We start from the raw sequence: 144179 nt of genomic DNA on the forward strand, positions 1-144179 counted from the left end.
ACAAGACCAAGTTGCTTTTCCTCCCTGGGAAAGTCTGCCCTCTCCAAGACTTCTCCCAGACAGCCAATTGACATTGACAACCACTTATCCTGTGCGGCGACAGCACACTCCTATAGATTCTTGCTCTACAACAACAGAAGGATATGTCCATTCCTCATGAGGGAAGCAGCACAACTCTTGGTCCAGCGATTTTCCCACCTTGATTACTGCAACGCACTCTTGGCTGGGTTCCCCGCCTCCGCCATCAGACCTCTGCAGCTCATCCAGAATGCTGCCGCCCGTCTGGTGTTCAATCTCCCCAAGTTCTCCCATGTCACCCCCCTCCTTCGCACCCTTCACTGGTAGCAGCTGGCATCAGATTCAAGACCATGGGTGCTCGCCTACCGTCAGCAAAGGGAGCAGCGGCAGCCCCTCCCTACTTGCAAGCAATGGTCATCCCCCAAACCCCTGCCCGATCTTCTCCGCTCTTCCACCTTGGCTGGCTGCCTGGCACTGCTGCCTCTACGTGGATGCAGCAGTCACTGGTGGAACGAGCTGCCCACTGCTGTTAGGATTGCAGAGTCACTCCCTATCATCCACCATAGATTGACGACCCATCTCTTCAGGCTACACCTTCTTAATTGTCCCTTCGAGAGACCACTTCATCGCCACTACCCCCCTGTACAGTCTCTCTACTGTAAAGAAATGTAATAATAAGAATAATTTTCTTAATATTAAATAACTTTCTTATAGTTTAACAAGTAATTATTCCTTCCTCTAGCATTGTGACAGCCAATGGCCCCTGGTCCTAGCATAGATTACTTTTTCTTATGATGACTGATGGATGGAAGATTCAGTTGCTTGGACAAATCTATTTGTTGTAAGTCGCTTTGGATAAAGACGTCTGCTAAATGCCAAAAATATAATGTAAATGTTATTGTTGGGTTTCGTATTTATATCATTATGTCTGATGGTGTGGCAGATGTCGGTCAGCTTTGTGTGTGTGTGTGCGTGTGCGCGTGCGTGTGTGGAGAGGAGGGGTAGGGTGGGTTTATCCTCACAACTCCTGCTGTCGCTTTAATCTGTGTGTGTGTGTGTGTGTGTGTGTGTGTGTGTGTGTGTGTGTGTGTGTGTGTGTGTGTGTGCGTGCGTGCGTGCGTGCGTGCGTGCGTGCGTGCGTGCATGTGTGTGTATGCACGTTGTTCTGGGATGTAGTGTGGTGGTGTCTTTGGCGTATTCGTCAGAGCACACACACCCAAGCTTTTTTTAAACTCCATTGCAGAGAAGGTTTACCTGTCAATAGTACTCACTTGAGATACGTTACTACCTAATCTAGGAGTAAAACGTGTGTGTGTGTGTGTGTGTGTGTGTGTGTGTGTGTGTGTGTGTGTGTGTGTGTGTGTGTGTGTGCGTGCGTGCGTGCGTGCGTGTGTGTGTGTGTGTGTGTGTGCGTGCAGCACGCGTGTGTGAAAAAGAGAGAGAGAGAGAGAGGTGAAGATAGAGGGGGGGCGAGAGAGAGAAAGGGGGGGGTGAGGTGAGAGAGAGGGAGCGCACTCCTCTAATGATGTTTTAGTGAGATGCTGCTTGTATCGAGTGGCGATACAAAGTCTCTCATTGGCTGCCACCGCTTGATTGTCAGACGAAACCATCCAGTCGTGGGGGACGTGAGGCGGAACAGCACTTTCTGCTCGTTGGACCTCGGCGCTCAGTCAGTCGGTGCTGAAAAGCTGTATCGAGCTTCGAGCACCTCTACTAATACTTGGTGACAACATATGTGAAGATAATATTCCATGTTTTGGATTTTTTTTTTTAAATCACACAAACGTCTTCTCAACACATGAGACACCGAAGCTGTCGACCAAATGCTTATGAACAAATAAATGGCTTCCGACACTTGTCATCTTCTAGGCGTATGGAGAAGGGAGGATTGAAGCTAGCTCGAGTCGCTAGCTCATAGCCTAACCCTGGCTACTTGAGAGAGGTGGACCACAGCTTCGTATGGAGATTAAAGGGGTCGGTCAGCCACTATCTAATCTATCAGCAGACGGACATTCAAGGCTGTCACACAACTCAACCGGGTTTGGGATTAAATCACTACACGGAAACTGAAACTGGGTAAGACGAAAGTCGTTTAGCAAATTGCAGGTTTAACCACAAAAAAAATGGCAGGTAGGTAAACTAGCTAGCTTGTTCATCAAACGCCCAGTCAGTCCAGGTGTATGTATGTATGCTACTAGCCTCCTTAGCTATCAGCTACACTTACCTGGAGTCAGATAGGTGGAGTTAGCCCACTAACCTGGCTTAGCATGGCCGAGATTATTTACCGTTAGTTAGGGGTCTGAGGGGTTGAAGTTCTGGGCAAGATTCTCTTGTTACCGGGGTGACCGTTTAGCCCAAGAGCAGTACCGGCTCTGCCGTGACGTTAGAATTATACGGTTCTATCTCCATTTTTGGTCAAAATTGAGTTTTTTTTACATCATCTGATCCATTAGGTGTTTATTAATGCCTGTGTGGTGTTATTTTTAAGATGTTGACATTTTTGAGTTAGTAATTCATAAAATACAAAGGTTCCATCTCACAGAACATAATGGAATGTCAAAACTTTGACGCTCAATATCTCTGAACTGCCCTAAACGGAGACGAACCTTATCATTCTAAACGGAGATAGAACCTTATCATTCTAAACGGAGATAGAACCTTATCATTCTAAACGGAGATAGAACCTTGTCATTCTAAACGGAGATAGAACCTTCTCATTCTAAACGGAGATAGAACCTTCTCTTTCTAAACGGAGATATAACCTTATCATTCTAAACGGAGATAGAACCTTATCATTCTAAACGGAGATAGAACCTTCTCATTCTAAACGGAGATATAACCTTATCATTCTAAACGGAGATAGAACCTTATCATTCTAAACGGAGATAGAACCTTATCATTCTAAACGGAGATAGAACCTTATCATTCTAAACGGAGATAGAACATTATCATTCTAAACGGAGATAGAACCTTATCATTCTAAACGGAGATAGAACCTTATCATTCTGAGCTCACGTCTCGTTTATTATCCTCTATCCTCATCGCTATCGTTGGTCTGGATTGTTTTCGAGTTAAAGTTGCTTGGCTATAATTAAACACCGTAAGCTTAGAACAATGTCCCCTCCCCCGGTAACGTTAATGTTATAAATGCAGTGGCTAATATTTCCTTCTTTTTTTTCGGCCGAGTATCTATTAAGCTCCCATTTCGGGGGAAAACGAGTTGTTTTTGTGCTTATCTATGATGATACTGACTGTCATACCAGTTCAACATTGGGGCCGTTTGACCCATCGGGGCTGTGCGGCTCTGTTCGGTTCTGCCGGGGAAGGTGTCCCTCGTTCGGCGTGGGGAGGAGAGGGGAGGTCGGGGATCCGTTTGAGGCCCGTGTGGGAGTGGGACCCGCAGCGATGATAACACACCCTGAAATACTACTACAGCCGAAATGGACTTGTCATACGTGGGGAAAGCGATCGAGCTATTTAGCGAACTACCAAAAACGGGCAATGTTCTTAATAACAACATTATTCTTGTTGGCGAGGGACGGCGTTACTACGTTTTTTTCCCCCTAGAAACTTCAATCTTGAAATGGGTTTAGGGCTATGGTCGCTTCGTTTTTAGTTTTTAGTTTTTTTTACTGATGATTACCATCAATTGGTAGGCCTACTTGCTTTGCTGTTTTTCTTAGATTATATGAATATCTGCCCATATGTGTACACACTGTAATTTAGACATGAGGTTGACTTTATTAGACTTGTCAAAAACCATACTCAAAATGTGGGATTATGCCATTATTTCCCAAGTTAAAAACGGTCCAGTATGAGATTTCACTTATTTAATAAACCAGGCCCCCTGGCTAACGCACCATATGCAGGATGCCCAAATTCTAAAGTCATATTTCATATTAGCCTACACAATGCTGCATATACACCGTGTCATTGAATGTAGACCAGTAACTAACCTACAACTTTATGTGTTGAATGTTACCAGCACAACATCTGTAAGAGAGTAGTAGTCCACCTGATAACACTTGTCTTACAAGAGGATCATTCGCTGTGAAACAACCTCTTTTTTATGGGTGTTTGTGTGTGCCCACAAGCCAAGTTGAGTGGTCAGAAGTTCTCAGGCTGAGTGGTGGTGATGCATATGTGCCTTGAAGTCAGGCCACTGTCAGATGCTGCCTCATTAACCCCAGACAGATTGATCCCCGGTTGGCCACGTGTCGAGGTGTCCTTGGGCACGACACTGAACCCCATATTACTCCCAATGAGTGGACCGGCTACCTTGCATGGTAGCTTGCCGGCATTGGTGTGTGAATGTGTGTCTGAATGGGTGAATGAGAGGCCCATTGTAAAGCTCTTTGGAATAAGGCACTGATATAAGTGCAGTCCATAGAGAAAGGTGGTGAGAGAGGGTGGAATATGGGGACGGTGCCCCTCATCTCCATCCTGATGAATCATGGGAATGATCGACTCTCAGGAAGTTAACGGCTCCATTTGTCATGAGTGCCGGGGCTGATGCCCATCGATCGTGAGTCACGCTGCGAGTCCATGCAGAGTTCATTTTAATGCAAATGCTCCTCCTCTTCTTCTTCTCCTCCTCCTCCTCCCCCTCCTCCTCCCCCTCCTCCACCACCACTACCTCCCGATTCAGGAAAAGAAGTTGCCGGGGTGATTAATCTAACAGAGAGATGAAGAGGGCCTTGCCAGCACAGAGCTTTCTATGCTACAGTGGGCTGATGCTGATGCTGATGTGTTGGAGGAAATGTGTTTCTGAGAAATACTGCCTTGTTCATGATGCGGTGCAATGTTTAGACTCATCATTCTCTCGGCTATACTTCTGGGTTTCCCTGGAGTTTGCCTTTTAGGTGAGGCCCCACTGTAGCAGTCAGTTTAGATTATTTACATTATTTTGAAACCAACCTTTTTTTCTTTCTTTTTTAAAGCAGGGGAATGCACCAGCTCGGCAGATGGGTTACGATTACATTTGGCTGATTGGGGGTGGCCCCCCACATTCTTCTAACCATTCCTATAGGTGTAGAGGCAAGGGTGTCAGTGTCTCATGCATAATGTGTGCTGGGATTAACTATGGAAATGGTGTGTTGTTGTGTGTGGTTTCAACCAGATGCAGTAGTAGTTGGTGCTGTATAGTTGATGTGTTTTCTAAACACAAAGGTAGGCTAGATCAGTATGTGGCCAACAATGATGACTGAAAAAGGAAAAACAGAGGGTGAAGTTCAACACACCCATGCATTGTTCCCCGCTGTTATGGCTGATGTAGGTGAACAAGCCCCCCCCCCCTACAAGGAAGGTACCAGCTCATTTGACAGAGTTAACACGCTCTGTTAAAAAAAAGAGGAAATTATCATATTGGCTAAGGCTTGTGGAATCTGTGTCAGAATTAGCCAGTTTTCACTTTGTGTTATCTATATCAGTCCTCAAAACTGTGATGCGAGTCCTAGTTTAAGCAGCTGTTGCGAGGCTAAGACAGCAGGAGGGCCTCCGCAGCTCGGTCAGTGGTCCTGAAGTCAGTCACCAACTACTTGTGGACAACAGAGCGAAGCCACAGAATTGTACCCTCTTATTGAACACATGTCCTTCTTCACACAATGCAGTTGACTCCTGAAAGTGCACTTAATGTCAGTGCAAAAACGGTTTTCCAGTCTCAATTCCAGTTACTGGACAATTTATTTGCATTTAGCTACATTGTTGGTATTTAGCAGACGTCTTATTCCAAAGTGATTTACAACAACTAGCTACATTTGACTATTACTGTTACTGAAGTAAGTGAATCATCTATCCACCAGTCTTAGTAGGAAAAAGTAGTTTAAGCTCAATCCAGAGGCCATTGTCAGTCGTCGTGCTAGAAGAAGGACGATTTTACTTATTTATTTTTAAATAATGTCTCAAGATAACCGCCTGCATCCTCCAGTCTAGGCCAGCCAAGACAACCAAAACATTAGCAATGATCAGACAGTAGCCTGTTGTCCTTTGAGAAAGCATCCTTCTGTCATTCCGTCCTTTAAAATTGGATAGGTGTAAGCAAAGGTTCCATTCCATTGCTTTCACTTATCCAAATCAGTGGTTATGTGAAGGAACTGGGCCACATAGACTAAAACTAAGGTCATCTGCTAGTGCTGACCAGCTTTGTCATGACTCGTCATATCGTCATGAGTCAACATTTAGAGATACTTTTCTGTCTCTCAAATTAGCCTATTGTAAGACCCACAGTTTATTTTCTTTGTGGTTTTTAAAAACTGTCTGTTCTTCCTAATTTTTGAATAGTGCTTTCTTCAAAAGCAACACTCAGTTGACTTGGGGTAAGGTTCATCCCAGTACCATGGTAACTAGACCGTTGGATATAGACTACAGGATGGGGATGACATTGCAGAACATGTGTTTCTTTTGTTTTGCATTCTCCACAACCTCCGAAAATAGGTGAAGGCAGGGCATAGCACCACAATGAGGTGTGTGTGTGTGTGTGTGTGTGTGTGTGTGTGTGTGTGTGTGTGTGTGTGTGTTGTGTGGTGTTGTGTGGTGTTGTGTGGTGTTGTGTGGTGTTGTGTGGTGTTGTGTGGTGTTGTGTGGTGTTGTGTGTTGTGTGGTGTGTGTGTGTGTGTGTGTGTGTGGTGTGTGTGGTGTGTGTGGTGTGTGTGTGCACAGGTTATTTCTCCCCCCGGCAGTTACTCTGCTGATTAGGCAATCATCTAAGCATTTGTACAGCATCTGTACTCATGTTTCATTCACTCGCTCTCTCACTGCGTGTGCGTTTGTCGGATAGTACATTTATGCGTGTGTATTTCTATTAATGTCTGTGTGTCTCCGTGTGACACCTTATTCCCTGTGGGTGAGTTACCATTGGACAGACTATTTGCCTCTATTAGACTGCCATTCTATGTCTCTTTACACCCTCATCCCTGCTTGCCTCCTCTCTCTCTCTCTCTCTCTCTCTCTCTCTCTCTCTCTCTCTCTCTCTCTCATAACTACAGACTCAGAATCAGAATCAGAAGACTTTTATTGCCATGACATGTAAACATGTTAGGAATTTGGTTTGGTACCATGGAGCACGGTTTACAGCAGGACAGGTGCAAGACAGGACAAGACAGTGCAAACCAACATCAAAGTGCAAGAGTCATAATTAATATAAATATAAAGTGCAGAGATCAAGTGTTCAAGTGTTCATATCCAGACAGTCCAGCGGGGGTGGAGGGAGGGTAGATAGATAGGGGGTCAGGTCGGGGGGGGGGGCAGCGGCATTTAGGAGCCGGATGGCTGTGGGGAAAAAGCTCTTTGTAAATCGGGCCTTCACAGTATTTAGGGACCGCACCCTCCTGCCTGAGGGGAGCGGGGCGAAGAGACCGTGTCCTGGGTGTGCGGGGTCAGCCATGATCTTCCTGGCCCTCCCCAAAGCCCTACTTTTAAACAGGGCCTCAAGGGGGGGCAAAGGGCAGCCAATCACCCTCTCCGCCGAGCGTATCACCCGCTGCAGCTTGGCCTTGTCCTTGGCCGCTGCGGCGGGGAACCAGATGATGATGGCGGAGGTGACGATGGACTCAATGATGGCCGTGTAGAAGTTCACCAGCGTGGTCTTAGGAAGGTGGAATTTCCTGAGCTGCCTCAGGAAAAACAGTCTCTTCTGGGCCTTTTTTGTGAGGGCGTCGATGTGGGGCCCCCACTTCAAGTCCCGAGAGACTGTCACCCCAAGGAAGCGGCATGACTCCACTGTGGTGACTGGAGTGCCTCCCAGTATGATTGGAGAGGGAGGGGGTGGGTTCCTCCTGAAGTCCACTATCAGCTCCACTGTCTTAAGAGCATTAAGCTCTAGGTTGTTACGGGTGCACCAGGAGACCACCAAGTCAATCTCGCTCCTGTAAGCAGATTCATCCCCCCTGGAGATGAGCCCTACCAGGGTGGTATGTTCTTGAACGTGCTGTAACAGATCAAAGGCGAATGCTCTGTATCACCTTAGGGGCTTGGAGTTTCTCCCTGACCTCCTGGCATGACCAGAGCCCACTTTTAATCTGGATCAGAATGATCCTGATTCTTTTTTGCTATCCAGGATCAGATAGAGTTGGCTGATTTCCCCCTTATACGACTCAAAATCAGCCTGATAGATCTGATCCTGGATAGCAAAAAAGAATCAGTATCTTTGCTGTCCAGGAAGAGTCCTTGGCTCTCCCTACCAGTGACCGTAAAGTAACAGCATGGTCGAGTATAGGACGGTTTTGAAGTTTGTCCCAAAGGCAGAGGTCTACTACCCTATATATTACATGAACTATTTCCTATTGCTGAGTCGGCCATTGCCATCCGGCCTATTCCTACCCTCTTCATAGTTGGGTTGTAGGCTTGGCTATATGTCGGGCGGGGGGGGGGGGTCACGTTACAGGATGTATTTGTGTTTGAATGATTTGGGTCACCACTTCCTCCGTGCGTAAGCGCGTGCGTCCATAGGGACTTTTTCAATTAGTCAGCCTCTCTGCATGATGATCAGGCCTATTTCAGATGTTCATAGGCCAGGCAGGAAGGAGTAGACACGGGTGGGTTTGGGAGTCACAGATCAGAGCAATGTGGTGTTCTCTCCTGAACGCTGGGTCACTGTCCTGGAGCTGGAGAAGGAGAAGGAGAAGTCAAAGAACCATGTACACAGGTGTGATACACAGGTGTCATGTCTGGTAACCTTCTTGTCTGGCTATCTGGTGGATATGTTACGGTACATGTGGGAATACGGTACATGTGGGAAAATTAGGGTTAGGGTTAGGTGCTAGGGTGACTTGGTACATGCTGGCATGTCTATTCCAAACCCTAACCTTAACCCTAACCTTAACCCTAGCACCCTAGCACCTAACCCTGCCTTGCCTTGCCTAGTTTTCCCACATGTACCGTATTCCCACATGTACCGTAACAGATACACCAGAGTGATATGTGGTAATCTTCTTCAGCTGAGGAAGAAACACACAGTTCACACATGGTTAAAGGCACTCAGTAGGCACAAAGCAGGAGGAAATGGTTTTGAAACAGAAGCGGTAGGCTTTTACGGTGCCTCAACATCTCCTCAGTTCTGTTTGTTCTCAAAATGAGCCAATCTGGCGTTAAGAAGCACTGGGTTGTGTTCAGTAGGCAGAATTGTTTTAAAACATTTTTGAAATAGCAAAAAAAGCATATGGCCCAAATTTAGATTTTAGATTCTGTATGTTCAGAAGAGGACCGACACTAACTCTAATGGACACGCTTGTGATTTTATTTAGCTTGGCTTAATTCAGAATGCACCATTTTCTTTTTGTGTTTTCCTCTACGTGGTGCATGCATGCTGAAGATTCGGACCAATCCGTCTCAATTCCCATGCCCAGGCACCCGCGCAGTCTCACTCAAACGTTCACACCCCTCTCACATTGAGTTCACTGATTAGGAAAACAGTTCTCTCCATCTCCGTCTAAAAAAAGAAACCACCTCGTACACTGTTCCCAGAACAGGGATGAGTGTCTCTCTCTCTCTCTCTCTCTCTCTCTCTCTCTCTCTCTCTCTCTCTCTCTCTCTCTCTCTCTCTCTCTCTCTCTCTCTCTCTCTCTCTCTCTCTCTCTCTCTCTCTCTCTCTCTCTCTCATTCAGTCATCTTTATCCCTCGAGGCCTAACAGAATCTGCCAGACTCACACCCATGCTGTTTTTATGGATTTGGTTTAGGAGACAGGATGATTGTGGAGATAAAAATAAATCACACAGACGCACGCACACACACAAACACAACACAGGTTTCTCATCTGTCACACCTCCAGGTGGTTTAGCTTTCTATAAACACACCTTGTTGTTGTCGGCAACAGCAGTTACGTCAGGGGAGGCTGGTGGAGGTAGAAATCGAAGGCATCCTCATTCGGTTCCATGTGTAACTTACAATAAACCTGATTTCTACATCCACCAGCCTCCACTGAGGCAAGTTGTTAATTAAAGCAGGCCAGATCTGTTTTGGGCTCATGGAACTAAACTTGTTTGTCTCTCTCTCTCTCTCTACCCCCCGCCCCTCTCTCTCTCTCTACCCCCCCGCCCCCGCCCCATTCTCTCTCTCTTTCTCTCTCTCTCTCTCTCTCTCTCTCTCTCTCTCTCTCTCTCTCTCTCTCTCTCTCTCTCTCTACCCACCCCCCCCTCTCTTTCCTTCCTCCCTCCCCTCTATCTGTATCTTGTCTGCCACAACTACCAGGCGCTGAAGGGGAAGATCACCAGTGACACTACAAGGGTAGTGGAGACTGTGCCACAAGAGAACCTGTTGGATTTAACTCCCTTTTTACGGATTACCCTACCGCCCTCTTAACTGCCATCACCCTCCCCCATCTTCATTGTCAGACGTAAGGACGGAGAGACACAGGCAGAATCGCCCACTCAGACACAAAGACAGAGACACTAACACCACCGGACACAAACGGAATCAGACGCACACTCAACAACGCAGAGAGATACAGAATCTCTCTCTCTCTCTGTCTCACACACACACACAGTCAAGACACAGAGAGCCAGTCCCCAGGGGTGTGGGTGGGTGGGTGGGTGGGTGTGCCCCCCTCTCGGAGCTCTCTGCTGGGGAAAGGAAGTAGAGGAATGGCCCTTGGACTCCCGGGGGGAATGGCTGCTCAGTGAGACGCTTATGTAACTAACGGCCCTGGTCCTCTCAGCCAACGCAGCTGGGCCGCTGGACACAGGGGAGGAGGCCTTCCACCCCCACCAGGGGATCTGGCCCCCAGCCAAAAGCCGTCCTCTCTGGCTTCGGATTTTTCTTTATCCTTTTAAAAAAAAATCTACATTCTTTTTTTATTATTATAACATTTTAAAACACTGCTGTGGTGGTGTTGATTTGGTTATGTAAAGCTTACAAGGATTCTGTCAAGCGCTGTCAGGGTGTTTGATGCGTGTGTCTCTACGTCGTATGTGCGTGTGGTTGATTCTTCGATAGTCCCCCCGTTCAGGGCCGACTGGCCCGCCAACCCTGGATGCCCATGTTCAACCACTCCCAACACACCCTCGGGCCAGGAGAACACACGCACAAGCTGATCGAGCCGCTCCTCTGTTCCACACACCTATAACAGGTGGGATCCTTTAAGCTGCTCCACCTGTGTCTGCCTGGCTCAGGGATGCCCAGGCGGGGGAGAGCAAGGTTCCAGGATCTGTCTGCGAGTGCGCTACAGTTTTTAATACGTTTCTTTGGACTGAAAGACAGCCAGTAATCTTATTTTTTTTTCCAAAGTGGGGACAACAACTAGCTTGCCACCAGAGCAGTGAAGACTGCCACATTTCTCACTCTGCTGATTATTTTTACTTCTTCTACTTAAATCTTTTTGTAGTGTTGCTTCTGTGATGTATCAGGAGTGACTCAACTAGGAAGTAACTACTGAGAGGAGAACCTCATGCAGACAAAGAAAGATCATTTTGCAGTCACTTTCTCTCTCTTTCTCTGTCTCTCTCTGTTTCTCCATCCACTCTTCTTTATATCAACCTCCTGTTTACAAATTAGGGTATCCATGGTGATCTGAGCTTCCCCCAAAGGCTTAGAGAACAATAAAGTTACCTGAGATTGTACGTCTTCACCTGCAACCAATCAAAAACCTTTGGTTCACCTCTACCTCTCAATCCTTTCATATACCCTCAATCCTTCTTCTGAGACCAAATCCATTGTCAGTATTTATCAGAGCGAACGATTATCAGCCATCTTATTCTAGGGTAGTGTTGATAGGTCTGAATGTCACTGACAATGCAATGTATAGAAGGTCAATCAAAGCGATCGGCTTCATCTGTACCAATCTGACATTCTTTCCCCAAAGTTGAGTTGAGTTTGTTATTATTTATGATCTTAAGGGGCTCTGCTTGGATGCCAGTAAGATTGTGCACTCTTCGAAGGGACATATTCAAAACCACTTCACCAAATCACACAGACGGTTTGATACAGGACGTTATTTTATTTTAGCAGCCTTTCATATTTTATCTTTGAAAGGAAGGGTCCAAGCTATTTTTGTCGCACCAAAAGTATAAAGCCATATTGCTTTTTTTTATTGCACTATTTTCACATCACTACGCCTTCAATTTAAGTTATTTACCTCTCATGCACATTTAGTGGTATCGCTTTTTATTCCTCTACGACATTTCAATACATTTGCTTTCATTGACTGCAAAGGATCTATTGACTGCAAGTATTATTTTTTTTATTATCTATATTTTATGCAGAGCTGATTAAGAGCAGAAGTTGTTGTGTCTCTTTGCCAGTAGCTTAAAAGAAGCAACACCTCGTCTCGAGGATTCCAGCAAATCAACAAACTGTTCATCTTCAACTCTTCAAGCCCTCCTCCCTTGTCTACCTGTCCAGAACAAAGGCATTATTGTGGCGGGCCTCTAAGCCTCTTGGCTCTTGTCAGAGTGCATCTCAATCAAACGGCCACACCACCTATCCAAGGGCCAAGTGGACATTCATCCCAGGTCTTAAAATCAAAGGGACAGTGCTATAAAAACACAGGGTTTCGGGAGGAGTGCTCAACCTCTCCTCCCTCCTTCCTCCTCCTCTTTCTCTTCCCCCCCCCCCTCTCTCTCTCTGGTGAACATGCAGAGACGCTGGTCTTCTCTCATCCTGGTCCGATTGAGAAGGGGAATCCTCTTCCTCCCTCTCTAACCCCCCACTCCAATCCCCCTCTCTCCCTCCCTCTGCTCCCTTTCGCTTAATCTCTCCCTCCTCTTTATCTATAATCCCTCGTTCCAACCACACACCCAGCTCAAACCCCAAACAAATCCCCCTACCCCCACCCCTCTGGGTGGGGTTGTTTACGTGCCCTGCCCCCCTCCCTCGGTGATCACCTGCCCCCCCCTCCCTGTGATGCCGGGCGGCAGTAAGAGTGGGGGTGTGGGCGGGCCCTCCTCTCCCCCCCACACTGCCTCGCCTTCCCGCCCGTTCCGCCCATCACGCTACGTGCCCGTATCGGCAGCGACAGCCTTCCTCGTGGGATCCACCACACTCTTCTTCTGCTTCACGTGAGTATGAGTCGGTCGGTTGCACGCACACACACACACACACACACACAAACGAAACAATAATAATGTTGTTATAGCACCTTCCTGCAAACGTTGCAGCTCAAAGTGCTTTAACATATCCGCACAGAATAAAAATAATAATAGAACAATAGTAATCAATAAAACACACAATAGCAATAATATAAACGACATAATAAAACAAGAATAAACCGTACAATCCAAGGGGCATAGCTCAGCTCCTGCTCTCAAAGTCCCACAGGTAACCGGTGTAACAAACAGCAGTATTACACCTCGTAATACTACTACACATTTTTACACAGAAATTGAGAAAATCCACGTACTAATTGATGCCCTCCGACCCCCTTCCCCCGCCAATTCTTTCTTTCTCTCCCGCCCAAACAATGAATCAATTGAGATGCTTATATGCGCATAGCATAAACAAAGGTGGCTTGTCATCTGCATTCTTAAACTGATTGGTACAGGACACACACTCACTCACTCCAGTCCTCTACCATGACCTATATCAAACAGATGAGTGTGCAGAGTCAACCTCTGCCCGCCGGTCAGGCGTCAGATGTAATTTGACACTTCTGTGTGTGTGTGTCACGTTGGCGTGGCGATCCGTCAGTTCCCAGCTCTCCTCCAGATTAAACGCTGGAAAAGAGGGAAAATAGGCCAACATCTGTCACCCTTAATAAAATGCTGTCATCCTCTCACCCCCCCCCTCTCTCTCTCTCTCTCTCTCTCTCTCTCTCTCTCTCTCTCTCTCTCTCTCTCTCTCTCTCTCTCTCTCTCTCTCTCTCTCTATCCATCCCTTGCTCGCTCTCTCTCTCTCTGAATTCGCTCAACTCAAAAAAGTGTTTTATTTGCCAGACAAATGTGCAGTCGTAGGCCAAGCTCTCATAAAAGCCTCCCTCCGTCCCTCCCTCCCTCCCGCCCTCGTGCTCTCAGGTGTCCATGGCTGTCGGAGCAGTTCTCGGTTGCCGTGCCGATCTACAACGGCATCATCTTCCTGTTCGTCCTGGCCAACTTCTGCATGGCCACCTTCATGGACCCTGGCATCTTCCCCAGAGGTGGGTGTGTGTGTGTGTGTCTGTGTGTCTGTGTGTTCGTGTGTGTGTGTGTGTGTATGTGTATAATAACACCTCCTCCCCTATCTACCCCTCATGATCCTTACCATGCCTGCATAACAGTTCCTAACTCCTGGGGTTTTGAGAGTGTTGGTGTATTTATGCTGCATTAACGTGTGTGTGTGTGTGTGTGTGTGTTTGTGTGTGTGTGTGTGTGCGTGCCTGCAGCGGAGGAGGATGAGGATAAGGAGGATGATTTCCGCGCTCCGCTCTACAAGACGGTGGAGATCAGGGGGATCCAGGTGCGGATGAAGTGGTGCTCCACCTGCCGCTTCTACAGACCCCCCCGCTGCTCACACTGCTCCGTGTGTGACAACTGTGTGGAGGTACAGACACACACACACACACACACACGGACAGACACTCACAGACACGGGCGCACTCACTCGCAATACACACACATACTCTCTCGCGCTTCCACTTGTACCTATACAATTATCAATTACTTAGACTCTTCGTCACCTCCCCCATCCCTTCTCTGCTCCTCCCTCTCTCTGTTCCATTCATTCCCTCTCCTTCTCTACTTCTCTCATCCCCACTTCCTCCTCCCCTCCCCCCGACTTCCTAACCCCCCCCCCCCCCCCCTCTAAACGACATAATGTTCTTCATTGACCCGCCTTAGTTAAACAAAGGGGCTTGAAAAAACGCTAAACAACCTCAACCCTCTCACGCCGTTCCCCCCTGCCTTCCCCAGGACTTCGACCACCACTGCCCGTGGGTGAACAACTGCATCGGCCGCAGGAACTACCGCTACTTCTTCCTGTTCCTGCTCTCGCTGACGGTCCACATCATGGGCGTGTTCGGCTTCGGCCTGCTGTTCATCCTCTACCACACACAGCAGCTGGACAGGGTCCACTCAGCAGTCACGTATCCTCCTCCTACAGCTGTGGGGGGGGGGGGGGGGGTGGGTCTGTGTCTGTGTCTGTGTCTGTTTGCCTGTCTCTGTCTGTCTGTGTCTGTCTGTCTGTCTCTGTCTGTCTGTCTGTCTGTCTCGGTCTGTCTCTCTGTCTGTCTGTCTCGGTCTGTCTCTCTGTCTGTCTGTGGCATCTGTGTGTGTGAGAGACTCGGAGTGGTTGGAATAGTATGGGGGCATGTGTAGGCATGCAAATGTGCTTTTGGGGGGAAGGTGTGTGTGTGTGTGTGTGTGTGTTAAGGGGAGGTTATTATTAGTCAGTGGGTGGTGACCACTGCATCGGTGAATATCATGTTATAAATATACCAGGTGTGCCCTTCCTAGTAGCTCTGTCTCCTTAACCCCTCCTCTCCCAGTATGGCGGTGATGTGCGTCGCTGGTCTCTTCTTTATCCCAGTGGCGGGTCTCACTGGTTTCCACATCGTACTGGTGGCCCGGGGTCGAACCACCAACGAACAGGTACAGAAAACTGTCCCCTTTTAGAAAAAAATAGCATAAACACAACTGCTCTCCACAGTGTCTCGACTGTGCGAACCACCGACATGAACATTTCCTGCGACTCTCCCCGAGTAAACAAACACAGCTTCTCTCTCACTCTGCATCTTATCTGGAGCCGCAACCCCCAAGGGATTGAAACCGTGACCCTTGACCCTCGGGCCGTTTAAGAAACAACTGACTTCAGAAAAACCCTTCCCAGTAGGGCTGGGCAAACGATCAAAATTTCTTTTTCGATAATCGCAAGAATTAACGATCAATTATCGAATAATTGATGAGCTTTTTTTTTCATAAAAAAAAAACACTTTATTTGTGTTGCTATTGCACACATTCATTCATTCACATTCAAACTAGACACTACAGTCAGATAACAATCCTCTTAAACAAGGCAGTGAGTAGCCTAAATTGTTTAACTTAAAAACACATTTTACGTTATAAATAAAAATATAGAAAATAAGTAACTCACCATAGGAGCAGTAAAAAAACAGTTACTCACAAATAGGAGGATGACTGAAAACGTTAGTGTCCTTAAGAGCGTCCAGCTTAACTTAAATTTAAACTCCAGCGAGAGACTGTAGGCGGCAGGCCTACTGGTTCTTGTTCAGAAAGATGATCATGTTAACATGTTCAGGGGTGAGAGACGAACGCAATCTGGTGACACGTGGACAAACTAATTTCCATTATTATTATTATAAAAAAATAAAATAAAAAAAAGTATTAATGATTATCGAGCAAAATATTTTGTGATCGACCAAGATCCTTATCGATCATCGATCATTGATGCCCACCCCTACTTCCCAGTCATTAAGAGTAGCTGTTACCATGTGAATCAGAGATACGCTTATCTCTTCATAACTACTGCATTCCCTTTGGAGAAAGAAAGAGATAAGGCGACATTCTCCTTGTCATCGTCGTCATCGTCCATCGTCGTTGTCTCCCTCCCTCCCCCCCCTGTGTCTAAGCTCGCCGCTCCGCCCAGTGCAACAAAGGAGTACACCTTTTGTGTCGTTCAGTCTGAGCATCTGTGTGTCCTCACACCACCCCCCTTTTTTTGTTTTTTGTGTGTCAGGAAGGTTGTGTTTGTGTTCTTAGAGGCGCCCAACGCTGCCTAATCCTCGAAAACATGACCCAGGCTCGCTAGCCTCCTCCCCTGAATGAAAATGTACAGCTCATAATCTGATCAAGGCGGAGGCATAATCCCCCCCTTCTGCTCCCCCCCTCCCCTCCATTCATCCCCCTCTTTTTTGTTTCTTGTTGACCATGTTTACGGTTTAAATGTGTTGTGTTGATGGATGATGGGAAAACAGCATTCTATTTTCTCTCTCTCTCTCTCTCTCTCTCTCTCTCTCTCTCTCTCTCTCTCTCTCTCTCTCTCTCTCTCTCTCTCTCTCTCTCTCTCTCTCTAGGTGACAGGGAAGTTCCGGGGTGGCGTTAACCCCTTCACCAATGGCTGCTGGAATAACATCTCTCACATGCTCTGCAGCTCCCAAGCACCCAGGTGTGTGTCTTGCTCTCACTCTCTCTTTCACACACTCTCTCACTCTCTCTCACTCTCTCACACTCTCTCTCATACTCACACACACTCACACCCTCTTTCTCCCTCTCCATCTGTCCATACATCATGTTTCCATATTGAATAAAGTAACAAGCTGTATCTATGAATTCAAACGTTGACGCTGCCGTTGACCAGGAATTTTATTTCTCCCACCTCTGTCTACTTCCTGTTTCTCCTCCCTCTCCTCCTCCTCTATCTCAGGTACCTGGGGAGGAAGAGGAAGCCCCATAGCGTGGTGGTACAACCTCCCTTCCTGCGGCCGCAGCTCACCGATGCGCAGCTCGCCGCCAAGGTCCTCGACAACGGTATCCAAGGAGACCTCCACAGGGTAGGACAGACAAAGACACACTGGGTCCGTCCATCTCTTCATTTCCTGTCTGTGGCTCTGCCACTCGGCTTTGTGTGTTGTGAGGATTGTGGAACTGAACATTTTATTAAATAATTTTTCTTTCTCTCGCTCTTCCGCCTGCACTGCTTTCTCCCTGTTTGTCTGGCTCTTACTCCTACTTATTCATTCACTCACTCATTCACTTTATTAAATCTCTCTCTCTCTATCTCTCGCTTTGTCTCTCTCTCTCCATCTCTCTCTTTCTGTGTCTCCCCCCCCTCTCTCTCTACCTACTCATTCACTCACTCACTCACTTTATTAAATCTCTATCTCTCTCTCTCTGTGTCTCTCTCTCTCCCCCCCCTCTCTCTCTCTGTCCCTCCCCTTCTCTCTCTCTCTCCCCCCCTCTCTCTTTATCTCTCTCTCTCTGTCCCTCCCCTTCTCTCTCTCTCTCTCCCGCCCTCTCACTTTCTCTCACTCTCTCTCTGTCCCCCCCCCTTCTCTCTCTCTCCCCCCCTCTCTCTTTATCTCACTCTCTCTCTGTCCCCCCCCCTTCTCTCTCTCTCCCCCCCTCTCTCTTTATCTCTCTCTCTCTGTGCCCCCCTCTCTCTCAGTCTAAGAGTAGTCTAGAGATGATGGAGAGTCAGTCGGCTGATGCGGAGCCCCCCCCTCCCCCCAAACCAGAGCTCAGATACCCAGGCCTGTCCAGAAGCTCTCAGGGACACACAGAGGGTACGTACACACACACACACACACACACACACACACACACACACACACAAGCACACAAGCACACACATACATGCTCCAATGTACACACATATGCTAACACACTACACAGCTAAATTCACCCACATACACAGCTAAATACACACACACACACACACACCCACACAAGCTCACTCACACACTCATTGATGTACAGTGTGCGTCATGTCTCTTCCCCCCTCCCTTCATCCTCTCTTCGTCCCCACAGAGAGTAGTCTTCTGAACAAAGCCCCGCAAACCCCCACCATGTACAAGTACAGACCGACCTATAGCAGCCCAGGAAAGAACCACACTGCCCTCACCCATGCCTACGCCAACCAGGTAACAACCTCTCATACACACACACACACACACACACACACTTCAATCATCAATCAATCAAAGTTTATTCATATAGCACAAGTCATACATTGAATGCAAGTGCTGAACATAAAAAACAATAGTAAGTTAAAGAAAAAAGGAACATGAAAATGAATAAATAAATAAAAGAAAACACAATAAAAGAAGAAATGGGAGATAAGAAATAGATAAAATACAACACAGTAAAACCAGGAATAAAACAAGAAATAAGAGTAAAGTGTGCGTGCGTGCGTGCGAGACTGCATCATCCACTGTGACTCAGCGTTTTGTCTTTTGATTTATTATGATTTGTTAATGCATCTCTGTTCTCCCTCTGGATTCATCCTCCTCCATTTTGATTTGGTTACTCAGTGGCTTTCAGTTGATCAGTATCAGTAAGTGACAGTTGGACTCATTATTATTTGTATTATTCCTTTAGTGTGTGTTTATTCAGGAGCCCAGCCTTGTGTGTTGTTTTCCCCCATCTTTTATACGTCTTTTCCCCACCTGTAGCGTCCTTTGTAGTGAACACACACCCCCTGTTGTGATGTACTGTACTTTAGATAGAAAGATATTATCTGTCGTTAGTTTCCCTGCATAGATGTCCTACAAAGGCGCACAGTCCAAGCACACACATAAAATAACCGGTCTGTTATTCACTGGCAATCCTTGCTGGAGGCACACAGCTCAAGCTGCCGTAGACTGTGAATGACCCCGCTGAAGTTTCAATATCTGTCCACAAGGGGGCGTTAATCAGCATTGTGTAGTCAATACACAAACCATGTGCAGAGCCGTGTCGGGAACAGCTTGGGGGGGGAAAAGAGGCTTTTGTTCTGCATTTGCTCTATTAACTCTAATGGTGTTAGCGAGGCTCAACATCCATTTCATTAACTCTTATTGTTTCAGTGGGCACACATGGTCCCCCCCCCCCCCCCCCCGCTCTCTTTTCCTCTCTGCCATCTGGCCCTATAGGGTGGGCAAGTGAGGTGGTATGGATATTAAAAGTGTGTGTGTGTGTGTGTGTGTGTGTGTGTGTGTGTGTGTGTGTGTGTGTGTGTGTGTGTGTGTGTGTGGCTGCTGCTATATAAATCAATATATTTTGGGGGGGTTTTTCACACTGACTCCACCTCTGGGATGATGGGAAAAGCGAAATAATCAACAAGTTTGACAGCCAAATATCTGCAATGTCATGTGCGCAGCATGTAATCTAAAGCCCAGGCCGCAACCAAGCGTCGCAACCAAGCGTCGCAACCAAGCGCCGCAACCAAGCGCCGCACCCATTGCCAGCGTTGCCAGCGATTTGACATGTTCAGTTGCAGCAAAATGTCCAGATTCTATGGAACGTATTCAGCCTATCAGGAAACAGCATTCATGTTCCCATGGCAATGGACATTGCCCCACGTATTGTTATATAGGGAGCTGGCTTTATTCAACTTTTAGGTCTGTCATGACAATAAAGTCTGAATGAGTGCAGTTGTGTTTTATGTTTTCGTCTAGTGTGTGTGCGCGTTAGCCTTGACAGCTATGTCAATGCATTTGTGTTGCAAACGGGAGGCAAGTTAGCTTGCTAGAGAGCCTACATACTCAATCATATTCAGACTATCTACAGGCTTATACATAAATGTTTCACACCTGTTGGCAAGAAGCAGAGCATTATCATAAGTCTCTCCAGCAGAAATGCAGTCCCTAAAGTTGGTGTTCTGCCGTTCAATGAACGGCCTCACCAACTCCTCCAGGTGATGGAATTGACCGGGAAAGAGTGAAATTGGGTAAAGCCAGCCAGTCGATCTCCCGTTTCCAATTCTTTACATAAATTGGCATAGGCACCCTGTCCCTGCCGCTTCAGTAGCCAAAACCGGCTCCATATTCGTTGTCTCCTTTGTCGTTTATTGATGCTGTTAACATAACACTGGTCCCGTCAGCCTTTTTTTTTGCCGGGTAAACACATATTCGCGTCGTTGTTATGGAAACGGTCGTTACGGAAACGGTCGTTACGTCTCCTTGGTCGTCAGTTCCAGGTGGTTGCACAGTTTTTTTTTCTCTGGACGTTCCAAACATTCTGAGACGGAGTTCTAGGTGTGACCTGGCCTTTATGATGACAGATGGATTTAGATGGCGGATGAATATAAATGTAAACACGCAAAACGAACATGCTCAAACATGCTCAATCATCTATCCATCAGTCATCATAAGAAAAAAGTCTATTTGTAACCATGGACAATAGAAGAACGAGGAAGAAGATCTTTTTTATTTTGTTATTTTTTTAACACTTCACCAACTAATCCAGAGAAGCCTGGTCATGGTCGTGTCACGGCAGCAGAACAGGTTGACCCACCCCAAAGGCCATTCATCTTAACACCCATAAACCCTCAAACACAATGGCCTTGTGTGAACCCAGGGGAAAGGTCTTGTTAGTAGTCGACTCAGACTCTAGTGGATACATGGCAGCAATTCAGAGTTCATTCTGAAAGGTCTGTTGGATCAATATGTGACAGGGTCTGGTGAAAAAGGCCGCAAGTTGGGAGAGGTCATTTCTCACTTCTCTCTTCACTTCCAGTATGGAAGGGCTAGGATGTTTCATACATTGAAATCTGAAAAAAGTTGAAAATATGTGTATTTGAATGTTGGTACACCTAAAAAAAAAACTAACCCACTAACAGAGAAAATGCCTTTCAAACTTTTCACATATTTCACAGGCAGGTAATAGCTGGTTAACTCCACCCCCAACGCTGATTTGCGGCACTTAACAATTGCCGAATTGCGGCCCAGCTCACCAGACCGTGTCACATATCGGATGTTGTTCTTCCCCTTGTCAGTGTGTAGTCATAGTGAAGCTTACTGTCTACAGAGACTGCCTCCTCTCTCCTCCTGTTCTGTCTGTAGTGCTTAGCGGTCGTGTTGTGTCCATAAGCCAGTAGTTGTCAGCCAGTCGTTCTTGAATGTGTCCCCTTGTCCTCTTCAATAATAGTGTCAATTATCGACAAAGACATAAACATAAAACAACTCTCCCATCCCTCACTGTCTCTCTCTCTTTCTCTCTCCCATCCTCTCTCTCTCTTTCTCTCTCTCTCTCCCATCCTCTCTCTTTCTCTCTCTCTCTCTCCCTCTCTCCCTCTCCCTCCCTCTCTCTCTCTCTCTCTCTCTCTCTCTCTCTCTCTCTCCTCTCTCCTCTGTCTCTCAGATGAGTCGAGGGGACAGTCTGAAGGAGTCCTCCACGCTGCTCCAGTCCAGTCAGCAGCCAGGTTTCCGCTCGGAGCCCAGCCTGGATGGGAGAGAGGGCCCGGGGGAGCGGGTGGGAGGAGGCGGAGGAGAGAGGCCCGCTGTGGGCTCGGTGCCCGCGGTGCCAGGCTCGGGGGGCATCCCTGGCTACTCCCTGGGGGGCCGCTCGTACCCCTCCTTCTCTGACCCCGCCGTTCTCGCAGCCGGCGGCGGGGGGGGCGCAGCCTCTCGGTCGTCCAGCGTCCGCTCCTCGGCCCACACGGCCGCCCACGTTTCCGAGGCGACCACCTCGGCGAGCTACAAGAGTCTGGCCAATCAGACGCCTCCGCCGCGCAACGGCAGCCTGTCCTACGACAGCCTGCTCACGCCCTCCGAGAGCCCCGAGTTTGAGCCGACGGCCCCCGAGCTGTCTCCGGGGCGCCCCCGCACCCCTGCCCCCCCTGGGCCGGCCCCCGTGCTGGGCTACAGCTCGCCCTACCTCTCGGCCCAGCTCAGCCAGCAGAGAGACGCCGAGCTCCACCAGCCTTCGGCCTCCTCCGCCGCCCTCCTCTCCTCCCCCCACCGCGCCCACTACCTCCGCGCCTCCTCCTCCTCCTCTCCCCCGCCTCCCCCCGAGAGGGAGCGCCTCCTCCAGGACCCCCACTCTCACCCCCACCACCCCCATGGCCACCACCACCCCCCTCCCTCCTCCTCGGCCCCCCAGCCCCCCCACCATCACCACCACCACCATCACCACCACCACCACAGCTCCCGGCCCCCGCGCTTCTCCCGACCCCCTCTCCTGTCCGACTCGGGCGCCCCCCACCAGTACCCCTACCGCACCCGCTCCACCGACACCCCCCTGGCCCCCTCCACGCACCCCCCGCGCTCCCCCCACCCCCCGCCCCTGGGCAAGTCGCTGTCCTACTCGAGCGCGGCGGCGGCGGAGATGCAGTACCGGATGGTGCGCAAGGCCTCGGCCTCGGCGGGGGCCGGAGGAGGAGGAGGGGGGGGCATCGGGATGGGAGGGGGGGGAGGGGGGATCCAGGCTCCAAAGTGAGTACCGCTCTTCACTGCAGCCCGCTGCCTGCCTGCCTCCTTCTTCTTCTTCTTCTTCCTCCTCCTCTTCCTCCTCCTCCTACTCCCAGACTCCTGTGAGTGCTTCCTCTTCCTCTTACTAATCAACGACTCGCCTGTGCTTTCTGGTGCTTCTGTTGTTGTTGTTGTTGTTGTTTTTTTGCTAGCTATTCATCCTGTCGTTCTTTCATACTGTCTGTCTCTTTCACCTGTCCTTGCTACCATCGCTACGTGTTCATCTTTCACCACGTTGGCGTCGCATAGACGTACAACCTGACTGCCTGAAACTCCCAAAGTGGTTTTAATTGCATTTTAAGGAGTATTTTGTCTGCGGTTTTTCTTGACCATTTCATTGACACGGCTTATATTGTGTTTGTCCCGTCTTGTTGCAAACACGATCCAGCATGTGCGACAGTTCAGCTGTTTTTATGATTGGATGGGTGTGTAATAGAGTCTGTGTGAACCGTGTTACCCCTTGGTCTTCCCTGCACGATGTGTCGCACTACATTTGTCGTCTAAACGATTTAGATGTGCTGATTATGATGTGTGCTCTTTACCCTGCGCCGCTCCTATACTCGTGACTTATTTCTCTGTTTCTCCCCCTCTTTTGCGCTCCCTCTCTCTCTCTCTATCAGGGACGAGATTCAGATGAAGTCCTTAAGCCGGACCAACGGTCAGCCCAAGTCCTCCCTCTCCCAGTCTCCCTCCTCCTCCACCCCTTCCTCCCCCTCACACCCAATCAGTGTGTCCACCCGCCCTGGACAGGCCTATCCCAGCCCTGCTTCCACTCAGAGCCCCGCCCACAAGCCAGGGGGCGGGGTGAAGAAGGTGACGGGAGTCGGCGGGACCACCTATGAGATTTCAGTCTGAGTGACGGGCGGCCCACTCCGACCAATGGTGACAGGGATGGAGGAGTGAGTCGCGGGGTAGACTGACGACGTGCTCCTCCTTCGTGGAACTTTCCTTAGAGATGGGAGGAACGTTTTAAACGTACAGACGCTTTGAGAGGTGGAGCATGATGAACTGTGAAACGCCAGTCTTTTTTTCTCCTCTTCCTCTCACCACCTCAGTGGACCTTCTCTCCTTCGCTCAGAAACATGCATTCAAGGAATGACAGAACTAAGAGAGAGGAGGTGGAGGATGTGGTCAACCAACCACTTTTGAGAACACAATGTACCTTTATGACATGGTGGGCCCAGCGTGCCAATCATATCCCATTATAGCCGGGACACTGACAATCCACCAATGGCTGGGCAGAATGACAAGGCCAGCTATGAACTTTGTGGGAATGATTGACAGCTGTAACTGGATTTGCCTTTATTGGAGAAAAAAAGATCAACATGTTTAAATTAAAAAAGAAAGAAAGAAAGAGAGAGAAGGGGGAAAAAAAAAGGAAATGTAGATTCCATTCATTCATAAATGTGTAAATGATCCATTGTCTGTACAGAATAATATGGTTTGGAAATAAATGGAGATTTCCACCTACGGTAGTGGCATTTAAAGGGGGACTCTGCGGCATGCTCCTAGCCACTATGGACCACTGTGACTGACTCTGACCTTGCTGTCTTTGTCTTTTGACCAACAACAACAGCAGGGTGACAAATTGGTGGTTAGGTTTTCTGTCGGTCTGTACTTAATGATGGGGAGGCCTTTTCTAGACACAAATTTAGAGAGCAATGGCCTTGGAAAACAAGGAACAAAAGTATTTGTTTTTTTATTTTACTTATTTAATTTCTAAATGTTATTTTATATGAATTTATATATAAATATAGCTATTGATAAGATCAAGATTTTTTTTAATGGGCTGAAAGGGATTTGAGTCCATTTCAGAATGGTAACCAAACAAAATGAAATACCTTTAGCCCATTTTTGTGGTTGTCTGCACAGACCAGTCAAAGGCTGGCTGTTTGAGTTCTCAGCCAAAGACTGGGCTCTGGAATTAGATGGTTCAGCCAGTGGGAACCAATGTATTTCATAAAGAATGAAGATGTAGCATTTTAAGTTCTTTGATACTCAGTAACCACTTATTGTGGGACACATTTCAGAAATATCCCGTTGTACATTCTGATTGTTTACTTCTGAGGTATGTAATGTTTGTTTATTGGTCCAGATATTGACATCTGTGGTTGCCTTTGACTAGCTGACCAATCGGGAAAGGAATCGGATCACAAAAGGATCACATGCTTAGTGCAACCAATCCAGAGAGAAAGAGAGAGAGAGATCCATATCAGCCTACTCTGATTGGTTAGTGGTTATACCAATGAGATAAGCAGCGGAAAATCAGTAACAGCCTTTTTATATTTAATTTGTACTTTTCATTTTCCTTTTGCAATATTTTTAGGACAATTTACAGGGGACTGCTTTAGACTGACAGTTTGTTTGGCCAGTCAGGAGCATAGAATGAACAGGCCGGGCTTGGACTAAGTGCACGTCGCCCAATGAGAGGACAAGGATCTTTGACGGCCATCAGGAACAGCCAATGCCCTTGCGGATATGTTAGATAAAGACGGGCCTGAGACCTGGGTGTTTTAAATTGAAAAAAAGATGTGTACTGTGTAGCTCCGTGTGGGTGGGTGTGTGTGTATGTGTGTGTGTGTGTGTGTGTGTTTGAGCATTGGTAATAAACTCTATAAAACAGAGGTAGTGGGATTTATCTTTATTTAAAGTTAAGTATTCCATCTATATGGTATGCATTGCTTCGTATTCTCGTTACATATGGCTCTGTCAACTAGCTGTTTTCGCCCACAACAGATACATTTTTCTAACCTTTAAGTCGTTTGCAAACGTTATTCTTTTTGTCACATTCAATGATGGTATGGCTAATACACAGGAGCACACATACCGGCGTATATAAAATGACCAGAAGGAGAGTCACTAACTATTGAACCCCATCGTCATTTACTCAGTCATAGTGGGCAGTTAGGGTCGTTTCTTTGGACTGTCCAATTTTTTTCAAATCAGACTTTAACACACTCACAGATAATTCCCATTTTGATTGAATTCATAGATTTAATTGAATTCATAGATTGTCATGTGTCTAACCATGCATGTATACTGTATTTTGCCAAATATTCCCAGTTTTTCATAGAACATTTTAATTTAACATATGTGCCCAATGGAAAACTGATGTCCTTCTTCACCCTGTGTCTTTGTACCACATAGACCTGTGATGTTGTTGTTTGGCAGCAATGACTATATAATCACACATCTCGTCTGGGCGAGCACAGAACAGTACTTTAAGCAGGCTGAATTAGTAAGAACAGGACTGAACAAGCGGCCATGGGGCTATTGTATGTTGCTTCTGGGACAACATGTCATGCTTGCTTCTAGATTCATTTGAGTTGTGTAGCCTTGGTTGAAGAGAGGGGAGAGTGCCACAAGGTGGAGCTATATCCCTATTCAGCTACCCATCTTGTCAAGCTCAATGCTCCTATACAGCTCTGGCAAAAAATTCATAGACCACTGCAAAATTATCCGTTTGACTATTTATAGGTATGTGTTTGAGTAAAATGAAAATGTTTGTTTATTCTATAAACTACTGACAACATTTCTCCTGTCATCCTGGTCAGTGGGGCGTCGTGTTCACCCTCTGCCGGTCTGTATCTTTGTTGTCCCCAGTGTCTGCTGCTTGACCACCTTCTTATGAACCGCCGTCTTTGACATGTTAAGAATGGAAGCAGCCTGACGCTCACTGTATCCCCTCCGCCGGTACCCTTCTTGTCCTCACTCAAAAATGTTCTTTTCAACTTGGCATGGTCAATAGTTATTATTTATTTTTTATTCCTACCGCCTAGTGATCAGTCCCTCACTAAGAATAATGCGGTGTGCCTGTGTTGGAATTCAACAGACACTGGAATGGAATGGCTGTCATACATGTAGACACTGGCGGACTCAGGGGGAGGGAAGCTCCTCCTGGTGCCCCCACGGTTGAAAAACGTCTCTCTTAAGTGCCCTTTTGAGTGGCAAAAATGAGAGGACGTGCCCTATAGGTGCCCCTCCAATGGTCTAAACTTGACCATGTGCCCCCACAGTTGAAAAACGTCGCCCTAAAGTGCCCTTTTGAGTGGCAAAATTAGAGGATGTGCCCTATTGGCTGCCCTTCCAATGGTTTTTTTTCTTCTCGCCCCTGCCCTTCAAACAGCCTGAGTCCGCCATTGCATGTAGAGATGCTGATTTAAGAAAGAATTGGAGTGGTCTCTTAATTTTTTCCACAGCTGTATATTTATTTGATTACAAATTTGACTGGCTGCCGGGACCCATTAGATTACCTTTCGAAAAAGCCAAAAAATAAACCTGTTCACTGATGCGGTCCATACTGACTAAGTTATGGGGTATTTAACAGGCCTCTCCCTGCAAACACTCCCCTGTGGTACCTTGACCGTGTTTATTTAAGAAAGATCCCTGGATAAGAAAGAACAACTTGTTTGGTGACATTAGAATGTCAGCTGCGATGTTTCCCACACCCACCTGCCTCATAAGTGTTGATGGACATGGGCCCGACACTCACTCTGTCCACAGACAACATGGCTGGGAAAGTGGTACTGTTGGGTATGCTGTTGCTCGTCGTCCTTTCAGGTACAATAATAATCCCACGTGAACAGTGTTTTTCAGAACATTTTATGTATTTATTTATTTATTTATCATTTTGGTGTTGTGTTACATTTGGTCTTGTCCAGAACTGGAGCATGACGCAGCGTGTTAGTGCTATTGTGGTGTTTGGACTCACCTGGCCCCATCTAAGCGCAGAATCAAAACCACTCATTGCCACGTTCCACTCTGGACATACGAAAGGGGATTTATTTATTTATTTGTTTTAACCTTCCTTAAAAAAAATAAACTAAAACCTCTGGTCTGGTCCTGCAAATTTGAAAGATCATTGTAACTGTAAGGTTTGTTTTGCAGGTGCGGAGGAATCTCTATACAGGAAGGTAAGAGCATCTTCAGTGGAGGTGCAATATGATATAGGACTTGGTTTAGTGCCTGGGAACCAACCTCTAATAATTACAGAGTGTGGCTGGCTACTTGAATGATAGGCAACATAATCGGTTGCAATTTCCAAGTCGATTTTCATTTGTGTCTTGACAGCATAATCCCCTTTTATATTAAAAAAATGATAGTGTTACACACCGTACTGTAAATGTACTGTTGTTTCTTTCACTCTCATATTCTGTCTGTGCATTTTTATTTCTGGTTACAGCCATCTTGTCCTGATGTGGAAGAGATAAGGGCTTGTCCTCTTAACTTGGCTCCGGTATGTGGTACTGACGGCAACACCTACGCCAACGAATGTGTCCTCTGTGTCCAGAGACAGTGAGTACAGCTGCTCCTCTCTCACCACCTCCAACGCAGACTACGGGGACACACCCGACCAGCAAACCGGTTTTAGAATTTCCTAACATCCACAGTGATATTTGTGATTATTGGTTAAAATGTGGTTAGGGTTAAGGTTGGTAGAGGGTTATGGTTAGGATCAGTTTTAGGTGTTGACCCAGACGATCAATGGAATGCTGGTCAGGAAGGTCCCTTTAGTCTCACTAAAAAACAAAAAAATATGATTATTTTTTAACCCACATTGTGCGCCATGGTAGGGACAGTTGCTTATCACATGTCATATTTTGAATGTGTGTTTATTTCATGCCATCAAATATTGTACCTTTAAAGGGATGTTCCACCTTTTTAAAATGTTTTCCTGGTTTGGCCCTGACCTTAGCTGCAGTAGATTAACCTAGACCTTAGCTACACACTTTGCTGCCTATTTGCACAGGATTGGTATTATCTGGGGACCTCATGTAATTTAGAAATTACCCCCGATGTCTGTGTTTCATGTGGCGCATTCACACGGGATAAGCTAAGTCTGTGTTTTACTCGAATTTCCCCGGATATGATGTCATGGCTCTGTGTAACATACAGTGCCTTGCAAAAGTATTCACCCCCCTTGGCTTTTTACCTATTTTATTACATTACAACAACTTTACTTCTCAACAACTTTGTCCCGGACTTGTTTGGAGAGTTCCTTGGTCTTCATGGCAGTGTTTGGTTGGTGGTGCCTCTTGCTTAGGTGTTGCAGCCTCTGGGGCCTTTCAGAAAAGGTGTGTATATACTGACAGATCATGTGACACTTAGATTGCATACAGGTGGACTTCATTTCACTAATTATGTGACTTCTGAAGGTAATTGGTTGCACCAGAAGTTTTTAGGGGCTTCATAACAAAGGGGGTGAATACATATGCACATGCCAATTTTCAGTTCTTTATTTTTTTAAATTCTTTTTTTAATATATATATATTTCTCATTTCATTTAAAAACTAACACTATTATGTGCAGATTCATCAAATACAATTCTGATTTAAAAAATGTTTCAATTACAGGTTGTAATGTAATAAAATAGGTAAAAAGCCAAGGGGGGTGAATACTTTTGCAAGGCACTGTATGCTTCATGAACAACAAGCGCAATAGCTGCTAAGAAGAAGAACAGGCAGTGGACGCGTGAAGAGTGATTTTGAATACAATTTCAATAAAGAAAAATAACAAATAAACAAATAAATATTATATAATTTCCATCACTGCCTCCATTGTTCTCTGTTCGCCTGTTCGATGTCGTAAATTGTGGCCTCGTTTTCTTTCTGCCACTCCAGGCCTCCGTAGTTCTCAAACCCCAAATCACTGACATGCCGATTCACACGGATGAGTATTATCACAGAACATCTGGACATTTTTACGGACATGGCCGATTTGCACGGTATTAAGAACACAGACGACCACAGATAATACTAATCCCATGCACAAAAGGCTTTAGATACTGAGTAGTCATGTGTTGGGCTCCATACATTCTGGAAATATGTCTAAAACACCATGCAGACACTTCAGACCAACTAATATTATGACCGAATCCCCTCTGATGACTATCTGAATTATATTTTTGAAAAGTAATTTTAATACACTGTAATTTTAAAAATTACAGTTTTTGAAATGCAAAAAGCATATTACAGTGTAACAACAATTACTTTTCAGAAGAAAAAAAAATGCAGACAAAGTCTTGGAAATATTTTCAGAATTAATGGAAATGAATATGACTACTCAGTATCTAAGGAAGCAACATATGTATAACTAAAAACTGTCTGGGCTAATCAACTACACACAAGGTCAGGGCCAAACCAGGAAACACATTATTTAACAATAGATTAGTGCAGAAAACTGACAATAGCAATGTTTTAATCTTCTCTTGCCAGGGAAACAAGAGAGAACATCTTAATCTTGAAGGAGGAGAGCTGCTAAGGCAGGAATCACCAATCAACAAGTAGAAACTTGAGTCATCAAATGTCACAGAACATCACAATGTCAAGCATTTGAACTTACATTAACTGGTAATAAATTAGCTGTTAATGGGATGGAAAACTCTCTGTCATTATTGAACTAAAAAGTCTTGAGTTATGTTCATGATAGACACACCCACACCCAAACCGGTTATCACAGAACAATGATACTCACAACATGATGAGAACCTCACAGCAGGAAACAGGAACAAGTGAAAGAGCCTCTGAGCCCCTGAATCCCCGACCACTACTTTTATATCATCCTAAAAACAATTTTTTGTTACGGTATTTCAATTAGGAGTTGTTGATAAGGAGACCACCAACCATCCATCATCTTATTGAATCTGAACTGACGCTGAATTTAAGACAATGGAAAGATTATATTAGATTCAACTTTATTATCAGTAAAGTACTAGACAACAGGGTTAGGGTTTAGGCCGTTTAGCATCTAACCGGCAGTGCAAAACTGGCAGTCTTCAAGATGAGCCAGACAAAGGAAAGCCCTGCATCCACATTTCCAATCATATTATATCATAAACAATGACAGTGTTATAAAACACAATCACATCCTTCAGTGATCACTGTCCACTAGCCTATATTAGAGATAAGAATATGAATGAATGGACTTTATTGTCATTGCTACAGTACAGGTACCAAACAACGAAATTTAGGAGGGGTGGCTCCCCTGGTGTTAGGAAAGGGGAAAAAAAACACTTTAAAAAAAAAATCACAAGAAGGGAAGGAGCTGGTTTACATAAATAAAGGCTATGTACACAATCCACTGTACTATACTGTACAGATAGACGACTAGGGTTGTCATATTGCACAATAGTATTGTTTCACGTTATAGTATTGTTTCACGTTATAGCAGCATTTTTGAATGAATTAAAAATTGTGTTTGTGTGTCTTTTCAAAATAAAAGTCCAGCTGCAATATAATCCTATTATTATTGAGGGGGTACATTTTGCTTGCTTCTTACATGGGAAAGAAAAAAGAAAATCATGAACAAATTTTTTTTCACATGCACTCTTGATCTAGAAGGCTACACCTAAGGCTTCCCAACATCCACAGTGATATTTGTGAACAGGTCTTCTTTTTCCAACTTTAGCACTGTGTACTTGAGGGAGTTGATGCCGTCACTAGCCATTGTTGATCCTGTGCGTTGTATCCTGTTGAACCTGAATATCAAAACCAACAAATTTAACATTTAGCATGATCTATGTAATCTATGTAATCTATGCTCAGGCCAGGGACCATTAGCAATCATATTGCTTTGTTAACAAAAAACAAAAGGCTTTACCTTTGAGGATTTGGTTCGTTGTGTTTGTCTCGACTATGTTTGATCATTCGATATTTTCCAATTAGCATGTCAGGGCGAGAGATCGACATGCCTCTGAAAGAAACCCTGTGACAATGACAAACAATGGGCTTTCAATTCTGTAGCTAAACGTAGTACAGTATTTGAAATCAAACAATTACTATGAGGTTAAAGAATAGTTTATGATGGTATTTTTGTATATTAGTTCCATAAATATGGGGATTATGTATCTAAAGTGTTCTAAATGGTGAAACCAATATTTACAAATCAAATCAAATCTGAGTCTATACTTTAACCTCATAGTTATTGGTGTTGTTGTATTGATTTCAAATCCAAATGTTTGTAGTATAGAAGAAAAAGAAAAACAATGGTTTACTGTCCCATTCCTTACAGTACAGAGCGAATCCAAGAGATTGAAGATTAATCATGTTTATGTGTGCTAGGCAAACCAGTTTGCAAACTCTTTGTGAGGCCTCAAAAAGACAAAACAGCTGCTGTAGAATTTAACGTTATCTCTTGGCCTGTATGACACCCTGCATTTCTAGTTGTCCTTACCTGTGGGAGATGTCATCATCTTCACCGCCCCAACCCCAGTAGTTGTTGGGAAATCCATTGATTTTCAGGTATTGTTCCTTGTTCAGTGCTGTGACACCACCAAAAATACCTTGATAGGGCAACCTATAGTATACCAAAGTACAGCAACATTTTTACTCATATGGTGGCTTGAATCTTCAATCTTTGCCATGTTGGAATTGGAATTCAGATTCAGATTCAATTGAATTGTCATTGGCATAGTAAAAGTACAGAGACAACAAAATGCATTCGGCATCTAGCTGATAAAGATATATGTACAGATATATGTACAGTGAATTATGTACAGACAAGGGCGAATCTATTCTATTTTATTCTATTAATTGTCTAAACTATGAATCTAGTGAGATCCAGGAAGGAGGTATTCCCTCACCCACCACCCCCGAAGGTAGAGGGTGGAGGCTGCGGGTGGTGGGTGGTGGGTAAGATGACCACACCACACAAAACGTACTCTCAAAGCCAGTACAACCAAGTATTGAAAAATGCTGGATGTTTGCAGATGTGTGAACCAAGCTGTCCTGTCACCTAACAGACAGCTGCAACTAACCCCTGACTGAGGTGAACGTTATGCTTCTTTAAAAACGATAAGTGATCTATCCAAACTAGCCTAGTAGATACTGTACCTAAATCCGAAACTGTCTACAGCCACAGACAGGTGTCGGGGCTGGTTATAGCATTTATAGATGTTGCGGTCATCCATGGGAATGAGGTCCACGTCGCTGAACACAAAGCAGTCATAGTCGTACTGTTTCAGAGCCTCAGCGTAGCCAATGTTCATCAGTTTGGCCCTGTTAAATATGCCGTCTCCATCCTAATGGAAGAAATAGATATATTACACGCCAATCATTTTGATCTGTAGGCTATTACACAACAGTGTTTTGTGACTGATTCATCAATACACACCTTGTATTATCAGACCTTAAATACATGTATATGTGTTACGGTACATGTGGGAATATGGTACATGTGGGAAAACTACGATTAGGGTTAGGTGCTACGTCCACTTGGTACATGCTGGCATGTTTAACCCTACCCCTAACCCTAATCCTAACCCTACCCCTAACCCTAACCTTAACCGTAGCACCCTAGCACCTAACCCTAACCCTAGTTTTCCCACATGTACCGTTTTCCCACATGTACTGTAACATATGTACATTGTTTTTCATTAGTTTTGTGTGATGAAATAATTTCTGTTATGAATAGAATTTCTGTTCGGGGACAATAAATGGCACATCATTCAAACCTTTATACCTCTGATTGTGTATTGTAAGCCTACTTACTTTACCTGATTGATAACATAGATGCCATAGTCCAGCTGTTGGTGCTGCAGGAAAGGATGGAGATAGTGGATGAAAAACTTAAGGTGCTCATCGCGTTTGCGGAAGGGTATGATGATGGCAACTTTCTGGAGAGGGATGCAGTCATCCGGCTTATAGCGTCCACCTTTCGTCACTTTTGGGTTTTCATCCCTTGTCGAATTCCAGCTTCTAGGTGTAGAAAATTCAATCCTTATAGGCCCAACTGCCAGCGTGGAAAAATGTTAGAATCAAAGACATTACCGACACTCACTCACTGATGTTCTCTGTAATAGGGTTAGGTTTGATGAACATAGTGATTCTCTGCCTTGTTGTGTCCACATGTTCTTTCTTTGTTTCCCCTCCTCTGATCACATAAACAAAATAGTGTTTTCAAAACTACATGAAGCCTTAAAAGATGCACTAAGAGCATGACAACTTGTGAAGCCAAATAGCACATCTGAATCAAGCCAATACTGATGATGCTACCTAATGACAGCTTTGGCCATGATTGTGTCCTAGTAAGCTAAAGGCTGCACACTTACATTGTTGTGACCCTTAAACTAGAACAACCGTGCCTATTTTACCGACTAGTAGAGCTGCCTTGGGGGTCTAATAGACGTTGTGCGTCTAATAGACCCCCCTTTTTAGAATGTAAATCTGCTACTTACACACAATGACCACTAGTTGGCCGTCTTGTTTTTTAACCTGCCTCCTACATAGAAAAACTGCAAAATAGCTGTATACTAGCTTAGACCCCATCACGGCTCTTCTAGTGTTAAAAGGATTTCTGTATCTTCTGACAACACTGCCGCCACCAAAATCAGTCATAAGGAGGCAACAACGGGTCAGTGTTTGCTGGGATGTTTCATAGTGCTTTCACTTTCTGATAAATGACTGTATATGACATGGCCCATCTATGATTGTGACACGGTTGAAAATAGATCAACCATGATGATGTGTTTTAAAAGACATGTTTTAACCTACCAAGATCAGGGGATGGATCTGGGCATTTTGATTTCTGCGGCCTGCCTGGAAAAAAAAGATTAGAGAATTAAGAAAAGGGTCTGAGGTTTCAGGTATGTTGGTTGTGTTGGTTGAGTGGGTTGAAATCCAATGGAAGTTGTTGTCCACACCAGAATTTAGCAACATAGCAGCTGCAGACATGCACAGAGATTAGTGGAAGTATTAAGTGCAATTAAGTGCAAGATATTTAACATTCTGTCATGCATGTTTTTATTTGTGCGTTTAGGCGAACCCCTGGGGTAGAGTAACTCGCCCCCAACTACCCCGGGGTTCGCCACATGCGTATTGGCAAATATTCATGAGGGCAGAGCATCTCTTCAGACTGCACCTGTCCGTAGCAGACACTCTCCTTACACAAAGTCTATTTTTTGCAGATTGGCAGATTGCAGATGTTCTGGTCTGTGTGGCAAAAAATATCCTAAGATATTACTAGACATTACTCAAGTGGAACTGAAATAAATAAGGACAATGTGTAGTTATTAGTATTAAACTAAATGTTCAGCCCTCCTATTAGTTTGCCAGTATTGAAAATCAGGACGGGTTTGCTTGTATTTCACAGACTGCAGACAGAAACAGATGCCAAGTGAAACCTCTGTCTCCTCCTATCTCTGTGGTCTGGACTTGTTGGTGTGCATTCTTTTTCTATCAGTCTCTTCTGTTATAGGAAGAAGTGAACGACTGAATTAATTAATTCATCTCTTGAAAGAAACACATCTCTGAAATGTGTACTTCAATTACCTTTATGTGAATCTTTGAAATCCCAAAAATGCATACAGTATAGGATGTATTTTTTCTGTACTGGTATTATTGCAGCAAATGTTGATGTGACAGTGGTTGCCGTTGGGCTGGAGATGTGGCAGATTTGCTTTGGATGATTTGGTTTGTAAAAAGTAAACGCTGAAATACTAACCTTTGGTGCTCCAGACCCTGTTTTTTGTTTGGTTTATGTATTGTGTGGTTGTGCTTTTGGCAAACATGTTCCTTGTCAAATTAAGAGAACTCTTTGTAACGGCTGTGGAAGAAAATAAAGCATTATTAGTGGACTTGCTTCAGCGAGTCCTGCAGAACACGTTCTTACAATGATTACACAACAATGCACTCTCTTGGGTACCAGTAAAACCACTCTCAACCACTAAACCAACAATCCCTCTTACCCACTGCACTGAACTACCCCAAGCCACTGGCGGACTCAAGGGGGGGGGCAGGGGGGGCGACCGCCCCTCCTGGTGCCCCCACGGTTGAAAAACGTCTGTCTTAAGTGCCCTTTTGAGTGGCAAAAATGCCCTTTTGAGTGGCGAAAATGAGAGGGCGTGCCCTATTGGTGCCCCTCCAATGGTCTAAACTTGAACATGTGCACTGATGGGGTCCCATGTTGTGCAGTAAGTGCCCTTTTTTTCTTTTCGCCCCTGCCCTTCAAACAGCCTGAGTCCGCCACTGCCCCAAGCTCATTCTATATATCTATCTATGACCTTCTACTATCTATCTAACCTATAACCAACCTTAAATCTATCTAACTTATCCACTATAGCATTCCTTTCACCAGTCACTACTGCTTCAACTACTGCAGCCACTACTCTATACTCGTTCTTTTGATCTTCCTATACCTCCCCTCTCTCATCCATCCACCCTCTCGTTCATCCGTTCATCCATCCATCCATCCATCTAATCAACCAGCCAACTGAACCCACCTATCTCACTTTCTTTCAACTGCCCAGAAAATCGTCATCAACCCTGATAAAAGACTACCGGTACCTATTATACCTTTTAAACTATGAAGCTATGGAACCCTGGCTCCTTTCCTATCCTCTCCATCCATCTATCTATCTATCTATCTATCTATCTATCTATCTATCTAACATTCTGTCTATGACCTTCTAACATACATTCTTTCAACTATCTGGCCATCATCCTTTCACCAGTAACTAGTACTGCTTCACTCAGTATAACCCACACTCATTATCCTCTTCATTGTTTTGATCTTTCTATACCTCCCCTCTCTCATCCACCCATCTTCTCTTTCATCTATCCATTCATCCTTCCAATCCAATCAGTCAGTCAACCTAACCAACCTATCTCACTTTCTTTCAACTACCCAAATTACGACCAAATTATCACATTGTGTTACAGCTAGCATCCACAAGGGGAAAATGTAACTCAAGTCAAAATGTATAGCCTTATGTCCCGTTTGACTCATTGCAATGAGTCGCTTTGGATAAAAACGTCAGCTAAATGGCTTTATCTTTTTTATGTTTTATTTTTGTACAGCTAGCATCCACAAAGGGGAAATGTAACATGTAACATGTAACATGTAATGTAACATGTAATATTTATAGTCCAGTCAACATTTATAGTCTATGTATTATTCACAAACAAATCCTGGTCACTGTAGTTATGAATGAATGAATGAATGAATGAATGGTCTTTATTGTCATTGATATAGTACAGGTACCAAACAACGAAATTTGGGAGTAGGGGCTCCCCTGGTGCTAGGAAAAAAAAACTAAAAACAAGAAGGGAAAAGAGCTGGTTTACATAAATAAAGGCTATGTACACTATCCACTATACTATACTATACAAATAAAACACTGTGCTGTACTCTATGCTATGCTATACCTATTCTAACATTTCCTATCTCTGAACCTTATGTACCCGAGGGTTGTCATATTGCACATAGTGTTATTGCACATTCATTTAAAGTGTCGCAGTTTGCAGGTTTGAAATGTTCACAGTTGTGTTTCAGTATTGCACTTGATTTCAATCTAGTAGCTGCCATCAAATTGTCTAGATTGTCCAGGGCCTAGAACCTAGGTCTTTGCTGTGTTCAGGGCCTGAATGGCCCTGGGGTAGAAGCTGAGCTTCAGTCTGTTTGTCCTTGCGAACATGGTCCTGAACCGCCTGTCCGAGGGCAGCCGAGCAAAGTGTTCGTTATTTAAACGTTTGTTTTGTGAAAGGGGGAGGGCAATTGCTGTTAAAGAGCTCTTTGCTGTTATGAATAAATGTTCTGTAAGAAATTGAAAGAAATATGTGCAATATTCGCTCTCCATACAGTGCGCGTCACGTCCCATTGCACATCCCATCCGAATGCCCACTACCATGCTGTCCAGTTTACCTCAACTCCTTCCACTGTCTCTGAAATAATTCTAAAATAAATTTAAAAAAACTCTGATAACGAAACAGGCTAAGGACGACAACTTCATGTGCGCTGCTGGGATACAGATTGTAAGCAGAGACAGGGGCAAATAATACTCTCACTATGTTCTGACAAGCGATATAACAAGGCACGTCTAAAATTGTCAGAGGAAAGTAACTAAGGCGGCACAGGACATTTCTGAGGGGGTCACAACTACTTGAGCAAAAGTTAACTTGTCATGCAACGGCTTAGAATATGTTTGCATCCAAAGGCTGTCTTGTCAGCAGAGTGTATGGCTGCTTTTTAAAACGACTTTTCAAATAAACGATTCAAACTTATTATTTGTATTATTATACTCAAACATATACCAACATATATAGGTTATAGTTAGCTGGCTAGTTATTTAGATAGGTAGGTATATTTACTCAAACCATGTTGCTGACGACCGAACAAATACCTGGCTTTCATTCAGTGGCTGGCTGACCGACAGGTGCGCATCTTCAGATGCCTTATAGGCTGCTGCAGTGGCGTGCAGTCAGGTGAGGCAGGGTAGGCAGTGCCTCACCCAGGCATTTAAGAAAGAAAAAGAATATCAGTCTTTTTAAAATAATTTTTTATTATTTTTTTATCTCAAAATTATATTTTTAATTTATTTTACTCATTATTCTTAACTTTAATGTGTTAATATGTTGTTAAAATAAAAATAAATGATGTAAAATGTGTTGTTATAAAAATATAATGCATGCCCTGGCACCAGGAGAGTTTGCTCCCAGAGGCTGAGGCAGACTGTGCTTGTGCTTCTGTGCTATGCGAAGTGACAGACCAACGGTTTCGTAGATTTGCGCATGCGTAGTCTGTTCTCACATTGTCTTCATTGGAGGACGTTGAGGCACTGTGCCACGCTGCTTCTGACAGCATGATTGACAGTTTGCGTTTGGCTTGCCGTAGCGGCATCCTCTGCTGTTCGCTCCGCGGTTCTAGGTGAATGTAGGCAATGCCATACAGGCTGTTGCGCTACGCTATGTGTAGTTATGAGATAACAATACATTTGACATTTTTGACCAGCTATTTGATAGTATAGTATATATGGGCTATGTGATTGACTTTAGTATAGTATATTAGCCTACATTACAGTCATTTAGCCGACGCTTTTATTCAAAGCGACTTACAATAATTGCATTTAACGTAGGAGTGTACTGCTTTTTTAAGGCAAAATGAAGAATAGCAAACTAAAAATACAGTATAGCAATATAGCAATAGCAATAGCATAGAGAAGAATAGCAAACTAACAATACAATAGGTGCAGGGAGGATTCTGGTAGTAGACCTACTTCTTGAAGAAGTGAGTTTTGAGCCTGCGTTAAAAGATATAAGGGCTATTGATTGCCTTTATAGTATGCGCTATGCCATTTGAAGTCTGGCTGCTGCGTTAATCGCATGATTTTTTTTTAAATAGCTCACTGCCTACCCAGCCAATGACCTCACTGCACGTTACTGGGCTGCTGGATGGCTTATCAACATTTTTGGAGCACAATACAAATATACATTGGGCAAACAATTCATATAAAGCGTCCCCAATTGTCCTACATTGTGAACTTTGAACAATTATTATTGCATGTCAGCGTAATAGTGCCACAGCCGACTATTAAGATAATGTATTTAACTTAACCTAAGTATGAATTATAAATTGAGCAAAATTCATGAACTATCTCAAAACCTTTGTCATTAGGCTAATCTAGCCTACAGGACTTTCAAAGGTTTTATGGTATTGGTGGGACCAATAGGCTACCATTTAGTCGAATAATATTCATTTGAAAATAGTAGCTTTTTCGGACTTGACCGTTTTTACCTCTCCCTCTGATGCGTTTTGCCGCACTCTATTCTCTGCTAGATCTGTCTGCGCTAGTGAGTTGGTGTATTGGCAACAGGATGGATGGCAGACACCTTTATGCACCACAACGCTCCGTTTAACATAAGGTAGTCATTTAGGCTACGCTGGCACCCACTTTACAACTTTATTACAGCCTAACAGTTACACCTTGGACTCATGCTACATTTATGGCCGCCGCAGATTACAGACTGACCATGAGAGTTATTGCAGCAGCTGACCTGGTTATGGTGAAATGTTTTGTGGAACCGTATGTTACTTTGACTGCATGATACCTTACAAATGCTAATTTATATGCATTTAGAAAAAATATGAATTGAGGACGGAGTTTATACGCAGTATTCATTTCCTTGGTGTCCGTTTCTATCAGTGGTGTCGGTCAAGGGGTAATGTGAGTAGCCTACATAGGCCTATCTGGCCCGCCTTGGACTCACTTGAAACAAATTAATATCTAATTATTTACCGTAGGCCTACTAGGCTTAATTGTAGCTTAATTGTAGGCTATTTAATTTAAACAGATCAATATGAAAAGTTACAGTACTTACCTATGATGGTGTACACATGGTCCATGACGAATTGTTTTGAATAGTTACGATTCATAATTGAAATCCTTACATGATCCTGTAAATTCGCAATAATGTCTGGCTTATACGAAATAATAAATATCAGACTGAAAGTGAAGAGGATGAGTAGCACAATGGTCATTTGTTTCAGCATCTTAAAGTTTCCAATCACAAAGCTGCTCCAAATCCGTGTGCCGATTCATGAACAAACTAATTTTGTTTGTCAAATGCAAATTGGGATGTTACGTATCTCCCTCTCCTACCATCATCTGAATGAAAAAGGTGCCACCATCAGGTAACAACCGTTCAAGTACTTCCACAGGTTCCTGAATTCCTGTCCAGACAGTACCAACTCAAACATGTGAACCAGACCGACCCGTTTTTAAAAACACAAAGTAATAAACAATAGCCCGAGGAGGAGCCAACGATATGCTATCATTTTCTCTGGACATGCAGAATGATTCAAAAGGTTATTCATAACCGAGTCATAGATATACAACGTTTGACTAGTCCAAAAGTCCTGCATGTCTTGCGTGCAATAAGAAGGAGAGAGGAAAGTGTAAATGTACAATTGTTGCTATATTTAGAACAATTAGCAAATTAGGCATGTTCATAGTATTCAGATGGTACAGCAGGGTACTTCATTGATCCCATGCAGGCAAGAGGAAGTAGGCCTATTGGAAAGAGGAAGTGTTTTGTATTCTCCAACAGTTTGGATTTGAAGTCAAATGTTTAAAACATGGACAGACACTTAAAACATTTAGACAGACACTGGACACATTGATGCTCTGCCAGGGCTGTACTGCAGCCATCTTCATTTGCCTACAATCTTATCATCAGGAAATGTTCCTGTTTTTGGCCTTGAAAAACACCCTAGGTGCTATGGCAGTATGATGTCTGTGAAGTGAAGTGAAGTGAAGTGAAACTTTATTTATATAGCGCCTTTCGTACACAGATGCAACTCAAAGGAGGTTTTTTTTTTATTAATTATGGTGAGCATTCTTCTGTCATCCACTGTAGAAGTCTTCCTTGGCCTAACCAGCCTATTTTCGATTGCTGAGCTCACCAGTGCTTTCTTTCTCTTTTTTGATGTTACCAACTGTTTATTTTTGGTAAATCTATATGGGGGACTATGTATAAAAAGGGTTGTCATTTCTAAAAGGTGGAACCTGAAGAAAAAAAACGCGATGAAGGTGCTGTCTGTTAATCAGTTAGGCTACTTGTCTGACCATAATGTACATAGTGTTAATAGTGTACATAGCCTTTACATAGTGTACATAGCCTTTATTTAGTGTACATAGCCTTTATTTATGTAAACCAGCTCTTTTCCCTTCTTATTTTTAGTTTTTTTCCTAGCACCAGGGGAGCCCCCCCTCCCAAATTTCGTTGTATGGTACCTGTACTATCAATGACAATAAAGACCATTCATTCATTCATTCATTCAATGTAGGCCTACACATTATATACGATCATGTTTGCTCTCCATTCAAAGTCCACACAGCCACTGCATATTAATGACATTACTGTGATTCATCTCTAGATATGAGTGCTCATTATTCGTAAACTGGAGAAATTAGCAACTGCGACTCCGCTTGCAGAAGGATTGATTGATTGATTGAAAACTTTATTAGAAGATTTGCAGAAGTAGGTACATGAAAGTACATATTACATACAAGGTCAACTAACAGGATAAAAACCCAAGAAAGCCACTGGCTTATTTCAATTGGGGTCCTTGAAACTCGAGAAACGCTTCGAAATTGATACCATTGCGTAAAACAATTAGACACATTACCTCTCACTTATTATATAGCCTACAGTATGAAGAGTTCCATGGAGTGTATACAAAACATGATTTAGGATAATAAATACAAGCCGACGGACCTGGACGAATTCGGACCAGCCCGGTAACGGCCAGGCCACGTAATCAGGGGCGCCGCTTGAGATTCTGGGCCCCATGACAGAATATCATTCTGCCCCCCCCCCCCCCCCCACCTAAACCACCATCAACCTAGACAACCCACCTAAACCACCATCAACCTAGACAACCCACCTAAACCACCATCAACCTAGACAACCCAGTTGAAGTTGATGAACTATTGATGCACTGCAAGAAATCCAATGATGGACATCTTTTGTAAATGTAATTTAAAATTAGGCTAGTTAATACAGGAATCAACAATTTAGCAAACAAATCTCAACATTCTTTAACTTATTAAATTAAGACTTGAACAACAGAAGGACAAACGTATAATTAAATGAAGATTTGGACCCAATTATATCTAAGTATAAATCACACAAAAAGTACAAATATAATTTTAATGGGGTGGTATTGTGTCTAAATAAATTTAGATCTTTTAAAGATCAGTTGGCCATAATAGGCCTACTGTCAGGATTAGATCAATGAAGAATTACAGCAGAGATATTTACTGACTCAGCATTGCTTGTTTCACACAAAGACAAACGTGTCTTATACAAGAGGGAGCAACACAGACATGGTGCCAGGGAAATTGAATAGTGAAATGGGGAAAAGGTCATTTTTACCCACTGCGGCAGTACTGTGGAATACTATACCTGGAGAGCTAAAAACTATATCTAGCCTAATGCACAACGATTCAAGATAGGAGTAAAGAGATCAAATCAAAGCTAAACGCTGGGCCTTCTTAGTAGCAAAATCTTTAATAAGATCCTTGAAATCTAGTGATAAAGCCAACTTGCTGTGCTGCTGTCATTGTCCTTTGTTACTTCTTGCTCTTCTTCTTCTGCCTCTTTACCTCTGCTCTCCTCTCTGGCTGCCTGGCTTGAAGAGGGCCCTAGCATGGATTATCCATAGGTACATAATTCATAAGATGTCCTATAATAGTATTAACATAGTAATACATACATTACATCAGATTAGCTAACTTAAATGTTTACCATGCTTGCATGGTAATGCAGCATACATTAACATATTCAAAATCTGTTTGTTAACCCCAAACTCCTACTGCTCACCTCCTTCTCCTTCAACTGTGAGGTGGGTTGAGGGAAGGATGAATGAATGAATGAATGAATGAATGGTCTTTATTGTCATTGATATAGTACAGGTACCATACAACGAAATTTGGGAGGGGGGGCTCCCCTGGTGCTAGGAAAAAAAACTAAAAACAAGAAGGGAAAAGAGCTGGTTTACATAAATAAAGGCTATGTACACTATCCACTATACTATACTATACAAATAAAACACTGTGCTGTACTCTATGCTATGCTATACCTATTCTAACATTTCCTATCTCTGAACCTTATGTACCCGAGGGTTGTCATATTGCACATAGTGTTATTGCACATTCATTTAAAGTGTCGCAGTTTGCAGGTTTGAAATGTTCACAGTTGTGTTTCAGTATTGCACTTGAACCCTACAATCTAGTAGCTGCCATCAAATTGTCTAGATTGTCCAGGGCCTAGAACCTAGGTCTTTGCTGTGTTCAGGGCCTGAATGGCCCTGGGGTAGAAGCTGAGCTTCAGTCTATTTGTCCTTGCGAACATGGTCCTGAACCGCCTGTCCGAGGGCAGCCGAGCAAAGTGTTCGTTCCCAGGGTGGGATGGGTCTCTGGAGATCTTGGAGGCCTTCCTGAGGCAGTGTGTGTTGTACAGCTCTTCCAGAGAGGGGAGGGGGGCGCCGGTGATCTTCTGGGCCGATCTCACGACTCTCTGTAGCGTATTCCTCTCTGCGGCTGTGCAGCTGGAGAACCAGATGCAGATGCAGTAGGTGAGGATGCTCTCCACTGCACAGCGGTAGAAGGTCACCAGCATCTCCTGTCCGATGTTGTCTTTCCTGAGGACTCTCAGGAAGTAGAGCCGCTGTTGTGCCTTCTTGATGATGGCTGCTGTGTTGTTCTTCCAGGACAGGTCATCCTGTATGTGCACCCCCAGGAATCGGAGGGTTGAGACTCTCTCCACGCTCCCTCCGTCGACGAGCAGGGGCTGGACCTCAGATTTTTTCCTCCTGAAGTCCACGATGATTTCCTGGGTCTTTGACTGGTTCAGCAGCAGGTTGTTAACCTTGCACAGCTTGCTCAGCTGCTCTACCTCATCCCTGTACGCCGCCTCGTCCCCCCCCCCGAGATGCAGCCCACCACGGTGGTGTCGTCTGCAAACTTTACGATGGAGTTGCTGGGGTGGACGGGGGTGAAGTTGTAGGTGTAGAGGTTGTAGAGGATGGGGCTTAGCACGCAGCCCTGGGGGGACCCAGTGCTGAGTCTGAGGGCTGTGGAGGTGTGGGAGCCCACCCGCACCCTCTGGGGGCGGTCAGACAGGAAGTCCTTGATCCATGCACATATAGAGTGTGATAGTCCCAGGTCTAGTAGTTTGGTCACTAGCCTGTCTGGAAGGATGGTGTTGAAGGCAGAGCTGAAGTCCACAAAGAGCAGTCTCGCGTAGCTGTTTCCCCTCTCCAGGTGGGATAGAGTGGAGTGGAGAGTCGTCGCGATGGCGTCCTCTGTGGACCTGTGGGCTCTGTAGGCGAACTGGTATGGATCCAGGTTGGGCGGGAGGCGTGTGACTATGTGGGCCCGGACTAGTTTCTCGAAGCACTTCATGATGATTGGTGTGAGTGCCCAACCCAAAACAAACCCAACCATATTGCAAAACAGCCCCTCACCTGAAATATGTTGTACAATTTAATTGTATCTATAATTGCATGTTATGAAATGTATTCATATAAATAATAAGGGGATCAGTAGGACACATTACGAACCCTCTATGGCACCTTGTTGCCTCTAGACAACATACCCATTCTTGGCCTTTTACATCTTCAGTTATGATGCAATACTTAGAAAAAGAGGCAGGGCCATAAGGAAAGGCAGTGTTTGAATTTGTCACATGTCTCTCTGTAGGCCATGCTGAATCCCTTTTTTGCAGACTGTCCCACAAGGATCAGCTTAGCCATTTCTCTCCACAAACATTGTCTGAAAATATATTTTCCTGGCCTTTTTTAATCTGGAAAAAAATATATTCATAATAATAGCTGAGTAAAGCTTACCTTCTAATAGTTTAGATTTAGTTTTATTTGTTAATTAAGTAATGGAAACTTGTTAAAATGCAAATGTTGCCTTGAGGCAACACCGTACCATTATGGTAAGTTGCAAATGTTGCCTTGAGGCAACACTGTGCCACCATGGATTCACCATGACACCATGACACTGGTCAGGCGCACCTGTCAGGGGGCAGGCGCGCCTCTCTTGGGGCACCTCTCAGGCGCCTCTCGGGGGCACTCTCCATGCCATTACTTACCATTACTTACATTTACGTACTTTAGCCATTTTACTCTATTATACTGAGCCAATTACCACTATTGCACTATTGTCTATTGTATTCCACCCCTGTACATTGTACCGCACATTTAAATCTTTTATCTAGTATTTTTTGTAGCCTATATATAGTTATGTCTAATCTTGTCGTATTATACTGTTATTTATTGTTTTTGTTTACTATGCACCGTGCATGAGAGGGAAACGCAATTTCAGCCCTCTGTAGGCTATGTCTGTACATATATTGGATTAACAATAAAGCTGACTTTGACTTTGACTGACCAACTGGCTTCATAATGTGTGCCACACCGTTTTCGATGTCTCAGGCAGGCAGGAGTGAACAGTTTCATATTGTTATCACCTGTTTGTTGCGCCGAAATGTTGCGCAGAACTGTTGCGTAGAACTTTACTGGGTGAAATATTTTTGGGGTGTTCGGAATGGCATACTACTCACTAGATATGACGTCGTAGATTTTGAGTATGCTGTGTAGATAGATTTTCGAATCGTCGCTCACCACCCCGCAGCAACACAGATCCACCGGCCCATCTCTACCGGCCCATCTCTACCGGCCCACACAGATCGGCTAGCCCACCATATTTTGGTGCACCATGATGGCCAGTCCACTACTGGTACTTGTTTCAAAATGTAAAAAGATACAGTATATATCTGTCTATCGTTTCTATGTCTGTGTGCCTGCCTACCTGCCTGCCTGTCTGTCTGTCTGCCTGCCTGCCTGCCTGTTTCTTGAGTGTCTGTTATCATTCAAGGCACTGTTGGAAAACCCCAGTCCAGAATTAGTGTAGGCCTACAGTGAGGTGGTCAGATGAGTTAGTTAGTTAATGATAAACCTAGGGTGCTGTAAGGAAACTAGGCTTTTGGAGGGAAGCCAAAAGGTAAACAACTCCATGGTTATCTCTGACAGAGCCCTTTGTTGACAGTGCTATTGGGCCAGTAGGGAAGGTTGGCTTTATGGGATTGGGGGGTCAAAAGTCTGTCACATGGTCACAAGTAGGAAACTAGTCTTTGAGAGTCATCGAAAGGAATCTCATCTTTTAATGACGGTTGGTTTCTTCCTTCATTCCCGAAAGTCGTCCCCAGAACGATAAGCGGCCCTGACAACGATAAGAGGCCCCAACAACATGTGAGTAGACTGTTCTCCTCTGTTGATATGGAGGACAAAGTGTAACTACCAGTTCCCTGCCAGCCTGCCAGCCTGCTCATGGTCCAAATTGTGCTCTCCAAAAGAAAACAAGGCTTTTTGTAATAATGAGAAATACATTTGTAGGTGAATCCTCTATCCATCAGTGTGCTGTGTCTTGCAAGAATTGAGCTGTGAAATGTATTATTTTTGTATTTTTATTTGTTTTTCAATTGCTTGCTTGTTGCTTGCTCCTGTAATCCTATAGGATGGCATGACACCAAAAGAAATTGATTCAATTATTCATCATAATAATAAATACTAGATTAGGTCGTTTCTGCCAACTGAACCAACTGAATGTACTGAATTGTAGGCCCACACTCACAAGTTCATAGTACTTCTTAACTCGTTTAACTCGCTTGTTCACTGTAAGTTATCAACAATAAGATCAGCAAAGAGATACAAACAATCATAGTGTGAGGAAGATGTGGGCAACCTCAGAGGATGGGCTCATTGGAATGCCTGGAATGCAATGAGTAAATATATGTTGAATGAGAAAAGAGGAACGTCGAATGCGGAAACCCATCTAGTGTTTTTTTTTTAGCAATTGTTTTTACGCAAACATTTAGATTTCTGTAAGAAAGTTTAACTAAGCACCTGAATGGAATTTGTATATACAGTATATATATATATATTTTTTTTTTGGGGGGGGCATTTCTGCTTTTATTGGGATAGAGACAGTAGAGTCTTACAGGAAGGGTTGGTGAGAGAGGAGGGATGACATGCAAGATCACATTGCGATGATATGGTATGCTCATTAGTGTGCTACACCACTAAGCACCCCATGAACGCATTTCTGAGTTATATTCTTAAAGAATCAATGGATATACTGTATATCATTTATTGAAAAGTCCCAAAATTCATCACCAATAGTAAGAACGTTGGATTCGTGAGCAAGTGCAATATAAATACAACTTATAATCATGATCATTATTATGATTACCATGATTCTTATGATTATGATGATGATTATTATCCTGTTCTGGACTCTTCCCTTGAAGGGGCTCCCTGAACCAGACATGTGATAATGGTATTTCCATGGACCTGTTCCTGCACGGCTCCCTGATTCCATCGGTAAGCAGCAGTATGTCTCCCAGTGCACTCTGGGTGACAGACTCACAAGTTATGTTCCAGCACTAACAACCTATATTCAACCGCTGGAATCAACTATCTCCAAGCCCTTGATTTAGTGTGTGTTTATTTCAACTTGCACCTTTACTGTTATTTCTTATCTTCTATTTCTTGTTTTATCTTCTATATTCTTTTTTTTGTTTGAACTCCCGTTCCTTTTGTAACTTACTTCTTGTTTTTTTATGTTCAGCACATGGAGTTGCATTTGTTGTATGACTTGTGCTATATAAATAACGTTTGATTGATTGATTGGTTGATTGAGGTTACAGCAATGGCAATTGTGTACTGTATGTTCCAGGTTGTTATTGTGGTCATGCTGTCATGCCTGCAAAAGAGAGTCCAGCAGCTGCCCATCGACCAGAAGCTTCCCTTCCTCAGAGGACGGTTTGGGATCGTCGTGTGAGTTGAACCTTGACTTGACCACTGACCGTATGACCTCTCCTGTCCAACATACACCCTGCATGGGGGGACATGCTTCGACCCCACAATTAAAATGGTTGTGTTTCATCCGGTCTTCAAATTAGATCTTCACATCTGAGGAACTAGATCAATAGATTAGATTAGATTCAACTTTATTGTCATTGCAGAGTACAAGTACCAGACAACGAAATGCAGTTCAGCATCTAACCAGAAGTTTAAATAATAAATATATAAGATATGATATAAGTGATATAAGAACATGATGTAAAAACATGACAGTGATAGATACAGTATGGCAAGTGCAGTAGTTTAGAGATATATACAGTTATGAGCGATGTACAGTTACGGTAGCTTATGTACAGTATGTAATGTACAGATATATTATGGCCTCGGCGGTCAGATATACACCATTCATGGGGACATGCTTCGACCCCACAATTAAAATGGTTGTGTTCCAACGGTCTTCACGTTACTTATCTTCACATCTGAGCAACCACATAAATATAATGTAACGATCTTAGAATCTCTGCAGCCTGACTGCTCATAAGATGGGCTTGAATACAAATGACTGTATCACTGTGACTGTGTCACATAGGTAGGGAAAACTCTGGGCCCTATTTATAGCCTAACACTAGTGCTTGGAGAAGTCTGGTGAAAGAAATGACCTTGGGGACTGACAGTATCACCACTGACAGTATCACTCAGTGTTAGTGGAAGCCGATGGAGATATAAGTTATTGTAATTTATGGAATGGTATCCGACACGTGCAGAGTGTCTGTATATCTCTGTCTTGTCTGTCATGTCATTAGACATTGCTTGTTTTTGCCATGGAGGACCACATTGAGGGGGAAAAAAGAAGGAGTTTTCAGTGAAATCTCAATGTGGTCCTCCATAGCAGAAACAAGCGACGTCTAATGACATGCAGTGACCTTTCAGTAATGTGTTCTTCTCAGGGATCAGATGCTTCTTTGATGTATTCTTGATCCCAAATCAAGTCAAATTGAATCAAATCAAATCAAGTAAAATCGGGTTCTTTCTAGGCCGTTGGACTTCATTTGGAGCCTCAGCAACAGGTGGTCCTTTGGGTTTGCGTTTGGAACCGTGTCCTCCAGTGTGTTACTGCTCTTCTCTGAGCGATACATGCCGTTTCATGTTCCTACTTGGTCCAAAGGTAAAACATTTTTTTGGAAGAAATTTCTTCTTTCTTCTGGGTGTTAGTGTCAAAGCTTATTGTGCATAACATTTCTTTACTGTTCCAACGTTTATTTTTACACTGCTCTGACATAGGATGACGCTGTTCCCAGGAAATTAACCATGTGTATCATACATTCACCGAACACTTTATTAGGAACACTATACTAATACTGTGTGGGTAGGGCCTCCTTTTGCTCTCAAAACACCCTCAATTCTTTGTAGCATTGATTCATGCCTTTGAGATTCTGGTCCACGATGACATGATTGCATCACGTGTAGATTTTTCAGGTGCACTTTCAATTTGTCAATCTCCCGTTCTACTACATCCCAAAGGTTTTATACTGAATTCAGATCTGTCTTTGTGACTGGGAAGGCCATTGAAGAACACTGAACTCATTGTCATGTTCATGAAACCAGTTTGAGACAACTTTTGTTTTGTGACATGGTGCATTATCATGCTGGAGGTAGCTATTAGAAGATGGGTACATTGTGGCCATGAAGGGATGCACATGGTCAGCAACAATACTCTAATAGGCTGTGGCATTCAAGCGATGATTGATTGGTATTAACGGGCCCAAAGTGTGCTAAGAAAACATTCCCCACACCATTACACCACCTGAATGAAGGAGGTGTACAGGTGTTACTAATAAAGTGTTCAGTGAGTGTATGTACTGTAGCGCTAATAATGATCTTACTCAACTGATTTACTGTATGTACTGTACATTTGTCTTTGCAGCACTCGTGTACCTTCTGGGTGCTGTGGAGGTGGGCCTGTCGCATTTCCCATTCTTTGCATGTCTGTCCACTCCTTTTCGAGCATTCGGTGCTGTACTGGGTATCCTCTACTCTCTGACATGGTCAGTGCTGCACTTTTGATGTTATAGGTACTACTGGACAGCTCGGTTTATTCAAGGTTTAATAATCTGTAAATGTACAAAATACTGTATATGATAAAATACAATTTGTGACAGCAGCTGGTGAAACCGGGAAGTCGTCAACCAATCAAAATGTTCTGACTTTTATTCCGATTTTTTTAAAATAAATGTCAGCGGTGTTGAACGTACTCCACACTAACTAGGTAGTAATGGGGATTACTCACCGAAGCCATTGCATTGCAATGTTTTGGCTTGACTAGCGAGTGTGTCATTGATTTTCAACAATGATTTATTTAAAAATTTCTGAATAAAAGTCAGAACGGTCCGTCGGTTGGCGACTTGTTCCCGGGTCTCACCAGCTGCTGTCACATTTTCCAAGTTGTAAACAGGTGTGTGCCAGCCGAGTCCGTTGGCTTGGCAACCAGAGCCCGCTTTAACACGTTTTTCATGTTTCATGACCACAGGATCATTATCACTCTGTGGGATACAATCACATGCCCTTCTGGAGAGGTGAGTGAGCATAAACACGTCAACACATCAGGGGAAGCTGGTGGAGGTAGAAAACGGAGGACGGGCTCATTGTAATGCATGGGGTAGAAGGAGGAATGGGGTGTGCCCATCCTCTGGTTTCTATCTCCACCAGCTTCCCCGGCAACACATAGACATGCAGCCAACCAACACCATAATGCATTATGGAGAACGGCTTCCCTGGCAACACATAGACATGCAGCCAACCAACACCATAATGCATTATGGAGAACGGATAGTGGAAGTCGGGGCTGCTGTGGCTCAGCAGGTAGAGCCAGCGTCTAATGATCACAAGGTCGATGGTTCTGCAGTTCGATCCCCGGCTGGCCACGTGTTGAGGTGTTCTTGGGCAAGACACTGAACCCCAAATTGCTCCCAATGAGCGGGCCGGCGCCTTGCATGGTAGCTTGCCGCCATTGGTGTGTGAATGTGTGTGTGTGAATGGGTGAATAAGGTGCTGTATAAGTGCAGTCCATTTACCAGTCCAAGTCGTTCACTTCTCATCCTCTTCAGATGCTGGGCAGCTACCAGAAGCTTATCTTGCAGTGGCCCTGCATATTATCCCTCATCTTCCTTCTGGGGCGTTTTACATACATGCTGGTGAAAGCTGTACGAATTCGTCTGCAGCTTGAAAGTGAGGTGAGTATAACTGTCAACGAGTAGCCTTCTGAGATGAAGACCCAGAGGGAGGACAAATAATAATAATAATAATAATAATAATAATAATAATAACTTTATTTGTATAGCACTTTTCCTGCAAACGTTGCAGCGCAAAGTGCTTTAATCATTATATCATCTTAATTTAATTATTTTGTCATTTAAATGCAATATTAAAAAGATGGGTTTTTAATAATCACCTGGCACTAACCCCGGCACTTGACTTATTGATTTAATAGGTGTAAGCACTAGATACCATAGATTGGATTAGATTAGATTCAACTCTTTTTGTCATTGCAGAGTACCAGACAACGAAATGACACGCTACCAACACTATGGTATTAGTTTCACTTTGTCAATCAGAGGATACAGTTAGTTTGAAAAGCAACCATCCAAAGGAAGAGTTTAGTCAAATAATGAAATGTAGGTCATCCATTTGTATGGAGAAATAAAAAAAAATCTGGCACAATGTCATTAATTTACCTAATTGACCTTTTGACAAAAAAGACATTGTCATTGCTCCTCTGCTCTGTATTGCTGTGTGATGTATTTGACCACTCTTTACTCTTCCAGGACCATGAGCAAATGATACAGTACCACCAGGTCCAACATGTCCAACAGTTGTTCAGGAGACCTGTTGACAGGTAGAGGAACACTCTGAATTGTTGTGAAGCATCTTTGTTTACAGACTGCTCCCAGTCTTTGACTCTGCATGCACCTGTTAGTCTATGTTACGACCCTTTAGTCTAGGGTACTAGGGCCTAACATGTTGCAGCGAGGCTGCGAGGTGTGAGTGCGGTCTCAAACAGAAAAAAAGCTACAAAATGCGGAACTAAAATGAGAGAATGTATTCAATTACAAAAACCAAGGGGACGCTAAACGATGCCAAAATAATAAACGTCAGAAAAGCCCTGACTACCTAACCACCCCAGCTCTAAGATACATAGGAAAAGGATGGCATCCGTAACCTAATGTAACAGAAAGGTTTCTACGTGTTAAAGTGTATGGGTATCTTACCTATCCCCTCTGGGCCTGTGCGTAGAAACTTTACAACAAAAACACTATATAGTATAGATTAAACTATGAGATAAAACAAACACAACCACAGGACTTTCAAATAAACATCAAACACAACGAAAACAACGGCTCCCGAACAGAGGACAGGAGGACTTTTTAAACCAGTCGGACGAATAGTCTAGCAGGAAGGGCCCTCAGATTTTGAGATACCCCTACCCGAGGTAGAGCAAATGACAACAATGATTTTTCTTATCTTTAGGGTCTCCCATTAATGAAATTGATTGTTGTCAAATTTTATTTTTGGGGAAAATATGTTTTTTTGGTTGTTCTTTAGAGCTACCCCAATCCCTGAAAAAGAGCCAAATTAGACCAGGCCGAATATGGGGAAGGTGACAAAAAAGCCCATAACTTGAGAATGATCACTCCTTTCCTCTTCAGATTTGCTGAGGTATGAACCAGGTGGTTGTCCTACATCACCAAATAGTCAGACAACTATTTACCTAAATAAATACTGAATTATAGTCCTGTAAACTTAGCTTTAGTTTAGACGGAAATTGTACTTTTTGGTGACAGGAACATAGGACTCCATCACTTTTCTCTCATTTATCAGAAAAACAGAAATCCCTGAAAAATATATCATTACTGAATTGTCTAGGGTGCTATTGAACAATAACCAGTAGTTGTATGGAAATATCTCATACAGTTCTATTGCAAATGAGATTTCTTTAGACATAGGCCTACCTCTTCTCTGATACAGTCAAATTCCGAATGGGGGATAAGTGGCATAATAGCCTATAAGTTAAGAATGCTCACTCTGATGGTCATTATATTTGGAGAGGGAAATACCAGGTGGCTGAACTACATCACCAAATAGTCAGAATAAGAGTAACCCAATCAATCCATTTTCCATTTTCTTTTTTCCATATAGGAGTAGCGCAAATTCTCTTGCGACTGGCAAAGACTCTTCCAAGCTGGCAGAGAGTCCAAAATGGGCCAGATCTTTGAGCTCGCTGAGATGGGTCTTGAGTTTGTTGAATGCTGTTGTCTTTCCTATTCTGTACAAACTACTTGTTGTGTCACAGCCAGTGAGTGCATGACATGCTGGTAGACAGTTAGACATGTCTTTTCCAATCTTCTCAGATATGGTGTTGATGGGGACATAGCTCTCTCTCATTCCATGGCCTGTATGCATGTACACCAGAGATGAACCAAACATTTCTTTGCTTGCATAGTATATGAGCAGTACTTCCACATCTGTGTCATCAGACCTCACAATGATGCGGGAATATGACTCTGCAAGATGTATGGCATGGAGCACCATCCTTGTGTCTGCCTCCTCCTGATCACTGTACAGTGATGTCAAACTGCTGACTCCTGCTGTGCAGATGCTCTTCACCTCCTCCCCTTTGTCAAATCCACCTGCCAAGATGATGGAGTCATCTGAGTGTAGTCTCTATGGGGCTGCAGTGACAATGTAGTTGCTCACAAACATGCACAGTGCAGTCTTGTTTCCACTACTCCTCAAGTACTTCCTGTAGTTTGGGACATTTGTGTTGCCAGTGATAACATGTGTAGGCCTTCCATCACTTGCACCTCTCCTTTGCCTCTCCAGGTCTTTGATTGACTGTGGGCCGTCATACCTGTCAAATACCATGACCACACATTGCATTTCATCCTGCCAGCAGCCCGGAACCATGGTATTGCTTCAGACATGCAGTTGAGATGAAGGTCAAAGTTAGCTTCACGCTCTGATCGTAGCATTCTGAGTAAGAGATCAGCCCCTTTGAGGAAATTCAGCCAGTACTTAAAAGTTGCTGATTGTTGAACTCCCCTCTCTGAAAACTGTTGTATTCTTCTCCTCAGTTCAGGAAGGTCTGTCTCCACTTCACTTAAGAACTGTCTGGCCGAGACCTGGTCGTCGCCATGAAAGGCATGCTGCACATCTCGCAGGAGGTGTTCTTGTTCAGCAGACAATGGACTTTGGCCTTTTTTGTTCAGCCAGGAGACCAGTGCCATCCAGAAGAGCCTGAACAGAGCCTCTGAAACAACCTTGATGCTCCTCACACCTCTTGTCAGTTGTTTCCCCTGAAGCATCTGCCGAGCTGTTGCGTCAGCATAGACTCCAGACTCGGTTATCATGTCAAAGAGGCCCCCGTCTGCATACACCTTCCCAATGCTTGCCAGAAAGGCCATGGTGACGTGCATTCCTCCAATTCTCATGGTGATCTTGCCATCCAAAGCTTCAGGTTTGCTCCACAGAATTTGCTGTGCTTTGCTGTAGATGGCAAGGTCAGCAGTTACAAGTATTTTATGCCTCTGTCCCAGTTCTTGAGCAAGCTGTGTGAGCTGCAAAAGAGCTGTATAGATTGTAGATAGGTCTGATGGTGAAGCTCTTATGAAGGGCATATATTGTACTGTTGTTAATGGGATGTCTGACGTGGATACATAGGCATTGAATGCAGACCATCCTGGGATTCTCTGTTCTTCTTCTTTCATGATACGGCTCACCTTCCAAAGTAAGTCTTGGCCTTCTGCTGCCTGAGCTTTTGTGCTGTCTGATTTGAGGACCTGTGGTAGAACTGCTGGTGGTTCAGATCGCCTACCTGGCTTGATGTATCTGAAATTCAAGAACAAGTCATTAGGCATCTTTTGTCATATAATTCAATCTTTAACAAAATGCCCTTAACAACAACACTCCAGATTCCTTAGATTATGATGTGTGACCTCACAAATAATGTGTAACTTGAATATTGGACAAATGCTAGTCTGACTTACACAAGTGTAATGTGAAACTTGAAGCCTCCAGTGCATTACACATTTTACATTTTAATAGTGGATTATATTGCATTAACATACAGTATATCAGAGCCATTTCAATCAAGTATTGCATGTGTCTGGCAGATAGTTGGTCTATAATATTTACCTCTGAACCTCTTCATTATCCAAATCACAGCTGTCCAGGGCATGGAGAGATCTCTCTGGGATTCTCAGGATGGGGTTGTGTGCTGTGGCAACATCACCTCTTCTGTATATAACAATTGCCATGGAATGTGTTGTATTTTTGCCATCCAGCGTCTCTTCATTCTGGTCAAAGTTGTCAATGGCTGCATCAATTATCCCATGTTCTGTGGTTCTTGTCAGTCCATTTGGAATGTAAACACCTTTGCTTCTCTGTAATTGATCTGCTGCTACTGATGTGAGAAATTGACGCACTTCATCATACGACACACAATGACCCATCATGTGTAGCTTGTTGATAAGGGCCTTGCTGCCAAACTCATGATGGATCATAATCCCAAGTCCTAGTGTGATAGGTGTACGTCTGCTGCAGCACTGTGCAATTAGATCATGGCAAAAGGTTATAACACTTGTGTTATTCTTCAGAGCTGGGTCCTCATCACAGGTCTGCACATTTTTAAATGCACCTGCATTGACACACCAGTTCACAAAATCATACAGAGTGTTTGGCACATATTCACTGCACTGGAGAAGGGAAAGCTTGTCTGTCACTGCTTATGTAGAATTGAGGCTCATGCTCAACCTTTTCCATAGTTTTCCTCAATATACCTGCAGCCTGGTGGAGGATTTGAGTGTCAGTGAGGGTCTCTGTTCTCTGTGGAGGCATTGTCTCCCTGTCTTCTGTTATGTTTTCTCTGAGGAGAGAAGCTTCTCTCATTGCATGGCCAACAGTCATGGCACCAGAACAGATCAGATCAGATTTTCCAGGACATTCAATGAAGATGAGTTTATCCCCATAATGCTGGTTCATCTTTTCTTTGAGTTTCCAGGATTTATACATTGTTGGTTCTGTAGCTGTACTCAGTCTTCCTTTATAGCTCTCAGTTACAGCACTCAGTGTTGTGACAGTCATATGCTTTGAAAAAACTGTCTTAGTTAATTCTTCAGTTAGCTCAATGAAAGCTCTTTCATGTTAATTTAACTTCTTTTCTGTTAAATGTTTGTTTCTAGCTGCTAGAATGTTCCTTTCTGAAAGATAGTGTCCTAGGCAACTTCTGGGATACTTTGCATCATAGGCAAAAAGATCTTCATAGGTCAGCATACGGTGATGTATTATTTCATCAAACCTCTCTGAGGCTGCGTTGAGGACCTTTGACCTTGTACTTTCACCTGTACCGGTACATATAGGGGTCAGGCCTTCTCTCTTTGTGACTTTCTGGCTGCAATTGAAACATTGGCTGCAAATGAAACACTAGCTACGGATGTCAAATCTAGTGTCTCTGGACAGTCTAAGTCTTTTACTGATCCTGGGGTGGTTCTTGATCACTGGTTGTAGGCGTATAGTTATGTGTGCTTGAATAACTGGCCCGACATGACCTGTGATATGAAACCTTGACCTTGAAGGACAGTATGTCATCTGAGTGGGGCGATAGTCTCTTATGAACTTCATCATCTCGTCCTTGAGCAACGTTCAGTATGGTTCTGAGTCCTTGTAAGCTGGGCTCTGCTAGCCTCTGCCTAGATCAGAATGCCTGCACTATGGTTTAAAAGCTCACAAATCTAACAACATATTCAACAACATATTAATATCATAGTTGGACATATGTGTTACCTGTTATCTGTCATTAGATTGGTGATAATCTGAACAGAACTGTCAATCCACAGCCCCTCTCCCTCTGAGATGGAGAATGTTATGGCTGCTGCTGCCCAGTTGGCTACACAGTTTTGAAACATGCAGCTGTCACTCAAACCAGAGTGGCAGAGAGTGTTCCACTGTCAAGCTTCAAAATTATTTCTATACTGTACTTTGAATTAAGGTTCCAGTTTTAATAAAACCTGTACTATTTACACCTATGTTTTAGAGGCTTGCAATTTAGAACTAATAAACTTTATTTTATTGGGTTACTCGTATTCTGAATATTTGGTGATGTAGTTCAGCCACCTGGTATTTCCCTCTCCAAATATGATGACCATCAGAGTGAGCATTCTTAACTTATAGGCTATTATGCCACTTATCCCCCATTCGGAATTTGACTGTATCAGAGAAGAGGTAGGCCTATGTCTAAAGAAATCTCATTTGCAATAGAACTGTATGAGATATTTCCATACAACTACTGGTTATTGTTCAATAGCACCCTAGACAATTCAGTAATGATATATTTTTCTGGGATTTCTGTTTTTCTGATAAATGAGAGAAAAGTGATGGAGTCCTATGTTCCTGTCACCAAAAAGTACAATTTCCGTCTAAACTAAAGCTAAGTTTACAGGACTATAATTCAGTATTTATTTAGGTAAATAGTTGTCTGACTATTTGGTGATGTAGGACAACCACCTGGTTCATACCTCAGCAAATCTGAAGAGGAAAGGAGTGATCATTCTCAAGTTATGGGCTTTTTTGTCACCTTCCCCATATTCGGCCTGGTCTAATTTGGCTCTTTTTCAGGGATTGGGGTAGCTCTAAAGAACAACCAAAAAAACATATTTTCCCCAAAAATAAAATTTGACAACAATCAATTTCATTAATGGGAGACCCTAAAGATAAGAAAAATCATTGTTGTCATTTGCTCTACCTCGGGTAGGGGTATCTCGAAAACTAAAGCCTTTTTTGAGGACTTGCTGCTAGACTAGAACGGCTGATTGGTCCGGAACAGGTGCGCAAATGACGACGGACATGACGACGGACCAATGGTTGGACGGACACCTGCATTGAATGAGTGAGAGGAGGAGACACGGAGGGAAATACAAAAGAAACACAACACAACAGAAGGTGGCACGTAACACCCCCACCCATAAGAGCAAGCCTGGCAAGCCTACCTCTGTGACGACGTTGGAATTTCAGTAAATCAATCATCATTGCCCACAATGCAACATTCCTGGTCCTAACTACCTCTGGCATGAGAGCAGTATCAACATTCTTAGTAAGGCTGACACCGCCCTTCTGAGCAGCAATAAGGTTTTCACGAGTCATCTGTAACTGTTCCGTCTCCAGGCTGGGACTATCACTCTCACACGTAGATATGACAACCCCCTCAGCAGGACGTTGAGAAGGTACAGGGGCGGAAAAAACATTATCATCAGACCACCCCGTAGCAAGTACTGTATCATACAGGTCGATACTGTTTCCCACCCCACTAGCCTGAGCCTGTGTGACCGCACAAACAGGAACACCTCTGGGAAACTCTGAGCCAACACATCCGACTGCAGAATTCCTGGGTGTTCCAGCGCCTCCAACCACCCTGCCACCAGCAATATCATTCCCCCAAATAAATGTCACACCTGCTAACGGTAGAGTCGGGCGCACTCCCAACTTATAAATTCCACTAACCAAACTACAATGTAGGTGTATCTGGTGAAGCGGCACAGACATAAAACCCATTTCAATACCTTGTACCAAAACACTATAACCACACGATGAGGCATCAGATAAAGGTTAACACACCAGACAGAATGAAAGACTGTGCAGCTCCAGTATCTCTTAAAACGCGGACTGGAGTCTGGTCCTGCCCCTTTTCACTTAGAGAAACCATCCCATCCAGTAGAAATGGCTTGTAACTCGGATCTGGCTTGTAACTCATCCACCCCAGCCCCACCAGGCAACAATGTCTGCACCTCCTCAAGAAATACCACCTCAAACAGGAGCTGCTTGTGACCTTCTACCGCTGCACAGTGGAGAGCATCCTCACCTACTGCATCTGCGTGTGGTTCTCCAGCTGCACAGCCGCAGAGAGGAAAGCGCTACAGAGAGTCGTGAGATCGGCCCAGAAGATCATCGGCACCCCCCTCCCCTCTCTGGAAGAGCTGTACAACACACGCTGCCTCAGGAAGGCCTCCAAGATCTCCAGAGACCCATCCCACCCTGGGAACGAACACTTTGTTCGGCTGCCCTCGGGCAGGCGGTTCAGGACCATGTCCGCAAGGACAAATAGACTGAAGCTCAGCTTCTACCCTAGGACCATTCAGGCCCTGAACACAGCAAAGACCTAGGTTCTAGGCCCTGGACAATCTAGACAATTTGATGGCAGCTACTAGATTGTAACCAAGTGCAATACTGAAACACAACTGTGAACATTTCAAACCTGCAAACTGCGACACTTTAAATGAATGTGCAATAATACTATGTGCAATATGACAACCCTCGTGCACATAAGGTTCAGAGATAGGAAATGTTAGGATATTTATAGCATAGCATAGAGTACAGCACAGTGTTTTATTTGTATAGTATAGTATAGTGGATAGTGTATATAGCCTTTATTTATGTAAACCAGCTCTTCTCCCTTCTTGTTTTTAGTATTTTTTTCCTAGCACCAGGGGAGCCCCCCCTCACAAGCTTCGTTGTATGGTACCTGTACTATATTAATGACAATAAAGACCATTCATTCATTCATTCATCATTCACCAAACCCACTGCCAATGGTCGCTCACCGTGCTGGGACTGCCTGCATTTTAACACCTGACAGTCAGAAATGATATGTCCTCTCTCATGGCAATAGAAACACTCCCGCTCCTCTCTAGGGCGTGGAGATGACGGACGTGGTGTTCTTGACTGCGCCCTATCCAAAAGAAACACAACACAACAGAACGTGGCACGTAACAGTCTAGCACAGGTAGTAGTGTACCAGTTTTTGTCAGTGCCTTCTGAAGTTACAGTACAACCTTCCGTCAGTTATAGCATTGCCAAATGTTACCAATGCCAGGTTTCTCTGTATGTTTGTCACAAATGTACAAATTGCAAACTTATATGCCATACACTGTTAGAGAAACCAATTTGAGTCACGTGTCATTGCTTGACATTATTAACGCTGAATACAGTACAGAGATCATCTAGTTGTTCTAATCTAATTGTTAATGTGTTAATAAAGGCTTTTGTTTGTTCTAGAACGACACAGGCCAGCTGGTTCCAGAGGAACATCTATGAGTGGGATCCGTATTTTAAGTTCCCCAATAGAATGATCGGCACATCCGTCATATCACTGATAGGGTTGTACACTGTGAGTATTTCTCCAATTAACATGATGTTATTCTGAAATCAGGGAGGGGATGATTCGGTCTCTGTTCGTATGTCACAGGCTTTTCCTCAGACACCACTGGGACAATGTTGATGAATCTTGGGAGAATTTTTTTTTTTTTTTTTTTTTTTTTTACATTTTAACCATTTAGCAGACGCTTTTATCCAAACTGACTTACAATTAAAGAGACAGTCTCCCTGGAGTAGCTTAGGGCTAAGTGCCTTATTAAAGGGCACACTAGTGGTGGTGTGGGGATTTGAAGTCCAGTCCAACTCACTATCCACTAGGCTACCACTACCCCTGGGAGAACGATGGGCCGTATAGATGTAAACATATAAACTACGATAAAAGATACTACTTACCATAGGAATAGTTCTGTGTCAGCCAGGCTTTCATGTGTGTTGTGAAGGTGGAGTAAGTATGTATGTCTTTGAGTTGGTTGGGTAGTGAGTTCCAGTTTTCTATTGCTATCACTGAGAAGGATTGCTTACTGAAGGTGCTTTTCCTGAATGGAACTATAAGGTCGCCACGAGAGGTGCTTCTGGTAAGCTGTGGTCACGCTGGTTTATGAAAGAGTTAAGCGGGGGAGGAGCTTTGTTATGCAGAATTTTATGGATGAGACAGATGTTTTTGTATTTGATGGTGTCTTCCCAGCTAAGGTATTTACATTTGTCTAGGATGGTACAGTAGTGTGTGCTGTTGGGCTTCTGGTCCATGACCTTAAGGGTCCGCTTGTATAGGGTGGCTAATGGCTTTAGGGAAGTGCTGTATGCATGGCCCCAGCTTGTCAAACAATATGTGAGGTGTGACATAATTGATGCGTCCATATACAGTATATACATTACAGGTTCAGGTGACTTTTCAGTCTGGCTTCAAATGCAGCTATAGGGAGTGTCGCCTAATGCAGTAGGCCTATAGCGTAATGAATTTGGGAATATTCTCTACAAAACAGAGACAACCAGAGTGTCTTAGTAAAAACTTGATTCAAACTTTTCAAATCTTTATTGTACACTTGTTGATGTAATTGCAGTGTTTCTCAACTCTGGTCTAGGGGCATCCCCTAGGGTTGCACATTTGTTTATCTCCCTGAACTCTATACCTTAACTGTCCCTCCTGAGACATCTACTACCCTGCACTGGCCCTCCTGAGACATCTACTACCCCCCTGCACTGTCCCTCCTGAGACATCTACTACCCCCCTGTACTGTCCCTCCTGAGACATCTACTACCCCCCTGCACTGTCCCTCCTGAGACATCTACTACCCCCCTGTACTGTCCCTCCTGAGACATCTACTACCCCCCTGCACTGTCCCTCCTGAGACATCTACTACCCCCCTGTACTGTCCCTCCTGAGACATCTACTACCCCCCTGTACTGTCCCTCCTGAGACATCTACTACCCTGTACTGTTTTTCCTGTGTTTAAAAAAGAAAAAAAGCCAATGGCCCCAGGCCTGAGCATAGATGACTTTTTCCTGCTATGACAAGTGGATAGTTGATTCACTTACTCAGTCAAATGTATTGATTGTAAGCTGCTTTGGAATAAGGTGCCTGATAAATGCCAAAAATGTAAATGGTTAATGAAAGTACTACTGTATTTTGTGCATTGGGTGCACCCTCTGCAGATAACTCTGGCTGACTACAGTGTCAGTGGCTTTGCCTTTGGTAGACTGGATGTGTGGATAGACTCACTGAAGGACCTGGCTGCTTTCTACAATAACACTGAGATGTTTGGAGACATGATCCCCCAACTTGAGGAATTCAGTGACGTTGCCAGAAGTAAGGATTATGTTAATAATAAAATAAATGATGGCTTGGACTGGGATGTGTGTGTGTGTGTGTGTGTGTGTGTGTGTGTTTTCCATATAATATGTATGTTTCAGTTATGATAGTGTGTGTTTGTTTGTTTTATTTATTTTCCAGAGTCCTGGTCAGGCACTACCCTATTTGCCTGCGTAACATCTGTGTCGTATACATTTCATGTATTAGCGTGTTACAGGTACGTCCATTTGATCACTTACCTGATATTTAATTGTCATTGCCATTGTTAAATTGGATTTAAATCTGAAGATTGACTGGCCAGTCAATAACTTTCCACTTTTTGGCACCAAAACAGTTGATGGCAGTACGTTTGGGGTCATTGTGTTACTGTATGATGAAGCACCATCCAATTAATTTGGAGGCTTTTACTTTTACTTTTACTATTACTATTACTTTTACTTGTTACAGACAAGATGTTTCTGTATACCTCAGAATACATTCTGCTGCTGCTGTCAGCAGTTACGTCATCAATTAAGACAAGTTAGCCATTTCTAGTCGCAGCTATACATGCCCAAACCATAACAAGCCCTCCACCATGTTTCCCAGATGAGATGTAATGCTGTAAATCTTGGGCAGATCCTTTTATAGGGGGACAATGGGGGACGATGTAGTGTACTTTGGAGTGGTGTTAGTGTTAAGGTGAGGGCTCACTGGTCTCTGCTCCCAAGCCCCTATTCATTGATTATTTACAGTTAATCAAAATAGCGAGAGATAGTACATGAACATACTGGCATACAATTCTAAGATGGGTTTCACAACGATGTGTATAGCTTACACAAATGTTGATCTTAATGTGTGTTATAATTGTGGCCTCTCTCACAGGAAACATATTAAGAGATTGTGGGCTGGGCAGAAGGGCTTTCTTCCTGAGAAGTTTCACAATCCAAGCTCTGCAGTCAGTGTGGTGGGTAGCATCCCATTCTAGAATGTCCCCAAAAATGTTTGAGAAAGTTGGTTGGCTGTAAGATAAAAAAAAACATCTATGTCATAGTCATATTTTGTAATATGTAGTTATAAAAACATTCATATGCTATGAATATGATTTACAATCGAGCTGAGTTGACAGTTTTCCAATTGAACTTTTCAGGCCTCCATTACCAGATACTCTGGTTGGCAAATAGCATTTACATTGTGGGGTAAGTGTCACGACCCAACAAGCTCTGCATGTACATTAGTCAACAATCAAAACGGCTTGTTAACATACAGGGCCGAGACCAGACACAGAAGTATATAGTAGGTAAGCTCAGTTGGCAGTTTGACAGCACCAAGTCAGGTGGTAGAGGGGAGAGGGATACCTTAGGTCCTGGCGTGCTCCGGTCACCTTCTCTTCTTCTGGTTTAGGGATAGTCCAAGCGGGGTTGGTAGGATATAGTATCCCATACGTTTAGTTTCAACATGTAACATATATGGACTTGATAGCTTACGTACGATAACAACACAGATTAGGATAGACTAACCGGACAAGACAAGGGGGTAGGTCACAGTCCCAATTGAACCACGTCAACTAAGGAAAACATTGCAGGGGTCTAGAATAGGCTTCTCTCCGTCTGTCCAAAAAACAGCATCTCACATAAACGGCGTCTCCTCATTCTCCCCTCACAGGTGGGTAAATCAGCTCTTTTATACCTCATGATACCTGCCAAAAGGCAAGCCACTCCCCCAATTACCCTGGGTAGCCAATCGCCATAACTCACTGAGCTTTCATTAACAGATAGAGTTGGGCTGTGGCATAAGAAAAAACATTTATTAGACCTGCAACTGAAGAGCGTTCTGAAATGCCCATGTTGAATTTAATTTACGGGGGGGATACATACAGTACATCCATAAGACTGATAAGGACATTCCACATGTACTGTAATCATTCTCAAATTCCTCTCCATGTTGCAGGTTATGTCATTGTTCACTTCGTCCAGTTTGTGTTTGCATTGCTCTTTGTGTACGGAGTGGTCATCCCCATTAAACATGGCAGGACATTGGATATGTTGGCTTCCCTGGGCGTCATTCTGTAAGTCACAGATAATACAGAAAAGAAAAATGTGTAACCAGGAAATAACGAATATCGAAATGCTAACAATTTACTCAAATCGAGTGTTGGCATTTCTTTACTGAGAGTCAAAGTATTTATCTCATGGTATGTTCATTATGTGAGTACTGAAAAATAGTAATACTGATTTCTTTTTTTCTTTCTTGTTTCTGTCTTAGGTTAACCATTGGTGTTGTTATAGCACTAATAATACTACAGATTATGCTGGTCCAAGTGTTCTTTCTCCAGGAAAAGATGTCACCCTCTGATAAAGAAAAACCATTGGCTTTGAACAACAGGTGCTTAGTTTTTTTATTTTCTTTAAGGAATAAACAACACAAACCCAAGATCATGTGCTGAAGAACAGGAACATAACCCAACACCGAATTAAAATAAGTCCAGTGTGTGACAAAGGAGCATATAGATAGATAGATAGACTTTATTTGTCATTGTTACAGTACAGGTACCAAACAACGAAATTTAGGAGGGGAGGCTCCCCTGGTGTTTAGGAAAGGAAAAAGAAACACATTTTGGAAAAAGCATAGATGCATAAAATCACAAGAAGGTAAGGAGCTGGTTTACATCAATAGAGGCTATGTACACAATCCACTGTACTATACTGCACAGATAGTCAACTAGGGTTGTCATATTTCACAAGAAAGTATTTTTTCACATTATTTTAAAGTGTCACAGTTTGCAGGCTTGAAAATGTACATGTTTGTGCCTCAGCACTAGCTGCCATACAATCCGTCCGGACTGTCCTGGGCCCAGAACTTAGGCCTTTTCTGTGTTCAGAGCCTTGACGGCCCTGTGGTAGAAGCTGTCCTTCAGTCTGTTTGTCTTAGCGGCCGGGGTCGCTATTGTGAGTTGGTAAGGTATATATTGTGAGTATATATTGTGAGTTGGTAAGGTATACCCTTGGCCTGGAGCTAGATAAAGGTATACAGTACCTTACCAACTCACAATATTCTCCTTTGTGTCAGAATGAGGGTTAACAGACTGATTTTTTGCCATAATATCAGACTTGCTCCATACATAATGTAGTGTACATTATCAGCCCTGGCTGGAAATAGTATGCCAATTACTTTCAAGGCTCTCTCAACAAATGTTGTCATTTGTAACGCATTCAAATGCTTCTACAATCCTCGGTCCCTAGTGTACATACTGTACTTTCGTGCTTGTAACACTGTCTTGTCTGTGCCCAGAGGCTAGAGCTATCTCAATAGCCTTTTTTTCCCACACCACATCATGAATAGGGTCAATCTAATATTGTGTTTTATATTGTGTTTCACCTCAAGGAAAGCATTCCACAACTTCAACTACTTCTTCTTCTTCTACAACGTGGTGATGGGCCTGAGCAACTGTATTCTGCGCCTGCTCACCAGCTGCGTAGTGGGAACCTGGCTCGTGTCACGCATTGACCGTACCATCATGCAGAGGGGCTACGAGTCTATGGACCCAGGTCAGTATGCACAACCATGAAACTACTACAGGTGCTGGGTACAAGAAACAGGCAAAGAATGGAAACGCCCACCCACAATACGAATAGCCTTGTTCATTCAAACGAGTGTCCCCAGGTATTTTTCTCCTTTTCATAGAAGTGAACATCTGAACACAGCTGGACAGCAAGCCAGGACCTAGAGAACCTGTGTGTGTGTGTGTGTGTGTGTGTGTGTGTGTGTGTGTGTGTGTGTGTGTGTGTGTGTGTGTGCGTGTGCGCGTGTTTGTGTGCGTGTGCGCGTGTTTGTGTGTGTGTGATAAACCATGAACATGAACCATAGTTTAACACTGTAGCCATGAACCATAGTTTAATACTGTAGCCATGAACATGAACCATAGTTCATAACTTTTTGTAACTCCAAAACAACTCTTGAATAAAGACAACTGGAGGCCTGCAGAACACACTCTGAGAATGAATTCGCTCTCAACCCCTATCTCTCCCCCTCTCTCTCTCCCTCTCCACACACACATGTGGTGTGTGCACACATACACAGTACACAGTTCATAGTAAGTAAGTAAATAAGTAAGTAAGTAAGTTGTTTAACTACTCCACAGATTTCAAACTATAGTTTTGACAAGCCGGTTAGGACTTACACAAGTAATCTGTCCAACAGTTGTTTACAGAGAGATTATTTCACTTATAATTCACTATATCACAATTCCAGTGGTTCAGAAGTTTACATACACTAACTTCACTGTGCCTTTAAACAGCTTGGAAAATTCCAGAAAATGATGTCATGGCTTCTGATAAGCTAATTGACATAATTTGAGTCAATTGGAGGTGTACCTGTGGATGTATTTTCCTGTATGCAACTAATTGTAATTTAAATCACTGTATAGCTGGACTACAGTTACAGGATAAAGCGTGAATCATGTATTTTGTTTCGTATGTAGGTAGGCCTATATTTAGTATATATAATGGAGGTAGTTCGTAACCTTGCATTACACCTAAAGACTGGCTTTAGCTCAGCAGGCTAAGACAGTCTTGTGGCACAGAAGACAAACTCGGGCAAGCAGACATGTTAATGTCTATGTATGTGACTGTAACTGTTAAATGGCTCTTTATTATTTCAGGGTACAGCACATGGATCGGGATGATTTTCGCAGACCATTATCACAACAATCCTGTTATGATGTGTTTCTGCAACCTTCTACTGACCAACACTGTGGAGAGGCAGAAAGTGGCAACATACACCCAGTTCAGCAACATATCACCAGGTCAGTCAAAATCATAAGATTCATTTAAAAAAACAATGTTTTTCATATAATATTAAGAGATGAGAAAGTGTACTCTAAGTGTGCATTGTATCAAACAGTACAAGGCAGCACAGGGTTTATTGACGGTAAATATTTTGAAGGGAACACAGAGATAACACAGTCCTCCAGAATGGTAAACACTCTGGTCGTTCTCTGGTCAGACCCATGTTGGAACACCGCCCATCACACTTCTGGATCCGTGGATAAGTGTATTTTAGATACAGGATTAATGCTGGACTGGGGGGGGGGGGGGGGGGGAGGAGATACACAGGACCAGATAAAACAACACTATTTTATCATTCATCATCCCTTTTTTTGTTCCTAGCATCAGCAGCAGGTGGCAGGGTCAGGCGACGGTGGCTTCTCCTTTACACTCTCATGAAGAACCCACGGCTGATCCTCCAGCGGAAGAACCGGATCGTGGCAGACGAAGCTGACCATTACACGGCTATCCGTATGTGGCTTCTTGCGTCTCAGACTAGGCGGTCAGAAGAGACTACGTCAGCAATTACCGAAGGATCAGTATCGAAATCAGAAGACCGACAATCATAATTTAGTTCTGATTCTGATTATGTACAGGTAGTCCTATTCTAAAAGTCTTAGAGATATCCCATGTAAACTTTTGTTAAACATGTGTTGTTTATTAATACAAATCAAATTGATCGTAACCACCGACCTACATCAGCTTACTTGTGTGAAAGATAATAATTGCAATTGAATACATCGAATAAAGACAACATTTTAATAACTTGTTTCCTAATTTGTGCCGATATGGTTTTGTGAAAGTGATAGGGAACTTACAGACTGGGAATAGACAGACACCACATTGGAAGTAGACAGCGCACACTTGATAAAATATACGTTTCATGTAAATCCATTAATTAACTACTGTCTTATTATTATTATTATTATTATTAATACATGTTTTATCTATTAACTTCTTATATTTGCTTTTATTCATTGTCATTTTTCTTTTTATGACTATACTCCTCTTGCTGTATTTTTAAATAACGTATGTAAAGCACTTTGAATTGCCCCTGTTGTATGAAATGTGCTATAATAAACTTACCTTGCCTAAGGTTGTGTACACTAACTAATGTGTAGGGTTGTGTTGTGTAGGCTAACTAGTGTGTAAGGTTGTGTACACTAACTAGTGTGTAGTGTTGTGTAGGCTAACTAGTGTGTGGTGTGTGTTAACAGAGTTATTGTGTGTTATGGTGTAATAATGGGTGTTACTGCCTCTCTGGTAGCTGTGACCTATCTTCTCCTCTCCTCCTCCTCTCATCCTGTCATCCCCTCTTTCTCTCTTCCTCTCCATTCCTCTCTTCTCGGGAGTGGGGGGAGTAAAGAGCTTCCTCCCTGATAACACTCTCACTGGTGACACACACACACCCCTCACCAGAAATTCCCAGGGCGACAGCGGTTCCCCTGGGGTTGTGTAAGTGTGTGTGTGTATAGAAGAATGTTATATTTGCCATGCCATAAACTTGTCAGTCAATTGTTGGAATGTGGTATGTTTTTTGCTCTAGGCACGGGGTCAGCCGTAGTCAGCGCCCCTGGAGCAAATCAGAGGTTAAGTGCTTTGCTCAAGGGCACAACAACAGTGGTAGACGCCTTAGACACACTCAGACACAGACACACACGCGCGCACTCTCACACCTACGCACGTCGCACACACAGACGACTCAACACACATGTTGAGCGGTATCACGCCATGGTACTGTAAAGATCCTGTATGAGACCCCGTTAACAGCTCCTCCATTATCGCTATTCTGAGGCAAACACGACAAACAACAACTAACCCGGATAGATAAAGGTTAAATAACACAAAAGCTGTATAGTAGTAGTCGCTCAGCCCAGCCCAGCTCAGCCCAGCTCAGTCCAGCTCAGTCCAGCTCGGCCCAGCCCGGCCCAGCCCGGCCCAGCCCGGCTCAGCCCAGCTCAGCCCAGCTCAGCCCGGCCCAGCCCGGCCCAGCCCGGCCCAGCCCAGCTCAGCTCAGCCCAGCTCAGCCCAGCTCAGCCCAGCCCAGCTCAGCCCAGCCCAGCTCAGCCCAGCTCAGCTCAGCCCAGCTCAGCTCAGCTCAGATCGGATCGGCTCCATAGTGTGGCTCCACTAAGGGTTAGTCCTCGTCTAGCGGCAGAGTTCAGCTACAGTCTGTTAGCCTAATGGGGTCTCACCCCTCCCTCCCCCCTTCAGCCTTTAGACGGGTGACAATGAGGAACAGGGGGAGGAAGGGGGGAGGGGGTCGGTCTCAATAGAGGAGAGCATCACCAAGTAAAGAGGGCAGAAGTCACTCAGTCATTCCCCCCAGAACACACACACGCACGCACACACACACACACACACACACACACACACGCACACACACACACACACACACACACACACACACACACACACATACACACACAATCCTCTTTTGTCATCTCTTTGCAGTAAACATCAATACTATATATATGAGTATATATACACTATATATATAATAATATATTATATATAACATATTACTATATAGGATTATATTGGTAATGTCAGGGTTATGGTAATAACTGATGATGTACAATGACTTGTTGGGTTGTGTTTGGTGGATAAGCAGAGGAACTTAACCACAGAGAGGCACAGAGTTTATTAAGGAACAGCGCCACCCAGTGGCAAACAGGTGATGCTTCATGTCGTCACACGTTATGTGTGTGTGTGTGTGTGTGAGGGGCTTTATGAGAGGCCTTCTGGATGATCGCTGCTTTCTCTCTCTGTGGGACTTCTCCTTTTCTTCATGTGCCTCTTTCTCTGCAAGTCGACACACACACACACACACACGCACGCACACACCCATGATTATCTTCATTAATGTGTGTGTGTATGTGTATGTGTATGTGTATGTGTATGTGAATGTGTATGTGCATGTCTATGTCTATGTCTGTGTGTGTGTGTGTGTGTGTGTGTGTGTATGTGTGTGTACCTTGATCAGTGCAGACAGAGACCAAGGCAAAGAGCGTTAACACGGTGAAGGCGATGATAACGAAGGTTAACTCGAAACCAGAGAAGGGCAGGTCCATCTACACACATGCACATCACACAACACACACCACTCACGATTAACACACATCTACACACAACACACACCACTCACGATTAACACACATCTACACACAACACACGCCACTCACGATTAAGATTAACACACATCTACACACAACACACACCAACTAGGGTTGCCACCTTTCAGTCAGAGAAATAAGGGACACCCCTCTCAGTAGGGGCCCCGCTTCTCGGGACCACGACCACCACGGGCCCAAGGGCGGGGTGGGGGCGCCAGTGCTAGTAAATCATAAGTTAAACATCGTTTCAATAAAGCCTTAAGGGCTGCCAAGTTTCACCAAAAGTTTGGGGTGAGATTTTTTGGCGGTGGAGCGACCCAAAACTGTGCACGTTTTGGCAGTGGCGGCCCCTCTCTCCCACACAATTATTTGTGCTAGTTTCCTGCAATTTTACATGTTGTTCATAATAAACCAGCACAAGAAATAAAATGAATTGGAACATTTGATAAAACAAGACAAATTCAGACAATATATCATATTTATGTAAGTCTTAATAAACAAATACAGTAGCCTACAGAGTCTAAAAGAAAATTCTATATCAACAGGGCTCAGCCCCTTGGTCAGCAGCAGAAAGACCCGTGGTCATCATCTTATATACAGTGCATTGCTCATAGATGGCTATCATGTTATACAGGACATACCAGGGTTTTTCCTGGGTCCGAATGAGGCCTTTGGGATTGATGTTGAGGGACCCCCAATTGTTGTATTTGTATTGTACATTGTAATTAATAATAATAATAATAATAATAACAATGTTATATTATGTTACAGTAGAGAAACAAAAAACAGTTACCAAAACTGTAAAGTTGCAAAGTAGGCCTATCATCTCACCCAAATTAAGTGAATATCAGAATCAAGGACCCCAATTGAAATAAGCCAGTGGCTTTCTTGGGTTTTTATCCTGTTAGTTGACCTTGTATGTAATATGTACTTTCATGTACCTACTTCTGCAAATCTTCTAATAAAGTTTTCAATCAATCAATCAATCAATCAATATTAAGTGAATAGGCCTATGCCGAAACGGAATGCCATAGTGTCTCTGAGATAAAGGATACAATCCGTTTTCACACTCTGTCCCCTGTGTTCAGCAACATCTTCAACTCCTCCCTGGAGTGCTGTCAGGTACCAGCCTGCTTCAAGACCTCCACCATTATCCCATTCCCCAAAAAGTCGAGGATCACAGGCCTGAATGACTACAGACCCGTTTCCCTGACCTCTGTAGTCATGAAGGTCTTTGAACGCCTCGTCCTTGCCCACCTGAAGTCCATCACAGACCCTCTCCTAGACCCCCTGCAGTTCGTGTATAGAGCCAACAGGTCCGTGGAGGACGCGGTCAACATGGCTCTACACCATGTCCTAGAACATCTGGACACGGCCGGGACCTACGCCAGAATCCTGTTTGTTGACTTCAGTTCGGCATTCAACACTATCTTGCCACCCATACTGGAGTGTGGGCTCTCTGCACTGCAGGTGCCTGACTACACCTGCAGGTGGATCACGAACTTTCTGTCCAACAGGACCCAGCGGGTGAAGCTCGGGAAGTCCATCTCTGAGCTGAGGACCATCAGCACCGGTTCCCCGCAGGGCTGCGTCCTGTCTCCCCTCCTGTTTTCCCTCTACACCAACTGCTGTACCTCCAGCCACCAGTCGGTCAAGCTCCTCAAGTTCGCGGACGATACCACCCTGGTAGGGCTCATCTCCAGGGGGGATGAATCTGCTTTCAGGAGCGAGATTGACTCGGTGGTCTCCTGGTGCACCCGGAACAACCTAGAGCTGAATGCTCTTAAGACAGTGGAGCTGATAGTGGACTTCAGGAGGAACCCACCCCCTCCCTCTCCAATCATACTGGGAGGCACTCCAGTCACCACAGTGGAGTCATGCCGCTTCCTTGGGGTGACAGTCTCTCGGGACTTGAAGTGGGGGCCCAACATCGACGCCCTCACAAAAAAGGCCCAGAAGAGACTGTTTTTCCTGAGGCAGCTCAGGAAATTCCACCTTCCAAAGACCACGCTGGTGAACTTCTACACGGCCATCATTGAGTCCATCGTCACCTCCGCCATCATCATCTGGTTCCCCGCCGCAGCGGCCAAGGACAAGGCCAAGCTGCAGCGGGTGATACGCTCGGCGGAGAGGGTGATTGGCTGCCCTTTGCCCCCCCTTGAGGCCCTGTTTAAAAGTAGGGCTTTGGGGAGGGCCAGGAAGATCATGGCTGACACCGCACACCCAGGACACGGTCTCTTCGCCCCGCTCCCCTCAGGCAGGAGGGTGCGGTCCCTAAAAACTGTGAAGGCCCGACATACACACAGCTTTTTCCCCACAGCCATCCGGCTCCTAAATGCCGCTGGCCCCCCCCCCCCCCCCTGACCTGACCCCTATCTATCTACCCTCCCTCCACCCCCACCCAGAGAGCTTTGGACTGTCTGGATATGATCACTTGAACACTGATCTCTGCACTTTATATTTATATTAATTATGACTCTTGCACTTTGATGTTGGTTTGCACTGTCTTGTCCTGTCTTGCACCTGTCCTGCTGTAAACCGTGCTCCATTGTTCCAAACCAAATTCCTAACATGTTTACATGTCATGGCAATAAAGTCTTCTGATTCTGATTCTGATTCTGATTCAGAAGATTAATGGAGGGGGAAAAACATGAGTGTGAGGACGGAGGATGATGAGCAAAGTCCCATCATGGATTTTATCTGGAATTTCACTGCCAATCTCTCCTCCATCACCCCGAAAAAGAGAACAGAGGATGAAACAACTTGCGATTTGAAAGTACCAGGCTACCAGATACGTATGCACATATTTTGCTACCAGGGTTGCCAGACGGAATTGACAATTTCCAGCCCAACCAGTCTAAAAGCTGCCGAATCCACCCGTCCAGCGTGACCAAAAGTAGCCCAATCTGGCAACGCTGCTTGCTACGTTCTAAGACTCGCGTGAACACAGGTTCTTCCAGCAGCGCGCGCCTCCCGCTTCGATTGCAGACTCAAGTTAACGCGTGTGCAGAAAGATGCCACGAAACTCGTGTCCGGTAGCTTTATTTAACCCTTGTGTGGTGTTCACTTTTTGGACCCTTTCGTAGTGTTCGGGTCAAGTTGACCCGGGACATCATTGGGGTTTTAAAAGCACTTGTCTTGACACGGTGCTCCTAGTCCCAAGGGTGACCCATACAAGGGGGTATACTCAGGGCGCAAGAAAGCCCCAAAATAGCTCATAATATTAAAGGGCGCCTCCTGTGGGCACAAACAGGTACTGTACCCAATAATGCACAATAGGTACTGTGTACACATTCAAAAGTGCATATATTTTGTTCTAGTGGATCTAGGGGGCTGCCCTTTGGAGAGGCTGGAGCAGAAGATGCTTAGTAACAACCCACAAAGTGTCAGACCCCTGGGAATAGGTGGGGCCGAACGACAGCATGATGAGTAGAAGCGTTTTTACGCACATGATGTCCCTAACTTTGAAAATGCAAAATCCACTATAATAAAGACCTGGGTGTCATAAATCATACTTATCTAGGAAAAATGTAAATGAAACAATGTTTTCATTGCTGTTTATTATTTTTAATTTATATTCTCAATTGAATTTCACATTTATCTAATTATAATCAAAGCTGTAAAGAAAATACAGGTGATGAACAAGAATAGAAATGAAAGAACCAAACTAAGATTGTTTTTGCCAATAGCTATGAAATACATCTCTCAAATTTCTGCAAATGCTGAATCACAAAACACGAACGGAATGTACACTGTTTTCACTGTCACTGTCGAAATACAGTATTATGTCTGAAAAATCCCAAATAATTCTGAAATACCACTGGCTACAATTGTGTGTGCATGGGTATGCCTGTCTACACAACACATGAAGCACAGAATGTGACAGTGTGTGTACCTCAAATGTACTTTTTGCAGTTGCTGCATACGTTCTGTACAGTGCAAGAAAATGTAAAAATGTTTACAATGTTGCACTTCAAAGGGTAAAAAGTGCGAGAGCAGACGGCTTCTTGGCACGGGAAAGCTCGAGCAGAGGTGTGTGAGTGAGTGTCAGTGTGAGTGTGTGTATGTTTCTGTGTGTCTCTGTGCATCCGGGCCTAAATGACCCGAAGATCTTATGAAGGACATAAATGTGTTGGGGTATTGTAGGATGTGTAAAAAAAAAAAAAACACTTTTACATGTTTTTCATAGAAAATAAGCCAAGGCCATGGAGTTTCATATTGATCAAATGTATTCTTGTACGTACCATTTCTCACCAAGTAAAAATGTAAAACGGGTCCGGTTGACCCGAACACCACACACGGGTAGGATTTTTTTTCAAAAATAAAAGACTTGGCAGCTCTGTATGGATATATTGGAGGAATCACGCAATGCGGGTGGATTGAAAATACGGAACAAACAGCGTTCCGTATTGGTTCAAAACGGGACGCATCTTTTAACTGTCAGATACGGAACGATTCCGTATTTTAAGGGACAGGGGTGGCAACCCTACGATTAACACACATCTACACACAACACACACCATTCACGATTAACACACATCTACACACAACACACACCATTCACGATTAACACACATCTACACACACCACACACCACAGTAAGATTACTGTACCTGTTGTTGTAAAAAGTGCGGTTAGACGCATACAGTCTGTGCCTTGTTGTGACCCCGAAATCCCATTAAACTTTCTGGACACGTTTTTGTATCCCCGATAACGAATAGCATGTTGATGATAACGTAGGCTGGAGTAAAATCACAAATACATTTTAGGCTGTCTTGAGGAAAATGTTTATTGTTGTTTTGATACTTTCTGTTACAGGGTATATACAGGAATCTTGAGGTTAATTTCAATACCTTTCTAAGACTTTTTAAAGACCTTGTCAATATTTTTCCAGACTTCACCGCCACTTCGAGCTGTAACCGTTGACATCAGTGAAAATAAATAATTAAAATCATCTTTTAACTTAACAGTTTTAGTTTGCAATAGTGTTTCTCAACCCTCTCCTCGGGGCGCCCCAGCCGCTCCACATATTTGTTCCACCACCAGCACACCTGATTCAACTAATAAAGTCCAAAGCAATTATGATTGCAACCCCCGAGAGGGTTGACTATCATACAACACCATTTCCGGTTCATCTTTTGTTTTTTTTATAAAACTAATAAATTCACGAACTTTTACTAAAAGTTTTTAGGACTCAAACTCAGAGTCTAATTCAGAAAAATACCAACAAAATGCAAGACCTCATAAAATCGTGATAAGACTTTTTAATACTTATTAAGGGTCTTGATTTTCCCAAAATTGATTCATCAACTTTTAATACTTTTCAAGACACCGCGGATACCCTGAGATTGAGAGGTGTGGTGTCTCGCGCATCAACGTCGCGATTGAGGTGACGTCGTGTCGACCTCATGTCCAACGAACTTCAGTCGACGAGGCCTCAGAGTCATTTTGATTAAAAGAAAACTCCTTTTCCAAACAGTGCCAGCAGTCTTGGAGTCAGGTAATCACCTAAAGTAGACTACTATTTATCCATTTTAGTAGTAAGACTCTGAAATGGACGACGCCTCGTCGTGATTGAGAAGCATTTGTCCAAACAGTGGCTTCCACCATTGATTGCCAATTAGCAAGGCGTCTTGGTGTCAGGTGATGATCACGTTTTACTTTTATGATAAATCATTGTTCATCACTCGATATACATTTAACAAAAGTAGTTTGCGTTATATCAACCGAAAAAAGTATAATCCTGGATCGAAATATTAGGCTAAAAGAGCAAGCTAGCTAGGCTCTATCATTGAGTTATTCTTCAGAGTAGCCTCAGCTGTGAAGTTAGCTAGCTATCAAGCTTGTGTGGAACAACATGGATCTTTTGAGCAAGTTAGTTATCAATTGTGGGCTAATAACTGTAGCTAGCTACAGGCTTTGAGTCTAGGACAAAATAGAAATCTTGGTCCCAGATTAGTACAGGTTTGGCGAAGTTGGACAGCCCTGGCGTCCTATGGCGATCTGGAGACTGGAGTCGCTAAGGTTGAGGCCTTTACTTGAGATCACGTTTTGTAACGGAATAGTCAATGGTGAAGGTAAAGAACAATGTGTTATGATTCCAACATGATGTGTTGTTGTTGTTGTTGTTCAGCAGGATGGCTGATACTGATGTGATGAAGTTGATCCGGGCTGTCCTCCAGTCGGATAAAGATGGGGTGTCCATCGCACGCCTGCAGACGGACTACAGGTCTCTGACGGGAGAGTACATCCCCCTCAACCGGCTGGGCTACCCCTCCATGGAGGCCTACCTCAGGAGCATCCCCACGGTGGTGCGGGTGGAGATTCGCAATGGAAGGGTACGTACAGTAGCTAGCCACGACCACTTCATCTGTACATGACATTTATATTGACCTTTGGATGTTGTGTACAACATATAGGCTACTACACGTATACAGATATAATCCTATTCACAGATAGTTCAGAAGTTCCATAGCCGCTGCTCATAAATTTGCTACTCAGTCACTTAACGCAGAATTGTATTATTATTGGTAACTTGATTAAATCTTTGGCCTCTGTAAAATCATCGCATGCAATACTGACATGCAATAATAGTTTTACGGTGTGTTTTTTTTTCTTCATGCCTTTTGTGATCTTCATACTACCGTAACTTGTTCTAGCTCATGTGTTTTGCGGGCGTCCTGGAAGAGACTTCACACATTGCTCAACTGGTAGCCCGACAGAGGACCTCCAAGAGGCCCGGCCGGTCACAGATTGTGAACTGCCCGATCAGGGTTAGACCCTCCTCATTCCTGTTTAACGGTAGGTAAAAAAATAAATAAAAATGGACTGACATATATAGCGTCTTATTCCAAAGCGCTTTACAATGGCCTCTCATTCACACACCAATGGCGGCAAGCTACCATGTAAGGCGCCGGCCCGCTCATTGGGAGCAATTTGGGGTTCAGTGTCTTGCTCAAGGACACTTCGACATGTGGCCAGCTGGGGCTCAAACCGCCGATCTGCCAACCTTGTGATCATTAGACGGCAGCTCTACCTCCTGCGCCACAGCCTCCCCTATTCTTGTCACCGCCGTCCAATGAGAGATGGAGAAATGCCTCATTTGAGGACAATAGTTAACAATATGTTTCTGGCAGACATTTTGCTACTGCTGAACTATGGACATGGATGGTTGGAACAGAACTTAGTAACTGGGCTCTTGCAGGTCAGACAGTGAACTAGAAAACGAGACGGGCTGGCCTAGTTCAGCCAGTATTCCTCTGAGAACATCGGCTTTCTACAGGAAGCTAAGAATACAACTCCTTAAAAAGCCCTCTCTCCCTCTCGCTCGCTTGCTCTCTGTACAATATTTTGGTGTGTGAACAAAACCTGACGGGGGGGGGGGGTAGTATGAAGCTTCTCAAACCCTGAAGGCTGTTGTCTCTCCTCCTTCCCACTTGTCTTCCAGAAAAGCCCCGGACATCGTCGTTGCGTCAACCAACGCACTGTGGGCTGTCTGGCAGGCTCATGACCCAGACATCTATGGGGAGACGCCCGCACATTAATAGAGGCTATGGAGGTCTTGGGTTCAACCCTGATGCCCAGCAGAGAGGACCCATCATTCAGATGAAGAAACCACCTGTGCAGTGTGAGAGGTGAGGGGACTCAAGGACACACACAGACACACACACACACACACACACAGGCTCCCAGATTCTGGATTCAGTATTCACATTTTATTAGGATGTGAGGCTTTTGTCACTAAAATTGGAAGCAGCAAAGATGTGTCTGTGTGTGTGAGAGCCGAGAGGAGAGCAGCGGAGAGAGGAGAAAAAGGTTAATATTCCCCATTTCTCTCAGTCATCGTTGCTTAAGTAACCTGCCCACCCTATTCCGTTCAGACATGGTACTCCGGACTGATGTGAGCATTAAGTACCTACTGTGACATCATGAGTGACCAGGCTGCTTTATTTCAAACAAGCTTTATTTCATTTAGTTTCAAGTTTATTGTGACATAAACCTGGCACATTACACAAGTGTAAGAGGGTAACATTCTTAGGCTTCGGTTCATGACTTGTGATTGCAGCACAAGACAATAAGGCAATAGGCATAATTCAAGATAAGAAGAAAAATGACAATAGTACAGAACATAATTGACAAATAACATTATTTACAATAAGTGACTGTGAGCTTAATCTTAGGTAGTCCATATGCATGGGATGTGCTTGTGGAGGATAGTCAATAGCAGTGCTCGATCGCCTTGGTGCAGTTGCCATTTGGAGCTCCAATTAACCCCAATAAACACTTTTAGCACCTTCTGATGACCGCTTGTAGATGCACTGTCTGAAGTTTTTGCTGAAAAATGAGGTCACAAGTCTGTAAACAGATATTCTGCTCCACCAAAAGAGTCTCCTACGTAAAAATTCTAATTTCTACTGGGTTTTTTGCATTAAAATAGCTATAGAGGCATGCATATAGGCAACATTGCATAACTATTGATAGGAGTGTTGACATTTTTTCTTTCCAGAAATAATTTATTCGAGGTCTCTTTGGAAAGTCCTAATTCACTGCTTAATTGTCATACACAGAAAAACTGGGTGGTAATTTAAGGGTTAATGAACATGTTATTGGGGACAATTTCATCATACATACACAATATTATCGCCGTATTGCAAACATATAAATGTGAATTTTAGTCAGTGTGTATGGATGCAAACGCACACACTCACACACACATTTGTTTTTGTAATCTTCTGTGTCAGAAATAGGTTTCAAATTAGATACCTACTGTAGTTCACAAAACATTTAGTCTATTTGATGATACAAAGCAAGTTGCTCATGTTGATGGTGGCACACTTCATATTGATGGTGACACAATCTCTCTGTCTTTAGTCCAGACAAGAGGTTGCCACTACCTTCCGGGCCATCAGGTGACCATCAGGATAAACCTGCTGGTGAGTGCAACCCCATTGTCCACGCACCCCTTTATATAGGCCTGTCCCAACACTTTTTAGATTAATCATTTCTTTCTCCCCACTTTAAGTCAATCACTAATGTAGACTACCCACAGTTATGGGTGAGGTAATCACTAATCTAGTCTCTTCCCACACAACGTGGAGTAAACTATTACTAGACTAGTAAAGCGTTTTTGCTGCTGTTTTCCAGCTCCCTCCCCAAGGCCAAAGAACACCTACGACCAAGAATTGGTTCAGAGTCGCCTCATAGAGGTCCTGACCAAGTATTCTTGTGGTCTCTGGCAGTCCAAACTGCCCACTGTGTACCGGAAAATGTTCTGCCAGGAACTACACGGCCAGGCCATCATAGACATGGAGAACTGGACGCACATTTGCTCAGTGAGTATGACTGCAACAATTACAATATTGATTACTTCCTTACTCCTCTTCATCCCCTTTGGGACATAAGGCTTCAATGAGCTCTCTCCGTTGCATTCGGTCCTTGGCAGCATCCTGCTCCTTTCCCTATGACAGGTTAATCTGTTCCAGCTCTTGTGTTTGCACAGTTGTGTCACAGTTCTGCGCCAGGTGAACTGAGACTGCCAAAGGCCCCTGGCCTGAGCTAGATTACTCTTCCATCAACTGGTGGATTGATGATTCACTTGCTTAGTCAAATGTATTGATTGTAAGTCGCTTTTGGAATAAGGCGTCTGCTAAATGCCTAAAATGTAGGTGGTTTTGGGCCTCCCAGGTTCAGTGTTGCTTAGAGGAGTGAAAGTTATGTTTCAAACACACTTTCTTGCAGGCCAAAGTGCATTTGGTGGACACTAGTATCGCTTTGTAGTATTGAAACATTTCTCTGCCGACCTCTACCTCAGCAGTGCGTGTGCTTTTCATTTCAGCGCCCATGTTAACGGGTTAGAGCAGCCATACAGCGCGCAAGGTGCACGTCTCACGCTGGCTGCCGCGACACGCCATCTAGAGATTTTGATTCTCACCATTATTTTCTGCATGCAATGCATGCAAAGGCAAACCTCAATCGACAAAGATAGGGCTGGTAGTAGCAGCTCTGCTGTTAAAGCTGCACTGCCAGTACGGAAGCCGCAAGCATGAGAGCCGCAGCAGTTCCGCCATGCACACACGCTGCTGAAGTAGAGGTCGGAGGTGCGGTTCGAGCTGTGATGCCAAGTATGAGTATTTGAGGCTGGTAGATACCCAGATACCAGTTAGAACTCCATTGTTCACCCAGATATAGAAATGTCATTACAGTAAATCATAAATCATAAATCACAGTTAGGTTGTGTTAATGAGATCTTGTGTCTCTGCTGTAGACAATCACTAACTAAGGTGACACTTTGGCCCACGTTTCCTCTCCTTACCTCTATGCTTAAAGTAAGTACAGTACAGTACAGTAGATCATATAAAGGACCCAGCAGTTAAATCAAAACTAGTTTTGAATAGAACAGTCTGTGTTAAGACACACTCCACCTGTGAAGAAGTTGCCAAATTCATGTGAAGTTTTCAGATCATGATTTGAGTTGTATGAGAAATGTGCAGTTGGTGTGAGTTATGAGTAGAATGACACCGCTTCCCCTAACTTATAACTGATGCTGTGACTGTATGTAAGTGGAGGAGGTGTTGGAGATGTCTGTATTTGTCTATCTTTTAACTGTGCTGGAAATGCTTGGATGTGTGCCACTGTCTGTTGTGTGTGCTCTTTTGTTTTAACATGTAACCTGATTTATTTTCAGCCCCCCCTCCCCCTAAGAGGCTTTTGTCTTTTGCCAGGCCGCCAATGTAAATGCCTACAATGCCTGCCTGGTTAAATAAAAAATAAAATAAAATTGTGTTCCAGATTGAATGGATCAACAGCACTAAACGAGACGACCGACTGGTTTTCCCCCTTCTGTCCAAAGCCCCCAGCATCACCCCTCCAGCGAAATCAGCCACTGTCGGCACAACGTCACAAACCCCTCCTACCCCCCCCTCCCAGACGGCTGCAACAGTCCCACCGGACATTTGCCTCAAACTCAAAGAGCTCCTGTCCAAGTACATCCATGGCCTGTGGGCCCACGCCCTCCCCAAGCTCTTCCAGGAAACCTTCAAGACTCCTTTCCCCGAACTAGACAACCTGTCGCTGCTGCTGGACGTGTGCACCGTGGAGTACCCCTTTCTTGACAACAAGAAGAAGGCCATTCTCTACGCCCTCCCCACGGAGGACAAGAGCAGAGCCCAGCAGGTCCCCCGTGCCACCAACCCCCCGTCGGCCAGCCCCCTGGTGCCCCCGCTGGTTAAGCCCAAGGAGCAGTACTCCTCTGTGCTGGTGGTGGAAGCCAGCACCAAAGATGTCATCATCAGGTAGATGCCAAAGTTCATATTGTGAGGAGGAGCGAAAAATTAAATATGGATCAGGCAAATACATTCAGGTGAACTGAGACTGGTGATGTGTATAAAGTATTTATGACTCTGAAGGTCAGAGTCATTGAGCTTCTCACAGTGGTAGCCAAACATTCTGAAGAGATGGTTCACTTTTTTTTGTACATTTGCCTTTCTATAATATATCTGTTGCCGTCGATCTAGATGGTTTTTGAGTGCATGTTTCCGTGAAGTTATTCTTCCTGCGCGGCAAAACGTCATTCGGGGGTTTTGTAAATGTGACCCCAAAGAGAAGAGTTCCTTCAAAACTGCGCCAACCTTGTGTATGTACCATGATCCTCAGGTACATAGGCAAGGAATATTCTGACGCCCAGGAGGCGATGGAAGACACCATGCAGATACTCTACAGCCGACTCGGCGCACAGAAGCCCTTACTCAACCCTGCCGTGGGGGAACTGGTTGCCGTGAGGTTCGAAGGTGGAGAGGAGGTCATCCGAGCCCAAGTCGGTGAGGTCACGAGTGACGGTCAGGTCAAGGTAAAGTCTTTCATACCCTATTTATGCCAACATCAGTTGGGTGAACATAAGAACCACAGTCATATTATTATAATGATAATATCATCATCAGTCATATTATACACACAGTTTAGTTTATTTTTCGGGCTTGATTTGGACGTCTGTTGTGGGGTCCTCTGTGGCTCGGTTGGTAGAGAATGGTGCTAACAACACATAGGTTTGGGGTTCGATTCCCGCTGGGACAATATAAACGAAATAAAATGAAATGTATGCACTCGCTGCAATGTAAGTTGCTTTGGATAAAAGCGTCAGCTAAATGGCATGTAGTAATAATAAAATGAAATGTATGCACTCGCTGCAATGTAAGTTGCTTTGGATAAAAGCGTCAGCTAAATGGCATGTAGTAATAATAATAATTTCATATTAAACGCATTGTAAGAAAAGATCCGTCCCTTTAGTGTTGAGACAGCGTGGTTGTCCATAGACCACTGGTTTGTTTAGCTGCGTTGACAGTTTAAACAGGTATAGACAGTTTACTCATTCTCCTGGGTGCTTTTCAAGCACCCGAGTCTTGAGTGAGGATTTGACCCATAGCAAGCCTCCAGGAAATCAAATGAAAATATTTTAATTGTCATCAGTGTTGTATGATTTCGTAAGCATTGCTTATCATGTATGTATGTATGTATACGTATGTACTTGAGATAAACGTTGCAAAACATTTAAATAAAGGTCCACTGCAAATCCAAGCCCCCATTTCTGACCAGGCGTAATCTTGCCCCTGCAGGTGTACTATGTGGACCATGGATTCTCAGAAGTCGTTCGCAAAAGCATGCTCCTCCACCTGCACAAGGACTTCTTCCAGTTGCCATTCCAAGCTGCCAACTGCAGCCTAGCAGGTAACTTACAAACCTCAGTTTCTGACGCGTGGACCTTCGGAGCGTATCGATGAAGCAATCATCCTCTTCTATTGCTCTGTTCTCCTGAGTGATGTCTGTCTGTGGTGTTCTCTCTGCAGGCCTGGAGAGCTTTATGACAGAGCCTGCTGTGCTGGCGGCTCTGGAGTCCCTGGCGGTTGGTAAGATCCTCCTGCTGGAGACCCTGGGGAAGGACGGGGCACTGGTGGTGCTGTACAACACGTTGCACGATGTTGATGTCAATGTCAACGCTGCCTGTCTCCTCGCCCTCCAGGATCAGTCCATGGCAAGCCCTCTGCAGGTTGGTAGCATGTCATCATCCGGGGACTTGCTTTCTACAGCAGGTTAGGTCGTAAACCAAGGAGCTTCAGTTAATAAGTAAAAACTTAAGTGCCGGGGGGGGGCGCAGACAACTTTCCGAATAATTTCAATAATTTCCAAAAATGTATTTGAATAAATAACAATAATTTCCAACCCTAGGTTGGACTTCCTTCGCTTCTAGAATCTCAGTCGAGAGATTTGAAATTCTGGTTTTCAAGATCTCAAGCTAATGCAAATATTTTTTACAAGCCTACAGCATTTTCATTCATCGGTTTACTTTCATAAACGCCAATGGAATAACCAAGGGTACCTGCTGAGCATTGTGATGTTACATTAACATTTTTAAGCAAAAAATAGGGACTACAATACATCTTTAAGAATCGATGGTAATACATTTACACATTCAAAAATGGTTTCACAAATTACTGATTGTGGTGAATCGTGTAATGTGGAGCTTTTGTGTTTTCTCTTGTAGGTCAACAGCATGTACATGAAAGTGCGTGTGACCAACATATGCACTGATCAGACCATCTTCTGCCAGCTGCCCTCACGAGGGCAGGTGAAGCTGAATGACATTTTGAAGAAGATTGAAGCCTTCTTCATATCCCAGGTAGATGAAGACTGGTACACTAGCATACCATTTGTGTTTTATTGTAAGTAGCTTATATTGAAGTTGGACCGTTGCTGTGGGACAGGTCACGTCAGAGTCGTTGGTGTCGAAGCCGTTTTGTGGAATGTGCTGCCTCGCCCGCCACAATGGGAAATGGTCCAGAGTGGAGGTACTGTAAGAGTCCCTTTTTCAGAATTAAAATTAATTGAATTATTCAGCAAGATTGGAAAATTTTCAATGATTTCTATGATAATACAACACTGTTCTCTTGCCCAGATATGTTCATGGAGGTATGTAGTGTCTCCACCGAATGCCACGCATGCTCAAAAACTATGTTGTGTCCCATTCTCCTGTGTCAGATCACCTACCTCCACTGTGGTGGCAGAGTTCTGGATATTCGGTTCGTTGACCTGGGAACCCCTGCCTCTGTGGAGGTCATCGAGCTAAGGGAGATCCCCACACCTTTCTTACATGAGCTCATGGTCATCCCACACCAGGTGAGACAGCCACACACCAGACGCCGAAGCGACACCCACAGACTTCAACTCTTATTTTGAAATGCTAATTCTTTTTTCCCCAAGAAATGTGGTTACCTTCTCAGTTGGGCATCGTAGAAGTGTGCTCTTGTGTCTATAATGTGTGTCTAAGCGTGTTTGAGTGTCTAGAAAAGCTATAAGTCTAATGCAGTGGTTCCCAGACCAGTGTTAATATTATTATTATTATTATAGGCGATCAAGTGCTGTCTGGAGGGTATGTCAGTGGGGAGAGCCTGGCCTCGTGAAGCTCTCCTCTGGCTGAGAGCTGCTGTCCACAACTCCACGGACTGTAGCATAAAGGTAATTCACACAGTTGTATCTTTACATACAGGGTTCCCACGGGTCCTTGAAATCCTTGAATGTTTGTGAATTTGAGGAAAAAAATCACGGTCTTAAAAGTTTTTGAGAATAGACATGGGTCATTGAAAGTGCTTGAATTCCCCTCTCTCTCTCTCTCTAAAAAAATAATATATATATTCAAAAATGTTTTACTTAGCTTAGTCTCTGTATTGCTTAACTTTACACATATTTCACATATTGTTTTGCTATGCTGTGGTAGAGAAGGCAAGAGACCATCTAGTGTTCACACATTCAATCTCTTTTTAATTGTTGTCTGTGAGCACATAATTCCTATTACTCATCTAGATCTGTCTCAAACTATGCCGTGTTGGGTCCTTGAATTTGAGGGAATTGAGTCTTGAAAGTCCTTGAAAGGTGCTTGAATTTGATGTTTCAGAAGGTGTGGGAACCCTGACATATTACACATACATATATATATATATATATATATATATATATATATATATATATATATATACATATACACACACACACTTAATAGTGTAACAAGTGTGGAGAATGATAGCCAAACACATGTATTATCTTTCTATATCTATCTATTTTTGGACAAACACAGATATTGTTGAAAAGTGTATGTACTCAGATGCACAGTTCGTTTAAGATGAAGTTCTTGCTCTGCTAGGAAGAAAGTTACAGTGGTGTAACTAATTTCAATCCTTATAGTGGAGCTATATCCTATATCTATACTTTTTATGACGGGCTAATTTTGGATCAGATTTTTGTTTTTTCAACCCTTCTCCCTTCTTTCTGCACTTCAGATCTCCAAGCTGGATGAAGCCAAGCTGGTTCACATCTACATGTTCACCTCTAATGGCACTCCATTAGAGGTGAAGACCAGCATCAACCACCAGATGGCGCACTCTGATCTGTGGAAGTGGCCCAGCCAGAGGAACCCTAACCCTCTGAGCTCTGGTGGCGGTGACTGTGACCTCACCAAGATGGGGATGGTGGAGCTGTCCCTGACCAGCCCTGTGCCGCACCCAACCCCAGCCCAGGGATCAGAGGGGTTGACGGTGGACGAAGTCGCCCCCAGGGGGGTCACTTCGGCCAGGGGACAGTCGCTGCGGCTGCCCCCTCTCCTGGAGCTTCCTCCGACGGGCCAGAACCTGGATATCTATGTGTCTGTGGCCTGTCACCCGGGCCACTTTGTGTTTCTGGCCTGGCAGGATCTGCATAAGCTGGAGGTTCTGTTGGGAGAGATGATCCTCTACTACAACAAGACAGAGGAGGGGACCAGAGTAGAGGATGTGAGGAAAGGCGAGATCTACGCCGCCAAAATGGAGAAAGAGTGAGTACATCAGGGGAGGCTGATGGAGGTAGAAATCAGAGGCCAGACTCATTGTAGGCTAATGCATGGAATAAGAAAAACAACAACAACAACAACAAAGAAAGCCGTATGGTTTGTTTATAGATTACATCAATTGTGTTTTGGGGATTTTCCTTAATACGCTAAAACGCTGAATAAACTCAGGAAACATCATAGCTCTTTCGCATTCCTTTTTAACGACGATGCCGTTGGCGATCAAAGAGCGTTACTCCGTCATTACTAAATGTATAGTTTAATTCGCCTTGAAACGTTAACATAGTGGTGCTGGCAAGTTTACAGCATGGCACAGTGCCACTCTCGCCTGCTTCGGTCCTCCACACAGCCTGACCTGGAGGCCATGACCACATCTGCAGTTGGGCATGCGGTTCAACTCCCAGAGGCATTTGACGTCTTCGATTTTTGACCCTTCAAAAATATCAGCTGGTTTTAGAAACTGTTGCCTTGCACTATATGTTTAGTCTCTGACAAACAGGTCCAGGGGGGTATTCCATCAACGTCGCTAAAGGAAGGAGGCTTATTTTGATCTCATGAAAAAATAAGCCTGGATTATCCTTTAGCAACGTTGATGGAATACCCCCCTGGTTTATGTTATACCTTCTGATAAGTTATGGGCAACAAAACAATGACGTTTATTTTGGGAGATTTTCTGACGCTCTCCCTTCCCCCTCCTTTCCCAGCTGGCACCGGGTGGTGGTGAAGGGGCTGCTGCCTAACGGCCTGGTGTCTGTGTACGAGCTGGATTACGGAAAACATGAGCTAGTCAGGTGCACCCAGCTGCAGCCTCTGATTGAGGAGTTTAGACAGCTCCCCTTCCAAGGCATCACTGCACAGTTGGCTGGTGAGTGGACGCTGAGATATGATGGCCCTGATTCATCACATCATCATCATCATCATCATCATCATCATCATCAAAGAAATGAGCTGAGAAATGAATTGAAATGAATTGAAATGAATTGATCACATTGACTGTTTTACGTAATTATGGCAGATAAGTCACATTGCTTAACTTAACACATATTTCACAATATATTGTTTTGCTGTGCTGTGGTAGAGAAGGCAACAGACCATCTAGTGTTCACACATTCAAGCCTCTCTTTTTAATTGTTGTCTGTGAGCGGATAGTTCCTATTATATAAATTCTCATCTAGATCTGTCTCAAACTATGCCGTGTTGGGGTCCTTGAATTTGAGGTAATTGAGTCTTGAAAGTCCTTGAAAAGTGCTTGAATTTGATGTTTCAGAAGGTGTGGGAAGTCCCTGCTGAGAGTAAATTGATGAATTGATTGCCGGTTGATAAATAAGACCGGTCTTTGGCATTCCCCTGTTTTCCCCTCCTTTATCTGCACTGAGCTTACTAGACCCCCCCCCCCCATCCCCCACAGCAATGTGCTTTCATCAGCCAGGTCTGTCAGATCAGTGTGTGGATCAGCCAGGTCTATCAGATCAGTGTGTGGATCAGCCAGGTCAGCCAGGTCTATCAGATCAGTGTGCGGATCAGCCAGGTCAGCCAGGTCTATCAGATCAGTGTGTGGATCAGCCAGGTCAGCCAGGTCTATCAGATCAGTGTGCGGATCAGCCAGGTCAGCCAGGTCTATCAGATCAGTGTGTGGATCAGCCAGGTCAGCCAGGTCTATCAGATCAGTGTGTGGATCAGCCAGGTCAGCCAGGTCTATCAGATCAGTGTGTGGATCAGCCAGGTCAGCCAGGTCTGTCAGATCAGTGTGTGGATCAGCCAGGTCAGCCAGGTCTGTCAGATCAGTGTGTGGATGAGGAGACAGGAAGCACTTTTAGACTCGTGGGATGCAACAACACCAGTGTTGAGGCAGTGGTCTGGACGCCTCAATCTAATTTCAGGAAATGTAACAGTGTCAGATGATCAGATCAGGCTCGTCTGATTGGCCTCTTCCTCCCCAGGTGTCGAGCAGAGGCAGTGGTCGGAGGCGGCCTCCATCGTGTTCAGGAGCCACGTGGAGAAGAAGGGCCTGGTGGCTCAGATCGAGTCGGTCCAGGACGCAGCCCTGCCCTGGGACAGGAAGGTGTCCATCTTTGTGGTGGACACGGCGACAGACACGGACGTCTGGCTGCACCACATCATGGCTGAGTTCCCCCAGGAGCTCAGTACCGCTGCCTAGGACTCTCTGGTGTGTGTGTGTGTTTAATAATAATAATCTTATTCCAGAGCTGGGTGTATTGTTCTGTTTTCAATCCCTATTTTCAGTTATTTAGCACCAGCTTTTGTTCTTCACACATTAAGCCATTTATCTCTTTGTTAATTTAATTTGTGGCTGTTATTGTTTTAGTGTGTTACTTTATTTGTTTCCTTTTTTCTGATCCTTTAGATCTTTAAATGCCTGAGCTTTTGCTGTGCACTTGTTTTTCTTTTTGCATGATCTCACACTACTTAAAAAATAAAATGCAGAAATTGAGTGAATGTGGAGTTATACAAAGTTTTGTGCTTGGAAGGCATTATCATATTTTCTCATTCTAAATGATTGTTATGAGTAGGATAACAAATACATTCCATGCTTTGCTTGTTCATTTTATTAATGTTCCCTGCTTTCAAAATGTCTTCCATAATTATATTTATTTTCGTAAGATAATAGAGTAGCCTAAAAGAGTATTACTTATTTAGTATTAGCGTTGGGAGAATTTATTGGGCGACGGATCCGAGTGTTATTTGGAAGAGAAATATACAGCACAGTTAGCATTTGTTTAGAAAAGTTCTATACAAATGAAGGTATTATTGTTATTTATTGTTCTATGCGCGCTTGCCTCGGACCGAAGCAATGACATCACTGGAGTGGCAGGCCAGCGAGGGGGTGTACCGAAAGTTGACTTAGCCTTTGAGGGAGTGTTACACACAGTACGCCAACCACGGAAAGAGAAGTTGAAAGGAAAGTTGAGTATTTAATTTCAGCCCGAGTTGTCAACATTATAGGATATCCGCGCGTGCCATGAATGTTTTTGTTTGTTAGTTGCGAGCGTTATTTTCCCTTGGATGAAGCGACCCCATAGTGTGACTCGACCGGTCCGAGAAGGAACCATATCTGGTCAAAGTATTCGTCTGTCACAACGCGGGACCCGTTTGCTATAAATAGATTTGGGATAAGCAGTGGAAGAGGTACGTGGATATTGAGATCTCCTCTTGCAATAGCGGACTTCATCTTGACGACGTGAGTCTGTGCGGTCTTAACACACACATACATACATGATAACATTTGAAAGATTTGGTCATGTAACATACTAAGACCCTGACCCTCACCGATGCTTTCAATGTGTCACCCAAACTACTGAAACTTCTAAAACATTGATTGTTTTGCCAATAGCAATTCATTATTTTAATGATTAAAAGCACAATTACTGGTAGGCTATAATGTTTATGCATTTGGTCTGTCAAGTACTTGGCTGCTGCCACTCCACAGCAAAGTGCCCATTGTTTTAGACCCCTGGCCTAATGTCACAGTAACTTTGCAGTTCAATACTAATAACGTTGTTGCTCAAATAGAATAGCCTACATCTACCTCTTAGGAGAACAACTGTTCTATTGAACTGTCTGCTTAACTTCAACTTCAGTGCAGACAGCCCCCCCCCACACACACACACACACACACCATACCCCAGTCCTCACATAACGCCTGCCTTTAGTTTAGCCTTTAGCTGGTTGATTAACGCGTTGAAACGTTAGTTAAAAATGCATGACTCTTAAACAGATTCGTGTTTGAAATCAGCAACACACGTATGTATAGGGTCAAACTATAGAATACTGATAGGCCTATGCCTTACGATTTGTTGCATGAGAGTAAGTAATAAAGTCCACTTTATTTTTTGAAAAACTTGTCATAGATCATGTTCCTTTCAAAGTGCTAATACTAATAGTAGTAGGCCTACAGTAGTTGTAGGGGACGGGTAAACCCACGGAGCTATGATGACTGGAGGCAGGGTCCACATTACATCCACCGTGTTGCATTGGTATAGCCTGATATAAAGCCTACAGCCTATAAATAACGCCTCCCTCTCTTAGTGCCCTGGGAGTGACAGGGGAGCTGTTTCTATCAGCTGTCCCCCCATTGGGGTTTAGAAGGCAGGGAAGGCTTTGCAGTTTGACCCACAGACCTTCAACTCCTCTCTCTCCACCGTGATGCAAGCGGGTCGGTGGGGGTCTGGTCGGGCGGGTCGGGCGGGTGGATGGACATCTATCACCTCAAGGCAGTGATTTGGCCGACTTTTGGTGTTAGGTGCAACTTGCAAGGGTTGGGCCTACTCCAAGGCCTATGTTAACGCCAGGTACAAATATTCCCCAAATACCCCCAAGCAACACCTATTAGTGTGAATCTGGCTCAAGGGTCCACTTTTAATGTGTTAAACAAATGCTCATCTCCCAATGCTACTCTCGCCAGGTGAAGTCGTTTAGTTTGCAGGTGATTAGTGAACAGTGATACTCAGTTCTAATGTGTCCTCCTGGGTTTGGCCATGCTGTTCTAACCTAGAATATTACAGGGGGGGGAGGGGGGTCCGGAGCTGTGTTGATCAACTGTGTCTCCTTGCTTTTTGTTTTTTTGTGATAAACTTTTTTATTTTTAAACAACTCGACAACAAGACAGGTACATTATAGACAATAACGACACATACAACACGGCACAGTACAATAAAACAAGAACCGAAAATAAACCACAACAAAATTAAAATGACGACCCCCCCCCCCCCCCGGGATCCAGGCTATTCGCTACATCAAGTGGTTATACTAACTAAGCTTTTGAGGCTCAACGAAATTGAGTTCCACATCTCCAGTATTGGCTGTTTTGCCCCGTGCATCCGGGCTGTTGATAGCTCTAAGTAGACTATGTCTAGGTAAGTTAGGACCCAGACTCTCCGAGAACGTGTATGGGGAGGCTTCCAATGTGTGGCAATTAACTTTCTCCTTGCTTTTGTTGTTGATGCCTACAGACTTCCTCCCAGGGTCTGTCTGTCTGGGCACTGCGTTGTCGTTCTGTCTGTTTTGTCGGGGGGAGGTCGGAGGTCGCTGTGATCGGGTTGTGCCGCTGCCATGTCCTTAAAGAAGGATTACCGGGATGTGGATGAGGACGAGCTACTGAGGAAGCTCTCTGAGGAAGAGCTGCAGAGGCTGGAGGACGAACTGCAAGAGTTAGACCCTGACGTAAGTTATGGTTTTTTATCTTTTTATGACCTTCAGATGGAGTTGCTGGAAAAAGGTTGTGGTTGAGGTTGGGGCCAGGCCAGGATGCACTAAATCACTGTGTCGCGATTGAATATCCAAGTGTGGATATTTCTGAAAAGAGATCCACAGCCTCTGAGAGAGAAACAGCCCATTTCTATGAGTAGGCAGGCTAGATCCCAGCCAGAATGAATCCCACCTCCCTGCAACCCTTCCCCACGTCATTGCTGTAAACATGATTTGTCAGCTTGGTAAAATCAAAGAACGGGCTGAATATGTCCATTTTAAAAAGATCCTGACATAGGTGTAGCCTATTCCATTTTGTGAGGTTGGCTGAAACCGGGATACGAGCTCAGCAGATATTTATGGCTTTATGTAGCTACTTGGGGCTGTGTTTGTATCCATGATTGTTCATCATCTGTAGAGGTGTTGACAGAGCCAGTAATAGGGTCAGGATTAATGGCCGACAGCTCATAAATGCTGGAAGCTTGCTATGCCAAGAGAGCTAGCAAGGCTGTGTGTGTGTGTGTGTGTGTGTGTGTGTGTGTGTGTGTGTGTGTGTGTGTGTGTGTGTGTGTGTGTGTGTGTGTGTGTGTGTGCGTGCGTGCGTGCGTGCGTGCGTGCGTGCACTTGTGAGTTGCTGTCGTGTGTGCATTAGTGCGTGGGTAGTATCAGTGTGTATGCGAAAGAACCCACGTTTTCAAGTATTTCTTGCCTTTCAGAAGTCATAACATAAGCATTGTTATTTAGCCATGTTTAGGAGTCAAACTAATGTCTAGCTATGACTACTGTATTGCATGTTAGCACCCCTGCATTTGTAGGTGCTGAGAGCCAAGATAAGGTATCAGTCTATATGGACCTGTTTCTGCACTAAGAATAGCTACGGTATAATGCTTAACAGGTCTGGGAACTGTCTTTGTCCTATACTTGGATAGTGATAGTAAAGGTCTGGGAACTTGGATAGTGATAGTAAAAGCCCTGCAATTGATATTTACCGCATAAAGATACCACCATATCTGGCTATGCGGTACCACCATATCTGGCTAAGTGGATCTCTATTTCAGGCTCTCTTTTAACTGTTTAATTAGGTTTGACCTTCCTGGGAGATATGCTAATTAGTATTTATGTCTGTGCTTTTGAGACATCAACACTGTCTACGAGGATAAGTAGTTCCTAGGGGGCCTGCTGTAAAACCAAAAGGCAATGTTGACCAGAAAAAGGCTTTTTGCACGCCTGAAGTAGTCTGATTGCTGCATAGTAATATAGAAGTTAAACCACCAACTGCCAAAGAATTCCGGAACACTCACCACCTAGAATGCCAATTGTTTTATGTGGTGTTTGCCAAGCAACAATACTGGCTACACAATTAAGCATCATCATTTATGCATAATCTTGGGTGAATAAAGCCACTCTTGGCACTCAATTTGGGTGACTTTATTCACTTTTGTCCTCTTAGAATGCCTTGTTACCTGCCGGCATGAGGCAGAAGGACCAGACCAAGAAGGCTCCCACAGGGAGCTTCGAGAGAGACAACCTGCTGGCCCACCTGGAGAAGCAGGCCAATGAGCATCCGGACCAGGAGGACCTTGTGCCCTTCACCGGGGAGAAGAGAGGTAGGAGGCCCATCCAGACACTCCCCAGAGAAGGATGTTAAATGTACATCACAGAAAGCTAGCATCCACGCTCCGTGCATTGTTGTTTTTTTCTCTCACATTTTTCTTCAGTTAAAGTGTAATGGAAGAGGGTTTTGTGCTCAAAACGACAAGAAGAGAGGTGCTGCCTTAAATAGTCCAGCACCTAAGAGAGGTGCTGCCTTAATATTAAAAAACGTCACGTTTCCGTCCCCGGCGACCTTCATCAAACAAGCTTGTCCGTGAAATTAGCATGCATAAGAAAAAGGAAGGTGGCGGCGGAACCTCCTGTGCCGAGAGGGGTGTGGTCTGAAGACGGAAGGGCCTAACCACCTGACCAATCTCTGGCACAGAGGCCTGCATTTGTCCTTGTGTCAGGACATATGCCACTACCAACCTGACTGAGCCTGCCTATCCGTCAGGGCCTATGGCCAACTGGCCCGTTCCGTTCCCAGGTCCAGACCAGGTGAGGGGGAGCCTGCTGGGGAGCAGTCTGTCTCTTCTACTGCGGTCCCTTGCTCTACCCTGTCCCCTGAGGTGTGCTCCTGTGTCTTGTCCCACACTTCCCCCCACACAGATTCCAAAGCAATGATGTAAGCATAAGGCTAGGTGGGAGTTTCTACCCTCAACAGACCGTTCCTTTTGAAGGGAGCGTTTCATACCGTACCTTCACTCCAGGCGATACACTGTGACACTTTTTAAGACGTGTTCCTATTTATTTGACCTAGATTAGCAATTTAAATGTTTAGAATATAATGGAAGTGGATGTGGTCCAATATGTCTGGCCAAAAATGTGACCACATCCACTTATTGGAAATTGTGGAAGTGGAAGCTGCTAAATTATGTGGAAAAATCTAGGTTTGTGGTTAAATACGGACATTTTGAGGAAAGGGTAGAGGATTGAGGATAGAGCACCAGTCGCTCTGGTCTGACAGCCACCACTGAGCTGGCTGGCGCAGGGACAACCAGGCTGCCAGAGGCTGGGTCAGGTGAGCTGACCTGAACACGGAATGACCAACTGTCTCCATGGCTTCAGCTGCTGTCACACCCAGAGAGCTCACAGTTTCTGATCCAGGACCAGACCTCTGACACCGCATTGTAGGTTTACACACACACACACACACACACACACACACACACACACACACACACATACGCCAACACACACACACACTCACACTCACACACACACACACACACACACATACGCCCACACACACACACTCACACTCACACACACACACACACACACACATACGCCCACACACACACACACACACACATACACTCACACAAACATACATACACACACGTGCACACACACGCACACACACAGACGTCCCCCTCCAAGTGTCCATTCATAGCCGCTAATCCTGAGTCGTTAGCCGGTGTAGAGCATGATGCAGGGGGGCCAGATGCCAGGGATTGCTGGGAGTAACAGTAGCCCCCCTCGGTCCTGTGAGAACGGATTTTTAGAGCCCCCGTGAGTCAGGATTGCATGACGCAATGTGTATTAACTACGTCGTTTCCATGGTCAGTTGTTGAAAACCAAATGGGAAAGAAGTAGTGACTAGAACGGCCTAGAGGCTAGAGAGGCCCGGCTAGCGATCAGAAGGTCGCTGGTTCGTTCCCCGCCCCCAGGAGGGAGCTCTATGTGCCCTTGAGCAAGGCACTTAACCCCTAATTGCTCCAGGGGTGCCGACTATGGCTGACTGTGTGCCTAGAGCAAAAAAGACCAAATTCCAACAATGGATTGTATGGCAAATAAAAACATTCTTCATTCTTCCAGGGAAGGCCTTCGTGCCTAAGAAGGTGGTAGACCCCATCATGGAGAACGTGACTCTGGAGCCGGAGCTGGAGGAAGCCCTGGCCAATGCTAGTGATGCTGAACTCTGTGACATCGCAGGTAGGGAGAAAGATAGGAGAAAGACACACCCATACAGTACACTGAGTACAATATGTACTTATTTTTTCTCTCCCTCCCTCCCTCCCTCAACTTTCTCCTCTCTCATTCTCTCTCACGCAGGAACACTGACACACACACACACACACACACACACACACACACACACACACACAATCATTTACAGACACTCCTACATTCTGTACATTTGTGAAAGACATTGAATTTGTATTGTGAATTGAACATACTGTTTTGTATACATTTCTCTGCATTGAGCTAAGGAAGTAGACATACTGTTGGTGAATACCTTACATATAATGTAACGTGTGATTGGACTTTCACTGTATGGTATGCACATTTGAGTTCTACCAGTGTCTAATCTGTTATTTAATCTAAACACAATGTTCTGTGTCAATTAATCTTCTCTGTAGACACTGAGGATCCTTAATGACCGCATAACCTTTTTGGTAACAAGACCTACAGTGGCTTTGTGTCGATTTCTGTCCTACTTCCTCACGGTTAATGCTAAGTGGGATACTTGGGACGGCCTGACTCTGACCTCACTCCATTGAAGTGGAGATTTAAACTGGTTAGGTCAGGGTTATGGGTTAGGGTAAAGGGTGAGGATTGACCTAAGGATCCCACTTAGCATCTACCATTTCCTCTTTGCATGAAGAAATGCTATATTCATCCTAAAAAAACAACCACCACAGTCTCTCCATCAGTAATCCTCTGCTCTCATTTCACTCTGCTGTCTCCTCTAGCGTTCCACCCCTCCTCTCCCTGTGTCCCTCATCCTGACATCCTCTTCCTCCATCTTCATCACCCTCTCCTCGTCTTCATCATACCCTCCATTAGTGTCTCCTCCTGCTGGACATGACGGTTGCGCTCTCTAGGACAAATAGACGGGGTATCTGGATGCCTGCCCATGCATATCCTGCCATAGCATTTTCTTCATGTTGTTGTCTGTCGCCATTTTATTTGGATACTGCCCTCTAGTTCATCTGCATCTTCTAGATAATGAACTGCAAGTCTGTTGCTATGCAACAATTTACTAAGGTTAGGGTTAGGTTGCGGGTTCAGTTTAAAGGTCAGGGTAAAGCATCTTCAATGGAGATTTTCCATTGCAAGTGTGATTTAGTCCAGGATTAGGCTTAAGCCTTGTCTGTGAAACCGGCCCAGAGTAAACTATCTGCGGGGGACTGTCCAAATAAAGTGATTTGATGTGAGTTTGATGCGGGTTGGGCAGGTAAGCTTGCACCTCCCACGCTGACCCCATAGAAAAACAGAATAAAATCAACATTCCATGGCGAGTGAGCCGGCCGCCATCTTTGGTGTACCATTCTTGAGTAAGGCACTTAACCCTAAGTTACTCCAGGGAGAGACTGCCCCTGTAATCTCTAATTGTAAGTCACTTTGGATAAAAGCGTCTGCTAAATGGTTAAAATGTAAATCGTCGTGTTTAGTTTAGTTTGCCCACTCCTGAGTCACAGTAAATGGTGCCTGGCAGTTTGCTTGCTTGGAGTGATTCAGCCCTCTCAGATACTTCATTGGTTTGCAATTAATAATAGCTCCAGATGAGTCACCGGCTCCATGGACTACTAAAAATGGACAGCCTGTTCTCTGTTGTTTGTGTCTGTAAAAACAACCTGTTCTCCTACACTCTGTCACCTCGACAGATGAAAAGATGTGCTGGCTGTTTTTTTTTTTGAAGTGCTTTCTTTCTGCTGTTTTTCTGCTCTCTTCTTGGCTCCCTGTTTTGACTCTGTTCGTTTGTGCTTGCCTCAGAGCTGGTGCTGTACCAAATAAATCTGAACCCACTGGCTGGACGAGTGCGCGGAAGATAAAACAACCCCAGAAAATATGCATAGTCTATACACACAGTCACGGTATTTCTCCAGCAGGAGAAAGGCTGGTGGAGGTAGCAGTCGGAGGACCGTTTCATTGTAAGGCATGGAATGGAATGACCGATGGTATTAAACACTGATTCCATTCCATGCATCACAATGAGCCTGTCCTCTAGACTCTTTATGCCGTCTTCATAGGGCGTACACGCTCTGGGAAACAATGTCTGTATCGAGTGACATTTGTAACAATGACAATTGCTACTTGAACAATGCCCTTCGTCGTGATCTGCATTGCGATGGTTGTTATTGGTGTGTGTCGTGCTGTGATGTGAATTGCTTTGTGTGAAATGTACTGGATGTCTGGGCTGATGGTTTTTTTGCGTGGGATGTTTTTGAGTTTGAACCTGCTCTGAAGGCCCACTTACTGTGTCTCTGCTCTGGTGACTCGGTCAAGTAAACATAATCCCAACTGAAGGAAGGGTTGGCATCCACCCACTACCTTCCCTTGGATCTATTCCCCTCTGGTCACGTCATTTGACCCACTCTCTCTCTCTCTCTCTCTCTCTCTCTCTCTCCCCCCCCCCCCCCCCTCTCTCTCTCTCTCTCCCCCCCCCTCTCTCTCTCTCCCCTCCCCCCACTATCTCGCTCTCTCATACTTTATTTTTTCTCTCCTTTCTTCCTATCACTCCATCTCCTCTCCTTCACCACCAGCCATTTTGGGCATGCACACTCTGATGAGTAACCAGCAGTACTACGAAGCCCTGGCCAGCAGCAACATTGTCAACAAACAAGGTTTAAACAGTAAGTGGGATAGCTCCTGGGAACTGCCCTAATGTGATTCGTCTGTTTATCCTATGTTATACTTACAGTAAACCTTTATTGTAAACTTGTAAGTGGCAAGACAAATGTTGTAAGTTGAACATAGAGTTAAATGGGCCAAAGCTGTAATGCATGCTTCAGAACAAACAGCTCCAATTGAGAACTGTTCTCAAGTTTGGTTATCGCCTAATCATTCTTGCAAATTCATATTTAATCTCAGTCTTTGATCTGAACTATTTGTTATTCTGTTACCTTTACTGTCTCTATGTTGTTATGGAGTTTCTTAAAGGAGATGTTTTGCTTTTTAGAGAAGGCAGCTTACTTGCCCCATAAAAGTGATTCAGTTAGATCTAAGGCGAGCGTGGCTGTTGGCTACATGCTGAGATTCCAAAATAGCACACGTACATGCACTCAAAAACAGTCTGGATTGTTCTACAGCACTTGCAAAGAATTGAAAAAACAATGAGCCATCCCGTTTGAAAATGAAATGACGTTTTTGATAGATTTTTCTAATGAGTTTTCTACATAGTATAGAATGAATAGATTTAGTATATATGAACCAAACAAGAGTGTGATTTTCACTCATAGTATGCCATGTGTTGTCCCGTTGCAGGTGTTATCCAGTGCGCCCAGTATAAGCCCGTCCCTGACGAACAGCCCAACGCTACTGATGTTGAGGAAACGCTGCAGAGGATGAAGAGGAACGACCCTGACCTTCTGGAGGTCAACCTCAATAACATCAGGGTAATTCTGACCATTGATGTACATATGCATGATTTATGATATAACACAGTACAGTAATACTATCAACAGGATATGGTTGATAAGCCAGGGGTCGGGGTCAATGCCATCAGTGTAATGGAAATTCCAAGGCGAGATCGGTCCATCACCCGTTTAACTACCCAATGTTAGACGTGTAGGTCTGTATAGCAGACACAGCCCTGCTCCACCCTGATGGAGGCCTTACAGCTGAAAACAGCAGTGCCAATAATAGTTCTCTACGAACGACGTCTTTTCTTTGACAAAAGTATTTTCTTGTCACTTTTGTTTTCTAGAATATTCCAGTGCCTGTCCTGAAGGCCTACGCAGACGTCTTGAAAGAGAACACGGCCGTAGAGCGTCTGAGTATTGTAGGAACCAGGAGTAACGACCCCATAGCCTTTGTGAGTGACTTAACTGTACACGGCTGGTGATTCATATATTTAATTGGAGACTTTACAGAAGTCCAAACACCACCACCACCCGCGGCATCGAATTGCTAGCTTTTCGGTGGCGCGTATTTTTTTAACATACCTGACACCAAAGCAAATTCCTGGAAACCATTGTTTGCCGTGGCAATAATGTGTCCGGTATATTTTCATTCAGTGTCCCCCGTGGGTCTGTTTGTGGTAGGCCCTGGCTGATATGCTGAAGGTCAACACCACTCTCAAGAGTCTGAACGTGGAGTCTAACTTCATCACAGGGACAGGCATCCTATCTCTGATAGGGGCCCTGCAGTCCAACACAACTCTGCAAGAACTCAAGATCGACAACCAGGTAGGGACTAGTTGGTCTGTCTGTCTGTCTGTCTGTCTGCCTGTCGGGAACTTTAGAGTGCCTAAGCAGAAGCCTTGAAAGACAATCTGTCTGTCTGTCTGTCTCTTTTTATTTATGTATTTATTATCTCTCAATCTATGAATGTGTCTGCCACCGTATCAGATGCCCTATACTGGCTAGCAGACACAGCTTATAGAGAAATATTCCGTTTACAGTATGTGATGGTGATAATAAATATCTCTCTCTGGACGGATTACGGTACTTTCAACAGGTTTGAAAAGCGTTTGCACTAGTGTGGAGTTATTTTCAGAAGGATAGATTATTGTATTAAAAATAAAAGAAGCTAAATGTTATATTAGAGACTTAATATGGTCATTAGGCCTTACTGTACATCTAACAAGTGAAATATGTCCTAACATAGTAGGGTGAATATCACTACTCCATGCTTCATATCTGTTTATGTGTCATACATATTTGGCCCCACTTTGTTCAGAGAGTTCAGGTATTTGGGTAGTTAGATTTAGCTTGATCGTGTTTTCAAAGGGTGCTTCAGGTTTAGGGTAAGGGTTAAATGAATTAGAGGAACAGTTTGTCTTCATAGTTAGTTAAACAATCTACCAACTATCTCTAGGGCACTATCCAAATATATCTACCTGAATAGTTTGTCTTGATAGCTGATAGATTGTTTAACTAACTATCTCTAGGCGAGAGCCAAGTCAGATGTTCCTGAGAATCTTCATACGTCGTCATTATGCTGCATCGTAACGCGTGTGATTCGTCGTCCCCCCCCCCGTCTCCAAACAGAGCCAGCCGTTGGGGAACAAGGTGGAGATGGAGATTGCCAGTATGTTGGAGAAGAACAGGTCGTTGCTCAAGTTTGGCTACCACTTCACCCAGCAGGGCCCGCGCCTGCGGGGCTCCAACGCCATGATGAACAACAACGACCTGGGTGAGATCTTTGTTCCAGTCATGCTACAGTACCACTCATTCACTAATGCAACCATCCTAATAATAATAATAATAGTAATAATAATAATAATAATACTACTACTACTACTACTAATAATAATAATAATAATAATAATAATACACTGAATTCATATAGAGCTTTTCTAAGACCCAAAGATGCTTATCTTTTCACACAAGTCCCACAATCACTCACTCTGTCTTTCTTAGTAGACATCTCACAATTTTATGACATCCTTTTCCTCCATCCATCCTTTTCCATTCTCACATTTGTACGATCCTCAAAAACCCTCACTCACTCACACCTCAGACCTTTGAATATTATATTACAGATTTTGTTTTTAAATATAAACTTTCCAAGAAATGAAAAAAGCATTGCACTCATGGAACTGAGCCTCTCCGTCTGTTTGAGTCGATTGTAATCTAACTTAGTGCACCATCAGAGCATCATAATTTTACTGTAACTCAATAAGGCAAGGGGGCAGAGCCAATTCCAGGGAACATAAGTTCCTGGCTGTTTCGATCTCGTCTCTCTGGAAGATGACATCGTCAAAGCTGAACTGGTGTTCCTGTGATCCGCAACAGCTGAGCTGAGGCACTACCAGTGACTAATTTAAAGCTGTTTATAAAAGGAGCATCACAGGACATGCCTGTGTTCTTGTACCAATGTTGCTCCATACATCAATACTATTATTACACTGTGTGTCTGTATGATTTTACGACTCTTCTTGAGAAGATATGCATGAGCTGCTCTTGTAAATTATTATGATTAGTGTTTCTTTTAGAATGTGAAAAGCACACTCATTGTATACAGTTGTATTTAATGTCGGTCATCGTGTGTACATGCTTGCGCGTGTGTGTGTGTGTGTGTGTGTGTGTGTGTGTGTACATGGGTGGGCATGCATTTATCTGTATACCACTGTTTTGTTACAGCTCGGATTGTTCGATCTGACTCAGATGGTTCCTTTACCCTCACTCTGTCCGTGCCAGAGTTGGAGAGGGCGTTTGGTAAAAAGTTCAAGAGCAAGTCCAAGTAAAGACAGCCATTTTATGAATAGTCTTTCCTCTACAGCAGTCTCTTGCTTCAGCAGTCTCTTGCCTACCCATTACTACCTGCGTCTTCCTCTCCTTTTCTCCACCCCCCCTCCTTCCTCTCTCTCTCCAGCAGTGACCTTCTTTAGTAGCCCTTAAGATCTTAAGTAGGCCTTCATTGTCAGGGGCTTGCTTCTGGCTTTTACAATTTCAGTGACATGGGAGAAGGTTTGAAGGTGACTTTGACTGGCTATTTTCTTCAAAACTCTATCAGGCAAACGGTACAGGACACAACTGCTTTGCTCGACTATATGTTTCTCTTCAAGCACTTCTGCTTACTTGTTGGTTCTACAAAATGGTTAAGACAAGACAACTAAGATGTCTAAGACAAATATATTGAAATGTTTTCATTGCTCCTCTAATTTCTGTGTGCTTACTCTGCCTCCCTCCCTCCCTATCTTTCTCTCTCCCTCTCTCTGTCTCTGTCTCTCACTTCCTTACCACAGTAAGAAAGAGAAGGCTTGAAGGTGGGCCCATCTTCCCCAAGTGTCGGTCAAACGTGTAGCCTCCCCTGCCGGAGTTGCCCGCCCCACCCCGCCCCGCCCTGCCCTGCCCCTCCACATCCAACCAAACTCCCACAATAAACCCCTGTTTCAACCCCAACTTTACAGAGATGGGCCCTGGTCAAATACATTTTAAAGTGCATCCTTCCTTCCTTCCTTCCTACCTACCTTCCTCTTTTACTTGGAGTAAATATCTCTCACAGACTAATTTGCTTGACAAACAAACTCATCTGACTTGACAGGATCTATAAAAACTCTGTTTTTCATCCAATTATATAGATCAGTGATTTCTTCAAGTGTTTTTGATGGATGGAAGGAAGGATGTATTTCAGAAGTATTGGAACAGAGCAATGGTTATATTTGAAGAGGCGGGGGGGGGGGGGGGGACTCTGGTGAATGCTGTCTCACCTGAGGCATGTACTTATCTACTATTGTAAATGTTTTCTTTCACAGTTTTTCTACAGATACTGGTTAGATGACAGATCAGTTATGACAGTTGGTCATTGTGAGACTAATCCACCATAAAGAATATATTTATTTGTTTTTACTGGAGATGATGTTTTGTGGTTGTAGAACTTAAATGGTGTACACCCATTCTGTAAAATGCTGCACCACCACCTGTGATGTCTTCCTGACTGTGGGTGTGTTCGTAAATACGCTCTGAGAGCGCCGGAGCACACCCGGGGTGCTCTCTGACCGTTCGGTAAATAATTGATTTCAGTTGAAACCAGAGCACTCAGAGCAAATTTCCAGAGCGTATTTACAAACGCACCCTTTAGGACATTACACACTGCATATTTCAGCATTTTGCAACCACTTAACGTAAGTCATTTGTGTGAGGTTCATAAAGGTTTGTAGTCAGCTCACACCGTTTGTATGCAATGTCATTTGGAGGTAGAAGCTATGTTCAGAGGTGTAGGTAGAGATAATATATTTAGGGGTGTTATTTATTAATGATTACCCCTAATAAGGTTTGAACTGTCAGAGTTTTGTTCTGGTTGTTGCTTTTTTCAGTTGAACTGTAAACGATGGTCTTGAATGTGCCAGCTACCCAAGTGTTCTTGAAGTGCAATGTCATCACTTAGCAACAACAACCACAACAACAAAAACTACAAAATGTGAAATGATTTACCTGCCTGCTGTGAGATTCAATGAGACTCCTCCTCTACACTCCTTCAGGTTTCCATGTGTGACCTGGTATCAATTTCATCCTGTATATTTGTTACTGGTTTGATGCAGGTATTAATGTGGATACTGTATTATCAAAAGGGACTCTCCAACCCCGCTGAACCGCTAGTATTAGCTTTCTCCGCACCCCTGCCTGGCTGTTCTGTGGATTTGCTTGCGTACTGTTTCGTTAGGTAGTTCACATTATTGAATTGTTTTGTTTATGGATAAATCAGGTTTGCAAGTATTATGTTGTAATGTCTTTACTGCGTGCAACCAGTGAACTTCCGAGGGAATAGGTATTGTTCACATCCCCTTCCAACCTCTCCTTTTGTCAGTTGGGTCCTTGGCCATAATCTTTTCTAATTACATGCAATTGTGTCAATAATGATAAACTCTGCTTTGTTATACCGAGGCGGAGGTAATATTGACCCCCTGTGGACAACTACCGGAACTACACCATTCTAGTAGGCCAGACCTTGTGCCAAGAGCTGTCGGTAGCAACAGCACCCTGAATTTTAATCAGACCAACTAAAGGTCCAGGCCATGGGACCGTACCAAAAAAACACCTGCAAAACCAATCTTTATATAGGAGCACATCTATTTTTTACATCATATTAATTTCATTACCTTCAGCGCCATACCAGTGTTGTATTATATGAAAACAACGATTGTCTACATTTTGTAGTCAAAAAGATCACCATTAAGGTTCCATATGAAATAAACATAGAACGTATAAATCACAGTCTTCACGTGAAAACTGCTATAGTTGTGGAGATGATACATATGAGGTGAAAAATCTGTGAATCCCCCCCTTTAAGTCAAATCACCCTGATCTCTATCAAAACTGTAAATCCCATATCATCAACAGAACTGGGGGAGGAGAAAAAAAACAATTTTGGTCTGTGAACAAGTTTTATTTATTCTTAAGCAGAACATACAAGATGGTCCTTTATTGCTGATATAGCATTCCATTCTGGTTACCATGACATTCTCACAACCGACCAAGGAGTACAACTGAATTATCAAGCATAACAATGTCCTCTTAAACTGTATTTATTTATTTATATATATAATTTTTTTGCTGATTAAGCAAATTATTGAACAAACTATCCGCAATCCAGGGGGGAAAACTGATGTTCCCTCTCTTCACACATGATGGAAAATCTAGCCCTCCAGTCAATACTGTTTTTAATATTTTTCCCCCATTTTTTTTCCATAGCAAATCCTGATAGCGTTATTGAATTCCAGTTAAATGTCGAAGCTTAAAGCTGAGTTTCAGCAGTACTGCTGTGTGGTCATCCTCATCAAAAACTGTAAATGAAATTCCTGAATGCATACATGTTATTACCATTATCATACCATGATAATATAACCACATTCAAAATCAGAGTTATTGCCATATATTTTTGCGTGACTAAGAGGAAAAAATTGATATTGTACATATTCACAACAGACTTGACTAGACAAATGGCATGCACGACATAAGAAGGTACACAGAGTTGATATAAAATTTGTTCAGACCGACGTAATGATTATGGGGTGAAGTGGGGCACGACACATAGGTGTATATATACGCGCGTGTGCAAAAAGTTGTTATAAGACAAAACCAAACATAGCCTAACATGAAACGATTCTTCAAATGTCCTTTAAAGATAAAATATGGCTTATAGAGTTATTCTCAGATATTGTTTTGACAGACACACAGTAATGATTATTTCGTTGATCATTTGCACCTCAGGCTATTTACAAATAAAACTGGTGAAGCGTGGAGTTTATTTTCGGTGCTAACTCTGCATCGGCGCAGAGCAAAGTAATCTAAAATTCTCACCTAGATTTAAGATTTAACAATCTAACGTCACTCCAGTCATTAAAACCTACTTCTTCAGCATGTCTTGGAGTGGACCGGGGAGGTATTTCATGACGGTGTCCATGATGCTCTGCTCTTCCTCGTCGTCATCCCCACAGCCAGAGGGCACGGCTTTCTTGGGGCGGGTCAAGCTGCCCTCGGTGGCCTCCTCCATGGCAGCCTGAGCCTCGGCCTCGGCCACCTCCCTCTTCTTGATGCCGTACTGGGTACCGAAGGAACAGAGGTACACAGACACATCCTGGGTCAGTTGCCGAGACACACAAGTTAAAGGTCCAGTGTGTGGATTTGAGCTTTGGAAATAGTGAAAAGGACAATCGACTTTATTTGCACTGTGGATTATGCACTAGCGTTCGGAGCAGGTTCTGGTTGGGTCTCAGCTAGCGTTGCATGCTAGTTGTAATATTGGATATGACATTTAGAAATGTGACAGTGAAATGTGGGTATTTTTTTTTTTGTATGCTCCCCTGCAGAGGTTAAACCCACAGCCTTTCTCTATCACGTGGGCCACACTCGACCACATAAACACATAATAATGTTAACATTGTGTTTTTATATACTTACTACAACCAACACATGGATTCATGCAATCAAATGGAACAAAACGTTTTTTTCCTACCAATTGCTTTATGGACAATACTGAATGTGGTCAGTGGTGTACAGTACTTACAGTACATATGTTGGAGTTTGATTAGATTCAACAAGTATCAGACAACGAAATGCAGTTTAGCATCTAACCAGAAGTGCAAATAGTGATATAAGAACATGATATAAAAACATGACAGTGATAGGTACAGTATGGCATGTACGGTACTTTAGAGGTATAGGTATGAGCTATGCACAGTTAAGGTAGCTTATGTACAGAGATGTATAATCTTTCTGGAATTTTTCTAAGAATAATTTTCTGGCATATGTATGATAAAATAGATTATTCGCTGTTGGAATCTCAGGGCTGATGAATCAGACTTGTAAAAAGTGAGATGATGGTGTGATGCTGTCACACTGTTGGGATAGAAGACAGTTTTGGATGTGTGAGTCACAAACACAGAAATCTGTGCTAATTAATTCCTCTCTCATCTCTCAGGCCCAAAGCATCTGGTGACATATTGTGCACAGCTGTTAGGAGCACCTCAGTGCTTTGTCGTGTTATTTAGACACCTGCCAAAAAAAAAAGTGGCGTACGAAGGAAGCTCTTGGCAGTTTGACATATTTATTCGTGCTTTTGGTAAAACTGGAGCACTACTACACAGCTTATATCAACTTCAATTGGCGCCATCTTAGAGAATTCGTTGGATAGAGGGGCTTGAAGAAAGGGTTTTAGGGAAACGTGGTTACAACACACTTGTCCTTACCTTGTGACCATTCCTTGACCTTGTTTGAGTGTTCAAGGTAAAAAGGATTGTAGGAAAAGTATTTTTAACTGAGCAATGTGGCCTACTGTGGGGCAAACTCTCCCAAAACGCTTCCCGCAGACGTTATTAGCCCTGCATCCTTGGTAAAAAAAGGACTTCATGTCTTTGGCTGCCTCTACCACCCTGCTTTCCAGTGTATATTCCCTAGATGAAGGTGTAGGTGTATATTTTTGCAGTGTGGTGGTTACAAGCAGCTAGCAACCACACGGTAGTCGTGCACCTGAGGAACAGGACTCAATATGTTGCAATCGAATCATGAGACATATGGTGCCTCTGCTGAATTGATATGAATGCACCTCAGTTAACAACAGTTTTCTCTCTCTATGTTATATTTTTTTGGTTGAGCACCATGTATAAATAGCGCTGCAGAAACACAGCAGGCAGAGCTAAATGTTCAAACAGAAGCCATGAAAGGAAGGAAAGTGGTTGTATTGGAGAGCAGCCAAAAAGCAAGGCTTTTGAAGCCCATGTTCCCTGTCTCCTGATGGCTCTAAACTAGTGAACCCAGCACTAGCAGCTGGACCTTCCTCCCACTGGGTGCCTTTGCTAGTGTGAAAATGTTTACCAGATCGATATGGGTCAAACGTACACTTACACTCCGCTTTGCCAGTCGCAATGTGCAACAGTATTTTTAAAGCAAAGGGTTATTGAGCAATGTCATGTAAACGTTCCGTTTTTATTAATAATATTTTTGTGTGTATATATCTATCGGTATGTTTACCTTATCTCGGATGCCTTGTCTCATTGTTTCCCTCTCGACTTCCAACTTTGCATATTTTTCCTTCCTCTCTTCCTCCTCCTGCCTCAGAGCCTCTTGTCTCTCTTCCTCCTTCTTCTCTGCGTCTGGGTCCTTCTCGGCCTCGTCTCCACCCAGCATCTTCCCCACATCAGGTGGGCCCCCTTCACGTCACACAGAGAAAGACAGTTGTCAGACAAGCATCACAGACGTCAATCAGAGTAGTGGTAGAAGTGGGCCACAGCTTGAATGTTGGCACTTTTTACACCATACCAGCTCTTTAAAAATGTGAGACCTCAACCTCTTTTATTCCACTCCAAGTTCTGTATTACACAAATGCGTATAATTCCTTGCTGTTGGGGTAATGTATTGCGTTCTAGACAGTAGAGGTTATGTTTCCCAATAAAGACTAGAAACATAAGTCACATTTATTAATATTTTAGATGGATATACTGTATATATAAATATATATATTTTTAATTTGTTGCATTGAGGTAATACAGTTACAGTTAGTGCATACACTTAAGTGGGTTTTTAATGCACACCCAGTGACACAACAATAGAGCATCATCACTACCACTGACCCACAAAATACATGGTATTTCTGAGTCTGGGGTGACAGCGGTCAGGTCCCAGGAAAGCAAAATCACTGTGCAATGCTTTGCCATCTGCTACACAGGCTGTGGTTTAGTAAACAAAAATAGTATAGATGAACCCACTGCTATAGAAGATTTGATGGAGAGGGAGGGAGCTGTAAGGAGAGGGGGTGACCTCATAGCACTGGGAGAAGGACTTGAGTATGTGGAGGCCGGCATTGTTGTCACTGGTTTCTCAAGGTTGAGGTTGGTTGGTTGGTTGGCTGCAGCCAGGATTAGACGTTTTGGTGTTTCTCATCTTATACGGATTACAAAATTAAATAATTCTGGATCCTTTTCATCAAGAGAGTCACTCTCAATCATGTTACAGAGCTAATGACAATGTTGAATGCGAAGAAGAAAAGCATTCATTAGCCTGAGCAGATGGGCTGTTTGTCTGTTATTGAGTTATTGTCTGACTGCATGACTGCCCATGACGGAGAGAGAGAGAGAGACACGGAGGGAATCCCAGGAGATCAATGCCCCCTTGCTGCTGTTAGGATCTTTTGTGTGTTCTTTGTTTGGGCTCGTCAGCAATAAAACAGAACTGCAGCAAAAACAAGAGACGGCTGCCGCTTTTCTTTTGTCATCCGACTCGGCGTGCAGCTGACGCAGCAGAACTGCACGTCCCTGAGTCACTCCTCTCCGACTGGAGCCAGGTGAGAACAAGCTACAGCAGCTGGTGTCGTCAGATTCCTTCCCTCTGTTTGCTCACCGTGTCTGAATTTTCAACGGCCCACAGAACACTCCTGTATGTCCTCCAGGTCCGAATGAACCTTGTTATCGTACATCCTGTTCCCCCTGTCCTCTTATCAGGGACATCCACCTGTCATTATTGAAATACACTGAAAGGTAATATCATGATGACCAATAGTTTGGATTTTGGGAATTTGGATTATTATTATGATTCGTTTTTTTATTTGGATTTATTAAATGTATTATTATTATTCATCCAAAATCAAGGACCAACTCAGAAACAGGACACAACATAGGATCATTTGGATCTGGATAAGATGTTCTGAAGAGATAGGGCCTAGGGTGAAAATTCGACTGACTGTAGCCTTTTTGTTGTAATGCAATGTAAACCCCTTACTGTACCACATTGCTTAAACCTATCCAATCCTTTCAGATCTTCACAAAATGCCTAGAGGGTAGAGATTACAGCTAGAATTTAGAATTCAGCGGTAGTGTTAAATTAATGTGACGACCTATACATAGCAAACCTCTTCCTTGCATGTCAGCGTGATTTCAGTGTTTGCTTTCTGCTTCACTGCATCTCATCACTTCATACTGAGGGAATGGACTTGTGAGAGGAAATTGATGTGGGATGTTTTTCCATCCCCCTAATAATAAGGTTAGCATTGGTAGAAGGGTAATCTGAACCGAGATCTGTGGTTAACGGCAAACTCTTACCTCAAGCTTTGATGTCATTGAGCATGTTAACCGGATTATGTATGCTTTATGAAACATGCGCAACCATCTTCTCATAAAATGGCCCATTCTCAGTGTTCTACTGTCGTGACATTGTAGGGTAGCATACATTATTTATAGACTCTGGGCTGAAGGAGCCCAAGGTCACTGTGATGAATTGAATTGGATTTGCAGGACAAAGATGGAGCTCTGCACCTTCAGATAGATTGAGCCAATCACATGTAAGTGCTGTGAATGAGATTAGCTTTTACTTTTAGTAAATGACTGTGGAAAAACCTTCTTGAATTTTGAGTCTGCCTTCAATGTTCGATCTCCTTTGTTGTGATTCTAGCGTCCCTCAGGTTAAAAATATTGGAACTGTATATTAGTCATGGTTTGCTGGAAGGCTAGGTTGTGGGTTCAATTCCCACTGGGACCATATACTGAAAAATGTAATCACTTAAATGTAAGTCACTTTGGATAAATGTGTCAGCTAAATTATACAATCACACATCGATTGTAACCGCACCAACACTTACTCTAACTTTAACCTTTCAGCCACGATTTGAAGCCTTGGCTTTGTAGCTATTTGGGGAACTGCAACGACATCCTTTCAAACCGCAACAAAAACAGTTTGTGAATGCATCCGATATTTATTTAGTTTCTCAAGCTATATCACTGAACACTGATTGCTACTATATCAACACACGTCACGACAAATAGTGGTCATTGATTCGGGAACAGACAGTAGCGTGATCGGTTGCAAACCAAGTTGTTGAGGTGTAATCTGGCTGAAACACCCGTAGTAGAAAGTGGCTTCAACCCTAAAAGGAAAGGCTAGATGGAGATACCACTATACTGCTTTTACTTGGGCTACACCTACCCTGTCCCTCTCCCTATGCAGACGTCAAAAGATGGAGCTAGGCGTAACGAAGGGCTAGTGGGGGCCTTCCGCCTTGGAATCTCTCTTCAATGTGAAGCCGGAGTGTCATTATTTTACGATTTTCTTTTTAAAAACTAACATTTTGCACACACTCTTTTTCTCGTCAGCTCTTAAGTGACTGGTCTTGTACTAGTGTTGCTGCATATCTTGCTCTTGAGCTCTTGCTCTTGAGCTGCCTCAGTCATGACTGGGTCTTAGTTTTGGCCTGAAGAAGAGGTCAGATCTGGCGCTTGACCTGGGTGTAGTTTGCCTGGGAAACCTACAGCTGAATAACAACACTGTAAAAATAACCCTCCCTCCCTATGGGTGTAACTGGTAGAGATTGGAAACAGGTCTCTTGCATTCCGAGCCTAAGTGTGTATACCATTAGATTGAAGAGGGTATCCTTGTGGTCTGAGGGCGCCATTTGTTCTCAGGCTGGCCTATCCGTCAGGGGAGCATCATCCTTAATCACCTCCTCTATACTACAGGGCGTATAGCCATCCCATGGCTGAAAAGCCATTTTAAAAGCGAAGTACACATCCCACGAGGAAGCACAAGCGGTGGGAGTATCGCTGAATCATGAGAAACCACAAGCAGGGATTCCCCATGTAGGTCTTAATCCATTGGCAAAGATGGCAGAGTAGGCAATGACACATGCTCACAGCAATCAATACATTGGCGGAAATCAATACAGTAGCCTATTGACCTGGCTCTGTAATTCATTATAGGCTAGCTCATATGCGGTAGTGCTTCAAACACACCCAGGAGGCGATAAGTATGGGCGTTTTTTAAAATGGAGGCGAGTTTAACTAAAATATGTATGAATCCTGCGCCATAGCATCTGACGTTCATAGAGATGTCTGAGACCATAGGGGCCTTTTTATTACCTTCTTCTGCAATTACCACTTCCTCCATACCCCTAGCCCCGACTAACAGTGTGCAATTGCATTTCCTTTCAGGTGGTATAGGCAAGAAAATCATACAGGGAATTATAAATGTGTTAGAATGTGTAGTATAGTACAGTATGCAGAAATAAGAAGTGGGCTGATATATCAGTTTTTTTGAGCATCTATCATTGCCTTTGTTAATCCATCAAATTAACAGCAATGTATTGGTTAAGTTGTATATCACATTCGTTGATGTGTATATATATATATATATATATATATATATATATATATATATAACCCTAACCCTATATATATTGATTGATTGATTGCTTTATTTATTTATTTATTTCGCTTTTCACAGGTTTTCAAACGTGCAGTATACCCTGATAAAACTGTTGCGCTATGCATATCAGAGAAATCACTGTATATCAGAGAAATCACTGTATATCAGAGAAATCACTGCATGTCAGAGAAAGTGCAAAACATTCACCATTATGCTGATAGGAGGAATTACAGCTGTTTAAGACGCAACAGTATTTACACGCAACATTCATATCATGTGTGGGCTAATTTAAAATGAATATAGTGGAAAATGAAATAAAAGACCAGCTTATTTGAATGCAAAACAACGTGTAAGTCATATTGACTGTAGGCTACACAAGCCAGCGGCTTCATAGGATTCTTATCTGAAGAGCGCACGCGGTTCTGCTGCAGAAGTTGGAGGTTGCGGTGCTCCATATCAATGAGAGTTAATAGCCCACCTCAACTCGCACAATCTGCAGACGCCACTACAGAGTACACTACGCCGACATGATGACAAAAGTGCAGCAGACCCAAACGAATATAATGAGAAGGAGTAGGCTATAGAAGCACTACATTACTTTTTGTCACGTTCACTGACACTGATATTTCACATTTGAGAGAACCGTTAGATAGGCGACAGCATTTCACTTTTATATATGTGTATATAATTATATATATATATATATATATATATATATATATATATATATATATATACACACACACACAATTCGTATTACTGTACACAACTAGGCCTATTTATGTTGCGCATATTGTTATAACCCACGTCCTCCCTGTCTGTCTATTAACCTCATGACCCTCCTGTTATTGCAGAGGGTTCATCAACTTACCTCCCATAGCAGCCTTCATTACAAAATTCATGTTGACGCTTTTAGAGTCTTCTCTCCCTCAGATTCACGATCTCACTTTCGGACAGGACCGATGCAGTCCACGAGCCAGAACCTGAGAAGGAAGAAAGGAGCGGTTAGATTAGGACCAATAATAACTGACTCTTATTCTCATTTGAAGATGGATGTGTGATTGGATGCATGTGGGATCCGTGGTTTGAATGCTAGTGATTTGATATAGGGTTTGTGATTGCACCTGTGAGGAACACTACCTAATGTACAGACCATTCATCTTATGCATTTATGCTGACGGCTGGATTCCCCGGAAGCAGCCCCGTGAAGGACAGAAAAAGGTCAATGATGAGCTGTTTCTTGGGGCATATTATTTCTGTAAAAGGCTCCAGTTGACGGCACAGGTGTCGTAAGCAACCGGTCCATTCATTCAACGTTAGCAGCTCGCATATAGCATTCGCCGCTCGCTGCATCCGGGCCAACGATGCTATACTTCAAATTAGAAGACGCCAAAGCATAACGTATTGCCTACTTAGGCGATGTGTGCGCCCTCATCAACATTATGCATTATGGTTTCTCTGATCAACGGACATCCGTCGAGTAACCTAATGGTGAACATATCAACCTAATCGATGCCTGCAGCCCAGTACTAATCCGCGTTCCGTATGAAACTTTCCATTATCCTCATTCAATCATGTTGATACCGCATGCATGGTGAGTAGCCTAGTATGCCGTCCCGAGTAGCCTTATCATTTTTAAATCAGGGGTTAATTCAATTCACTGCGATTATAACGTTTATAAGTCGTTTTCTTTTCACTGCCATTCCCGACAACCCCAACTGAACCCCACACACCTATCATGCGCCGAGCGTTTCAGAACCATTTTGGGGGGGACAGCTCCCGATTCGTCCCATGTCAAAATATCATATCCCATCTCCTATGAAAATCAGGGGCATGCGGTTACCTTTCCGAGCGTCTTGGGTCCTTTGAAAAGAGCGACGTTTATCCTGGCAAATGTTGAACTTCACGTGAAATAAGAGGGGTGGGGATCTTTAGCGGCTCAGAGTCACTTCGAACATCCCTGTATGTATTTCCAGGCGAAAGGGACGTCGGCTTCCTGCACAACGACTGCACGAGCGTCGGGAGGAGGGAACTGCAGTTGCAGATGATGATGAGGGCAATCACATGGACTTCTGTACCTTCTCTCCCAAACGTCCCACGTCCTCACTGACAGGAGGAACTGACTGCACATGCACAGCAGATCGTCCCCCGTGCGTCGTCTGCCTCCACTGCAATTAGCCTCCTCAGATTAAAGGCTACTCTGTGGCAACCTCCCGCCGTTTGATACCCTACAGCTTAACTCCCTTTGATATTTTTTCCCTCAAAAGTCTGACCTAAATGTTTTTGTTCATGGGTGAATGTAGTGTCGGTAACGTCATGCACCACTTGGTTATCATCCTTTTATCTCATTAGCTGCTCATGCTGTAATAATTGTGGTGACTGATGTAGGCTAAAAAACCCACGCAAAATGCAAGTCAGCATAGTCTCTGACTCTCTGCAGGACCTTAATTCAGCCTATTATCCATTTATTTTCCCAATTGCCCGGACAAAGCTCTGTTCTAATGAATTCCCAATGTTATCAGGTTGTGCAGACCTGCGTGCAAATAACGCATGGTCGCTCCTTTCCCTGAGATGAGTAACTTAGTAATGAGAAAAGACACATAAATGTGCAGCAGCGCCTTGCTGTCAGTTGCAAAAATCAGTTTTTATCTTCTCTTCCCACCACCAACCTCTGCTGCTCAGAAAACCATTTAAAATTCCATAAACCTTTCATCAAGCCTATCTTTTAATGATATCAAACTGGTTTAGGCTTTTTTTTTGTTAAGAAATAGGAATTCATTTCATGTAATTTCTGCTCTGTTGGTTAATGGTTAATGAACACCAGTCCAGTAAATCTAGTGAAGCTGCATGTCTGTATTTCAATTACACGGATTGAACTTTGAGGTGATAAATAACCAGATTGTAACCAAGGTGACAGACTGTTTTACCAAAGACGGTAGGTAGCTTAATGTGTTAACCAGGTAGTAACTAAGAGATAGGCAAGGTGCAGCAGCAGGTTTTCTAAAACACTTCACACACAGTGTCCACTTTAACTGCTGCTCCCTTAAGCTCTCTCTCTCTCTCTCTCGGTCCATCACACACACGCGCACACACACACACACACACACACACACACACACACACACACACACACACACGCACACACACACACACACACACACACAACGTTTTCATTGTCCTTATTAAACAACCTCTGCAAGGGTGACTGCATCTTGGCTTGCTTGCTTGACATGCAGCTTGCGCCCCGCTGCCTACAGTGTATACGGAGCCCACTGTGCACCCTTGCAGACATTACTGCAGCAGACTGGCTGCTGTAGTAACCATTAATTAATCAAGACACGGGGCTGTGTCCAGGAGAAACCCTGACACAAACATCCATCATTCCCATTGTAGGAGCCCGCCTGTGTTGTAAAACGACATTACTCCAATCATGGGACCTGCACTGGGGAGGTGTGTTCTATTGAACTGTATCTGTAAATGGTAGAGAGAAAGAGAGAGAATCTAATTTCTCTATTGGTATGCATAAGAGTGCTTATGTGGGTAAAACTACAAGGTTTTGTGATGTTGAATACTGTAGGTCTGATTATTAATAAGAGAATGATATTTGACCTAGTGGACAACCCTTTTATTAATCATTGTGTTCTGAGAACATTTCTAGAGATGTTTAACATCAATCAGTTTCATCAATTTTGCACCATTCTATCCCTGTCTTACATCCATATGAATAGGACTCGTCAAATTCCCGAGCCTTATCTAAGCTGAAGGACACACTGGCCTCTGTGTGTTTTTCCAGAAGTCGGGGGAGGGGATGGTTAGGTTTTGATATGACTGTCCATCAACTGCACTCACTCTGTGGTCTCATGAGAACTAGGTGTGCCTGTGTGGGCTTCTACTGCAATGCGTAAAGGGTTCACTTCACTTTCCAGTGAAGGCAGCCAGGCAGGCCAGGCAGGCAGGCAGGCAGGCAGGCAGGCAGGCAGGCAGGCCTGCCTGCAGCTATTGTGATGTTAAGAGCTTGAGTGATCTTCCCCACTGAGGGAGCAAAGGAAGCATCCCAGACCCAGTTGGAACGGGGCCAAAGTGCATACAGAGCCTCAGCGAGACACTGAGTATCCTATGCTGCAGATGCATTCCACCGATGTCTCTGTTGGATCTTTTTTACACAGACACCCGCTGGTTCCCATAAGAGAGGTGCCGGTGCATGACACATTTGACACAATGACACCTAACACAATACAGCCAGCACTCTCAAATAGCCTATAGAAAAATACATATTTATTGAATGCATTTTTAATAATCACTGTGGATGCGTTTCGGCATCAAGCCTTCATCGTCTTCGCAGAGGCTTTGGGCTCATCTAATTACTGCACATGAGATATTTGGCTGAAAGCAATGTTCACACAATTAGTACCCAAGCAGTGTTCTGTGTTATATAAACTCTCAGTGCTGCATGTGAATTTAAGTGCAGCTCTATGCCTTATGTAGACCATGACTGGACTGCGGGGACAGTGAAGCATTTTTTCTTCTTTTGGCTTGACACTCGAGTGTTTTGATTTTAAATCAAAGAATCGGGTACCCTTAAATAGGGGGAAGCTGTATAAAAAGTGGTGTAATTTCGGAATGGTGAAACCAATATGTACACAAATACCATTGAATAAAAGCTGAGAATCTCCACTTTAACCTCATAGCAGTTGTTTGAATCAAAGTCTCCAAGTAATCTTTGATGCTGGAGTGTAGAACCAAAAGAAGACAAAATGCTTCACTGTACCATTACTCACGCAGGGCACTGCATATCTGCACTCTATCTATGTGTTTTATATATATATATATAGATATATATATATATATATATAGAGAGAGAGAGAGAGAGAGAGAGAGAGAGAGAGAGAGAGAGAGAGAGAGAGAGAGAGAGAGAGAGAATAATAGAGAAATATAGATAGATAGAGTGCAGCTATACAGTGATAGATAGATATACACTACCGGTCAAACGTTTTAGAACACCTACATTTTTCCACCTTTTATTGAGATTTTGTTAAAATGCTAAGACATCATCAACAAATCACTCAATAAGTTCAATTGAGTCCATCTTAATATCTTTGTTTTCATAGGGTCTCTGATTTCCATAGGACTCAAATATTATCAATGCATTTCATTTCATTCAGGCACATTTTGTTGTGTTTTATGTTGGTTGGATGTATGTTGAATTCATATCCGAGAACTCAAAACAATAGGCAAATACCTTGGGTAACTTGGTGATACCATCCCTTGCTTGAGGGGAGATGTGAGCAGATCTGCTTAAAATCATTCATTTGCTCTTTCTCTGCAATCCTCACAGTTTTCAGACTGGCTACCCCCAACCAGAAATAATAATAATTATTATTATTATTACACTCCCCTAGCAAGAACAGGCCACTGTCTGAACTCTCCCAAACACACACACACGTACACGCACACACACACATACACACTCACACACACCTTAGTCCTACTACCTTTCCTTTGCACATTTACAAGCAGCCAAATACAACCCCTGTCGACTATAAAACTACACTTGAGCTTTCTTGTTTTTAACTTTGTACTTGACTATTATAGTTTTATAGAACATCGTGAATGTTGTTTATATGTATGTAAATTGGTGTGACATTTCAAATTTGGGGGTAGTAGTTTTATTACTGTTTCTCACTAATAAAATTATTGAGGGCCCAAATCGACAGCAAAATACAGTAATCTTTTCATTTAAGATAAATAAACTAAAACAATATTCTCTCTTTTCTATAATGATCTTATAAACATAGAATACTATAATCACAATCCACTGTTTGGGTGTATATGTTACGGTACATGTGGGAATACGGTACATGTGGGGAAACTAGGGTTAGGGTTAGGTGCTACGTCGACTTGGTACATGCTGGCATGTCTAACCCTAATCCTATCCCTAACCCTACCCCTAGTTTTCCCACATGTAGGTAGGGTTAGGGTTAGGGATAGGATTATGGTTAGACATGCCAGCATGTGCCAAGTCGACGTAGCACCTAACCCTAACCCTAGTTTTCCCACATGTACCGTATTCCCACATGTACCGTAACATACACACTGCCATATCCAATCCACAGTTTTTTTTAGAGTAGAGTCTGTGTACTTACATTTATTTTTTTCCACTTACTATGTCACACTTTACTAGTTGTTAAGTATAGCAGCTTGATCAATCTCTGAAGAGTAACACATTGAGTTACAATTATATCCAGTTAACAATATGTACAGAAAATAATATTTTGGCGAAATGTTTCTCGAAAACGGTGAACCTTTTTGTGAAGGTGACAGTCAATCCTGCTGCCGCAGAGAACCGCAGTGGGTCCAGGTGTTTCTTCCCAGCCGAGTGCTGCTATCACACCTGATTAACAAATCAACTGATCTTCAAAACCTTGAGTAGCTGAATCAGGTGTGTCAGTGCTGAGCTGAAACAGCAGCATACAGAGAGACTGCGCCTCTCCAGGACCAGGGTTCAGAATGATCTAGACAATCTCACTTGTAAGTTGTTCTGTCATGTACTTGTGTTAAAGACTGGTTTTTTTTCTCCTAAAACTGTGTTTGTTTTTGTGATTTGTGTGAGCTTTAACATTTTTGGGATTAACCTCCCTCTTGTGTTCACGGTCAAATCTGACCGAATGACTTTGTTTGTAATCATAAATATTGTGTTTTTCATCCCATTGCCTCAAGACCTTATGTTATCCTCCACCCTAGGCCCCTGAGCATATACACTTGATTGCATTGAATTGCATTGCATTTTGGGGGATTTATTGAACCGTGCCACACCTATGATGTTTCTGGTCAGAATTGACCGCCATAGGAAATGAATGGGTAATAAATAAAAAAAATCAATCAATAAATCAATACATCCCATACAACAATGGAACGGGAAGAATCTCAGCTACAACACTAACTAAATCATTTCCATCTCCAGTACACACAGCCTACATGGCAGGCATTTTTATAATATACAGTAATGTACAGTAAACACTATCTTTGAACTTGCTGCAAAATTATAATATGAAATTAAGCCCTGGTGTCATTCTGTCTGCCACCCCTTGATTCTACCTGCTTTGACTGTTCAAATGAGATGTCAACCATCAAAATTGGATAAGGGGTTCCAGAGATATCACTGTGCAAAACACACCGGTCAATTTTGACCGAAAGTAGCCAAGTGGGAAAATGAAACAAACAGAAGAGGAAGGTTAACAGTTTGCAGAGGTATTTAAGGGTTGTGAAGGTGCTGCTCGCTATTTTGACAACTTGGAACTGTGTTACCAAAAAGATGTGAAAGCAACAACAAAAATCTCAGTGTCTGAGACAGAAAATACACAGTGCAGTATGATTCTCCTCTACCGTCTATGCGTTTAACAGAAATCTCAACTGATTAAAGCTCAGTGATATTAATCATTATTCAGTTGAGCCGTATTAATCTACATCCAAAAGCATATTGTCAAATGCATATTAATCATCTGAAAGACTCGGCCGTCTTTGTTTTTCAATGAAAATCAAATAGCCTGACTGCATGCCTGACTCAGCAAAAAAAAGAAGAAAAAGGTTTAGGGGTGAGGCTTGGGCCACAGTATGAGCTGGTATTGATTAAGGTGGTTGATCAATATTGCATGGTTGGTAGTTAGTAGTTTTATGACCAGCAGTCATGCTGCTTCACTTTGTTTTATGTTTCCAGCCTCACCCTGTGCTGACCCAGCCCTCCTCAAAGCCCTTGGCTGGTCTCCAGGCAGAGAGGAAAACATGTTGTCTTCTGCTCCGAGACATCCTTGTTTGTTATGATATTGGAGACTACTGCTTACTAAGGGCTTTAATATCTGGTTCTGTCCTCTTCGAACAATGGGGATATTATTCTATGGTGTCATCATAATGTGTCAAATGGGAGTTCTCACAATGCATTGTTTTAATGTCAATGATAATGGTAATATGTCGGTGTTGTTAGTATGTCATTATATTCCAAATAAACAGTCAATAATGCACATGGGTTGAATTGGGTTTGGTGAGTGGTGGAGCTGTCCCCTACAATGTATCATATTTCTGATAGTTAAATCTCCATCCTATGCTTTCTTCCCTCCACTCCTGTCTCTGAAAAGACACCAAAGAACATGTGTTGGTGTATTGATTAAATGCCCTCCAGCCAGCACAAGCACAGACACACACATGCGCACACACACACACACACACACACACATATGCGCACACACACATGCGCACACACACACACACACATGCGCACACACACACACACACACACACACACACACACACACACATGCGCGCACACACACACACACACACACACACATGCGCACACACACACACACACAAGCACACACTCAGACAAAGACACAGACACACACACACACACACACACACACACACACACACACACACATGCACTCAAACTGCTGATACTGAGCTTTCTGGTGCTGCAAAGGTCCATGAATACATTTAGAAATACATTCAAAGGGTCATGCATATTTTATGGATTTAAAAGGACACCAAGGAAAGTGGGCAGGGATGTCCAAATCTTTAGAATATATATCGTACTCCCCCCCAGAACTCTGTGTCCTAAAAGTGATGGCATGTGTGTACACCTCAGTGGAGGCTGGTGGAGGTAGAAATCAGAGGACGTGCTCATTGTAATGTGTGTGTGTTTGAAACCATTCCGCATTCAGTTCCATACAGTACAAGGAGCCCGTCCTCTGATTTCTACCTCCACCAGCCTCCCCTGGTACACCTCCATCACACGGTTACACCACCATTTGCCAAGGTGTGGAGTGACTCTGTAGCTGTAGCTGTAGCTGCAGTCAGATCAGATTCTCTAACCACCTCCCCAAAATGAACACTTGGTCACTCCCCCGCATGGATTTAAAAGGAATGGATCGGTGTAAGATATAATTGCGGAAACTCCCTTTAGCTCACGCTTACACCAATCCAGTGTTTTGAAATGTGTGAGGGGGAGTGTACGAGTGCACACTTGGGGGCTGAATCAGAATGCTGCCTGTGACTTTGCAGATATGATGTTTGCCCTTGAGAGGCCTTCACTTGTATTGCAGGGATGATGAAATGCAGTCTACTACTGTATTAACTAGCTCCCCTCCCTGGCCAAAAGTGGCAACTGCAGCAGCACTGTGGCACACCTAAGGAAGGCCGAGGGGAATCATCATACAGTATGTGTGTGTGTCTGTGGAGCATTCTAGTTAATCGGTTCCAGGTGTTCACCTGACACTCTTCATCCATTACCTCTCTGAGAATGCTAATGAGAGCAACCCCTCCTTACAAGTGATCTTTTTTAATGGGTCAATGGACAGTGGAGAGGCTGACCAAAGATGCTCTGGTTGGCTGTTGAGAACATTGGCTCTTGTCCCGTGGTACAAAGGCACTTTTATTAGATACGGAGACGGGGCACCCTTGAGAGAACACATTTCTTTCGGGGGAACCCGGGGGAGCAGTGGAGCTTGACAAGAGATAGGGGAACCCCAGATAACCTCCCCCTTGGCTTGTGGGCATTGACATTGGAGTGGGTTGGGCAGAAAACTCACAACAGTGAAATAAAAAGGTGCAAGACCAAAATAAGCTTTGTGGGTGCCTCACCTACAGAACAGTCAGATTATTTAGGATGAGAGTTTAGTCAAAACAAATAATACTAATACTGTTATGTGTTTACTGTTATCTAGGGTTTGAATATACCACATTGTGTCCCGGCAGGCAGTGAAGAAGTGTATTCTGCTTCCCTGTAAAGGCATGAAATAGGTGTCAACTTGAGACAAAGACAGTGCTTGTAGTCCATTGCAGCAGTGTGACAGCGTTTTGTTCATTCAAGACTTCCCTGGGTGGATCTCCCCAGGGCATAGCGCTGTGGCTGTGCTTTCATGATGTCTCGGGGTTGAGTGGTTGGGGGTGGGGGTGGGGTTGAGTGGGTGGGGGTGGGGTTGAGTGGGGGTGGGGTGGCGGTTGTGAGGGAGTGACTACATTCCGGTCTCCATGCACGTCCTACTGCGTCATACACAATCGTGAACCCCCCCTCTCTCCCCCCCTTATCACCCCCTACCCTTGCTCTCCCCTCTCCTCAGCTCTGCAGCTCTCAAGGCTTTAACACCAGTCAGCTCTTATGCAATCCAGCCCTCATTTGTGGAAATAGCTCTGCAATGCAGCACAGTTATAAAATAGCAGCCGCACTGCTGCTGTTGACTTCCAGCCCAGGAAGGGGGGATAAGGGATGTGCACAGCGAAGTGGCTGGAAGCGATGGGAGGTCCACGGTAGAAGGGGGAGACACACTGTGGAACACGTCTTTTGAAGAGGAGACGGGAGGTTGTTGGAGATAGAAAATGAGAGTCCTTGAAACAAAAAAAATGATGTGCTGTAAAGCTACAGCGAAATAACATTTTATATTGAATTGTTTTTTCATATGATTTTTTTTGGTTTTGTTTGTCATTGTCATTGTTGCTTTTTTCTGGCTGAGTGCATACATGCAATGAATAGAGTTTTGCTATAGGCTATATAGATACATTTAATTAAAGGTTGACACAAAATGTGATTGTGTGATGTGATCAAGTATCTCAGCTGACCTAAATGCCTTTTGATTATCTACACATCTGTAGCTGTGGTAGTACTCAGAAGCTCAGCTTACATGACAACCTGCCTGAGCTCTTAAAGGTGACACATGTCGTCTGCTTGCTGCTGCCCTCTCTGGCCGCACTGAACATTAGAACACGTACATACAGTAGACTACGTTTTCTAACAGCAGGCAAACGTACAAACAAAACAGAAAATATGTAGGGTGAGTTCAGGTAGTCTGGGACATTGGGTAATGTGGGACAACCTAAGCTCCAGTGACGTCACCCCCATGAAGTGATGTGGTTTCAGTCACAAGCCATCCATGCTAAACCTATATACAGTATATAGTAAAAGTCCTGTTGACCAGGTTAGAGCAGGAGATCAACACAGATGTCCCACATTACCCAATGTCCTCCTACATTACCCAATGTCCCACAATACCCAAATTCACCCTAGGCCAGTGCTTGATCTTGACACCAGATTTTAGAAAGCGCTTTGTTTGGACACAAACAGCACTCTTTATTGAACATTGTCATGTGAACTCATTCTTGGATCTCTTCCGATTTATCATGGCCATTTAGCACTAAGCTCAAAACGACATGCCAGAGTTTTAATGTCCATTATTGATAACACCTAGATTTTATCTTAGCGGGCTAGTTTTGCTGATTTGACAACATAGGTTTGATACCCGGTTATATGCATACAGTATGTACAGGGGCAAAGCATAATCACAGTCTTTAAGACTTCTAGAGACATGGAATATTGATTTGGATTAATATGACCTTTAAATATATTTTAATTTTGTTTTTTGTTGTCATAGAACACTTGGTAAAGACAGGATGAATAGGATAAATCAGTTTGTTTGTAATCAAAGCCATTTAGCTCCTCCACATAGAAAATCGGGCAGGCGGTTCAGGACCATGTCCGCAAGGACAAGTAGACTGAAGCTCAGCTTCTACCCTAGGGCCATTCAGGCCCTGAACACAGCAAAGACCTAGGTTCTAGGCCCTGGACAATCTAGACAATTTGATGGCAGCTACTAGATTGTAATCAAGTGCAATACTGAAACACAACTGTGAACATTTCAAACCTGCAAACTGCGACACTTTAAATGAATGTGCAATACTATGTGCAATATGACAACCCTCGTGCACATAAGGTTCAGAGATAGGAAATGTTAGGATATTTATAGCATAGCATAGAGTACAGCACAGTGTTTTATTTGTATAGTATAGTATAGTGGATAGTGGATATAGCCTTTATTTATGTAAACCAGCTCTTTTCCCTTCTTGTTCTTAGTAAAAAAAAAAATCCTAGCACCAGGGGAGCCCCCCCTCCCAAATTTCGTTGTATGGTACCTGTACTATATTAATGACAATAAAGACCATTCATTCATTCATTCATTCAAAATGTATTTGCGGTTTACAACAGGAAGTTTGAGAGTATACAGTACATACAAAAACACATAGGGCTCACATTTGGAAAATGAGCCGGTTGTGGGGGTTTTCGATTTCCACCAGCAAAAGGCAGAGTCATGTAGGGAGAGAGTATGGATGGTCAAAGTACAGTGAGAGCATATCCTGTCCTCAACCACTTAGTGAACATCTTAAAGATGGATCGCTCCACAGGGCAACGCAGACATGTTGTCAGTGTATTATTGTTATTCGTTCCACTGATGTTTGGATTTTTTAAAGAAAATGTTACCCTGACAAAATAGTTGTGTTTCACTGCGGACGTGTGGAGGCATCTTTATGTATGATTGACACGGAGGACTGCATTTGTATGCATGTTTGCTATTGTTTTAGTTCATAGGAGACTTTCTAAACAAATCTCTAATTCTTTAACATAAAGTCTGTAGGCTGAAGTGTTGACTGTATGGTTCATTATGTTGCTCATGGGTGTGCCCTGATCTGTCCAATCAGGTCATTTCTTGACAATAATTATGTCTGGCTATTTAGGGGACCCATCTAGCTCAAGAGCTCCCCCAGAGGACGAAAGTTCCATTTGGTAACTTTAAAGCAGCTATCAGTGATTTTTTTAAGTAAACAATTTAAAAGATGTTTAATATTACTTCTAAATGCCTTTGTATATATAACAAATATTTTGTTTTTTTATATCTATTTTTCATCGACTTTCATCGACACACTGGTTTTAACAGCTATTGAAATGAGAAAACCAAATATCCAATACAAAACTAACTTTACCTAGGTAACTGTACTAGAAATTCCTTGAGCATAACACATCTATCAGCGGCTATAGAGGCGTAGGTGTTATCTATTAATATATATGTATATTAATATGGGCTAAACTCTCACCCACACTGGATGAATGAGTGAAACTAAAGACCTGAGCCAACTCAGGTCGACACGCCTCGGGACATCTCTGACTCGGTTGTGATGGTTTTGCTAGAAACCCTAAACCGTTAAATACACACTGCAACGATGAGAAGAGGAGGACCTGCTGGATAACTCAAGTAAATGCTTTATGTTTTAAGTTGTTAACGCTTTAGTTGACCAGTCAGTGAACAGTGGACAGTCAGTTCGCCAGCGTGGTTTGGCAGAAAAGTTGAGCTGAACTCGTTCGTTCAGCTAAAGTTTGATCGGGGAAAGACTAATTCCTGAAACGACGGCGTCCATGAAGGGTCCCAGACAGTAACCTGTAACAACGTCGTATCGGTTTAGCAAAATGTAGCTTCATAAACTAAATGTATCATTAGAAACGCCTGTAGGTAGATTAGTCACATTGATAGCGATTAACACAGAAGCGTCATATAGCTATAATTAAATATAACGTCGCTACTGTTCGATGGACCCGAATAATCCATGGGTTACGCATTTATTAGCTAGCTAGCGAAGTCTTGTGAATCCGTAACCATGGTAGGTCCCGTTTAAAAAGAAAGGTAACGGTAAATGTCCCCCAACTACTAACTTAGTCGAATGATTTTAAATTGCCACTAGTGAAATATGAATGACTAACGCCAGCTAATAATGGGATAGGTAGATAACGGTTGTGATGAAAAGGATGGCTAGCTTAACTAAGCTAACAACGCCCGCAGTTTACCTATGCTAAGCTAGCGAGCTAAGGCAGACGGCAGAGACCGCAGTGGGGCTAACCTATGCTAAGCTAGCGAGCTAAGGCAGACTAGCTGAACGTTTGACTGCGTTCAGCCAGAGAACTGTTAGTAGTAGAGGGAGTAGATCGATACTTTATTGATCCCCGATGGGAAATCAAGGCGTGATAGTTAGTTCTGTAGCTCTGATTATTAGCTTTTCAACCAAACATGAACAAAACACAAAGATAAGAATCTCAAGCTTTAGCTCGAGCTGGCTGTGTATTACTACGTTATGAGATCAATAACATGTCGCTCATTGATAACCCCCATAACTGATACTGTTACTAATAGTGTCTCTCAATGCATGCATATGTCAACAAGGGCTAGCTACCCTGGGCCACATTGTCATTTCTCGGTATTTAACGAATAGGTGGTTGTTGCAAGAAATGTTGTGACAATTGACAATCTCGACCAACATTGGTGTCGTGATCCATGGTCCATGATCCACCAGGTGCACTGGCTTGCATTGGTGTGTGATGATACCGGTATGGTGTGTGTGCAACGCTGTCATTTTGTACATATGTTACGGTACATGTGGGAAAACTAGGGTTAGGGTTAGGTGCTACGTCGATTTAGTACATGCTGGCATGTCTAACCCTACCCCTAACCCTAACCTTAACCTTAACCCTAGCACCTAACCTTAACCCTAGCACCCTAGCACCTAACCCTAGCACCCTAGCCCTAACCCTAACCTTAACCCTAGCACCTAACCCTAACCTTAACCCTAGCACCCTATCACCTAACCCTAACCCTACCCCTAACCCTAGCACCTAACCTTAACCCTAACCTTAACCCTAGCACCTAACCTTAACCCTAACCTTAACCTTAACCCTAGCACCCTAGCATCTAACCCTAACCCTAGTTTTCCCACATGTACCATAACATATATACCGCCACTCTTATCATGGGAAAATCATGCGTGTTGTTCACTCGAGGGTTCTTAGGTTTGCCTGTTTCTTGTTTGGAAACACCTTCTTCCGTATTTAAAGCATCATCATGTCATGTTCTTACTAAAGTGTATTTCTTGTTGTTACCAGTGGATGGCGCTATTGTACTAGTTTTCTGCAACCCGTTTTCTTTCTTACGGCGTCATTTTACTGGTTAATGTGATTGTGGTTTTCATAGTGAAAAGTGACAGACTAGGTTGTCTGTGTAGATTAGGCTATAGCCTACATACGGTAATCTCGATCTTCGCATGGATGTGAATAGGCTGAAGTTCATGTTGTTAAATCACACAATACCACACCTTGAATTCAAATATTAACAACATATAGTGAAAAATGAGTAAATGACAGACTAAATGACAGACTAAGTTGGCCTATAGGTTGTCTGATTATAGCCTACACATTGCTATGTACGCTCCTTGCATACATGTCACTGTTGACATGCAACGAACAGGATAGGCTGAAGTCCGTGTTGTTAAATCACACAATACCACACCTTGAATTCAAATATTACACATACACACATACACACATACGTTACAGCATAATAAATGGCTCCTAGTTGATACGTGGCAGCTTCCTCGTCTGCCCAGTATCAACCCTGACTTGTCATGAATCGTGATGAATTATGCAAATGTCGTCAGTGAACTGTCAGGTTCAGGCCAATGAGATGCCACCATGCAAAAGGCATAGCCTGGGTTGTCGACTGCATGAAGTTCAACACCATGAGTTTGACTGAGCAGAGCTCTGTTTGGGTGTTGTCGGTTTAAACTATTTCTTCTTCTTCTTAAAAAAAAAAAAAAGGCCTCAGTGATTTGGGACTGGTGACTGTATATGCAGCCTGACTGGGATTGCTTTCCCCTCCCCTTTTTCTTCTTCTTCTTTTGATCATCTTGTAAGCCTACTTGCAACTGACGAAGTTATGAGTTATGAGTCTATGTCGATGGACATAGCCCGAATACTCAGGATTGACTTGGAACACAAAAGAATGAAATGTTCCTTCCTGGTGGTTACCAAACTATATACCCGCCCAGAGCTGTACTGTAGGAAGGTGTGCGGGTGTCTGTGTGTGTGTGTGTGTGTGTGTGTGTGTGTGTGTGTGTGGGTGTGGATGGGTGTGTGGGTGTCTGTGTGTGTGTGTGTGTGTGTGTGTGTGTGTGTGTGTGTGTGTGTGTGTGTGTGTGTGTGTGTGTGTGTGTAGTGTACATGTGTGTGTGTGTGTCTGTGTCTGTGTCTGTGTGGGTGTGTGGGTGGGTGTGTGGGTGTGTGTGTGTGTGGGTGGGTGTGTGGGTGGGTGTGTGGGTGTCTGTGTGTGTGTGTGTGTACATGTGTGTGTGTACGTGTGCGTGTGTGAGACATTGGCCTATGTTTTCGTATGCACCGACCATGACCTTTTTGGTCTCATTCTTTAGTGAGAGACTAAATGGACCTTCTCTGTGTCAACAGATACAAACAATACCCTCCTTACGTGCATGTCACGGTTGAAATGTAAAGAAGAGACAAGGCTGAAGTCCGTTGAAACAGATTATAAAGATAAGGACTCACGTTAACCCGGGAGTGTAATATATAGGTTCTAATACAGGTTTGAAATCGATGGCTGATGGATATAGATGACTCAAGTTAGACAGATGTAGGCCATGTTGTAAGCCGCTTTGGATGGCTAAATGCCAAAAATGTAAATGTAAATCCAGGTTATGAAGCACAGAGAGGGCCGACATGCACTTTGGTACCAGAAATAAAAGGGGGCAGGGCTAACTTCGTCTCTCTTGTCTGAGTTGGACAAGGTCCACCTGTCCCACCCCCAAAAAACAGGTTAGTCACACTATCTCTTTGGTGAATATATCAAGGTTAGGGTATGTCACAACATGTCAGAGTATGTTATTTGATGTATTTATTATTTATTTGTATTATTATTATTATTATTATTATTTAGGTTTTTTACCTTACTTCCGTCCTTTACAGCATGGCCAGATAGTAAGTACCTTGTCTGTGAGAGGAGTACTGTGGCTGAAGCTGCCGGCCTCCCCTCTCCCTCCCTTCTCCCTCATCAGCCAATGAGGAGCTCACATGCAAAAGAGGGTGGCAGAGAATGGGCCGGGCCCTCCCTTGCTTCTCCCTCGGACGGCGCTTTGTCGGCAAGAACCAGGTGGTTCTAGCAGTGGATCTCTTTAATGCTTGGCAAGCCTGAATTGTGGAGGACAGAAACAGAGAGAGGGAATTCACAGAGATGAATCCAGGGCGTATAGGCAGAAACCCACATGTGAGTCAGCTGGCTTTTCCTCTTTTTTGTTTCCATCCCTCCCCCCTCTCCCTCTCTCCTCCTCACATGCTCCCTCCCCCCATTGCACGGAGGAGACTGCAGCCTTTGGTCTTGTGATGCTTCATTTAAAACCAGGGATATGGTGTCTGTCAGCCAGAGGGCTTTTAGTGTTAAATTACCAGTATTGGTTAGCATCGATAGCATTGTGAGAGATTTGGCCTCTCAAAGGAAAACAATATGTTTTCGCATAATAGGATAGGGCCTAGATAAATAGCTTTGCATTATGTTCTCTGGTTGTTGAACGGACTAAATGTGAGATGGTTTGAATTTCACGTTGCTGTTAGCGAGACCCATTACTGCATCTAGGCGATCTAATGATGGGTCTGTGATCAAATGGGTTTTCATAGAAACGTTATGTTAAACGGCCTTTCTGATTAATTGTGAGATGTATTAAAATGCCTTGATTCGTTTTTGAGAAGTGAAATAGAAATGTGTGAATCGGTCATGTCATGTGAGCAGTGCTGTGAGCATCATGCTATTGAATGACACCCAGTCAGCATCATCTCAGCTTGACTTTCCTAGCTCTGCCAAAGAGAAAACATTGTTTCAGACATTCTAGGACTGTTGCTAGACACTGTTGTGGTGGTGTTCCATTTTAGACATTTAGCAGACGCCTTTATCCAAAGCGACTTACAACAAGTAGGCTACATTTGTCTATTTGTCTAATGTGTTGTACATTTTACAATGTGTAGCTCTGATATGATCAGAAAGCTTGAGACCTGCCACTGCTTGTAGCCTCTACACTTAGGCCTAGGTGTTTTACAGACATTTATTCAGAATAAAATGTAAATAAATGTGTTTTTGAAAAAAAGACACTCGCTAGTCAAGCCAAAACATTGCAATGCAATGGATTCTGTGAGTAATCCCCACTACTCTACACTAACTAGGTAGTAGTGGGGATTACTCACCGAATCCATTGCATTGCAATGTTTTGGCTGGATGGAGTAGGCCAAGGACACTCGATCCTGGTCATGGGAAGCTACAGTGGGTCCAGGTTTTCGTCCCAGCCTAGTGCCATCAAACCACCTAATTGAATCAGTCAACTGATCTTCAAAAAGTTGATTAGTTGAATCAGTCAGTGCTGAGCTGGGACAACAGATTGCAGTTCTGCGGTTCACCAGGAGCAGGGTCGACTATCACTGGAGTAGGCCATAGGACCTAACCTTTTGATCTGGCAGAGATGGGTGTCCTACCCTGAAAGGAAGGTTTGCGGGGGAAAAAAGCGAAATGTTTGGTTGATCAACCTATAGGCTACTAGAAATCAGTGCTGCGCTCCAGAAATGTTGTCTTTGACATTGAATACATCATGTATCATCTTTGAATAAACAACTAGCAGACAATCACTGCCACCATTTCATCTCAAGCTACATTAGTACTACTACTAGTAGTATATGCCCTGCACGTCCCTAGTCTGTTGCCTAAGCTTCTGTCAATATTAGCCTGGTTTAAGTTTTATATGGGGTTTGGCACAATGTGGGGGTCCTGGGCAGTAGAACACCAATGTTGTTGCCAAAGAGTATTAGTGCAATATAACAACCGAACAAGCAGAAACCTATGGATGTTCTTTGCTTTGCTTGTAGTCAACAGAGGCACAGGCATGCAACATCAGGTGCCAGATGACCGCTCCACAAGTAGCTGAACTGGAATGTTTGCATTTTTGTAATAATGTGTGGAGTGATTAGTTTCCTTTTACTCTTGTGTGTGTCTTTTCATGCTACAGAGCCTGCATAACAGGAACATTCATGTGAGTATGGTCTTGTACAGCGATTTTACGTTTAGGTTGTGTGCTACACCACAGAATGATCAAATCGGTAACATAATTACTGAAAATCAATTTTCTACATTCACTTATTGTACCTTGGCCTCTTTTTGTTTTTTGTTTGTTTGTTCAGGGTATCCGCGGTGTCTTGAAAAGTATTAAACGTTGATAAATACATTTTGGGAAAATCAAGACCCTTAATAAGTATTTAAAAGTTTTATCACGATTTTATGAGGTCTTGAATTTTGTAGGTATTTTTCTGAATTAAACTCTGTCCAAAGAGTTTGAGTCCTAAAAACCTTTAGTAAAAGTTTGTGAATTTATTAGTTTTATTAAAAAACAGAGATGAATCGGAAATTGTGTTGTATGATAGTGGTCTAGTCTATTGCAAACTAAAACTGTTAAGTTAAAGGTGTCACTGATGTAAACGGTTACAGCTCGAAGTGGCGGTGAGGTCTGGAAAAAGATTGACACGGTCTTTAAAAAGTCTTAGAAAGGTATTGAAATTAACCTCAAGATTCCTGTGTATACCCTGTTGTTTGCAATACAAGGATCAGAAAAATCTGCCGGTCCCATAGCCACTGTATTAATTGACTTAATCTCATCTACGCCACCAATCATGTCCCACAACTCCTCCCCCCAGTGCTTGCGCACCACACATTGTTCATTCTCAGCCACACCTCGCAGTTGTGAGATTCACTGGAATCAAGTAATAACAAATACTTTTCTCAGTAAATTCACTTCCTCCACGGCCAAGTTTCAGTCATCCTTATTCAGATTCAGATTCAGATTCAGCTTAATTGTCATTGGCAGAGTACAAGTACAGAGACAACAAAACACATTTGGCATCTAGCCAGATGCAAAAGCCATGAATATATATGTACAGATAACACTTGAGTTAGGCCTATTCCTTTTCACTATTCCAGTGAATATAAATCTGATATATTAAAAGAGTTTGGCATCTCTTAGTTCTAATATTAACTCAATCGAGCAGGGGTTTATGAAAGTTATTTTTGTGGGATTTGAACTGTCTCTCTTTTCTTTTTTTCTAGTGTAGTTGTTTTATCAAACTGAATAGCATTGCAGCCACATAAGGCAGATATCCAAAATTAACTGACAGAACAATTCTGCAAACTTTGCTACAAACAGTAATTCAGGCTGGACTCACACAGCTGGAATCACAGTTTCAGTAGAGGTTCAGTGACTATCGGAGGATTTATATGAACCTCTCTCTCTCTCCCTCTCTCTCTCTCTCTCTCTCTCTCTCTCTCTCTCTCTCTCTCTCTCTGTCTCTCTCTCTCTCTCTCTCTCTCTCTCTCTCTCTCTCTCTCTCTGTCTCTCTCTCTCTCTCTCTCTCTCTCTCTCTCTCTGTATCTCTCTCTCTCTCTCTCTCTCTGTATCTCTCTCCCTCTCTCTCTCTCTCTCTCTCTCTCTCTGTCTCTCTCTCTCTCTCTCTCTCTCTCTCTCTCTCTGTATCTCTCTCTCTCTCTCTCTCTCTGTATCTCTCTCCCTCTCTCTCTCTCTCTCTCTCTCTCTCTGTCTCTCCCTCTCTCTCTCTCTCTCTCTCTCTCTCTCTCTCTCTCTCTGTATCTCTGTATCTCTTTGTCTATCTATCTCCTGCCCTATAGGAGTTGTATTATCTGACAATGCAAAGGACCAGAGAGAAAACTGAGACCATGGAGGAGAAGTCCAAGAGGAAGCTGAGGGTTTGTGTGGCCACGTGTAACCGCGCCGACTACTCCAAGCTGGCACCCATCATGTTTGGCATCAAAGCCAACCCGGACGACTTTGAGCTAGAGGTGGTGGTGCTTGGCTCCCATCTCATCGATGATTATGGGTAAGCAGAGACAGCAGGGAGTCCAGTCCTGAAACAGCTCTTTCTGATCCTTAAACGGAGACACCTGTCTTGGGTAGTTGTGAACATGAGCTCACTGTTCATGCTTGTCTTTTTGTTGACCATTTGAGGAATCAGTGCAGCTTGCAACAAATCTGTTTTTTCATGGCCTTGGATTTACTGCAAATGTGCTGGTTTTGGTGAAGACAATTGCATGAGTTTCATTCACTGCTTTTGGTTAACTGGTGGATTGCTCATGTGTACTGCACTTATCCTCAATTGTTCTTTGTCAGTACAATACCAAAACAACAGTGAAAAACGTTACGATTGTGACAAGTAGGTGATGTGAGAGCGGGTTTTACTTACTTCTTTTGGTTGGCTTGGAATTTGTGAAACCTGACCAACTGAAATGAACAATGCAAATGAAAGAAATGTGAACACAATGGAACTGAAACTGAAAGAAGTATAGGTGTGGAAAGGGCAGGGGGGGGGGGGGGCTCTCTGGGTTTCTGGACAGTACATTGGGGGTAAAGTGGGATCCTTGGGATGGCCCAACTCTGACATAACTCCATTGAAATGGAGATTTAAAACAGGTCAAGTTAAGGGTTTATGTTTAAGGAAACGGGTTAAGATTTAGGGTAGGGTCGTCTCAAGGATCCAACTTAGCTGTTTCCTTTGCTAGTTTCCCTCAGGAAGGAGTCAGACAAAATAGGTTGTTGATCCTGACATGAATCTAATGAATCCCTCAGTTCCTTTTTTGCCTCCTGAAAGAAAAAAGTGTGAAGTCATCTTTTGGTAACCGGCCATGTCCCCCCCCTAGCAACACGTTCCGAATGATCGAGCAGGACGACTTTGACATCGGCTCCAAGTTGCACACCATCGTACGTGGCGAGGACGAGGCCGCCATGGTGGAGTCGGTGGGTCTGGCCCTGGTCAAGCTCCCAGACGTCCTCCACCGGCTACGACCAGACGTCCTGGTCGTCCACGGCGACCGCTTCGATGCCCTGGCCCTGGCGACAGCCGCGGCGCTCATGAACATCCGCATCCTCCACCTGGAGGGCGGCGAGGTGAGCAGTGAGGAGGATGTCATGACAATTTAGACGGCTTGAAAATAGTTTGGGAGGGGGAGGAAAAATGTCCTCTTAACAGTCTTCATTGTTGTGGGAGTGATCTGATATGACTAGCTTAAGACATGTGGTGAACTCCCTGCTTGCCTTGTAACAATGCAACCAAAGGTCAGGTATTATTTCAAGGGGAAGGATTTTCCATAGACTCCCAACAAAGGCCTTTTGTCTAATCCGTCCCTGTCACCTCGCAGGTGAGCGGTACCATTGACGACTCTATCCGGCACGCCATCTCCAAGCTAGCGCACTACCACGCCTGCTGTACCCGCAGCGCCGAGCAGCACCTCATCGCCATGTGCGAGGACCATGCCCGCATCTTACTGGCCGGCTGCCCTTCCTACGACAAGCTGCTGGCTGCCCACCACCGTGATGACTACATGGACATCATCAAGAACTGGCTCGGTGTGTGTGTGTGTGTGTGTGTGTGTGTGTGTGTGTGCGCGTGCACACGCGTGTATGTCAAGACTCATACTCTCTCTTGGTGCTGTGTCAGTAGCCATGCAAAAAACTTTTCAAGGTTAAATTTGAATTTACAAATTTAAAATTTTGCTTTACAATTTGATCGGTTTAGTTATCTCATGCTGGGCTCTTACTTAACAGGCAAACAGTGAATTACAGTGAATTTAGCACGCACGCAGATCTTTACCTGATTAAACTGTGAAAATCGCCAAACTGTATTGGGAGACCGATGAGATTGCAAACAAGCTGAATAGAGTATGATACAGTTACAAGGACACAGGGAGTTTGGTTTCGATAATATCATGTTGGATGTCGCATTTAGAACACAGGGGTTTGTTTACCTACTTGGATTGGTTTTGTTGGAATTCGTGAAACCTGACCAACCCAAATGAAAAACGCAGATAAAAAAAGTGAACACAATGGAACTGAATCAGACAAGAAGTATAGGTGTGGAAAGGGCATGAGGAGAGAACAGGGATCTCTGGGTCTCCGGAAGGTAAATTCTATGTCGGTTCTAAATTCTATATCCTTGGGACGACCCGACTCTGACTTAACTCCATTGTAGTGGTAATTTAAAGCGGTTATGGTAAGGGTTAAGGTTAGGATTAAGGTAAGGGTTAATGTTAGGGTTAAGGGTAGAGTCAACCCAAGGATCCAACTTAGCACATCAGAATGTCTTGTTTGATGCAGCATTTAGACAGGCATAATGCACCAGACACAGATACAGAGCGATACAGTTGCCATGCCAACAGTTTGTATCACTGTCACCATGGAAGTCCACAGTGAAGCCAGTGATGTCAGATTGTACTCCCCCATATTCCATGTTGTGGTTCATTACAAATGATTGGGCTGTCCATTGAGGACCTTTGGAAAGGGAAAACACTCTCACATCCAGGCTGCATAGTCAAGCAGGTGCACCGGAGAGGCGGTCACCCCTGTAACGTTTCTCCTGTATCTTAAAAAATAAAAATCTTCCTTCTTCTAGCACAACGACCGCCAATGGCCCAACAGGCCTGAGCATAGATGACCTTTTCCTGCTATGACTAGTGGATAGTTGATTTACTTACAAATGTATTGATTGTAATTGATTGATTGATTGATTGTCTGCTAAATGCCAAACATGTAAATGTAAAAGGCAGACACAAACCATTTTGGCCAAACAAAGAAAAGTGAAAAAGAAAGAAGTGTTTTTCTTTGTTTGGCACCCTCATCTTCTGAGCAAAAGAATTACTTCAGCAACTTTAGAATGCTGAGAATGTGTTCGTGTCATCACTAGGGGACAATGTCAAGGAGCACGACTACATAGTGGCCCTGCAGCACCCGGTCACCACCGACATAAAGAACTCCATCAAGATCTACGAGCTGATGCTGAACGCCATCATCACCTTCAACAAGAAGACACTCATCCTCTTCCCTAACATTGATGCAGGTCAGTTATGAACTTCCTTAAACATGTGCTCTTGATCTCTCTCTCTCTCTCTCTCTCTCTCTCTCTCTCTCTCTCTCTCTCTCTCTCTCTCTCTCTCTCTCTCTCTCTCTCTCTCTCTCTATGGCATGTCTCTCTCTCTGTGTCATGTCTATCCTCTCTTTGCTCATACCTCAAATCATCTGAAGGCATCAGCCCTTCAGGCCGTCATAAGCCAGGCTCTTACTCCCCCCTGCCCTCTTGTCTTGACAACAGGAAGTAAGGAGATGGTGCGTGTGATGAGGAAGATGGGTGTGGAGCAGCACCCCAACTTCCGGGCAGTGAAGCACGTGCCCTTTGAGCAGTTCATCCAGCTGGTGAGCCACGCGGGCTGCATGATCGGCAACAGCAGCTGTGGCGTCCGTGAGGCTGGAGCCTTCGGGACTCCCGTCATCAACCTTGGGACCAGACAGACGGGCAGAGAGACGGGTATGGTGGTCTAATATAATAATAATAATAATAATAATAATAATAATAATAATAATAATAATAATAATGATATATGCCATTTAGCTGACGCTTTTATCCAAAGCGACTTGCATTGCAGTGAGTGCATACATTTTCGGTATGTATGGTCCCACCAGGAATCGAACCCACAACCTAAGCTGAGCCACAGAGGACCACGGTCTAGTAACCCTACTTCGCTATTACGTCACAGTGTAATAACAACGCTTTTTAACAGCAGGGTAAACACAGCTAACTACATAGAGAACATTTTAAATGAGCTTTCTGTGATTGTAAAATCCATAAATTCATGTTTTATTGTTTACCTCACCGATTTCTCACTCACTACAAATTGCTAAATCTCTATTGAGTTGATGGGCATTTTCCCAAAATGACATCCTGTTTACATAGTTGTGAAATAAGGACAGGGCCACGCCCTGAAGAATTATTTTCATCCTGGGAAAGTTTCCTTGGTGGATTATGAATATCTAGCCCAGGAAAAACTATAAGCCTAAACATGTTAGTGCTGGGTCAATACTGTCATGCTTCCTCCATAGTGAGAAGTAAGTTAGCTTGATCTGGAGTACGTTGTCTTCAGCCAATGTAAACAGGCCGCCAATGTAAATAAGAATTAGTTCTTATTGGCCCTGCCTGGTTAAATAAAGGTTAAATAAAAAATATAAAAAGTCTAGCTGGTGCAGTAGCTAGTACACTGATCCTCCTGTACTCACATATTTATTTGGAGACCACACACTAACAACTTAATAATGATAATAACAATATATGCTGTTTAGCTGACACTTTTATCCAAAGCAACTTACATTGCAGCGAGTGCATACATTTTTCAGTACACCTGGCACTCAATGTTCCGGAATTCTTTGGCAGTTAAAATCCATAGCTGGGGGCCACTCCTTCACATTGTCTAACTAACTAACTTGACTGGTTCAAGTGGAATTTACCTCAACCTATATAATACACTGAAATACCTTTCAATAGGACTAAGACACAGTCAAACAGGCTAATCAGGCCAACCATTTGTAACTATTTATTCACACCCTGTGATGGTGAGTGAGTGACAAAGCTGAGCGTGACAACTGGCAATCCCATGAACAAACCGGCCATTGCTTTGTTTTCTACTTCAGACTGGGTGGTAGATCAAAGGGTAACTCACTACAAGAACTGATGGAAAACAATTCTGTACCCGATACTGTGCTCATGTACTCGTACCCGTAAAACTACTCCAGTGCATCCGCTCCCAAAACCAATTTACAGCAACATAACATAACCTCTCGTAGCAGGTAGGCAGAGGAGGAGCAATGTCAGCAGTTTGGAGATATTTTAGGATAAGCGATGATAACGACAACAACTAAAGTCTGTATATGTGACAGGGTCTGGTGGAAGAGGTGGAAACAAGTTGAGAAAATCCCAAAGTTGAGAAAATTACCAAAACGTTGTGTTTTAATTAGTATTTTAAGTGTTGAATAGCCCACTCAATATAACAAACAACAGTAGACTATTGTTTAGACTAACAGATCACAATTAATTATTGACTGACATAATTATGTCAGCGGGTAAAACGATTGGCATATAGTGAACACAGACGATAATGACATCACGGCATGTCCTTACTCTTATCTCTCTGGGACGTTTATGACATTTCCAGGATGTGCTCAGAAGGATTAAAATAGAATAGATAGTTGTCATCACAAGCTTCATATGGGATAGGGAGGGGTAGGACCAAAGCAAACTCCTTACCACACTCAAACAAAGCTTGACAGATGTCTCCATCGTTACCTGCGTAAATGCTCATGTTACATAAACAATGACACTTGAGACAATAAATCATCTTTGTCTATTTTTCATACCAGTTTGTCTAGAAGGTCTGTGTGCATAGCAAACTGATATGATACCATTCAATAGGACTAAAGCCTAAAGGTTAGAGTGAGAGAACAGATCAGTTTAGTGGCGCTACACAGATATGTCGAAACTATGCATGCATACAGACCTACTGGACAAACTGGTATGCAGGACGGGTAAAGATGAATTGTATCAAGTGTCTTTGTTTAACATGAGCATTTACGCAGGTAACTACCTATTCTAAAGCAATGGCATGTTCATGTCATACCAACCGGTTTGTTCATGGGTTTGGGTTGTCACGCTTAGCTTGTTTGGCCTGATTAGCCTGTTTGACTGCGTCTTATTGCAGTCATATTGAAAGATATGTGGGTGTACTCTCTCTGGCTCTGGCAACTTGCCAGAAACATTGTGCAACTATAGTTTTTTTTGAGGTCACGAGATTTTTATTTATTATCTACTGTTGTTAAAATACTGTCATTGTGGCTCAATGTCAAATCTTGTAGCCTAAGCTTAGCCCTACGAGGGTTATTTGGTATTTACCTAGCAACAATACTTTGATTGGCTACAATTTATGCATTTTTTGTGAATAAAGTCACCTTTGGCACTCTAGAAGGTTGTCAATTTGGGTCCACTAGGCTTGTTCACTAGGCTTGTCCACTAGGCCTGTTCACTAGCCTTGTTCACTAGGCTTGTCCACTAGGCATGTTCACTAGGTCTGTTCACTAGGCCTGTTCACTAGGTTTTATAGATTTATTATCATTATTATTATTATTATTATTATTATTATTATTATTATTATCATTATTATTATTATTATTAGCTATTTATAGAGTTTATATCTCAGTAGCCTGTGGTTGGGCATCGGCTAGATCTTAGGGAATCTATGACACACTGTGTTGTCAGGACACAAAAAGTTTTTGTCTTGATTCTCACAAACTCTATTCTTGCTGATAACATAATGCTGCTACCACTATGCTTGAAAAATGAATCAATTGAAAAAAAATCATCATTGTATTTAAATTTCAGCCAACAAAATGTGATTATTTTACAGGGTGATTACTTTTGTAAGACACTGTACATGATGAGAGTGATGATCAGCTGGATTTTCTCTTTTCAGGGGAGAATGTTCTTCATGTCAGAGACGCAGACACTCAAAATAAAATCTACCATGCGTTGGAGTTGCAGTTTGGGAAGCGGTACCCGTGGTTAGTAATAACATTGTTTTTGCTTGAGAAACATTCCAACATTGGCTTTCAGGATTTCTTGGCCCTGACACATTTGCGGTTAGGGTTATGTTTTGAAAAACTATTTTATTTACTAAAAGGTCCAGAATGTAGATTTGAGCTTTAAAATAGTGCTAAATGGACATAATAAATCGGTAGCCATCAAGGAATGAGATCACATAATGAAGAACTTTCCGTGAAGAGCACTGTTTTGGTACAAACAAAGCAATTTCTAAAATCTGGTGTTATGATCGAGCAAACTTACTTTTACATACCTATTTTACATTTTGTTTGTGTACAAGGATATACACACAATATCGTCGCTATTAGAAAACATATGCATATATAAAAAATAATCAGTGCAGCCAGAAAGGGCAGCCAAGTGCTTCACCTTCAGAAACAAAGGCTGTGTGTGGTGGCCTCAGAGCATTGACTAAACACCTCTCTGTGTCATCCGGTGTGGCCTCTCAGCTCAAAGATCTACGGCGACGGGAACGCAGTGCCGCGCATCCTGAAGTTCCTGCAGACCATCGACCTGGACGAGCCGCTGCAGAAGAGCTTCTGCTTCCCGCCGGTGAAGGAGTGCATCTCCCAGGACATCGACCACATCCTGGAGACCCAGAGCGCTTTGGCCGTGGATCTGGGAGGCACCAACCTGCGAGTGGCCATCGTCTCTATGAAGGTAGGAGGGTCGTATACTATAGGCCTCCGAAGCATGTCGTCAAAATGTAGTTTGTTGAACGGTGTCATTTTTAACAACGAGATGCCCTCACCGTACATGAAGGAGTTCAAGATTAGAGATTGAGCTGTCGACAAATGACATGAAACCTAATTTTAACTGAATGCCATCTATCCCAAAATCCCATTTGACTAAGGTAAACCCTATGAGTACCTGGACTTCTGAAGTGAGTTATTGTCAGGACAACATTCTGATTTTCTGTAATTCACGTTCACATTCACAAAACAGACTCATCAACCAATCAATTTAGCAAAAATGTTCCTTTCATGGGACAATCAAATAATGTATATACACCAACGTAACACTTAGTAGGTCTACTCATGGTGGATGTTGGAGCTCTATGTGATGACATGATTGTAGATGTGAACAATCTGCATGAAATGTAAATGGTGAATAACATTATTTTACAATTCGCATGAAATGCCTAACTGTGGGAATCTGCATGAGCATTTAGATTATGGACATGTTTAAGGGTCATTTGTTGATTAATTGAGAATCTGTAATCAACATGAAAACCTTTTTAAATTGAGGAAATAGTTAGTGAATTGTGATGTAGACCTACATTTGTTTGACGTTTTAGGGTAAGATAGTGAAGAAGTACACACAGGCCAACCCCAAAACCTACGAAGAGAGAATCCAGCTTATCCTGAAGATGTGTACCGAGGCCGTCATTGATGCCGTACACCTGAACTGTAGAATTCTTGGAGTTGGTATGTTGTTTTCTTTGTCTTATAGATAGATGGTCCCTTTTTCTTTTTGAATCACTGTGAAAAATACAAATCATCTGTTGGCATTCTAGATGCTTTGTTAGGATCAAACAAAAAAGCACAAGCCAGTTTGGTCCCACTTTATAACACCCTATATTCATGATTTGTGAAATATATTTGCCTCAAACTCCATTATGCCTTCATGTTAAAAGTGGCACCCAATTCCAGTGTCCCTATTTCGTAGTTGTCCTTTTTTCTATTACACCGTAAAACTTAACTAGACCCCATAATGTGCCCAGAGACAGTCTACATACACTGTACACACACTGCCCTAGTTTGACCATTTTCCCACCTCGCCCCCCCAGGTGTGTCGACAGGGGGCCGTGTGAACCCCCAGGAGGGCGTTGTCCTCCACTCGACCAAGCTTATCGAGGAGTGGAGCTCCATCGACATCAGGACCCCCATCTCTGACGTGCTCCACCTCCCTGTGTGGGTGGACAATGACGGAAACTGCGCCGCTCTCGCCGAGAAAAAGTTTGGCCATGGCAAGGGAGTGGAAAACTTTGTCACCATCATCACTGGAACAGGTTGTTATATTATGGCCTAGTAACAGTTGTGTCAACAATCACCCAGGCTGTTTCTGATTGGATGGAATGGAACACATGACACTATTAAACATACATCAGGCATCTTTTTAGATGAACAGGATCCAGACAAGGGTGTGTCACAACACTGTCGTAGTCTAATTTAGTTATATTATATGTGACTGAACAGGATCAGGCGAAGGTGTGTCACAACGCTGTCGTAGTCTCATTCAAGTGACATTATAATGCCACATATTATGTGACTGGATGAACAGGATGTAGCCTAAGGTGTTTCACAACGCTGTCCTAGGCTTGGGTGTGCGTGTCACAAATGCTGTTCCAGTCTATCCAGTTAACTTACTAAGTCGTGTCACTAGATTGGGGGGGGGGGGGGGTTTCCACACGACAGTTGTATTGACACAACGGACACGATGTTCCCTCTGTTGTGTGAGCAGGCATCGGGGGAGGCATCATCCAGCACAACGAGCTGATCCACGGCAGCACCTTCTGCGCCGCGGAGCTGGGCCACATCATGGTGTCTCTGGACGGGCCGGAGTGCATGTGTGGCAGTCACGGCTGCATCGAGGCCTACGCCTCCGGCATGGCGCTGCAGAGAGAGGCCAAAAGACTTCACGACGGTCAGAGCTCTTCTCTTAACGCCCAACCCCACCCCATGTTGGAATTACAAAACTAGATGTAGAAAAAACATTACAGGGACACTGCCTCTGTTTGCAAATGTCACCAGTAGTTCTTCCTCCTTCTAGCATTTTATCTGCCCATTATCTGGCCCTTGGTTTTGGCATAGATGACCTTTTCTTATGACTTATGATGGATAGATGAACCACTTACTTAGACAAATGAATTTGTTGTGGATAAAGGCGTCTCCTAAATGCCCAAAATTTACCAAAATAAATAAATAAAAATAGAAAATATATATAATAAATAAAATAAAATATAATAATATGAATATGATGTAAATATAATAACGAAGACCCGACATGGGACCAATTGTCGCTCAGTTCCGGTCGTGTCCTGTGTGACTGTCTCGGGTCTCTGTTACAACTGATATGGGGTAGTGGTGGCCTAGTGGATAGAGAGTTGTACTGGTAATCAGAAGGTCATGAGTTCAAATCCCATTTGGGAACAGCACCACTAGTGTGCCCTTGAGTAAGGCACTTAGCCCTAAATTACTCCAGGGAGACTGTCCCTGTAATCTCTGATCTGCTAAATGGTTAAAATGTAATGGAAATGATATGCCTGAGTGGACAATCATAACTCGACAAAGCTTAATACGCTACAGTCATGTTTACAGCCTAGTCTTCCTCTTCAAGGAAGGGGACACATAGACCCAATGGCTCAATCAATCGGGGGAGCGCAATCGACTTCACCCATTCTAGTCGCAAGGCGTGGCAGACCATCAACCAGCTCACAGGCAGAAATACAACACCCCACAGCTGCCCAGTCACAGCAAATGCCATCGCATCCCAGCTCCTGAAGAACGGCCGCTTCCCGGATGCTGACAAAGACTTTGCCCGACTGACATCGCGTGAGGTGTCCTGCATCTCGGGAGCGGCCAGTGTCGATTCCAACCTCTCGGGAGAATTCACAGCAGAGGAACTCAGTGAGGCTATGAGCAAGCTCAAGCCAGGCAAATCCCCTGGCCGTGACAACATCCACCCGGAGTTCGTCATCCACCAGAGCACAACAACATCTGGCTGGCTCTGTGCTTTCTATACATCATGCTACCGGAGATTAAAGCTCCCAAAGACTTGGCGCCGTGCCTCTGTCATAGCTCTGCCAAAGCCAAATAAACCTGCAGAAGACCCCAAGTCGTACAGACCAATCTCGTTGCTCTGTGTCCCATTTAAGATCTTGGAGAGGATGATCCATAGCCGCATCGAGCCAGTGGTGGACTCACAGCTCCCACGGGAACAAGCTGGTTTCCGTCGTGGAAGATCAACAGCAGACCAGGTAACACTACTCTGTCAGGACATCGAGGACAGCTTCCAGGACAATGAGAAAGCTGGGGTAGTGTACCTGGATCTGACTGCTGCATACGACACCGTGTGGCACCGGGGACTCCACCTGAAGCTGCTGAGGACAATACCGGACCGCCACATGGTGAAGTTCATCATGGAGACACTTTCCAACCGCAGCTTCATCTTACAGACCAGCAGTGGCCAGTGCAGTAGGCTCAGAAGACTGAGGAACGGGGTACCGCAGGGGTCTGTTCTCTCGCCGATGCTGTTCAACGTTTACATCCACGACCTACCTGATACAGCATCTAGAAAGTATGGCTATGCAGACGATCTTGCCATCATGCTGAGCCGACCAACGTGGAAGGCGATGGAAGAGGGTCTTAACGTAGACATAGGCACACTGGTAGCATACCTTCGAAGGTGGCGTCTACAACTCAGTGTCGGAAAGACAGTCGCAGCGGCATACCACCTCAGCACCAGAGAAGCCAGGAGGGAACTTGAGGTGCGCGTTGACAACAAATGTCTGGAGGTCCAGCAAGCCCCAAAGTACCTTGGAGTGCGCCTGGATCGGACATTATCCTTCAGGCAACACCTGGAAGAAGTCAAGGCCAAAGTGACATCCAGGGCCGCGCTGATCCGCCGCCTTGCTGGTACAACCTGGGGAGCCTCCGCTAAGACGCTAAGAATATCCACCCAAGCCCTGGTCTTCTCTGCAGCAGAATACTGCGCCCCAGTCTGGAGCAGAAGCCCTCATGCGAGAAAGGTCGACGTGGCTATCAATACCTCCCTCCGAATAATAACTGGATGCTTGAAGCCTACCCCTGTGTCCCTCTTGCCAGTCCTCGCGGGAATAGCACCGGCCGGCCTCCGACGGGAGGCTGCCACCCTCGCCCTGGCCAGGAAGGCACAAAAGCATGATTGGCACATCCTGCACAACACCACCATAACACCAGCACCTCCAAGCCGACTCAAGACCCGCCACCCTTACAACAAGGCAGCACAAGCCATGCTCAACTCCACCTCTGAGGACATCTCCAGAGATGCATGGCTGGCAGCAGCTTGGAAGCAGGAGTGGGAGTCAACCGGGCCCTCCCGAATCCACCGCTACATCTGGGACCCAGGAGATGGCACCATTGGAGGAGACGACCTACCACGCCGGCAATGGACCACACTGAACCGTCTACGAACTGGTGTCGGTCGCTTTAAAACATCAATGAAGGCGTGGGGCCTGGCGGACAGTGCGGCATGCGAGTGCGGTGACCCAGAGCAGACCGCCGACCACATAATCACCATCTGCCCCTTATATAGACCACCCTCAGAAGCCAGCCTCTTCGACCTAGAACCAGAGATGCGGGCATGGCTACGCGACACCGAGTTGGACCTCTGACGTTACACGAAAGAAGAAGAAGACCCAATGGCTAGTGGAAAGCCCTAAGACTCTGTAACCAGAATACTGTTCTGTTCTATCTCTACCCCGACTGTTCCCACATTTCTTCAGCATTAGAAGTGGGGGGTGGGGATATTGTGTGTGTGTGTGTGTGTGTGTTCACGTTTGTGCATTATTGTGTGTGTGTGCTTGGTCTACAGAGGAGCAGCTTGACGGGGTGGATCTGAAGAAGAATGAGCCAGTCAGTGCCGTCCACCTCATCAACGCAGCCCGGATGGGCAACTCGAAAGCAGACGCCGTGCTCAGGACAGGTGGGTCCACACTTACTATTGACGCTTTTCCACTATACGGCCCGGCTCGGATCGGCTCAGTTCGCTTCGGCACGCTTTTGAACAGTTCTGGATATTGGCGCTTTTCCACTATACACAACAGACCAGGAACGAGTAGGAGGAGCAGGAGATAGTAGGCGGAGTTACGCGTCATAACAGTGTCATAAGATTCCCCCCGCTATACAGATCAGCAGGGGGAAATGCGATAAGAATATTGTCAAAATGCAGCACTATGGTGCACAGATCAGCCTTACAACATGTAATGTTAAGTGCCTGTAACTTGCCGCTTTCAGTTCTAGTAGACTAGTTTAGATCTCGCAACCAGGGAAATGCCGACACGATTCTATTTTTATTTCTCCTGACACGTTGAGTAGTTTGAATCCGCTGTAGGCAGCTCCGGTTTCGGAGCTGCAAGACTATCGGCATTAGTCAAATACATGCTCACATCAAGTCATCCGCTCACTGCTCTCCATCAAAAATGGCACATCCATCAATAATATTACACAATAACAACTCTCTGATTAGATTGCTTAGATTGTTTAATACATCAACGGGGGGAAAAGCGAGATGAACTCGCGAGTATCATGCTCCATTGAACGGAAAGTCCTATCTATCCCATTCAAAGTGTTTTAGCCATCCCCCTTTCCACTGGTAATAAGGAATTGGCAAGAATAGATCGATATAAATAGATCAACATAATGCAGCACTATCATGCACAGATCAGCCTTAAAACAT

General features: G+C 43.8%; 7 protein-coding genes and 1 long non-coding RNA gene across 12 annotated transcripts in view; 6 read left to right on the plus strand and 2 right to left on the minus strand.

Moving 5' to 3' along the window:
- Window positions 1-12850: 12850 nt before the first annotated feature.
- LOC308159414 (palmitoyltransferase ZDHHC5-A-like) lies at window positions 12851-25366 on the plus strand (the record flags this gene model as incomplete). The annotated part of the gene is made up of 11 exons (XM_080533195.1): window positions 12851-13005; window positions 13957-14078; window positions 14304-14461; window positions 14830-15002; window positions 15405-15507; window positions 16950-17041; window positions 17300-17426; window positions 18041-18158; window positions 18403-18515; window positions 21715-22787; window positions 23444-25366. The coding sequence occupies 11 exons, from the start codon at window positions 12851-12853 to the stop codon at window positions 23676-23678; spliced, it is 2469 nt and encodes an 822-aa protein (XP_080389321.1). The 3' UTR covers window positions 23679-25366.
- A 1915-nt stretch (window positions 25367-27281) lies between these two features.
- On the plus strand, window positions 27282-28117 carry LOC308159848. The gene is made up of 3 exons (XR_013937492.1): window positions 27282-27383; window positions 27711-27736; window positions 28006-28117. It is a non-coding gene; the product is annotated as an uncharacterized lncRNA (long non-coding RNA).
- A 3052-nt stretch (window positions 28118-31169) lies between these two features.
- LOC308160842 (beta-1,4-galactosyltransferase 1-like) lies at window positions 31170-39938 on the minus strand (the record flags this gene model as incomplete). Its single annotated transcript, XM_080534777.1, has 7 exons — window positions 31170-31299; window positions 31422-31526; window positions 31995-32117; window positions 32654-32841; window positions 33316-33551; window positions 34313-34357; window positions 39914-39938. The coding sequence occupies 7 exons, from the start codon at window positions 39936-39938 to the stop codon at window positions 31170-31172; spliced, it is 852 nt and encodes a 283-aa protein (XP_080390903.1).
- A 6263-nt stretch (window positions 39939-46201) lies between these two features.
- Window positions 46202-67883, plus strand: stra6l (STRA6-like). Its single transcript, XM_080533201.1, has 18 exons — window positions 46202-46355; window positions 47414-47486; window positions 47842-47942; window positions 49004-49134; window positions 49894-50014; window positions 50497-50542; window positions 51074-51199; window positions 51791-51861; window positions 60069-60180; window positions 61821-61974; window positions 62119-62194; window positions 62839-62920; window positions 63104-63152; window positions 63904-64021; window positions 64219-64338; window positions 65338-65501; window positions 66614-66757; window positions 67122-67883. Coding segments are annotated over exons 1-18 (1917 nt in total). The 5' UTR covers window positions 46202-46353; the 3' UTR covers window positions 67349-67883.
- Window positions 67884-69325: 1442 nt separating this feature from the next.
- On the plus strand, window positions 69326-87918 carry tdrd7a (tudor domain containing 7 a; the record flags this gene model as incomplete). The annotated part of the gene is made up of 17 exons (XM_080534778.1): window positions 69326-69339; window positions 70984-71385; window positions 76029-76233; window positions 76555-76696; window positions 77343-77529; window positions 78767-78828; window positions 79040-79227; window positions 80684-81186; window positions 81548-81740; window positions 82504-82615; window positions 82735-82934; window positions 83430-83564; window positions 83650-83733; window positions 83924-84061; window positions 85219-85748; window positions 86465-86625; window positions 87701-87918. 17 exons carry the CDS (start codon window positions 69326-69328, stop codon window positions 87916-87918), a joined length of 3474 nt encoding a protein of 1157 aa, XP_080390904.1.
- A 2912-nt stretch (window positions 87919-90830) lies between these two features.
- On the plus strand, window positions 90831-101258 carry tmod1 (tropomodulin 1; the record flags this gene model as incomplete). Its single annotated transcript, XM_080535330.1, has 9 exons — window positions 90831-90941; window positions 92416-92572; window positions 94380-94496; window positions 97052-97141; window positions 97773-97903; window positions 98215-98322; window positions 98552-98695; window positions 99500-99644; window positions 101200-101258. 9 exons carry the CDS (start codon window positions 90831-90833, stop codon window positions 101256-101258), a joined length of 1062 nt encoding a protein of 353 aa, XP_080391456.1.
- Window positions 101259-104300: 3042 nt separating this feature from the next.
- Window positions 104301-111483, minus strand: cplx2a (complexin 2a; the record flags this gene model as incomplete). Its single annotated transcript, XM_080533427.1, has 3 exons — window positions 104301-104495; window positions 106424-106602; window positions 111453-111483. 3 exons carry the CDS (start codon window positions 111481-111483, stop codon window positions 104301-104303), a joined length of 405 nt encoding a protein of 134 aa, XP_080389553.1.
- Window positions 111484-123533: 12050 nt separating this feature from the next.
- gne (glucosamine (UDP-N-acetyl)-2-epimerase/N-acetylmannosamine kinase) overlaps window positions 123534-144179 on the plus strand; it is a 25859-nt gene continuing 5213 nt past the window's right edge. The window contains exons 1-14 of one of the 5 annotated variants that reach the window (XM_080535129.1): window positions 127348-127494; window positions 129275-129298; window positions 130942-131150; window positions 131968-132214; window positions 132466-132673; window positions 134007-134159; window positions 134412-134624; window positions 137614-137701; window positions 138191-138401; window positions 138595-138624; window positions 139039-139168; window positions 139531-139752; window positions 140205-140387; window positions 143316-143426. In XM_080535129.1, coding sequence (XP_080391255.1) covers window positions 127462-127494; window positions 129275-129298; window positions 130942-131150; window positions 131968-132214; window positions 132466-132673; window positions 134007-134159; window positions 134412-134624; window positions 137614-137701; window positions 138191-138401; window positions 138595-138624; window positions 139039-139168; window positions 139531-139752; window positions 140205-140387; window positions 143316-143426 — 2062 coding nt within the window. In that variant the 5' untranslated portion in view covers window positions 127348-127461. Of the gene's footprint in view, window positions 123652-127347; window positions 127495-129274; window positions 129299-130941; window positions 131151-131967; window positions 132215-132465; window positions 132674-134006; window positions 134160-134411; window positions 134625-137613; window positions 137702-138190; window positions 138402-138594; window positions 138625-139038; window positions 139169-139530; window positions 139753-140204; window positions 140388-143315; window positions 143427-144179 lie in introns of those variants that run through there. The other 4 variants (XM_080535133.1, XM_080535131.1, XM_080535130.1 and 1 more) reach the window with 4 other exon arrangements.

This window comes from Nansenia antarctica, assembly GCF_963989245.1.
Source record: "Nansenia antarctica genome assembly, chromosome: 6".
NCBI classification, from domain to species: Eukaryota; Metazoa; Chordata; class Actinopteri; order Argentiniformes; family Microstomatidae; genus Nansenia; species Nansenia antarctica.

Bases quoted from the DNA above. Each gene is read 5' to 3' on its own strand.
- stra6l (XM_080533201.1), top strand. The intron at 50,015-50,496 runs GTCAGTGCTGCA...TCATGACCACAG, and splicing joins ATCCTCTACTCTCTGACATG to GATCATTATCACTCTGTGGG. The intron at 51,200-51,790 runs GTGAGTATAACT...TTACTCTTCCAG, and splicing joins GTCTGCAGCTTGAAAGTGAG to GACCATGAGCAAATGATACA.